Source organism: Colias eurytheme, chromosome 28, assembly GCF_061535395.1.
Source record: "Colias eurytheme isolate Ceu_HAF_F1 chromosome 28, ilColEury1 Martin Lab GWU primary, whole genome shotgun sequence".
Taxonomy (NCBI): domain Eukaryota; kingdom Metazoa; phylum Arthropoda; class Insecta; order Lepidoptera; family Pieridae; genus Colias; species Colias eurytheme.
The window spans coordinates 4,216,556-4,359,173 of NC_143007.1; the positions used below are offsets into that span (position 1 = coordinate 4,216,556).

The 142,618-nt window shown below is 32.4% G+C and overlaps 26 protein-coding genes across 26 annotated transcripts in view; 12 read left to right on the forward strand and 14 right to left on the reverse strand.

The window, feature by feature from the left end:
- The window catches only part of spab (space blanket), a 21,459-nt gene extending 9,482 nt beyond the window's left edge, over window positions 1–11,977 (reverse strand). The window contains exons 1-3 of the mRNA XM_090117529.1: window positions 11,927–11,977; window positions 10,039–10,186; window positions 6,938–7,070 (exon numbers count right to left, since the gene is read on the reverse strand). Of these exons, the coding sequence (XP_089973655.1) occupies window positions 6,938–7,070; window positions 10,039–10,186; window positions 11,927–11,934 (289 nt within the window). The 5' untranslated portion in view covers window positions 11,935–11,977. The remainder of the gene's footprint in view (window positions 1–6,937; window positions 7,071–10,038; window positions 10,187–11,926) is intronic.
- A 4,604-nt stretch (window positions 11,978–16,581) lies between these two features.
- On the reverse strand, window positions 16,582–17,702 carry LOC149896577 (uncharacterized). Its single transcript, XM_090117574.1, has 2 exons — window positions 17,649–17,702; window positions 16,582–17,014 (listed from the first exon to the last, which is right to left on the reverse strand). Exons 1-2 carry the CDS (start codon window positions 17,700–17,702, stop codon window positions 16,586–16,588), a joined length of 483 nt encoding a protein of 160 aa, XP_089973700.1. The 3' UTR covers window positions 16,582–16,585.
- Window positions 17,703–25,685: 7,983 nt separating this feature from the next.
- On the forward strand, window positions 25,686–28,328 carry LOC149896578 (uncharacterized). Its single transcript, XM_090117474.1, has 2 exons — window positions 25,686–25,730; window positions 26,310–28,328. Exons 1-2 carry the CDS (start codon window positions 25,686–25,688, stop codon window positions 28,326–28,328), a joined length of 2,064 nt encoding a protein of 687 aa, XP_089973600.1.
- Window positions 28,329–35,396: 7,068 nt separating this feature from the next.
- LOC149896579 (uncharacterized) lies at window positions 35,397–36,236 on the forward strand. Its single transcript, XM_090117609.1, has 2 exons — window positions 35,397–35,444; window positions 35,880–36,236. Exons 1-2 carry the CDS (start codon window positions 35,397–35,399, stop codon window positions 36,234–36,236), a joined length of 405 nt encoding a protein of 134 aa, XP_089973735.1.
- Window positions 36,237–42,789: 6,553 nt separating this feature from the next.
- On the forward strand, window positions 42,790–44,119 carry LOC149896580 (uncharacterized). Its single transcript, XM_090117576.1, has 2 exons — window positions 42,790–42,837; window positions 43,205–44,119. The coding sequence occupies exons 1-2, from the start codon at window positions 42,790–42,792 to the stop codon at window positions 44,117–44,119; spliced, it is 963 nt and encodes a 320-aa protein (XP_089973702.1).
- A 585-nt stretch (window positions 44,120–44,704) lies between these two features.
- On the reverse strand, window positions 44,705–46,463 carry LOC149896581 (uncharacterized). Its single transcript, XM_090117456.1, has 2 exons — window positions 46,399–46,463; window positions 44,705–45,232 (listed from the first exon to the last, which is right to left on the reverse strand). The coding sequence occupies exons 1-2, from the start codon at window positions 46,444–46,446 to the stop codon at window positions 44,705–44,707; spliced, it is 576 nt and encodes a 191-aa protein (XP_089973582.1). The 5' UTR covers window positions 46,447–46,463.
- Window positions 46,464–49,136: 2,673 nt separating this feature from the next.
- LOC149896582 (TIM double twin CX3C motif protein) lies at window positions 49,137–52,818 on the forward strand. The gene is made up of 4 exons (XM_090117597.1): window positions 49,137–49,324; window positions 50,452–50,571; window positions 51,141–51,239; window positions 51,962–52,818. Exons 1-4 carry the CDS (start codon window positions 49,238–49,240, stop codon window positions 52,097–52,099), a joined length of 444 nt encoding a protein of 147 aa, XP_089973723.1. The 5' UTR covers window positions 49,137–49,237; the 3' UTR covers window positions 52,100–52,818.
- Window positions 52,819–55,920: 3,102 nt separating this feature from the next.
- Window positions 55,921–56,673, reverse strand: LOC149896583 (uncharacterized). The gene has a single exon (XM_090117573.1). The coding sequence runs from the start codon at window positions 56,671–56,673 to the stop codon at window positions 55,921–55,923; it is 753 nt and encodes a 250-aa protein (XP_089973699.1).
- Window positions 56,674–60,635: 3,962 nt separating this feature from the next.
- On the forward strand, window positions 60,636–62,037 carry LOC149896584 (uncharacterized). The gene is made up of 2 exons (XM_090117610.1): window positions 60,636–60,674; window positions 61,741–62,037. Exons 1-2 carry the CDS (start codon window positions 60,636–60,638, stop codon window positions 62,035–62,037), a joined length of 336 nt encoding a protein of 111 aa, XP_089973736.1.
- Window positions 62,038–64,840: 2,803 nt separating this feature from the next.
- On the forward strand, window positions 64,841–65,594 carry LOC149896585 (uncharacterized). Its single transcript, XM_090117499.1, has 2 exons — window positions 64,841–64,927; window positions 65,189–65,594. Exons 1-2 carry the CDS (start codon window positions 64,880–64,882, stop codon window positions 65,558–65,560), a joined length of 420 nt encoding a protein of 139 aa, XP_089973625.1. The 5' UTR covers window positions 64,841–64,879; the 3' UTR covers window positions 65,561–65,594.
- Window positions 65,595–73,016: 7,422 nt separating this feature from the next.
- LOC149896586 (chorion class B protein PC10-like) lies at window positions 73,017–73,508 on the forward strand. The gene has a single exon (XM_090117376.1). The coding sequence runs from the start codon at window positions 73,017–73,019 to the stop codon at window positions 73,506–73,508; it is 492 nt and encodes a 163-aa protein (XP_089973502.1).
- Window positions 73,509–74,988: 1,480 nt separating this feature from the next.
- LOC149896587 (chorion class CB protein M5H4-like) lies at window positions 74,989–75,840 on the reverse strand. The gene is made up of 2 exons (XM_090117373.1): window positions 75,793–75,840; window positions 74,989–75,621 (listed from the first exon to the last, which is right to left on the reverse strand). The coding sequence occupies exons 1-2, from the start codon at window positions 75,838–75,840 to the stop codon at window positions 74,989–74,991; spliced, it is 681 nt and encodes a 226-aa protein (XP_089973499.1).
- Window positions 75,841–80,646: 4,806 nt separating this feature from the next.
- LOC149896588 (chorion class CB protein M5H4-like) lies at window positions 80,647–81,846 on the reverse strand. Its single transcript, XM_090117434.1, has 2 exons — window positions 81,799–81,846; window positions 80,647–81,258 (listed from the first exon to the last, which is right to left on the reverse strand). The coding sequence occupies exons 1-2, from the start codon at window positions 81,844–81,846 to the stop codon at window positions 80,647–80,649; spliced, it is 660 nt and encodes a 219-aa protein (XP_089973560.1).
- Window positions 81,847–82,077: 231 nt separating this feature from the next.
- Window positions 82,078–83,055, forward strand: LOC149896589 (uncharacterized). Its single transcript, XM_090117379.1, has 2 exons — window positions 82,078–82,128; window positions 82,663–83,055. Exons 1-2 carry the CDS (start codon window positions 82,078–82,080, stop codon window positions 83,053–83,055), a joined length of 444 nt encoding a protein of 147 aa, XP_089973505.1.
- A 1,373-nt stretch (window positions 83,056–84,428) lies between these two features.
- Window positions 84,429–85,969, reverse strand: LOC149896590 (uncharacterized). The gene is made up of 2 exons (XM_090117435.1): window positions 85,928–85,969; window positions 84,429–85,322 (listed from the first exon to the last, which is right to left on the reverse strand). Exons 1-2 carry the CDS (start codon window positions 85,967–85,969, stop codon window positions 84,429–84,431), a joined length of 936 nt encoding a protein of 311 aa, XP_089973561.1.
- A 6,092-nt stretch (window positions 85,970–92,061) lies between these two features.
- Window positions 92,062–93,037, reverse strand: LOC149896591 (chorion class B protein Ld34-like). The gene is made up of 2 exons (XM_090117436.1): window positions 92,987–93,037; window positions 92,062–92,651 (listed from the first exon to the last, which is right to left on the reverse strand). Exons 1-2 carry the CDS (start codon window positions 93,035–93,037, stop codon window positions 92,079–92,081), a joined length of 624 nt encoding a protein of 207 aa, XP_089973562.1. The 3' UTR covers window positions 92,062–92,078.
- Window positions 93,038–98,137: 5,100 nt separating this feature from the next.
- On the forward strand, window positions 98,138–106,662 carry lms (lateral muscles scarcer). Its single transcript, XM_090117372.1, has 3 exons — window positions 98,138–98,484; window positions 105,174–105,319; window positions 106,192–106,662. Exons 1-3 carry the CDS (start codon window positions 98,208–98,210, stop codon window positions 106,654–106,656), a joined length of 888 nt encoding a protein of 295 aa, XP_089973498.1. The 5' UTR covers window positions 98,138–98,207; the 3' UTR covers window positions 106,657–106,662.
- Window positions 106,663–107,426: 764 nt separating this feature from the next.
- LOC149896593 (chorion class A protein Ld5-like) lies at window positions 107,427–108,679 on the reverse strand. The gene is made up of 2 exons (XM_090117375.1): window positions 108,629–108,679; window positions 107,427–107,891 (listed from the first exon to the last, which is right to left on the reverse strand). Exons 1-2 carry the CDS (start codon window positions 108,677–108,679, stop codon window positions 107,427–107,429), a joined length of 516 nt encoding a protein of 171 aa, XP_089973501.1.
- Window positions 108,680–112,326: 3,647 nt separating this feature from the next.
- LOC149896594 (uncharacterized) lies at window positions 112,327–113,282 on the reverse strand. The gene is made up of 2 exons (XM_090117378.1): window positions 113,236–113,282; window positions 112,327–112,719 (listed from the first exon to the last, which is right to left on the reverse strand). Exons 1-2 carry the CDS (start codon window positions 113,278–113,280, stop codon window positions 112,327–112,329), a joined length of 438 nt encoding a protein of 145 aa, XP_089973504.1. The 5' UTR covers window positions 113,281–113,282.
- Window positions 113,283–113,814: 532 nt separating this feature from the next.
- Window positions 113,815–114,876, forward strand: LOC149896595 (chorion class B protein PC10-like). Its single transcript, XM_090117377.1, has 2 exons — window positions 113,815–113,896; window positions 114,469–114,876. Exons 1-2 carry the CDS (start codon window positions 113,846–113,848, stop codon window positions 114,874–114,876), a joined length of 459 nt encoding a protein of 152 aa, XP_089973503.1. The 5' UTR covers window positions 113,815–113,845.
- Window positions 114,877–116,035: 1,159 nt separating this feature from the next.
- Window positions 116,036–116,551, forward strand: LOC149896596 (chorion class CB protein PC404-like). Its single transcript, XM_090117371.1, has one exon. The coding sequence runs from the start codon at window positions 116,076–116,078 to the stop codon at window positions 116,523–116,525; it is 450 nt and encodes a 149-aa protein (XP_089973497.1). The 5' UTR covers window positions 116,036–116,075; the 3' UTR covers window positions 116,526–116,551.
- A 736-nt stretch (window positions 116,552–117,287) lies between these two features.
- On the reverse strand, window positions 117,288–118,476 carry LOC149896597 (chorion class A protein Ld5). The gene is made up of 2 exons (XM_090117506.1): window positions 118,426–118,476; window positions 117,288–117,677 (listed from the first exon to the last, which is right to left on the reverse strand). Exons 1-2 carry the CDS (start codon window positions 118,474–118,476, stop codon window positions 117,288–117,290), a joined length of 441 nt encoding a protein of 146 aa, XP_089973632.1.
- Window positions 118,477–122,393: 3,917 nt separating this feature from the next.
- LOC149896598 (chorion class CB protein PC404-like) lies at window positions 122,394–123,435 on the reverse strand. The gene is made up of 2 exons (XM_090117504.1): window positions 123,388–123,435; window positions 122,394–122,873 (listed from the first exon to the last, which is right to left on the reverse strand). Exons 1-2 carry the CDS (start codon window positions 123,433–123,435, stop codon window positions 122,394–122,396), a joined length of 528 nt encoding a protein of 175 aa, XP_089973630.1.
- Window positions 123,436–125,480: 2,045 nt separating this feature from the next.
- Window positions 125,481–126,295, reverse strand: LOC149896599 (chorion class A protein Ld12-like). The gene is made up of 2 exons (XM_090117505.1): window positions 126,245–126,295; window positions 125,481–125,873 (listed from the first exon to the last, which is right to left on the reverse strand). Exons 1-2 carry the CDS (start codon window positions 126,293–126,295, stop codon window positions 125,481–125,483), a joined length of 444 nt encoding a protein of 147 aa, XP_089973631.1.
- A 6,354-nt stretch (window positions 126,296–132,649) lies between these two features.
- LOC149896600 (uncharacterized) lies at window positions 132,650–133,586 on the forward strand. The gene is made up of 2 exons (XM_090117475.1): window positions 132,650–132,699; window positions 133,185–133,586. Exons 1-2 carry the CDS (start codon window positions 132,655–132,657, stop codon window positions 133,578–133,580), a joined length of 441 nt encoding a protein of 146 aa, XP_089973601.1. The 5' UTR covers window positions 132,650–132,654; the 3' UTR covers window positions 133,581–133,586.
- Window positions 133,587–135,870: 2,284 nt separating this feature from the next.
- Window positions 135,871–137,229, reverse strand: LOC149896601 (uncharacterized). The gene is made up of 2 exons (XM_090117603.1): window positions 137,188–137,229; window positions 135,871–136,998 (listed from the first exon to the last, which is right to left on the reverse strand). Exons 1-2 carry the CDS (start codon window positions 137,227–137,229, stop codon window positions 135,871–135,873), a joined length of 1,170 nt encoding a protein of 389 aa, XP_089973729.1.
- Between the last annotated feature and the right edge of the window lie 5,389 nt (window positions 137,230–142,618).

Below are 142,618 nucleotides of genomic sequence, written 5' to 3' on the forward strand. Positions count from 1 at the left end.
TTAAATAAATAAAGAAACAAAATTTCAATACTTCTCTTTATTTATCAGTCTTATAAAAGTACCTTGGCCCTTAGTCAAACGTCAGTATCGCCGAGGAATAGAAATTGCTAACGCTAATTATTGACATAAGCTCATGATATTTTGGTAATGGTTCGGTCACACTACCAACGACGATGACGACCACGACCAAAATTCAAATCTTGCCAAAATTTATTCAAAATAAAATATTTAAATCTACCGTCATTACGGTACTCGGAAAAAAATTAATTCGAGGTCAATTAATAAAAAAATAGTTTTTTTTTTGCGATTTTCGCCGAGACGGTAAGTTTATCATACAATCACCTGGAACCAAAATTGTACATCATAAAATTATGTACATATAAAAAAGGTTAAATACATTTTTTCCTAGGAGCTACCGTTTCTACGAAAAACCCATTTTTTTTTTATCCATTGATCTCGAAAAAATTTTTTTAATTGAGTTTTGCACAATTTATTTAATTTCGACTGGATGAAAATTTTGTTCGTGGTCGTCGTCGTCGTTGGTAGTGTGACCGAATCCTTAGGCAAAACATCATATGCTTATGTCAATTTGTATCGATAGCGTATTCTATTCCTTAGCGTTTTGACGGTTGTCTCGGCGCTCTTGTTATCATAATATCACATAAAAACATGAAAAGTACCCAGCTGTAGGTTTTGAGTCCCATGCGAATGTCGAAATTTGCGAAAATTTTCAGCATTTACAGCTGTATCTTTTGATGTATGTATGGCTTGTGAGTTGGCTGTATGGCTTGTGAGTTTGACTTTTTCACATAAAAGGGACCGAAGACTTGAGTATTCGATATAAATTTCAGCTTGATACCAAAAACAAAAACATGACTCGATCATTATATGAATCAGTAAAATTAACAGCTTTTCAAATTCACGAGAAATCTAATAAAAATATTTCTGTAGCCTAATTTTTGTCATTTTCGAAGCCTAATTTTTTTTGTTAGACAACCAATAGGAGCCACGCTTGAGGCGTGGCACGAAAATTCGCGATGCACGTGAGTCTGACGTTGCCAGATACAATAAATTTGTTAAAATAATGCAGCAAAATATAAATAATACTTTATATTTTAATATTTTGGTCGGAACCGGGAGAACCGGGTTTCATACTATTCAGACCCGGTTCTCAAGATCATCAAAAAACCCGGGTTTACCCGGGTTTTTCGGAACCGGGTAAACCCGGGTGCATGCCCTAGCTACGACCAACAGGGGTGGAGCCACGGGGGTGAAACCGCGCGGAGCAGCTAGTAATTAAATAGAATGAAAATCGCATCAAATTTTATGCAAGAGTTTGCTAATACGCGATTCTTTTGTCCATACTGAGTTTGAGTAGTATCTACATTCATGTAATGATGTAGAAAGATTGTGTGTGTATGTTTGTTTGGAAAGAACGCTCCAAAAATACTGGACCGATTAGAAACATTTCTGAGTGATATAAGCTATTTTTTTTTATCATGAGTGAATCCAGGCGGAGCCGGGACAAGCGGCTAGTATATTAAATAACAACATTCACCCAAGGGCAATCTGTGACATTGTAATAACAATAAATTCATTTTGTATGGGGATAAAAATAATATTATTAAAAGGTTCAGTTTCCTCTCTCAGACGCCCTAGGCTTCGACCGTTTGACCTTTGCTCTTATATGACGTAACATCTCTACATTTAAAAGACTTCACATCAAAATAAAATGTATTTTTTAAGTGAACAAAAAAAGGGAGACCTTATCGTTATGAGCGATTTCCACTAGGCAACTTGAATCTTCTATAATAAAGATTGGCTATATTATGAAGTATCAAATCGATATTTAGTAGGTATAGTATAGTTACTTTTGTTTCAATAAAATAAATTGATGACGTCCATTTTGTTGTACCTACCTACATTATGGTTACCATGGCAACATGACATTTTTTATTGCAAGCAGTTTTGCGACAACTATAACTGCGACTTTTTATTCATAATTAACCAGTTTTCTGCCCGCGGATTCTCCCGTTTTGTCTAATACCTCATAAATTATAATATACTTAAAGTTTCCTCTTGAATCACTCTACCTATTAAAAAAACGCATCAAAATCCGTTGCGTAGGTAGTTCTTAAAATTTTAAGCATGCATAGGCACATAGGGACAGAGAAAGCGACTTTGTTTTATACTATGTAGTGAATATTAACAAGAACAAAGTTATTATTAAGACAAGAAAACTTTAGTTAATTACAAAGTTTGAAATGGATCTGCAAATAAACTTTTTAAATTACAAGTTATATTTGAAAGGTGACGATTTTCTTATTCGAAATGTTTGAAGTAGAAATAAGATTATTTTTTTAATAAATAGACTGGTTTAAGAATTTGAACTATACAAAAGTTAGAAGGTCCCTTTGACAACATTTTTTTTGCTAAGGCACAATTCCTTTTTAAAAAAACTTTTGAAATGAAACTTCTTTAGGTACGTTGGGAGTAAAATTTTAAGTTCGCGCCATGGCAATACCGTCACGTCATGGAGTGAGGCGACGATTTTGGAATCTTTGAATCTTGCCAAAGAAGTATTACATCTGACTCGTGTGCTCGGAACAAATGCTCGTTTTAGATATAAAAGTGTTTCTTATATTATTACTAGCTTTCCACCCGCAGCTTCGCCCGCGCAGTCAAAGAAAAACCCGCATAGTTCCGGTTCCCGTGGGATTTCCAGGATAAAACCTATCCTATTTCCCGGGGTAAAAAGTAGCCTATGTCCTTTCTCGGGTATCAAAATATCTCTATACCAAATTTCATGCAAATTGGTTCAGTAGTTAAGGCGTGATTGAGTAACAGACAGACAGACAGAGTTACTTTCGCATTTATAATATTAGTAACTATGGATAATAAAAATGCAACGATATTTTCAGTTTCAATTTCATAAATATTCGAATATTCTGTTAAAAAATTAAAATACACTTAATAGCAAAAAAGAAACAAAAATTCTGTGATATATTTTCAATATTAACTTCATAAATTCAGATTTTCAGTTAAAATCCCGATTTTTTCTATTTTTTAAAATGTATATATATATATATATGTATATCTAAAAAGCATTTGAATGCTTTAAAATTGAAATATCAAATACACTTAAAAAAATAAAAATTGTAAATGCCATTTAGTGAAATTCCCTTTTATGTTAAAAGCTCTCTCTAATTCACACCTCCCAAGAGCTTTTCAACTTGTGTTGAGTGGAAAGCGTTTTTCTTTAGCTTTTTCTGCTTAACTAGCTGTGCACGTGACTTAGCGTGAATCACTAAATAGTATAAAACAAAGTGTGTATGTACCTATGCTTAGATCTTTAAAACTACATAACGGATTTTTATGCGGGTTTTTTAAGAGAGTTATTCTCGAGGAAGGTTTAAGAATATATTTTAAAGGTTTTGGATAAAGCGGGCAAAGCCGCGGGTAGTAAGCTTCTGTCATAAAAGTTATACAATTTAGATACTTCTGTGTAATTTATGCAAAAAGGAGTAGTAATATTGATGCATTTATTTTTATTTGCCTTTTAGTTCATTATATATTTAGAATAAAAAAAGCTCCTGAAATATGCTTTCCGTTCGTTGCAACCGTTCTTCATAGATTTTCCATTCACTCTTTCAATCTCTGCAAGTTGTTTTCAACGAAAAGAAGTTACGAACATCCTTTATATTACAAACTAGCTGTGCCCCGCGGTTTTACCCGCGTTGCTCCGCTCCTGTTGGTCGCGTGATGATATATAAAATATAGTCTACCTCGATAAATGGGCTATCTAACACAGAAATATTTTTTTAAATCGGACCAGTAGTTCCTGAGATAAGTGCGTTCAAACAAACAAAAAAAATCTTCAGCTTTATAATATTAGCACATAATATTATTAATATAGATGATACAAAATTATACAAAATAGCCTATAGATGCTTCAATTTATCGCGTCCAATAAAAGTAATGAGTTTGAGTTTCAATATAAATTGATGCCATAATTCATGGAAGTCGGTTAACATATCCGATCAAAATATAACTTTACTGAAAAATATTATGCTTGAACTTTTGCAATTAATTTTCGTTCCGGGATTAAACGATTTTTCCAATATAACATATATTTTTAACAAGCTCATGTTTATTGAAAACCAACGCGTGGTTTATTGATTATGATCTTCTTGATTATGATATTAAAAATGGCATGCATAGGTTACGTCAAAAATAACTATCGTTTACAGTTAACGTTTCAGCTTATATACCTAATACTAGCTGTGCCCCGCGGTTTTACCCGCATTTCTCCGCTCCTGTTGGTTTTGGCGTGATGATATATAGCCTATATCCTGCCTAGATAAATGGGCTATCTAACACCGAAAGAATTTTTCAATTCGGACCAGTAGTTACTGAAATTAGCGCGTTCAAACAAACAAACTCTTCAGCTTTATAATCTTCTCTTATATATAAAAATGAATCGCAAAATGTGTTGGTAAGCGCATAACTCGAGAACGGCTGAACCGATTTCGATAATTCTTTTTTTATTATATTCCTTGAAGTACGAGGATGGTTCTTATGTAGAGAAAACGTAAACATGTACCACGGGCGAAGCCGGGGCGGACCGCTAGTATGAGTATAGATTTAATAATGTGTTTTATACATATTAAATTAATTTCATATTAAATTTATAACTGGTTTAATAGTACATTATGTCTCAAATTGACCGCATGTTTGAAAATTTTCTTTTATTAAAGGTAAGTAACTGTTTGGTATGTACCTAACTATTTCACTAATGGCATGCATACTTTTTGTAAAATATGTACAATAGATTAGATAATATAATATGATTACTAGTGGTCCGCCCCGGCTTCGCCCGTGGTACCTACATGTTTAAACTATCCTATCTCTCAAGTTGGATCGAACTGCACATGGTGTGCGAATTTTATTATAATCGGTTAAGTGGTTTAGGAGTCCATTGAGGACAAACATTGTGACACGAGATTTATATATATTAAGATAAACAAAAAGTATTTACTTAGATCATGGTCGATTTGTATGATGACAATGAATACAATGTAGGTTGTTCACCTTTACTGTAAAAGAAAATCGATCAGTGAAACATATGTGATATTATTCTGCCACATACTTCACAAGGAATACGGTTCATTTTTTATTAATCCATACTATCTCTATTTACATTATTAATTCGAAAGTAAGTCTGTTTGTCTGTCTGTCTCTACTTCATGTCAACCACTGAACCGATTTGTTTGCAATTTGGAACAAAGATAGTTTTAAACTTATGAAAGAACAAGGGTTATCCCGTACATCCCAACCAAACGGGAACTATGATGGTTTTCTTTTGACAACGCGGGCGAAGCCGCGGTCGGAAAGCTAGTCTTATAGAATACAATGAATAATGTTATATTCTATACGTGTTTCTTATACAAATAAGAACTAGAAACCTTAACAAAACTGCTGACAAAGAAAATATTGCTGACGTAGATACCCAACTGCTTAGTTGTTCAAATTCGTTCGAGAACTGTGCAGTTCTGAAATGGTTAGATGTTTATTTCAGATTTTCGAACATTGCAGTGTATTATGAAACAAATAAAATGTTTTGTCTAGTATTTTTTTTAATAATAATTTTTCGTTGTAAATTGATATAAAAAGAAAAATTGCTTTAAAAAGTATTTAATTTCTAAATATAACAGTATTTGCATAATATGTATTTGAAACACTAATCACTACATTATAGCTAGTATAAAACAAAGTCGCTTTCTCTGTCCTTATATCACTTTGTATGCTTAAATCTTTAAAACTACGCAACAGATTGTTATGTGTTTTTTTTTAATAGATAAAGTGATTCAAGAGGAAGGTTTAGTATTAATTTATTAGGTTTTAGACAAAGCGGGCGAAGCCGCGAGCGGAAAGCTAAATCCATATTAATATTATAAATGCGAAAGTAACTCTGTCTGTCTGTCTGTTATTCAATCACGCCTAAACTACTGAACCAATTTGCATGAAATTTGGTATGGAGATATTTCCCGAGAAAGGACTACCTTTTATTGCGAAATATGTACCACGGGCGAAGCCGGGGCGGACCTCTAGTATTTAAATAAGTATAAAATGTTGTCTTGTTATAAATTGAGATATTAAAACCAGTTTATTATATTATTTATCTTTGATCAAATAAATTATTAACACTTTATCAAGCCTGTAGTTTGGAACAAAGCAAATTCATTTCAGAAGTTAGTCAACTGTAAAAGTTTTAATGGTATCCCGAAAATATTTAGTAATTTAGTGAGTAGAGTTAGCAGGGGTTGCTTTATTATTTTAGTAAATTTGTGCGCTAAATGTTCAATTACTTTTAGAAAACGAAAGGGACCAATATAGATTAAATTCAAAAATATTTGTAGGTATATTGTGTTATGTATATGTCGTGGCAATATCGTAGATTTGCTCACTTCATGAAATGATCGATCATTTCATGCAGTGAGCAAATCTACGATATGGCCACGACATATTAATATAATACATAGAATCATTCTTTACTAAACATTTTATTGTACTTAAAATAAATATAATATTTTTATAAGGACAAAACATTCAGCATGTGTAGCAGAAGCATCTGCAACCCTGGTGTAATGATGACGATGCACAATAGCTTATAGTCTATTTTCATAAATATATGCTTAAATTAGATTATGAAATAGAACCTACCTGTCTTCAAGCACACGAGGTCACGGCAGCAGTCCCCATTGCTGATACAGGGGGAGCTGTAGCAGTAGGTCTCGTCAGCATAAATAAAGAAATGCTTAGATACGATGAAATGAATCCTACCTGTGTCTAATTACAGCCCACAGCAGCAGTTTCCATAAGCAAATAGACTCTAGTCATAAAGAACACTTAAATTAGATTATAACCTAAATCCTACCTGTCTCCAAGCACATGAGACCACGGCAGCAGTCCCCATTTGTGATGCAGGGGGAGCTATAGCAGTGGGTCTCGTCAGCGTCCTCTATACGGTTGCCTTCAAGGGCCTCCGCGTAGATCTCTTCGGGTTCCACCTAGGAAGAGTAATTGTTTATAATACTAGCAGTAATTCGTAATGTATTAGCAGTAATAGCAGTAATAGTAATGGTTCCCTGAAAGGGTTTGCATAGTATCTATCTAAATTCTCAAATTTCCTTTTTCGACCGTGGATAATATTATTATGTTAACTTCAACTTTTTTTTTCAAGTTTTGAATCGTAACCTTGTACGACGGACGACGATACAAAATCAGCTGTTGTTAGTAGTTTTTAATAAATATTACAGTAGTCATAACTAATGTATCTACTATTCATGTGTTGGACAATACATTGGTAATTAGATTCTTCTATTTCTAAAAGGCTGTAACCAAAGCTCTCTTGCGCCTATATTGATCACTGATAGAAGCATATAAGCATCATTGAAATATAAATAAATATAAACAATTTTCATTTCTACAAGTAGTTCGTAAGATGATAAATTTCGGAATATCTGTTAATAGACATCAGAAGCTGTTTGATCTGTGACATATAGGCTATAAAGGTCTACATCAAAGAGGTTTCAACTGTTTAAAAATAAACTTCATTCAATCGTGTTCACTCAATGCTCGCTCATGCATGGCTAAGATCCTTGTTTCGTGATCCATATACGTGACCTTTACTAAATAGGTGGCATGTTCATGACGTTTAAAGTTGAATAATTTTAAGTTGATAGAGTAATTATAGGTTCAGGGGGTTTATGTAAAGCTAGAATATGTGCAGATTTATAGAATAGAATAGAAAACACTTTATTGTACAATGCACACAAAAACAGAATTAACAGAAACGATATGCAACTTAAAATAAATGTACAATTTGTCGGCCTTATCGCTTAAAAGTACCTAAAGCTTATTTATGTGTTTGTATTCAGACATAATAATTAGCCAGAAAATATGTAGAGGTAGTTATAATTGGTTAGGGTAAAAATCGTAGTCTTTATGAAGATGATGTTTATTTTGGTAAAGGTGATGATGATTATGGTCATTTTGGTGTTGGAGAAAATAAAAAAAAACGCAACCACACATAAAATTAAGTATTTATTACTTTATATAATTTATAATGCTATTGTTGTATGTTTGTGTGTAGGAATTAGAGATGCGCCGAATAGTGGTTTCACCGAATAACCGAACCGAATATTCGGCCGAATTATTCGGTTCAATGTTTCATTTTCTATTGGGACTAAAAGCATTGTCTTCAGACTTCAGGATTTAAAGTATAATAAATATTAAATACTGACTAAGTGCTAATAATAAACATGATTAAATTATGTTGATATAAATTTACAAAATAAACGTTGATTTGAAATGTAATGATTTTTTTATTTTATATACCTTAGGTTCAACACATTCTTCATAGGATTTCTTTGACTTGTGTATAGTATGACAAAAATCATACATAATATGAAGTTATTTATTTAGTTCTATAGCCAAGAAAGTAGAAATACTCATACCGAATATATTCGGCACCTAAACCGAATAATTCGGCCGAATACGAATAGTGAAAAAGATGCCGAATATGCCGAATACCGAATATGTATTCGGTATTCGGCGCATCCCAAGTAGGAATATATGATTTCTTTAATTCTAAAAGTGACTACGTTACTGAGGTAAGTACATGGTAAGTATCACGAAGAGATGTGTAAAATAGCAAATCCAAATGGAATATGAATTGAAATTTAATCTTTATAGATTTTGCTTGTTAAATACGATGGAATGCCATAACAATAATTAAATAATTAAATTTTTGAAGTGAAACTTCTTTAGGCGGGTTGAGAGTAAAATTTGGTCGCGACGTAGGAATGCCGTCACGTGGAGTAAGGCACGATTTTGGTTTCTTTGGATCTTGTCAAAGAAGTTTAACTTCTGACACGTGTGCTCGGCACACACGATCTTTTTTTATAAATTTCATTTAAAAATAAATTGGACATGGTTTTTGTACATAATTCTGTTTATACGGTTATTATTGCGTATTTCTATAATTTTACTCTACCAATCACATTATAAGTTTAGCCTAGTGACGTCATTTCATAGAATTAGATCGATAAATTCATTTTCATTATTCGTAGATGCCGATAATTACGAAAAAGGCTTTTGTAACGATTTGTCATTTTTATGTGGGTTAGTGTAATCGGCTTTCTTTACATCGATAATTTATTTCTAGAAAACTAATCACATGCTATATCCAGACTATGAAACAAAATTAAAAGCCATAATATTTTTTATTGTAAAAAAAATCTTTAATTAGCTAGCCTGTGTGTATTTTAAAATAATAAAGATATTTATTTACTAGGTACTCATAGTTTTTTGGACCTTCGTTTCTATAGCTACTTTTTACCGCTGTAAAACGACTCATTTCTCTCATAAGGAAATTACAATCATATTACCTAGTGCTATAACCATTTTTCCCTTCAATCAGTACTGCAGCTACCTATTCTCCTAAAACGAATTGCTAGAAATCTATATCTATACTAATTACTAATTACTAATAATATTATAAAGGTTTGTATGTATGTATGTATGGTTTTCACGCATAAACTACTGGACCGATTTTGATGAAATTTGGCACAGATAATCTTTAGACCCTGAGAAAGAACATAGGCTACCTTTTATTGCGAAATATGTACCACGGGCGAAGCCGGGGCGGACCGCTATTCAATAATAAAATTCGAGTGTCTGTTTTTAATATTGAAGTAATTGATTTTTACTATATGTATATAAATGTATACACTGTACATAAACCAAAATAGTATTTTTTACAATTTCTGTCTGTTTGTTAGCTAATATCAGGAACGGCTGGACCGATTTTGACGTGACGTTCACTGCCGTTGCTTTAAAGCTGTTGTTATAAGCTATTTTTAAGCTATTTTTTATAGCGATTTTCCGACAGGAAAATTAGGATTAAAAGTAAAAAACTGGGGTTAAACCGCGGGACGCAGCTAGTTTTAAAATAAGAAATAACAATCCACATACCTGTCCATATGGGTAGTGACGGTACGGGGACCTCGCGTACCCCAAATTGGCCAGCATGTCAGAGCTGAAGTGGTTGAACAGACCCCCCCAAGCGTAGCCTGAGCCGAGGCAGGTCAGCACCAGTAATGCTGTGATCCCCATGTTGATACTGCAAGAGATTGTCTTGTTAGTCTACTGGATGAGTCTACTAGTTTCAAAGGAAAAAGGAAATCAGAAAGAAGAAAGAAGAATGAGGAATGAGGAAAGAAAAAAGAGGGCAGAGAAAAGAGAAAAGAACGCTATAAACCGCACATAAATGAGTAACAAAAACCCTTAACAAATAATTCACAAACTTACATAAGAATTTTACGTTTTTTATTATTCAATTAAAATTATAAACCAATATTTCGGGTATCAGAGTCAGTCATTTTCATTGCAATACATATTTTCTTAGAATTGAGGAAGCTTTATCGTAAGTAATTGCTGCTGTTGTATATTTATTTTAACTTCGTCGAAGGTGTAAAAATTTGAAATTTGAATTGATTATTTTTCCGACCCAAATATCGACCAATAGAATTGCACCATTCGACGTCACGTGGTACAACCTACATGGTATTATACTGATAATTTTTTGAAAATTTTCTCTGGTCGTTGACGTCAAACTGACAGGCTGAATTTAATTGTGAAATTATTGGCCGACATTTGGGACGGAAAAATAATCTCCCGAATACCACACGAGCTTCAAAATTATCTGGCATTTCCCTCAAGGTTCCCTGCAAACAAATAAAGTCGTCAAGTTTTTCAGGAAAAATCACTCGCGCTTCGCGTTCGTGATTTTTTAACCTTGACTAAAAACTTGACTCCTTCATTTGTTTGCAACGAACCTATCGGAAAATACCCGATAATTTTGAAGCTCTTGTGGTATTATAAGCATTATAAGTGATTAATTATATTAAGTACATTTGGATTGGTAATTATATGACGACGACATTTTGTTTTTACAACATTAGCTACTTTACACGGCCGATAGATTCAGAAAATTTTCAGTTCTCTGTTTTACGACTTGTTTTTTAATTTTATGCAATTATCCTACATCCCCATAGGTTTAACAGAAATTGGATTTTTAACTTACATAAAAAAAAATTACTTATATCGACTGTCATGTATACGTAATATTATCTACGTAATAAATAAATAAAAAATAGATATGTTTGCGTTTTTATAGTTTATTTATTTGTTGATTATCTCAAAGGACAAGTTATATTGTAAAAACTGTAGGAAAATTCGAACCTAACAATGTTTACAATAATTTTACTGTGACACATTCATCAAATAAACCGATTTCTCTGATAACTACTTAACATATTAAAGTTTTATTTTAGCGTACTTAGTACATAAAAACGTACCGTATATATAGATTTTTTATCAATGGCCGTCTGAATATTAAAAAAGCAAGTATATTTAAATACTACAATCTTTTATATTATGTATATTGATTTATAGAGAAAAATACTATTGCACAATATTTAATCGATTTTCCAAGATTTTCTTCTCATTCATTAAAGTCATTTTCCAAACAGAAAGCATTTAAAACATTTCTTATGCAATAAAATTACTTCCAGTATGTCTTTATAACAACTTTAGCTCACAATAAGCAAATCGTAGAAATAAGAAAAGTTAAATTAATTTACCAAAAAGCTTTTAATTTAAAAACGGCAACTTTTTTAACAATTGAACGCCACAGGTGCTAAAAATCACAGCGCACAGATTAAAAAGCATTTCACGAAAAAAGAAAAACATTTACGCGCGCATTTATTATCTGTTCAATTGGCGCGCGAATTTCTTTTTATTCAGCCTGTCCTTGGAATCGTTTTTTTTATGTATACTTACCTATACAGTATGTACTTACCGGTACATGGTCTGTCCTGTCCGACGTCCTGGCTACGACTGTGGATCTATACAAGGGTGTTAACTGCGCATGGTAGGAATAGTTAGGGCGGTAACATCATGTAGGGGATGTGGTGCGATTTTTCGTCGCGTGACGTCAATGGATTGTCGCAATGTTTTATCTACACAGTATAGACTTCTTCTCGTAATATAAAGCTGAAGACTGAAGAGTTTGTGTGTTTATTTGAACATGCTAATATTCTTCAACCTAGTAAGGGATAATTTGATTAACATTTTTTTTTATTTACAGTGTTATGTTTCATATCATGTCTATAAGTCAAATGAGTGATGATATACAATTTTTCTTCCAGGCGCACATGAATTAAATAAATGTTTGAAAATATCGTTCATTGTTTGTTTATTATATTTACCACCGTTAGATGATGAAAGGATTTTAGTACAATAATGTTAATTATTATATTTGAGAGCTTTACATTACATGCAGTCTAATGTAGGTATTTATTGGGTTTGCCCTATTGATTTTAACAAAACCTATGCAAAATCCCTTATAAAAATATTTATAAATACACATATTATCACACTCGTTATTTGTTTTAGTGATTTATATAATATTTGTTTTTCCCTTAATATATTTTATTCTAGCAATAATGAAGGCATGCAAATTAACTAATATTATTATCTCCGATAGATGTTTATATTTTTCATTACTATTGATGTAAGTACTTAGTCAATCACTGAATTTTTTTATTCGAAGTCCATTCTTACCGTCCAGATAACAGTCATTTAATTAATACCAGAATTAAATTGTTTCAATGAAGCTTTTCCAATGTACCTACAAACTTGAAAAATGAAATCTATTGATCTGCTCTATTTATAACTCTCTAAATCAATAAATATATCAGAGTAGTAAATCTCAATTAAAATGACTAGCCCAAATGTTTATAACATACATAATATTCTGTAGTCTCTTTAGCTTTAGCTTCAAAGTATATAATATAATATTTGTATAGGACAAACGTCATAACCAAACATAACCTTGCAAAAATTTGCGATTTTTAGTCGCAGCCTTGTCACTTCAATATGAACCCTCCTTTACACAGCTGATATCCGGTACATTAAAACATTTTCGCGGAAGCAATCCTATTTTTATTCCCCTTATAATTTATTAAAGTAAAGATTAATAAAGTGAAATTCTATGTGTAAATATTCGTCTTTTATACGTTTTGGAGTTAAACTTCTTTAGGCGCGTTGAGTAAGATTTCAAGGTCGCGTCATGGCAATACGGTAACGTCATGGAGTAAGGTTAAGTAATTAATCTTGCCAAAGAAGTTTCACTTCTGACACGTGTGCTTGGATACACGCACTTTTTTATACCAATTTTCATTCTTTTGTAAAATCATGAAACAGAATTTAGTATAGAAAAAATTTCACTTCTGACACGTGTGCTTGAACACACGCCCTTTTTTATACCTATTTTAATTCTTTGGCAAAATCATGAAAGAGTATCTTTTAAATAAAAATGAATCGCAAAATGTGTTGGTAAGCGCATAACTCGAGAACGGCTGAACCGATTTCGATAATTCTTTTTTTATTATATTCCTTGAAGTACGAGGATGGTTCTTATGTAGAGAAAACGTAAATATTATGTACCACGGGCGAAGCCGGGGCGGACCGCTAGTTTAGTATAGAAAAAGTTTCACTTCTGACACGTGTGCTCGGCATACACGCTCTACTGTACAAACTGTATTGAACACTTTTGACCTTTAACTTGATTCGTGTTTGATTGAATATTTTCTTTATTCTGAAATGTTGTTTTAGTTTAATTAATACTTACTATCGAGATGTTGTGTAGTTAAAATAATATGAGCGTTTTTGTCGAAGGAATAATATAAGAAAATAATAATGGTGTAATTTATGTATATATGTAATTTTTTTAAGGAAATTAGTGCATTAGTTTCTGGGTATTCTGAACACAATAGCTGGCTAGTTTTATTAAATAAAACTAGCTGCTTGTGCCGGTTTCGATTGTAATTAGTAGACATCGGATTATATAATAAAACAATATTATATAAAAAAACATAAAACTCTCTATTTACGGCGTTGGTGCATATTTTAGCCTTTTCCCCCAATCGTGCATATTTGTATAAGTAGCGGGAGTTTTGATTGGTCGATTAGCCAATCAGAACGCTCAGCGAGTAAACAAACCCTATTTTGGCATGGTAAAATGGCAAAAAATTACAATGTAAATTTTGAGCCATTCAAAATAGGGCTAGATTACCCTTTTGGAGCTAAAAACTTAAAACACAGGTTGATTATATTTAAAAAGCATTTGAATACCATAAAACCAAAAATATCAATTCAACACGGGTTGATTTCCAAAAAAGCCCGGAAAGGTCTAAGGTGGCAACACTGGGCTCGCCGCGGGTGACAAACATCACTAGCGTCACTATTGCGCTCGAAAATTTGGTAAAAATGCTTAATAATTGTATATTGGCACAAAAACTATACTTAATTTCAAGAAAATTTCACTGTTTTTGTACAATCTTTGATTAAAATATATATAAAAATAATAAAGGTTTTTTGATTTTGTATTGTGCATAATATTTTAGGCATATCAGTCGTTTTTAGTGCATATTTCGGCCTTTTTTAGTGCATATTTGCATGCATATTTTGGCATTTTGTTAGTGCATATAATCCGATGTCTAATAATTAGTATTGGTAATACCTATATAGAGATACAATATTATGTAATAGAGATATATGATAGAGTTTTTCAATTATTCTTTTTAATCGGTCGAGTAGAGACAAAGAGAGAGTAGTCTTATTAGTTTAGATTTATACAACGTATAGCAAAAGATCCTCAAGTAAAATATAAAATAAATGTATTACAATATTATGTATAGATCTTTTTTATTATTTATAAGATTATGATCTAAGACTCTATACTAATATTATAAAGCTGAAGAGTTTGTTTGTTTGAAAGCCCTAATCTCAGGAACTACTTTATAAATTCTTTCGGTGTTAGGTGGCCCATTTATCGAGGGAGGCTATAGGCTATATGTCATCACGCTAAGACCAACAGGAGTGGAGCCATTCGGCTGAAACCGCGAAGCGCAACTAGTGATGTATAAAGCTATATCCACTGTATATCAGTTTTGTGTCATACGACATTGAATACTCAAATTACCTATTATTATAGTGACATGGATATATGGTCACATTTTGCGTGAGTGAATCAGAAAGGTCTTGGTGACCATACGTTTGGAAAATGCGGAATTCATAATATTAACTAATCAGCTAAAAAACAGCTATTTTGTTTTTAAATACTGAATTGTTTTAGTGTAGAGCACTTATTATTTTATTCATGTATACTTTGTTGTAATTTATTTCGTTTCTTATTAGTTTGGAAGGACTGTGTGTATGTGTGTGTGTGTGTGTGTTCTATTGCGTTTTAAGCAGTATGAAGCGGTCAGCATTTTCCAACTCCTTAATTATAATAAATTGATTATAATAAACTACTTTTGATAAACCAATACATACATTTATTTAAATGTCACCATGCGTTTAGATATAATGGGAAATACTCCTGAAATAAATCAATTTTATTTTATTTTTTTATTTTATATTACAAAAAACGCTAGCATATGTTATATGTATATTGCTTATTTGCCACATTTAAAAACCAATAACACAAAGCATGGACGCAGTGACAAAATTGAATGAACACCCACCCTCCACCCATACCTCGGCTGTGACGTTCATCAACTACCTATATTTTAGGGGACATTGTGCCGAATTATCATATGTTGGTGAAATTACGTATTTGTCATCGTAAAACTGTAAATTCCGTTAAATTATAATCTTTGACTCTGCATCTGATCTTTTGGAAATATATTATCAGCATCCTACTTATCCTACTAATATTATAAATGCGAAAGTTTGTGAGGATGTGTATGTGTGTATTTTTTACTCTTTCAAGCAAATACTACAGGAATTAACTTGGATTAACACATAGGATAGGTTTTATACCGGAAATCTCATCAAAACGGGACCTGTGCGGGTTTTTTTTTAAACGCGGGCGAAGCCGCGGGCGGAAAGCTAGTAATACATAATTGCGATGTACCTATTCTCAAGTCTAATGAGAAATATTGCGTTAAAATTACAAGCAAGTGTTTCGGATCGTTTGTCGACATGTACTTATGCTATCCACCTAGGAATAGGTGTCAGATGTTTCTATAATAATTATGCTAGCTAGCTAGCTCTCAAACTGCGACCTACACAAACTTATATTGTCACTATATCAAATTATTTTAGTGTAAATAGGCGTACTAGAGCATTCTTTTGTTGTTCTTAGTGCGTTCGAAAAGATTCTATGCTATGTTCTAATACTGAAGGACACTGAATACGAGTTTTCGTTTGCACTAAAAGATCACGAAAGAATGCTCTTGCTCTTGCTCTAGCTAGTTGTTCGTTTCATGTTAATACACCGATAAAGGAATATCACGATCTTATTATTTAGAAAACGAAAAAGATATTACTATTAATTATTACGATTAAATAACAGCAAGGTTTAAATAAAACATTCAATTAAATGATTCAACAATTTATTAAATATATAACAGCTTACTCTAGATAACAGGTAAGATTAGCGTCTAAATCTTTAAAGTAACAAGTTAAGCACGGCTTGAACGACCATAACAACCAATTGGAGTAACCCTGGTAACAGACTGCCGCCAATGCCAACCAGAACGTCGTCTGCCAAGTCTGTGATCGCTGATACCAAAGTCGAGAGTAGGTTTTGCATGTTGGCAACCCCTGAACTAGGAGTTGAAGGGTTCGCGCCAACTGCATATTCTGGCAATGATCTCAAGAAGTTCACAATGGCCAACGCTTGGGAATATAACTTCAATAAAGAAGTTTCTAGAGCGCTCAGATCTACAGGAATCAAACAGCTGATGGATGGCGGGAGAGTGTCGAAAATTGACAGTAGAGATAGAAGGAGGTTGTATACGTTGTTTAGTAATGGAAGTAGGATATTTACTAGGGGATATACTGCTGGCAGTTGGACGGATGTCGCGGTGACTGGTCGCTGAAAAAAAAACGCATTTAGAAAAAAAATACAATAGAATGTTAAAGATGGATCAGGGTGACAGCTGCTGTCTCTTTCTTTAGAGGGATGTAAATTGGAGGAAAAGAGACAGTCTTATTTCTGTATTTATTGAAAGTAATTTTTGTAAGTGTATCTAATTTCCCTTGTGATATTGGGTCAATGTCAATTATAATGGTTATAATTTTTGCTGATCGAAATAATTTTCCAGGCACATAGATAATGAACTATACTGAATTTTTTATACTATTTCTTTTCTGCAATACTTAAGTTTATTAAAGCCCTTACAATATTACTAATTCTTAAAATATTATATTATCTATACACATGTCCATGAAAATTATTTTTATTTTTTAGTAATTTAATATTATTGGAATCTTGCAGATTTGTTTAAGTACCTATATGTTTTCCTTTGTAAAATCACAGAATGTTCCAGAAAGGTACTTATTTTTATCAAATTTAATGTATTATCTGGAAGAACCAGCGTACCTTGATCTCTGATCCCAATGTACCGTCATACAACAAGAGCTCTACTCTTTCTGGTTTTTCTATTAAACAAAGATGTGATAGAACATCTTTCTAATTTAGAAATAAAAATGGTGACTACCAAACTCACCATAAGCAAACAAACGGCTACAAACAAAAACGCAGCACCGATTTTTCGACCCATTTTTGTAAACAAAAAAAAAATATTTACCGAAATGACCTATTCCCGACTACCAGACCGTTTTTTGTGGCGCTTTTGTAATAAACACATATTTTATATAATCATTTGTTTCAATATTTTGTGTCAATAGGTATTGATAAGATTGTAATTCAAATATTTCTTAAGCGATTCTTTATTGCGCATATCTAACTATCGCATTCTATCAAAACATAGTTCATTTTTATGTAATTATGCAAAATATTGATCGAAATATAACTGATATATTATTTATTAGATAAGTATGTTAATTTCTATTCGCATGCCACTAAATTAAATGCCAAATAAGATTCTTATTTGAAAACTTACACAATAAGGTTAGAACTTCCTATATTTTAAGGGTTGCCTGGCAGAGATCGCTGCCTAGCGATAAGGCCGCCTTTTGCTTGTTTTATATTATGTGTTGTGTGCTTTTGCATTTGTATTTATTTATAAGCAATAAAGAATTTTCATTTCATTTCATTTCATTTCATTTCATTTCAACTTTCTAGGTGGTTTTAAATGTTATAGGCACAAACAACATTCTTTATCTAACCATTCTAAACTTTACTGTTCTAAAGACAGGAAAAAATATAATTATATGAAAATAGTAGTCTTTATTAATTATATAAAATATGCTCACTTCTATTATGTATATTATAACATGACAGTTGTCCTCAATGTAAATTACATACAAACATTCAAATTTCTTCATTCTAAATATTACCTTTCGTGCTGTATTTGTGATCTCTATGAATAAATTTACCAATTGATTTAAAGAGCAATTCATTTGACAACGATTCTTCCCTGAAAGAAAAACTTGATAATTAGATTAGAAACAGGGATCGTGCTTATAAATGAAAACAATTCATAATATTTAATTAATAAAATATTGACTTTTTGGACATCCAAGTAATATTGCTATCTTACATAATATTATATAATATTATGCTGATTTAAATTACACATTTGAAAGTTCTATAAATCGTATTGCTATCCTACATCTTCTATAATATAAAAATGAATCCCAAAATGTGTTGGTAAGCGCATAACTTGAGAACGGCTGAACCGATTTCGTTAATTCTTTTTTTATTATATTCCTTGAAGTACGAGGATGGTTCTTACGTAGAGAAAACGTAAATATGTACCACGGGCGAAGCCGGGGCGAACTGCTAGTAATTATAATATACGCTGATTCAAATTACACATTTGAAAGTTCTATGTATGTAAGAAGAACCATATTATTGCTCATATATCTGGAAATTGTAGAGTCAGCTGTTTTCCTATTTTAAATTAAATCTTTTATCACATTGATTTTCTGATTAAGTAGTTAGTTTTTTTGATTAAAAAATATTGAAATAAATAGAATGGAGTTTCCATTTTCATTTACATATTTTTATAAAGGATACAAAGTATTTATAAAGAAGTAATCAAATTATACTTGTCATCTAATGAAGTTTTTTATTCTAAGAAATCTTGGTTCATTCATGGAATTTACAATTTATAATAGGCAGATACTAAAATATTTAAATTTCACATCTTTTTAACTTATACATTTTTTACGAAGTAAGCTAATGAGCTATTGAAAAATATAATCTATCTCTGATCGAATATAATCCAAATATATTCAGCCATTTTGGTACAAGTAGATAATTAATTAAAAACATACAACCTTCTAATATGTTTTTAAGTTTACAATAAAATAGTAAGCAAAATTATTCATACGTATAAATATTAAATTTTAACTTGAAAAATTATTTGAAATTTACAGACCAAACTCTATGGTCTCTTTTTATCACAAAGAACAATACATTATATTGGTCACGCTTAATATCATATCACATCTTCGATACTGTCAAGGCCAAAACCACTGTCAATATATTCCTACAAATATTTTCGGAAATCCGTAACAATAACTATTGTTTAATAAAAAAACTCTGATAAAATAGTTTTCTACATCTATTCTTCGCAATTATTGCCAAATCGGAAGTAATAATAACATAAAAAAACTAATCTATTGCATATATTTATGCAAGAATAATTTTAAAACAACGATAACATTCATTTATATAATAGTAACACTATTTTTATAGGCAAGTTGATATATTATTTAGATAAGTATAGTCTGTATTACGTTTGAATGTTTTAAGTTTCGTGGTGTTGATTTTTGGTTAGTATTTTTTACTACTTTTACTTTTACTGAACTAAAATTAAATCAATATTTTAAGGCAAGATAGTTTTTCGTTTTATCGTAGTGAAATAGACCAGAATTTACAACATTGTTTAAAATTATCATAGTCTTTTTTTAGTATCTTAACACTGCATTTATTATAATCTATATGTGACGTTAAATTCTCAAATTTCGATTAAAACTTAAGTTTTTTGGCTTCATCGTAGCGACATTTGCGACCGCTAGCCGAAACACGAATTCTTTAAAGCAATTTTGTTGTTATCTGTTTTGATTGTCCACTGTTTTACATTAGGATGCTAGTAATCTTTAAAAAACTGCATTATGTCTGTCTTAATTAGCAGATATTTGTCAGGATTCAGTGACTCTATATATTTTGTTTAAACAGCAAAATTTATCGAGCATTTTCCAGTACATTTGATTTTTTCTTTTAATTTAAAATATTTATCTAAAGTAACGGCAGTGTGTTATTAAGTCAGTAATTCTAGTATACAATAGTTATAGATAACTTTAATCATTGAAGATAAGGAATAGATCGTTGTCTCTAACGAGAGAAATTTACCAATTCTCTTTTAGTTCGATACATAAATATTTGATAGTAGGTATTTGACATTTCTAAAGTAAAGGCCTTCGGACTAAAAACAGATTATTAAAATTGGCTAAGGAACTGCAACTTATATCTAACGTTACGTAATCAAATCATTATCTCTTTATTTACGTATTTTATTTTACAAAAGCAACATTAAAATTATGAAAACAATTTCGTTAATAGTCCATAACGTAATTACTAAAATTTATATGTTTAACAAAAATTATTTCATACTGTTTAATACTAGATAATCTATTTGTAAGAACCATTTTACCTTGTAGAGAATATATCAAGCAATAATATTCTTTATTTCTTTCAGATTAAGAACGCAAGTGCGATGATACCAGCCTACTCAGTCTCGGCTTTACGCCTTGCCTTCGACGAAATATCAACTGTATTACCAATTGCAAATCAACTAGCTTGCCTGTTAATTCCCTTCCTAATCAACCTTATTAATAACCTGAATAACCTTTCAAATATTGTACAGAATCTTACTCCTGCGTTACTACCGTATTTTGGATGTACATTACCACTTTTATACGCGACTTTAACAGATTTGACGTCCGTTCTTTTTCTGTATATAAGTGTATTGATATCGTTGTTCAGATCTAATGTTTTGGCTGCTCCAGGATTATTGTTAGGTTTAGTATCTCAAGTACTAAATTTGGTACTTAGTTTGTTAACTGGCTTGTCTGATGGTAGCGGTTTACTTTCTGGGTTGTTGAAATTGATCACAAATGTTCTCGTTGAATTGGAGAAGTTGTTAATTTAAGTGGTTATTAAAGTGTTTTGTTTGTTATCTGTTTGTTTTATTGTATTTGTGTTGTAGTATTTTATTGTACCTATAGTCCAAATATAGTTTTACTATTACTTACTTACTACTGTGTTGGTTTATGCAAGGTTTAATAACCCTATCTATTGCATTTGTGATTTGAGACATTCTCGTCTGTAATGAAAAAAATATTGTGTTTCTGAAAGTTTTTATCGGTATGCTTTTTTATGTATTATACAGGGTGTCCCACTATTGGTATACTAAGCGCGAAGGGACTTGTAGTTTTGCATACACTGATCACGTAAAAAATAATTAAACAACAAAATTACGTCAAAAAATTTTTGCTAATTTTTTCCTGAAAATCCATGTTTTCTTCTCTAGCTTCGCGCAAACGTCATATACCGCTTCTCTAATGTGAGCATTTTGATATGAAAACATAATCCTAAACGATAGCTCACGTGCGGGTGGCTAAAATGGGCGGGTTGCTTGTTATGGGTATACACATAGAGTTTTAAGAATTCATCTATAGTTTAAAAAAAATGCGTCTGGAATTTTTAAGTATTTTTTACGTACTCAGCGTATGCAAAACTAAAACCCTCCTTTGAGCTTAGTATACCAACAGTGAGACACCCTATATACCTCATAGAAGCCTCATAGAAAGTTATTTATCTTCTTTGAAACAACAAAGCAACTTGAAACAAACCAAATATCTAAATTATTACAAAATAGAGCCTTAAAGACGTCGTTTTTTTTTTTAATTATTAAAATCAATTTTATAGTTATTCAGTAAAATTAATTTTTTTTATATAGATAATAATATACTCTATTGTTAGACGTAACTTTTGATTTAATATTTTTGTGGATAAATAGTTGTCAATATAGTTGTCACTGTTTCCTGTCCGAACATGCTTAGCTGTCGAATACTATAAATTGCCACTTTCCTTTGTCTCGTGGCGCATTCGTACGAATAGTGCCTAGGGGCTTGGACGTTGTTTATACGACGTTCGACCCAACTACCCTCACTTTACTAATAGTCGTTGACTAGCTGCGTTTTGTTATCAACTACCTACATCAATTAGGTAGCTGTGTAGAATCGCAGTACATTCTTATTACATTCAAACTAATATTTAACCTTGCCTCGCTCGTTATTTCTTATATCAGAAGTGGGATAGAATTCAAGCCCATACTTTTTAAATGTGTTTTAGTTTACGTAGTTTTGTAACGGCATACTGGCGTTTGTGTTTTTTCGTGCGTTGTGTAAAGTAAAAGTTTGTTACGTGGATTATTGTAACGGGAATGTAGTTCATCGAAGGAATTGTGTGTAGTGATCCAAATCGCTAGTTGAACTCTGGCGTTGAGGTATTATCTAGTCGCTGGCGTATCGTAGTGATGTATTTCACTAGTCGAACGAGCGTAGATATACCAAGATACGCGAACGGAGTGCCTATGTCATGTGGACGTGGTTATTGTTCTGTCAGGTCAGTCTGGCCGAGGCAGGATGGTTGTGTAATCCCGAGATGAACTACCGTAGTGTTGTAATACGAGAATAGGCGTACGAGGACGTACGATTGTCAGTATGGCCGTGTTAGACGTAACTTTTGATTTAATATTTTTGTGGATAAATAGTTGTCAATATAGTTGTCACTGTTTCCTGTCCGAACATGCTTAGCTGTCGAATACTATAAATTGCCACTTTCCTTTGTCTCGTGGCGCATTCGTACGAATAGTGCCTAGGGGCTTGGACGTTGTTTATACGACGTTCGACCCAACTACCCTCACTTTACTAATAGTCGTTGACTAGCTGCGTTTTGTTATCAACTACCTACATCAATTAGGTAGCTGTGTAGAATCGCAGTACATTCTTATTACATTCAAACTAATATTTAACCTTGCCTCGCTCGTTATTTCTTATACTATCGTAATAAGGAAAGAGTATATAAAATACCTCCGACGAACTTAATACAGAGTATGTTATATGTTTATCATTGATTGATTTTCATGCGTAGATAGGTTATGAAATAATAAAAAATAAGATATTTTTCATTATTAAATCAACAACTAGTACTACTAGATAATAATAATAGTTTCAGTCTCTATTTATAAGGTTGTATATAAATGAAGTTAATAATAATAATAAAAAAAAGAAACACTAAACATACATCACATAATTATTATCAGAAATATCTCCCATTTATTTTCATTTTACAATGAAGTTGCGCTCCTGTTGATCGAATCATAATTATAAAGCTTAAATGATAATATTATGTTCGATGAATGTATACAACAAAAATATTTTTCAGTTCGAGCCTACAGTATCTAACAGCCTATTCAGAATTGCACAATTATACAGTCATAAATAATCTATATATATAAAAGAAAGTCGTGTTAGTTACTCCACTTATAACTCAAGAACGGCTGAACCGATTTAGCTGAAAATTGGCAGGGAGGTAGTTTAGAGCCAGGAGAAGGACATAGAATATTAAATATGTACCACGGGCGAAGCCGGGGCGGACCACTAGTCTATATAATATATAAAAGAAAGTCGTGTTAGTTACTCCACTTATAACTCAAGAACGGCTGAACCGATTTAGCTGAAAATTGGTAGGGAGGTAGTTTAGAGCCAGGAGAAGGACATAGGATACTAAATATATACCACGGGCAAAGCCGGGGCGGACCACTAGTAGAAAATAAATAGTATTCTATTTGTAGAGTTGAGTTTAATCAAATCATTGAACTGAAAATCAATCTGAAAATGAACATAGATAGGTACCTACTTTTCACTAGATTAATATATCGAATCTGTATCACGGAATATGATTAAATCTGTATGATCACTACAATTAGTATAAAGCAAAGTAGCTTCCCGCGTCTGTATGTATGTATGTTCAGATCTTTAAAACTACACAACGGATTTTACAGTGTTTTTAATAGAGTCATTCTCGAGGTTGGTTTTAGTTTTTAAGTTATTCAGTTATAAGTAGATAAAGCTCTCCACCATCAAAGGAAAGCTAGTTTAAATATACGAAATAAAAATAAACATAAATTTCTATAATCACGTATATGTTTGAATCAAATAGTACAAGCCCGCAGCTTCGCTCGCGTAGTCAAAGGATTGAAAATTAGTAGGTAATTTAGGAATGAAATGTTTCTAATAAATCTATTAGCTGTGCTCCGCGGTTTTACTAGTGCTTAGCTCCTGTTGGTCTTAGCGAGATGATATAATATAGCGTATAACCTTCCTCGATAAATGGTCGATCTAACACCAAAATAATTTTTCAAATGGAACCAGTAGGTCCCGAGATTAGCGCGTTCAAACAAACAAACTCTTCAGCTTTATAATAATCCATACTAATATTATAAATGCGAAAGTAACTCTGTCTGTCTTTCTGTTACTCATTCACGCCTAATATACTGAACCAATTTTCACATAGGATAGGTTTTATCCCGGAAATCTCACGGGAACTGGAACTATGCGGGTTTTTCTTTGACTGCGCGGGCGATGCCGCGGGTGGAAAGCTAGTATAATATAAAGTATAGATTAACGAAGTTGAAATACGAATAAGTAATTATTATGCTGAATATTTTCGTTTAACCTTAACCCAGTGACCAATTTTGATTTTGCTAACTTGTATATTTATTTACTCGTAATCAAAACTTGATGTGTTTTGTAAAATATGAAAACGTTAATACGTATTACCTTTTCATGTTTTGTTTTTTTTTCTATTTCATCGTCATCAGCCATTTTTAGATCCCACTGAAGAGAGGGATTCCTATGACCAAAAGAACTATATGCCAAATATCACTATCACTACATAGTATAAAACAAAGTCGCTTTCACTGTCCCTATTTCCCTATGTCCCTTTGTATGCTTAAATCTTTAAAACTAAGCAACGGATTTTGATGCGGTTTTTTTAATAGATAGAGTGATTCAAGAGGAAGGTTTTAGTATATAATTTATTAGGTTTTAGACAAAGCGGGCGAAGCCGCGGGTGGCAAGCTAGTTGATAATATTACCTGTTTGTTTTTCGTCTAGGGATAGGTAGTGGTACTGATTAAACAATTGCGGTCCATTAAATGAACAGTAAATAGATATACATATTTATAAACGGTATAATATCTCGCCTTTTAATAATAGAAAAAATTAAAAAACAATTAAATAATTAATCTGTTTCTACGCATTTCGAACGATCGTACATTAGCTAAGAGTCTAGATTTAAATAACAATTATAACTGATTACGTAACACATCTTCCTCATTATGTAACAATACAATAATATTAATTCGTGGCTTATCACAACCACATAAGATTTATCTAAAATATATCTTGTTATATAGAACCAATATAACATACACCACGTACTTTTAATAGCGATTTTGTATGTAAATGTTTTTAAATAAAAAAGTTATAGACAATGTAGAATTATGTATAAAATATTGTGGTACTGTTTATGTACTTGTGCAGTATTGGTAAGTTTTATTTATATACTATATAGTTATGTCATGTATAAGTAACTAGCTGCGTCCCGCGGTTTTACCCGCATTGATCCGCTTCTATTGGTGTCAGCGTGATATAATAGCCTATAGCCTTCCTCTATAAATGGACTATATTCTAACCGTGTAAGATTTTTTTAAAATCGTACATCTAGTTCCTGAGATTAGCGCGTTCAAGCAAGCAAAAAAACTCTTCAGCTTTATTATAATATACCTATGTATATTATAGAGTAGCTTACCGCCCGCGGCTTCGCCCGCTTTATCTAAAACCTAATAAATTATATACTAAAACCTTCCTCTTGAATCACTCTATCTATTACAAAAAACCGCATCAAAATCCGTTGCGTAGTTTTAAAGATTTAAGCATAGCATAGGGACATAGGGACAGAAAAAGCGATTTTGTTTTATACTATGTAGTGATAAATGAAGAATACTTATACTAATATATTACTCTAGCAGCTGGAAGTAAAGACATACATCCATTTGAAAATAATATAACGGGGAAATAAAATCGTTGAAATTTCAGCTTTTAATATTAACTATTGCTATTTTCAGGTAAAATCACAAAATCAATATCAACTAGTTTCAACTTGTCCGTACAGTGCTCAAAGTTATGGAAACATTTATGGAAGCCAGCCATACGTCACGCAACCTTCACCCTACAACCAACAGTATACAGTTCAAAATCCTGTAGCAAACTATCAACCTACACCCATCGCAAATCAATTGCAAGAAATTTATTTCAATAGATTGCTCTCAAATCCTGCCATACAAGCATTTATAGATCCCAGTACTAAGATTTACAATCAAAATGGTATAGAAATATCCGACCAAATTCGTCCAAAAGGAACACCAAACGTAGTTAACAATTACTTCATCGTACCTACTGATTATGTTAAAAATAATGAATCATTTCAAAAAGATGTGCGACGCAATAAAAATAAAATTTCAAGTGTCGGTAGTGTTACCAAAGTGCCAGCAAATATTTATGAACCTATACAGAGAAATCCAAATAATAAAAACCAAGATACAATTTCACCGAATACTAAACAAAAAAGCACAAAGCCTAAAGAAGTGAAAGTACGCGTAAGTAATAACAGAAGTAACAAAAATAAAAAGGGAACTGAAAATCTAGAATACAAGGAATCAACACCACAACAATCCGAGAAAACACGAAAGAATTGGAATGATAAAGATATGATTCTTAATGATGATGATGTGGTACATTTACAAAGAAATAACATTAAAAGACAAGATGATCCCATAAGAACACAAGTTGAAGGGAATGAAAATATATCTAAAAAATATATTAGAAACCAAGATAGAGAAGAAAGCGTTTGTAAAGTAAATAAAAATGAACAAAACGTAAAACAAGAAATACAAGTTAATGCTGAGGTTCAGTTGCAAAGATCACCTTTAAAGAAGGATAAAGTAGAGGAAATAAAACGTAATAATAATTTACCTCAAAATGCATTTGATATTAGCAAAGATGGCGTTGAATTAGATAACCGAAATATTCGCAAATCCACCCACAACGTTCATAATAGTCAGCCAAAGAAAAAGTATTCAAAAACACAAGATAATTTCATGAAACAATGGATGTCTTACATAAACTCATTTGCACCAAATCAACATTTTGACTCCTTCGATTTTTCAACTGCAAATTTACCATACAATTTTGAGCAAATGTTCCAAATGCCACAGTTTTCACAATCTAGTGTTGATACTAATAGTCAAACGCACACTACCAAGAAGCGTAAGAAAAAGTCAAAAAGAAAGAATAAGAAATCTGAAGACACCAAAAATTGCAACGACAAAACTAAAATAACCACTGTTGAATTAGTTCCGAAATTTATTCAATTTGAATCAGATGGCCCTGCAACAGAACATATTAGAGGTGAAATAAAAGCAAAACCTAACATAGAAACATTTACACATTCTCTAGAAGCTACACATTATTTACCTGATGTAAGTACAGAAGAAACGTTACCAATAATGTATGACATTATAGACTACTATCCCGACTTCACTAAAGACAAAATCTACGCAAGCGACGAAGAAGACTTATATTTATTCCACAACAGGCATTTCTATAACATGGACGATGAGAAAGAACTTAATAGAGAAAGAAGAAGGTACGAAAAAACACACGATGATAATACCATAAAACATCCAGACAATAGAGTAAGAGTCAACGATATTCATTCATCAGATAAAGACAACAAAAAAGCTCATATAAAACCAGTATTTGAAGATATAAAATTCCAAACTCCACCTGCTTTGCTTGAACCTGGTTTTGAAACAAAAAGAGTAAATATACGTGAAGATAATAATAACATTCACACATATTACAATCATGAAAATAATAAACCTACACAAAAACCTATTGAAAATCAAAGAAAAGACGTAGAAACAGTATATGCTCGTTCGAAAGTGGTTAAATATGGTCAGCAGGGAGAAGTAGAGGCAAAAGTTAAAGTTGTTTCAGAAAATGACTTCAAACATGATGGAGGCCATAGACAACTTGCAAGAGACAGTGATGCTACAGTTGTTTTTGCACGATCGTGGACTTAAAAGTGGTTAGGAGAGGTAACTTGATATTTATAGAATTTTAATTTTTAACCGTGTTAGTTATTAAATACATATTATAATTTATGAAAAATGTATCTTTATTATTAATCCTGTCCTGTCTGTCAGCCTTTTCTTCAAGCCATTACAATTGAAACGATTGAACATACCATAGAACCGATTTGGATGAAATTTAATAAAAAGGTAGGTTATTATTATATGCAGGTTTTCGTTAACTACGCAGGCGAAGGGGCGGTGAATATACTATAAATTTAACATAATACACAACTTATTTCTAAAATCAACAAAGTGGAATATTTTTTACGTCTTATCGTAGTCGAAACGAAACGAAAATATCTCCTTTTGTACCGATAATTTTGGTCTAGTCGACATTTTATATGAAATATATATCTCTTTTTGTTCAAAACATTTATTTCTAAAAATATCGTTCGGAATTATCTCCCTTTGATTGAAACTTGAAATTTGAACGTCGTTTTTGTATTGGAAATATAGCTTTTTGAAGCAAAATGTGTGCACAAGTTGGTGTATTCGAACATAGAGAACAATAAAAAAAATAAAAAAAAATAAAAATGTAAAGTGGATTTATCTCCTTTTGAACAGAAGCTCCTCATTAATACATTCTTGTATTCAAGCCATTATAGATGTAAATTACATTTGACTGAAATGTTGTTTACATTCTTCAAGATTCAATTCGGGTCTTGTAAATAGAAGTAAATTGAATTTTACCCCATCTTCAGTTGCTTTACTCAGGAGTACAATGTATTTTGCTACGCAGTGAATTATAAGCAAACAATGTTTATTTTATATTTAAAATGTATTGGAGTTTACCTTGATAAAACCACGTTTAAAAATCCCAGGAAATCATACTTAAACTTTCTTTTGGTCCTTATGTAATCATAATATTATGTAAAACTATATTTTTACCACAAAAAACATTACACAGAGAATAACTTTAAGCGCGGGTTCTCCTTAATCTGGTTTTGTCGTATTTCACATAGTATAAAATTATTAAAGTGACATGTTAGACTGTGTTTAAATTGTTTTGTGGTAAGACCATTTGTGTTCATAGGCATTGTTAGATATCATTAGTTTAACGAAAATACTTTTCTTTCTATTATAAAAGATATAAATCAAACAAATAAGCAATTTTATTTTAGTAATGTTCAATGGCCTTGGTTCAAAATAATACAATGTTAATAAAAATAATAATTATGTATTTATTTACAACTTCTTCCACTCCACTTCCACTTATACGTCTTAAGTTTTAAATTATTAAATTAAATACATAATATTCTACATCTAAATATTCTCATCTATATAAGTATAACAATCTCATGGGATGTTTGTTGAACTGATGGTAAAACATTTATTGTTATAGTTGAAATAAAATTATCTACTGACTTTTTCTTAGATTTACTCCTTTTATTCGTTTTTGATACTGACTTCGGCATTGATGAAGTATTGTTTTCTAAAATAAAAGGATCTGGTAATAATCGTGGTGATTCTACACATGGTGGAATCACTGAAAATACAGGTACATCTAAAGTAGCTTTAGACAATTCTGGTAATAAAGGTAGGTTCGTATTAGATATTTGCGGTGATGTTGAAGAATTTATGGATGTTCCTATTGAATTATTGTTATCAATGATTTTCTTCTTTAATGAGGTTAGCATATTCGTAAATAAAACAGATGCGATGTTATTCAATGAAGTACTGACTAAAGATGAATATCTGTTACTAGGTGATTCATTGCACATTACTGGATTGTTTGTAAATGATTTTGGAGATAAATTTGGCGTTATAGCATCATTACTTAATGGAGTATTAGATACAATAGATTCAATTAAATTTGAAGGCTTCGGATATTTCAGTTCTTCAGTATTATGTGAGTTTATTGAAGAACATAGATTGCCTTGCGTAGTTCTTACTTCTGAGTCACATAAAAGATTCCGTTCTGGATTGTGGAATTGTGAATCATAAACACTACTCGTCACTCTGGTATATACTTGAGGTTGTTCAGGTATTACTGGTATAACTGAATCTGTACATAGCCCAGGCCTTTGAATTACAGTCGGTTGTATGGGTTTTGGATGTATGGTTATTGGAGAAGCCTTAGGTTGATCGATGATTTGATATTGTGGTACGCTGAAAACTGGACAATGATCGTTTTTGTTTTGAATAGTATTATCATTATTTGCATCGTAGGTAGGGTTTAAATTCCGTGGAGCATTTTGTGTAGTACTTCCTTGTGTGTTAACAGCTTTACTTGGATTGCAGTTGGTATGCAGTCCTTGTGCGATTTTGTTAGATATAAGATAATTGGCGTAATTATTTATTGGTTCCGATATTAAAGCAGGCACTAACGGCACGTCTCGTCTTATACAGTTGTTGTTTAAATTGAACTCTTTTGGTAAATTGGTGAAAATACCTCTTGCTTCTTGTTCAGGGTTTGTTTTGATTTCACAGATATTTTGATTCAAATTATAACTTTGTATATCTTCGTTGATTGTTCTTGTAGATGTAGGTAATATATAGTTTTTCTGACTTGATTCTTGAATACCGTTTAATGGCTCCTTCTTCTTATAGTAATTTGGTATATAATTATCATAATTTTGTAATTTGTTTAAAGGATTAATAACCGAAGGTTCCTTTTCAATTCTTTTAAAGTATTGATTCGGATTTGCATTATTATCTTCATTGTTAATTGCTTTCATATCTTGAAATGAAAATTGTTTGTTACCTCTTTCTGTATATTCTTGTACAGAAGGAGGAACATTATTGTAATTCATTAGCTTCATATAATTTGGCAACCAATCCAAACTGTTTTTTAATTCATTCAATGCAGAATTGGTAGTGAGCGTGTAATTTGTTTTATTATTCAGTTCTGGAAGATAATTAGAAGAACGCCATATATATGAAGTTAGATTGTTGTTCTCTTTGGCATAACATTGATTAACTTGCGCAGAATTTGCACTGGTTATGTCGATGAATTTATTGAATTCTGATAACTTATTTTCATCAATTACTGTTTCGGATTTTTGTTTATTTTCCGTGCATGATTGAATTGGTGATTGCGCTAAAATATAACGTTGTTTTATTTTCTCAATTTGTTTTTGTAAGTCTTCATTGCTCATACTTAATTCCATATTCGGTTGTTGGTTGTTCCTTGAAATATTTAGATGTTCTGAATCTTTTTTACCTGTGGATAGTTTTGGTGCATCGTATATGCTATTGTTTTCGTTATTTAATTTATTTTCATTTGCCATCAGGTTACAATGTTCGTTGTTTAGTATATTATAACGATTAGATACTACGCCTTTAAAAGGATCTTGAAATTGTTGTTCTGAGAGCCGAGGTTCACTATAACAAGGCTTTTTGTCGATAACATGCTTCTCAATATTATCAATTGTTTTATATTTTTGTGAATTAGATTCTGTATTAAATTTAGGAGTAGTTTCTTGACCACTATTATTATTTACATTGCATTGCACTTTATTTGGACCTTGTAGATTACTTGATTGCATAGTGAGGGTTGGTTCAAGATTTCTTTTGCAGCCAGATTCGGTAATCGATTCTTTGACTGTATTAAATAGATGACATGTTTCCGGTACTTGATTATTGAGTAAATTAAGCAGATCCCGATTATTCGTAAACTGTGTATTTGAGCTAGACATACTATATGCTGAATTGTATGCATTTCTTTGCAGGGCTTGATAATTATTATTTACTTCTTTTATATTTTCAGATCTTACAGTATCTTTATTTCTATTGTTCTCTGTAATTATAAATGGATTAGAGGGACAGGAAGCCTTAGATATAAACTGACCATTATAATTATTTGTAATAGGTGTTTTGGATGTTGATTTTAAAGTATCGCATTCTTTTGCATGCGAATTTGTTAAGAATGTTTCATCTTTATTATTTCTGTTCAATGAATGTACATTTTCAGGTGAAATATTTGACTTTGTTGTAGGTTTACGCTCTGATTCAGTATTCTGTGCTGATTGCTGTATTAACAGATTTACACTACATTTTTCATTTTGAAGATTTTGTAGACCATCTCTCATATCATTATACATTGTCTCTTTGTAAAATGCGTTCATGCTTTGATTAATATCTTTGTCTATTTGATTAATATCTATAGTTGAATATAATAATCCAGCAGCATTTGGTGAATTACAAATATGTAAAGATGGACGGGGTAAATACTTAGAATAAAGACAATCTCTTATGTTATTTAAATCATCCTTCATATAAATAGGATACATTGCATTGTCGATAGAAAAACATCCTGTTGGAGTGTAATTATTTACTGTATTTGTTTCTTTACAAACTTCAGGGTTATTTTTAAAACTTACTGATTGTTCTACTGGTCCCCGCATTGAAGAAGCTGCTAAGCAATTTGGGGTTGCAATTGTTATAGGATTTCTTTGACCATCAGTTGTTTTTGATAATGTTGGATAGCTTGGTTGTGCAGGTACGTTATTTGTAGATGCTTTAGGAGTTATTGTATATAATACATTTTGATGAGAAGGAATAATATATTCTGTGGCTGAATAACGAAGTGATAAAGCCGAAGCATCTTGTATTTGTTGATTTAGAACTGGTAATTGTGATGCGTTTTCATTGGTGTTTATTGCTATGTGCTGAAACAAAAAAGATTTATGTTATAGATAATAATTTCTTTTTTTTATTTACATTTACATTATAAACTATATAATAAATAAAAAAAAAAATAAAATAAAATAAACTAGCTTTCCGCCCGCGGCTTCGCCCGCGTTTTTAGAGAAAAATCCGTTCCCGTAGGATTTCCGGGATAAAACCTATCCTATGTCCTTTCTCGGGTATCAAAATATATCTATACCAAATTTCATGCAAATTGGTTCAGTAGTTCAGGCGTGATAGAGTAACAGACAGACAGACAGAGTTACTTTCGCATTTATAATATTAGTATGGATTATTGAAATTAATACGTATGACATCTTTATCACGTTGATACAAAAGGTAGGTCATATTCATAAATATTATTATTAGAAGAATTAGAATGCGATACGAAAATCCGTGGGCTTTTTCTTAAAAACATGTTAATGAATATAGCTATATACATAGTGAATCTTTTCTGTAACTTATACTTCATAATATGTAATTTAGAATTAGCACATAGAACAAGCAACTAATATCAATACAATTCATATTCAGACCGTCTAAATTTTTGTCTAGGTTTGAGAAAAACTTGTTTGCAGCTTCTGAATTATTGCCTAGATTTAACAAAACACTATTTTTTGCGGACAAGCATTTAATTAGCAAATATGCACACCCATTAAAAACCGATAACACGAAGAATAAAATTTGCTATAATTACTTAACTTTTTAACGTTGCAATATTAATATTTCGTCATTTATGCTGATATTATACATGCAAAAACTATATTATTTATTGCAGTTTTTATACGCTCTTCAAGGAGGAATATATTATGTAGGTATATTTTTTTGCTACTTAAAATTTAGGAAGAATAGTAAGGCTTTTTCTTGTTAAAAAGTACATGTCCAACAAAATCTATCACTTGTCTAAAAATTCATCAAAATCAGTTCAGCTGTTTCGACGTGACAACTAGACTATTCATTTGAATTTAAATAAAATAGATAAGAACATAAAATACTCACTTCTCTAACACAAATAAATAAAAATAATACAAATAACACCCCCATCTTCACTGTATTTCGCGACTAAATGAAATAAATTAAAACATTTATTTATTTTATCGAGTTTTTTGAAATCAAAATGAAGTCAGTGGGTAATCGATTACTTACGATTGCTTGTCTGTTGCAATTTTTTCGTAATATATTTTAATGCGAAACCGAGCATTAAAACGAAACGAAAATACGCCAAAAACATAACTAAATAATTCATTTGTATGTTTTTCCATATTTCATACGTAACTAATACTTAAAAAATCCTTTAAAATTGTACATGTACCTAATGGTACCCATGTTATATTTTGTAAGCATCTACAGCCTTATTTTATTTTCAAATTAAAATAAAAATGTGCCGAGCACGCGTGTCAGAAGTGAAACTTCTTTGGCAAGATTCAAAGATACCAAAATCGTCACCTTGCTACATGATGTGATAGCATTGCCATGACGCAACCTTGAAATTTTACTGTCATCGCGTCTAAATAAGTTTCAATTCAATAAACAAGACATAGGTACATCTACCCCATAGCAGTCACATAATTTAAGGGCCCTTAGTAGGTGAAAACGGCAAAATGGACTGTTTTCTATGAGCTATAATTGAAAATATTGAAGTTTTTTCGCACTGAAATTTCTAATATTTATTACAGAACGTATGTGTGATGGGGTGACTGTTTCCAAAACACGATTGGAAAAATTTTGCTCGATAAAAAAAATCCTGAAGTTACCTCTAAAATATTATATAGATGCTCATTACAACCGTATTTTACGATAATAATTCGTATAAAATCACAAAACATAGGTATTTACCTACTCGATTACGTGACTGTTTTAGATTTAGAAAATACTAAATATTTTCATTCACTTTTTGATAAAAATGTGAATGGCGCTTAGGATTTTTAGCTTCGAGCACGTTGATTCCATACTAAACGCGGGCCCCCTCACCCCTGACCTAAAGCGCGAATAGCTGAATTTCGCTGACCGCTTAATCCCTCTTAACTCTATCCAGTTTCAATACAAAATATTATTACAATCAAATACCAAAACAATTATTATTATATTTTTTTACTTCTTAAGTACCTATTGTTTTCTTGTAAATTAATTATGAAATAACCAGGAAATTCGTTATCAAAATAATGCTTTGTTTTGATAATATTCAATATTACAGGCCTTTGTTACATTGTATTATGTCAAAATGATAATAATTTCACAATTTCTATATAATTTTTTATCAAACAATCTTATTGATACATTATGCAAAATAGTTATATAAAACTAAAAAATAACACACTTCAATTCAGTCTACGCATATTTATGAAACTATTACGCATACGAAAAGTTTTTTTAAACTTCTAAATCAAAATGGCGTCCAGAATTTTATTTGTTGCTTTACAAGCAATTGTAATTCAGGTAATTTGAAAGTGTTTTAAACTATCTATAAAAATTTGATGATTGCCTATATAAGATTTAATAAACTAGTTATTAAATCTTTTATTATTTCTAAATATTTACAATTATTTCCATTTGTTTGAACGCGCTAATCACAGGAACTTCTAGTCCAATTTGAAAAATTCTTTCAGTGTTAGATAGCTCATTTATCGAGGAAGGCTATAGGCAATTAGGCATTATATATCATCACACTTAGAACAATAGAAGTACAGTAATGCGGGTAAAACCGCGGGGCACAGCTAGTCGATCATATATCATAAGATTTCTTCTTGCTTCTTATTAACAAATACTAATCATAAACAATTGTCAATTAAAAAAAAAGTTTCCTTCATACAAATCTAAATTACCAACCATCAACTCTTATTAAATCATTCTCATATTTTTATTTTTTTACAGACCGCCTACTCACAATGCGTAAACCGTGTTGTCAATAGCTGTGCGCCTAACGTGGTTGAAACTATCGTTCCAAACCAATACTTCAATCCCCAATTACCCTTACTGGCACCCCCTGCTCCAATCCTGCCAGCCTGCGCCCCTCTGGCAGCCGCTGCTCCACTCATGCCTGGCCTTATCCCCGAAATCGGCTACCCCACAGTTATCCAAGACAGCAGCGTTGCCAATAGCCTTGCTAATGCCTTGCAGTTGCTTGTCGTGAGCAACTTATTGAGCAGCACGTTGCCAGGACCTTGCGATCTGCCAGGCTACCCGGTTGAGAGCTTGATGCCATTGCCAGCGTATAATTATGTATACTAGTTGTGTTGTTGTTAATAAATTGTTGTAGAGATATATTTTGTTTTATTGAAAGTTTATCTTAAATGTATGTAATAACGTAAATTGAAGATATTATTATTTATTATCTAGTTATCAGTATATTAACTAGACAGGAGATAATATAAATTGATAGGTAGAGCTATCACATTAATTAATGAGCTATTTTAGGCAGAAGGAAATTAATAAACAATTTCTAATTCGTTTGATTAGTTCCATATGAATATCACAACAACATCTATAATTTAAAACGCTTCATTTTATTGCTAAGCGCAAATTTCGAGATCGAACAGATTTCTTTTTTATAATATTTTTTGAAGTACGAGGATGGTTCTTATGGAGAGAAAACGTAAACATGTACCTACCACAGGTGAAGCCGGGGTGGACCGCCAGTAATACATATAATACAAATAAAGTAAATATGTCGACTTATTAACCTTTAAATTAAACTATGACTGTCTTAACACAAAAACCTTTAGAAAGGGTTTTAAGCTCGGGTTCTCTATAATCTGGTTTTGTCGTATTTCACATAGACAATTACTATTAAAGTGACAGATCCCTGGTTTAAAGTTAAGACTGTGTTTAAATTTTTTTGTGGTAATACCATGAAAGAAAAAAACATAGGCTGTAAAGTATTGGCTGGTAATAATCAGGCAAATATAGGCTGATAATAATCAGAAAAGAAAATGTTATTTGACTATAAAAACATTTTGATTTAAAGCAGAAAATAATGAACATGTATGGTCAATAATAATGAAATTCCAAACACGCATCGAATCGTTCCAACGAAATTGCCTTTCGCGTAATCCAGGCTTTATTTGTATTGGCCCGTTTTAATGTTTTGTCCAATGTGGGTACAAAATTGTGATTTTGCTTTATGGCCCCTGTTTTGTTTAGAATATGTATTACATATGCAGATAAAAATAAAGTCTTATACAAGAGCCTTTTCTTCGTATACATATCATTTAGTAGATCTTATCTATACTTACTTAATATTATAAAGAGGAAAGTTTGTAATTATGTATGTATGTATGGTTTTCACGCATTAACTACTGGACCGATTTCAAAAATTCTTTCACCATTAGAAAGCTGCATCTTCACTGACCATCATAGGCTATATTGAATTTTAAAAAAAATTAAAAATCCTTACCAAAAATGCAATAATGTAACCCAAGGTGTAAAAAATTACATAATAAAAATTCTGTCGTCGCGTGCGCTGCGGAATCTATTCCTTGAAGTACGAGGATGGTTCTTATGAAAAAAAACGTAAACATGTAGGCACCACGGGCGAAGCCGGGGCGGACCGCTAGTCCATAATATAAAAAGAATCGCAAAATGTGTTGGTAAGCGCATAACTCGAAAACGGCTGACTACATATTTTATCAAGCATAAAACGAATTGAACTATAGGTAGTCGTTAGTAGTCTAGTTTTTCAAAGAAATTCCTTTAAAATAAAATTCCACTGTAACGGTCTTACAGTTGAAATTGTATTATAAATTTTAAAGCAGAACTGTTGAACAGTGTTCAAAGAATTTCGAGAAAGTTACCATTCCTTCGCAAAAGTTAGAGTTTATGAAAGCATTTTACAGTTTGTTGAAAAATAAGGCGGCCTTCGTAGAAATGTTAATATCTACATACACAATATTAAACTTGACAAGCTGAGCATTGCGGTTTTACCCGCATTGCTCCGCTCTTATTGGTATTAGCGGATATTTAGCCTACAGCCTTCCTCGATAAATGGGCTATCTAAAAGCGAAGGAAATTTCAAATCGGACCAGTAGTTCCTGAGATTAGCTCGTTCAACAGTAATTTTATCAACATTATCAATTTGTTTAATCGAATAACTATAGGACTAAGTAATTTTTGAAACACAAAAATAGGTAGGTAATATTATGTGAATGTTTGTGAATATGTGTCATTTTATTCGATAAGCCCATTTTTATAGACTAAATGCATTCTTCTGTGGGATCATCGTTTGTAAAAATGGAAATAAATCACGCACATTCTCTTATTACAATTTACTACCCGTCCTCCGGGTTGAACCCGGAAGAACCGGGATAAAAACGGGGAAAATATCGCCTATGTCTTTAAAATGAATTTCGAAATTTTTCATCATTATAAAGCTACATTATTTCAACACTAGCTGAGCCCCGCGGTCTTACCCGCATTGCTCCGCTCCTGTTGGTCTTAGCGTGATGATACTAATATAGGTAATAAACTTGGAAAGAATTTCTCAAATCGGACCAGTAGTTCCTGAGATTAGCGCATTCAAACAAACTGACAAACTCTTCAGCTGTATACCTAATATTAGTATAGTATAGATTAGGTTTTAGAATAATATGATAAATCAGTTTTATTTCCAGTATCCATACGTCGAATACTATGAAATACCTACGGAATTTGCGCGTCAGCTGTTAATTGTTTTTATATTTATAAAACAAAATAACATTATTGTTTGTACGTGCGTTTTCACAGACAATACAAGGTCTTTTATATTCTAATAATAATGAGTCATGCGTAAAAAATGAAATTATTTACTTATTGGGGTTTTACATTAAAATAACATTGTGTAGGCATGTTGATATACACGATATATTAATTAAATAACATTGTATACATAGATGGTATTATTTTTGATTATTTATTTAATAAATAACCAAATAGCCTTAGTGCAAATTTCAATAAATTGGAGTTAAATATTAATGGATGGACCCATTAATAAAATCAATCAAAAATAAAAAATCGCCCTAGGCCATTGAGATAATATTACTACGTATGGAGGAGACACTACGAACAAAATCTGTGCGCCATTTTTTTGCTCAACTAAGTTTTAAAAATTATTATCTAATTAACTAGGTACTTACCGATGAAAATTATTCCTTTGCACTTTTCCGTATTATTTGTTTGTATTATTTGTGCAATATCGTAACACACACGAAGGCATATTTGATGCGTTTCACTTTAAAACCATTAAAAAAAACCATATGGCGTATGTTGAGCGGAACATAAGTGATGTAGGCGGCTGGCGGTGTCGTCTCCATATTAATATTATCTCAATGCCCTAGGCTTATAATTTAAAGAATGAAAAAATATACATAAGTAAAATCGAAATTTAAAAGTGACATCTTTGCTTTTTTTATATCTGCATACGACATTAATTTTAATAATCTGTCGCAAACTACAATAAATAATTTGGTAGGCTTAAACAGCCTCACCTACCATATTGTGTGCGTGACTTAATTTATATTGTACTAGTGGTCCGCCCCGGCTTCGCCCGTGGTACATATTTCGCAATAAAAGGTAGCCTATGTCCTTTCTCGGGTATCAAAATATCTCCATACCAAATTTCATGCAAATTGGTTCAGTATGCGGATTGAGTAACAGACAGACAGAGTTACTTTCGCATTTATAATTTATATATATATTGTATTATTTTCCTACATTATAATCCTTAAAGTTATATAATCTCAGATTATAATGGAAGCGTCAAAGGAATATTTATTACATGACCAAGGAATTTTTACCAAATAATGTTTTTCGCGCTATTGAGTGCTTATTTTCCGTCTTAATTTTATATTTTCGAAATTAATTATGGAATTATTTTCTTTATTTCAAAAATGTTCCAAATTAATTACAATAGTTCATCAATATACTGTCTTAAAAATCCGTTTAGTTGTCCTTTATAAGTGTTTGTAAAAATGGGCAAATTTTTGGCGCGAAATTTTTACAGGTTACAAAAAAAGTACGGTATCAAAATAAAGTAAATTCCAATGGGATATTAAAATCATATTATTCTTATATACGTACAGCAGTCGTATTTTTATTTATAACTCTCTCCATAGTCCATAATACACGGGTACCACCAGAAGGAAGATACCCGGTCCTTTGGAAGGCTTTTGTGGGGACACAGGTCCAACATCTGTGTTTTTATTTTTTTGTCTTGTATGTATTTCTTGTTTTACCACGAGTAAATGAATTCTATTCTATTCTATTCTATTCTATTCAACACGCAGAGGCCCTTTTAGAGAATTTAATTTGTTATTAATTATAATAATTATTATGTATAGCAAAACTATTGAATGACATTAGACCAACGACATGTGATTTATCTTAAAGTTGCATATTATGCAACTGTTACAGCACAGATAACACACAACGAGATTATAGATAAAACAAGAATAATAATATTTTATATTCATTAATCGACTTACAAGAAGAGCAGAATGGCTCCCAATTTACTACAAATACTTATATTCAAAATACTATTGAGTACGGTAAGTGATTTGCAAAATATTTTATGATAACAGGACAGACTAGAAAATTCCTTTTTGTAAGAGCTTTTTTTAAAGTCGTCATTTTAAATTATAATCAATAATGTTGTTTTCTGAAAGAAGATGAACTAGCGAAAAAAATATAGCGTGTCTCATTCAACCTAAAACTTTGTAATAACGCGCGAAGCACAAATTTTACTCATATAAGCATTTATTATTGTATGACGTCAAGTAACTTCTATATGGTTACATCATAGCTCATTAAAATAAAAATTGTCTTAATTATTTCTTAATTGTATTTTTACATGTCATTACAATCATTTTAAATCACCAATAATAAAATTCATTTCTTTTACAGATCACCTGCAACTACGTGTACCAGTATCCAACGAGCCAATACCCACAACAATCATATACGCCGTACCCCACACCACAAACGTACCCCACACCACAAACGTACCCCACACCACAAACGTACCCCAAACAAACATTCCCAGACTACAAGACATATCCAAATTACCAACCATACCAAGCGCAAGCAAACTTCGTATATCCAAAACCAGAGACCACACCAAAATGTTCTACACCCAAACCATTGATTCCAGAACCAGTTTTACCAATAGTACCTACACCATCGCTAAAAGAAAAGCCAAAGACTCCAGGATTCGATAGCAACGTCCTAAACAATCTAGCTATAGCATTACAATTGCTAATAGTCAGTAATATTATAAACAATCCACCTTCAGAATCTAATACTGGATCTCTCTTGGACAATTTCCCTGTAATGCCTTGTAAAGAATTTGAGAATACACCGTTTAAATCAATAATTGATGCTATGCCAGATTTCCAACGCATGACACCTCCAAATTCGAAATTTCTAGGCGAAACAGATGTCATGTCGTCTTTTGGTAGTTTTGGCTCTTTTCCTAAACCGAGGCCTAATGGTCTAATGTCTCCGTATGAAGCTATTACATCCAATTCTTTCTCTGATAGACCTAAATATAATTCTATGAAAGATTTCCAAAGTCCCTACTCCGCTATGTTGGCGTTTGACAATAATAAAGATTTGTTCTCTATGTCTGATCTGTTTCAAAATTGAAATGGATGTGTGAAATTAATTCTAGTGTGTAATAGTGAAATATTTATTTTGTATTAATAAAGATTAAATAAGCAATTTTCGTTATGTTTTATTTTTTATTTTATTTCATAAAATACATATTTTTTAAATACTATATCATAGAAGGAAAGTCTGTTATGTGCTTGTTATTTATGTTGTTACTAGCTTTCCGCCCCCGGCTTCGCCCGCGCAGTCAAAGAAAAAACCCGCATAGTTCCCGTGGGATTTCCGGGATAAAACCTATCCTATGTCCCGGGGTAAAAAGTAGCCTATGTCCTTTCTCGGGTATCAAAATATCTCCATACCAAATTTCATGCAAATTGGTTCATTAGTTTAGGCGTGATTGAGTAACAGACAGACAGACAGAGTTACTTTCGCATTTATAATATTAGTATGGATAATATGACTAAGTTTCCACAATAATTTCAAGTCCATTTTATAGGTAATTAAAAATATGGCAGCATTTTAGTCTTTTACATACATAAAACCAAACATAGCTTCGCCAATTTGAATTTCATCTTCATTTAAACATTTCGGACAAATTAGTACAGTTCCAATAAATTTAATATTTAGTACTATAGCATTAAATCTATCCATTTTTCTATTCTGGAAATTTCTCAGTTGCAAAAAATTGTAAAATTTTGATAGTATTGGATTATTTCATCCATCAACTCGTATAATAGTGATGAATTATTTTTGTAGGTATTAAAATAGTATATCTATATATTACTAGCGGTCCGCCCCGGCTTCGCCCGTGGTACATATGAAAAATAGATGTTGGCCGATTCTCAGACTTACCCGATATGCACAGAAAATTTCATGAGAATCGGTCCACCCGTTTCGGAGGAGTATGCAGACTAACATTGTGACACGAGAATTTTATATATAAGAAGAGGATTATGTATATCGATAATTGCAATAGGCTTTTACTTATTAGTTTTTGTTTATTAGTTTTTTTAATTGATTAAGTTAATCAAAAGCCTTGTCATTACCGGAAATATTAAGGAATTCCTATATTTCTTTATGATTCTCAGTACCAATACTCACGTGCATGTAACACTTTTGAAATCAGTATCTAATATTAGCTAATAACCTATATAAATTAAATGTTTATATGTCAGTATATCACTTATTATTACTTTCACCTGCAATGGGTTTTAAATTTATTTTATTTGCACTGTCCGTGCTTATTTATCAGGTATGTGAAATGACTTTCCAAAAAGTCCATTTTTGTATGAAAGGGAATTAAGATTTTTGCTACTATAGCCTTTCTTTTAATTGTCTTATTACTTTATTCAGTTTAGACAAATATACTTCTTCTTTGATCCTTTCTTTTCAATTAATTCATGTTGAAATTTGAATATAATATTCTATCCTTTAATGTTATTAAAACGTAAGTAAATAATCAGGAGAGAGAGCTTTATCAATTACTCAGAAATATATCAAATATTACGCCATCATTTCATGTTATTTCGATTTATTATCTACATCATATTACGTAAGTCATATTTCATAGGAACATTCCAATAATGTTTGTAATCAATAAACTTTATTTTATATTACAGGTCAAATCTCAAAGATGTGGCTGCCCAGGACCAGCACCAACAGTTATTTCTGCACCACAAGTGATATCACCACCAGTAGTAGCTACTACAATAATCGATAATTCTGTATCAAACGCCTTAGCGAATGCTTTACAACTCCTAATTGTTAGCGATCTGATTGAATCCACGTTAGGCCCTGCATTATGTTCTAATCTAAACGCACCTATCATAGAATCTCCATACTGTGGACAAGTCGAATTCATACAGCAGGAATACATTACACCGTGTGGTCCAACTGTGGAAGTATTACAGCCTTGTGGCACACCAATGGTTGAAACATTAACGCCTAACATTTTCGGTGGTTATACTGAATCCTTTTCACCTCTCTACGGCGGTCCTATTCTAGAAAGATTATCACCAAGATTGCCTTTATGTCGATCTGGACCACTCATAGAAAAAATTCAACCTAACATTTGCGGAGGATACACTGAAACTTTCTCACCTGCTTTCGGTTCTGGACCGATCATTGAAACGATTCAACCTAACATCTTCGGAGGTATAACTGAGTCGATTTCATCTTTATACGGACCTCAGATTGTTGAGCAAATCTTCCCAAATGGTTTTGGATTCACTGAGACGATTTCACCAAACTATTGTGGAGGTGTTACTGAAGTAATCACACCAAATTATTGTGGTGGATTGACTGAAGTTGTTGGGCCAACTGCGCAGTTTATACCCAATTACTATGGTGGTGTAACTGAAATCGTTTCTGGACCTCCAATGGCTGCTGAAGTATGTTTCCCTTCATCGATCCCTGCGCAACTAACTTGTAACTTTGGGTACAATGTACCCGCTAACACGCCTTGCGTCAATTTTAATGTTGAGCCATTGCCATTTGACTCTTGCAATAATTTTGGCAAATCGTTTTACTACTGATTATTTTAAGTTTTGAGTAAGACATAATAAATTATAATGTGATTTTAAGTATAATTCTTTCTTTTTTATTTAATAAGATTTCCCATCCGCCATTTTATAATATGTATGGGCGTATTCAGAAAGAAAGCTTGAAACTTATAAGCGCTTATCGGCGCTTGTCATGTTCATATATTTTCCTGTCAGTGCTAGGAAAATATATGAACATGACAAGCGCCGATAAGCGCTTATAAGTTTCAAGCTTTCTTTCTGAATACGCCCTAAGTTATGGCATCGTTAAGATCAACGTCTAGATGGTTTCAGTAGACTTCTATTTATATTATGTGTAAAATGTCTTTTTTCGGGCCAGTCTCAGCGACAGCACTTCCAGTTCTAGACAAGTAGGAGCATAGATAATAAACTTCAGAAATTGAACCATTTTTATAATTTTGTTTAACCATATTGATTCATTAGGTATTTATTTTTATCGACGGAACCTTAGCAAAGTTACACATACATTTATAACATTAATGAGGAATATGAAAACAAAATCGCATCAGGTAAAACAATTTATTGCTACAAATAAATACTTAATAACAATGACATAAATTAATTACTGAACATACTTAATAAATTAAGCAATCCTGAATTAGGACATGAATTAGGCGATAATGTATTACTATAACCAGTTACTACACTCTGTTGACCAATAACATTCGGATATGCCGTAGATGTAATAACTGGTGATATAGATGGCATAGAATTAGAAAATAATGGATTAGAACATCCACAAGAGAACGTGGGTGATGAAATAGCTTCATTTAAGAACGGTGAAGCTAATTGCAACGCTAAATCAGGACCGCCTTTGTGGTTCTGTAGCAAATTACATACGATCATCAATTGTAATGTATTAGCTAGGTTTTTGCAAACAGATGGTGTACAATCCGTCACTATAGTTGTACTTGGGGTTGGTATTATCTTTGGTGGTACAGGGGCTATAGGATTGTAGTCTATTGTGTAGGGAATGTTTAAGGGTTGAGATATGAAGTTTCTAGGCGCTTCTAATATCTTCTCTGGTATCTGCCGGTTGAACAACATGTTGGGCTGGATTCGATTCATGTTCTGGGATTTGGCTAGCTGTAACAGAAAAGGTTAAGGATTAGTATATGCGTAATAGGTTATATTAATGAGGAAAGACGCAGACATTATTTATTATTGTTATACATTATGTATTATTGTTATTTGTGTAATAGTGTACACTAGAGTTAAAGACGTAGTTCGATAAATTTTAAGTATTTGTGAGAAAAATGTAACGATATATGCCCGTATTTCTCACGGGAAAATTGAATAGAATTCAGAAATTTCATATTGTACTAGTGGTCCGCCCCGGCTTCGCCCGTGGTACCTACATGTTTAAACTATCATATCTCTCAAGTTGGATCAAACTGCACATGGTGTGCGAATTTTATTATAATCGGTTAAGTGGTTTAGGAGTCCATTGAGGACAAACGAGATTTATATAATATACTAGCGGTCCGCCCCGGCTTCGCCCTTGGTACATATGAAAAATAGATGTTGGCCGATTCTCAGACTTACCCGATATGCACAGAAAATTTCATGAGAATCGGTCCACCCGTTTCGGAGGAGTATGCAGACTAACATTGTGACACGAGAATTTTATATATAAGATTAAGATTACATTAGAATACAGATCGCAGTGATTTATTTTCAAGGTTTATAATTTAAACCATTCGTTATACCAACTACATATTTTAAACATATTGCTAAAATAATGCCGCGGGAAGCAACTATCTTGCAACATTAAATATTCATAACCTCTGAATAAATCCTTAGTGAAATTTATAGGTAATCCACAGAAAATTACTTTTGTGAGATAAAAAGATTTATATCTACATTATACTTTGCCGGATATTGCTGGAAGATTGTGAAAATATTCGACAAAGGAAATAATGTTGGTACATGGTTGGTACCATGTTGGTACTTTATTTGTGCTAAAGAAATTTTCATCAATTTTTGACTGAATTATCTGGTATTGGCAGATAATTCTCTTTTTTACAATGTCTTATAGAAGAGAACATTTTTTTTTGTAATTGTGTAATGTTTGATCAACTATATAAATATTATTATCAAGTTGAAAGCATTCGTACCGCAACTGCAAAAAAAATGACGGAAGTTTTAATCCGTAGGTAGGTACTTTTTTAAAGACGCTTAGATATCAATAACTACGTACATAATTATTATTATGCAATTTTTACGTAGGTAATATAGATAAAAATAATTACCTCCAATTTAACAGCCACCAAACACAATGCAATTAAAATCCTCTTCATTTTTAATTAACTTTAAGATATTGTTCACCTGTTTGATAAAAAATAAAAAGAAACATTGTATTTATTAATGTTTAATCTGTGACGCGTGATCTATCTTAAATTGAAGGAATTGTAAGAATATATTTTATCTGTAATCTATTTAGTAACTTCGATGAAATGAGATTTTAGCGATGTTTTGTAATCAATTATGTTGTGAGAAGATGCCTTTTTTAGACATTGAGTATTTGCGATGTACTATAATACTAAAGAGATCATTTTGAAAAGCAAACATTTTGTCGAATTTTCGTTATGAAATAATGGTACCTCATACCACCACGAGTAACAGGTATCCCATTAATAATGTTTTATATATTAGTACCTAGATACAGCATTGTGATCTTCAACAAATAAATGTGTGAAACAATAACATATTATGTGCATTGGATGGTTATTGAATTAAGAAAGAGTGTGCTGTGCCTACTTAATTTAATACTGTAGTTGGTAGGTACCTAGTATTTAAAAGCGACGGTTTTATAAGCTACAGATAGCTCTGAATCTCAATTTGTAGCGAATTTAGTTTTTAACGTAAAAGGAATATTGATTATCATCATAATAATTAATTATCATGTAAGTACATAATATTTGTATAATGTGTTGTGTTGTATGGATATTTTTACTTACTAGAACCGAATTATATTTTAATCGCACAATTATAATGTAGAGGAAATAGGACCTTTTGTGTTAGACATGACTCTTGCTGTCTTAATTTTATATTCAGGTAATATCTATATTATTATATTTCACATATTGTATTACATAGATTTATTCAGTATAAAAGCTTTTTATATTTGCGTCAGTTATTTTCTGTTGCAGTATTCAAACACAATATTATTAACACACTACATTTATGTTTTTTGTTATATTTACCAATGCTTCCATGGACAATTTCATAATTTTAAATTGCTAAATGTATGATTTTGTTGCGATAAGCCGCGTATTTATTATATGACTAATTGTTTTGTTCAGTTATAAACAGTCATTTTAAAGTAAATTGCCAAAATGTTTCCTGCTAAGTCGATAATCGTTGCATTTTTAGTCACGTTTACTGATGTAAGATAATTTTACCCGTATACCAAATAGCAAATTTAAAAATTATATATTACCTACAATGCATTCATTAAATAATTTGTATTTTTCAGGTTGTTATTACATTGCCATACCCAAATTGCAATCCATGTCCTAAAATCACTCATATGGCAATACCATGCGAATCTGTCATTGCTGTCAAAGAAACTTGCGCGCCAATTTTGCCTGTCAAATGTTGCGAACAACTGATTTTGCCGCCGAAAGCGGTTGAAGTTCCTTGCGGTTTAGGATACAGTTCTGTCGCAGTGCCTGTAGTGGCTGAAGCATATAGCGAAAGATTTTTCACAAATGGTGTTGATGAATTAGTGTACGTTTCTGAAGCTTTAATTCCCGTGTCACCTCCATGCTCCTGTATAAAACTGGCAACACCAGTGTGTCAAGAATGGTCACCACTAATACAGCCTATAATATTGTAAAGTTTGTTTTATTGGGAGAATATGTTTTATATATTAATATATTTTTCAATGCTAATAATGTTGTTTCAATCTATATGAAAAACGTAAAATAATCATTGTTACAAATATACATCAACTTCAACATTCAGTAGATATTTTATAATTTAGATTAAAGTATGTAAGTTGATGTAACTCAAAGTGTATAGAATAAAAGACAAATGAAAAAAGATAATATTATTATCGTCAAAAATATACAGATGGTTAATAATAAGAAAACAATCGATATTTAAAAAAAAATACCTACCTCGATATACTGAATAAATCTAATAGAATACGTTGAAAATAAAATTGATGTTTTAATTTTATTTCATAGGATTATAATCCTATTTCATAGTTTAAGATTTACTTCTAATGTTGTTTTCACCTTTTTTTAAGTACATAACATTTTCAATGTAATAACGTAGACAGTACCAACCCATCCTTTTTATACAAATCACTCTGTGAACTCATATAAGCTTTAGTATAAAATTATTGATCATATCGATCAATAATCAATATCGAATTAGCTGTACCTTGTAAAGCTATTCCATAACATCGCATCGCTGTGCCTATTGGAGTGGCTGTGGGGGGTGTTAGGTTTTTTCGTTACGGAATTGTTACATTCGGTTGCCGTGCTAAAGGTTTGAGATAAAAGCTATGCAATACCTTAAAAAAATAATACATATGTAGGTACTTTAGGTTTATTGACATTGATAAAATAATTATAGCAGCTTGAAATTTTTAAAATTCGTTTCATGCACAGAAAATCCTTAATTCCAGAACACATTATTTTTATTTAGAATGAAGTTTGATTTATACAATTGTATTATGATTATGGATTTGGTACAAATGTATTTTTTTTAACTGGAGATAGGGAAGCGCTGGACCACAATCTCGCCTGATGGAAAGCTAAGAAAGCTCAGCTATATTTCCGAATACTATTTTTTTTGGTATTATAATTTAACCATCCAAATATTCACTACGAGTAAATATTTTAAATAAATGTTACCTATTATGATAATTAACCGTGCGTCTGTTTGCAAAATTTCCTTTGCGTATGGGTAAAAAAAACTAAGTCGTCATATCTGTGATCTGTCATTTTGACAGCGTTATACAAATGACTTATGACACTTGACAGTCGGCTCAAATTTCGAATTGGAATTGTGAGTTAGCGGAATTATCTTTATTATTTTGTATTATAATAAAAGTGCATTTAAGGTTTTGCCCTCAAAATGGTTGAGGCACAGAAGTATAGAATTGAGCAAGAAATGACCAATTTGGTCAATGAACTCGACAGGAGTTATTTACGAAAAATGCAGGTGGGGTTTTAGGTTATATCCTTATCAACATCTTATGTAATAATCCTTATTTATTATAATCCTTATATAAAAGAAGTTCCGTAGCTTAAAGCTTCTGCATATTAATTGAGTATGATGTCCTTTATAAGGTAATAAATATGAAATTAATAAAAATACTTGATGTTGCATCACAATTAAATCATGGTTATAAACAATCTAAATTTTCATGAAATACAAACTTAGAACTAAATTTAAATGATATTAACTATTCACTAGAGTTTTCATAATTAATATTAACATTTTGTGTAGTTTATACGTCATAACTTCAAAGTGGTCAATCAAACCTATTTTATATTTAACTAGCGGTCCGCCCCGGCTTCGCCCGTGGTACACATTTGCGTTTTCTCTGCATAAGAACCATCCTGGTACTTCAAGGAATATAAAAAAAAAAGAATTTTCAAAATCGGTTCACCCATTCACATGTGATGCCGTGACTACGCGAAACGGGTTTCATTTTTATATATATTATTGAACTAGATTTGCATGAAATTTGGTATGGAGATATTTTGATACCCGAGAAAGGACATAGGCTACCTTTTATTGCGAAATATGTACCACGGGCGAAGCCGGGGCGGACCTCTAGATGTATATTATTTAATTACATATTTACTTTGCTTACATTATAGCCCATTCGTTATAAATAAAAAATATTTATTCCGTAACAAATATGTTTACAATTTTACCAGTCAATGAGGCATCCTTTTAAGCATTTAAATGCATGTGTTAGAACATCTTGCTCTTCCGACTTTACATTATCTTTTATTGTTGCATGAATAACATTTTAACAGTTGTAGAGATATCATTCCAAGATAGTCTCGTGGGGAGTGGGGTTCAATATCACGTTCTAAATTCAACTTTGTCACTTAGGTCATAAAGATTAAATTTGTATTTCTTTACAAGATAGTCTCGTAAGGAATGCCGTTCATTAACGCGTTTTAAATTCAACTTTATCTCCTAGTTCATAAAGATTAAATTTGTATATTTTCTTTCCATGATAGTCTCGTGGGGCCGCATCAATGATCGAGTAAACATGACTCGATTATTTGTCTTGATCATATTTACTGTTAAAACTCAATATTTATTTCCAGGGTGATATGCACAGATGTGCGGCCAAATGCTGCGATGATCAGCAATCATCATTGGAGAGAGTGCATGGGTGTATAGAGAACTGCACATCATCTCTGAACCAGGCTAATAATTATGTTCAGGTAGGATTATCCTTCTGAAAAAGATTTTGTGGTGAATATTGAAATGTTTAATGGTATTTACTAGAAAAGAAATATTATAAAGCTTATATCTATACTAATACTAGCGGTCCGCCCCGGCTTCGCCCGTGGTACATATGAAAAATAGATGTTGGCCGATTCTCAGACTTACCCGATATGCACAGAAAATTTCATGAGAATCGGTCCACCAGTTTCGGAGGAGTATGCAGACTAACATTGTGACACGAGAATTTTATATATAAGATATCTATACTAATATTATAAAGCTGAAGAGTTTGTTTGTTTGTTTGAACGCGCTAATCTCAGGAACTACTGGTCTGATTTGAAAAATTTGATCGGTGTTGGACAGCCCATTTGTCTGGTATATTAAAGGTTGAAGGGTTGTTTGGCTAAATTTCATTTGAAAACCTTCACAATTTCAGCATGAGTTAAATATTTTTATTTACTTGCTATTACGAAATTTACTGGATAACTGCTTTTTTGTTAGAAAGTAACATATTTTGTTTCACTGTATTTTTCAAAACCTCACATATTATATGTATTATTTTCAGCATGAAATAAACCTCCTGCAGAACAGACTGCAGCGATGTGTCATGGATTGCAATGATTCAGCAAGGGATAGACTCGGCCCTGACCCTAGTCAAGAAACTGTAAGATTTTATTTCTAAATCTAAACTAATATTTAGGAAAAATATTTATTTTTGTTTTATATGATTTAACTGAAAAGCTTAAACTGAGTAGCATTAGCTTATTTTTAACATGCTTTTATTAGTTTCACCTGTATGTTTGTATATTACCGAGTCCTTTAGACTGGATTATGTCCCATAAAAAAACAATTTTAATTTTGTACACTTATCAAGGATCAGTAACAATACAGAAATGTCATGGTTTTATTGGATTAGAATGTTTTTATTTTTATATATAACTAGCGGTCCGCCCCGGCTTCGCCCGTGGTACATGTTTACGTTTTCCCTACATAAGAACCATCCTCGTACTTCAAGGAATATAATAAAAAAAGAATTATCGAAATCGGTTCAGCCGTTCTCGAGTTATGCGCTTACCAACACATTTTGCGATTCATTTTTATATATAAGACTAGCGGTCCGCCCCGGCTTCGCCCGTGGTACATATGAAAAATAGATGTTGGCCGATTCTCAGACTTACCCGATATGCACAGAAAATTTCATGAGAATCAGTCCACCCGTTTCGGAGGAGTATGCAGACTAACATTGTGACACGAGAATTTTATATATAAGATATCCATTATTGTGTTCAATCTATCCAGTGTGTTTTTTCCGCTAAACCTAAATAGCCAATTGAGCAGAAATTTTAATACATATACTAAAATATTTTTTTTTTTGTTTTTCCACAGATCGACAAATGTACAATAGAATTTGAGAAGTGCGCAGTTAAATGTGTGGACAAGCACATAGGTTTGATTCCCAGTCTAATGAAGACGATGAAATCGGTTCTCGCGAGCGGGAAACCGCCGCCAGTGAGGAACGAATGAAACAGATTATATATGTAGATTATATACAGATACAGATTATATATGTCAACCATAGAGAAACTAGATGTGACAAGTGTCATTTGTAAACTATCAATGTATGTACTCATTGAGGTATTATTACTAGAGAGGGCACCACGAACAAAATCTGTGCGACAAGCGGGGCGGCTAGTGAGTCATACACTTTGTAGATATTCTGCCTCTTATTACTTATAAATTAAAACCAATAAATGTAACAAATAAATATTGTATCTTATTAAAAAAAATATGAATAAACTTATCAATTCAAACCAATCAATGTAACAAAAAAAATTGAGTTTGAGACGATTGACTCTAACTCGTGTAAAAAAAAGTGTAGTAGCGATGTCCTCTCTAGTACGTAGTACATGTAACTCAATGTATGTACTACGATTTTTCCTCAGTACAGAGTACGCTTAACATGAGCATTAATTTAAACTGATCATCTGTTCAAAACTTGACATTGGCAGAATCTGTCTTCACTGGGATCGGGTGTTGCCACTTGAAAAAAGAAGAAGTACTATGTATGGAATATGGAAAAATATGTTTTTAGGAACAATGTTGTTCTACTATGTTACTAAATTCATTAAAATAAAATAAAGGCATTTTCAACACATTTCAATGCTTGATTAAGTCTAAATAGTTTTTTTTAGGTGTATTGCTTTTAAATTAATGAGAGCATTCACCTAATTTTGTCCTAAAATTTGACACACTATCTAGTTCCTCTATGGCCTCGAAAAATAAACTTTATTTAATAAAGTTCACTATCACATAAATATACTGCCTGTTTACAGTCTTTCTTTAAATTAAAAGAAATGGAACCAATAAATATTAATTATCAACTTTTGGAAATAATAAAAAAAATGCTTCAAATTATTAGTATTTTTGTAATAAGACTGCATGTATTCACAGACAAGATATATTCCTGTAATTTTTATACATATTATGCATTTATTGTACAATACCTTATGTAAATAAAAATACATGATCACATTTATTTAGTACTACAATGCAGTAAATATTATTTGCTAAGACTTAAAAAAATGTTTATTATACATAGTTTGAGGGGAGATACCTATCTAAACTATTATAAGAACAAATTGTTGTTTATTACCTGATCGAAAAAGCGTAAGACGGATTTTTTTTAAGCCCTTATATTCCATGCGTAAGACGGATACCATTCCAAAATATCAAGCATGCTAAACGTTAATAATCAAGTTTTCACTTCTGCCGGCACTCCCGGAGTGCAACCCGTCTTTTTTGTTTTTCAAAAACTTACGCATTTTATAATAGGTATCTAGAAGTAAAGAGAGTAACTGAAATCTTAAAATTGCACAATATATGATTACTTACCTACTATATTGTAATTTACTTCATTGTATCTTGTTTAACATATTTGTTAAGTGTTTTTAGTTTAGAGATTAAAATATACTAATTGATCAAATACTTTTTTCATATTACCTACACATTTTTTTATTATTTCTAGCCGCTTGTCCTGGCTTCGTCGAGGTAAAGTTAAAACGACAACAGTTAGAGTAAAATTGTAATTGAAAAACAAATCTATCGCTTGGCCAATTTATTAGTTTACATTACCAGCTACGTAATAAACAACAGTGAAATGAAATGTTTCTAGTTAGAATAATCAATATAACTTCAAAACTTACCGCGCTTTTCATAGATTCCATTTTAAAAATTTATTTTTGTTTTTACTTTTTTATAAAGAACGATGTGAAGTCACCAGCGGACGAATCCTCTTGTAAAAGCAAATATGTACATATTTCTATACCATGTGTATTATTCTGGTACATAAGCTACATCACTGCCAAGTATCTTATTTTACACTAGCTTCCGCCCGCGACTCCGTCCGCGCGGAAAAATTAAGAAAAATTAAGATTTTTTTTCTACGTATTTTTCCAGATAAAAAGTAAGTATCCCATTTTATGCCCAGGATAATAAGGTATAATTATACTAAGTTTCATCGAAATCGAACCGTTAGTTTTCACGTGATGCCTGAACATACAGACAGACAGACAGACAAAAATTTTTTTAATCACATATTTGGGTTTGGTTTCGATCCAGTAACACCCCCTGCTATTTATTTTTCAATATTTTCAATGTACAGAATTGACCCTTCTACAGATTCAATGTACAGAATTGACCCTTCTACAGATTTATTATATGTATAGATTCATACATTTAACTACAAACTTTTAGTAGAAATTATAAGGATATTAGCTGCCAGTATTAATTAATGTTCTAAATAAATTATGAATGCGCGCCAATAGGTTCAATAAAATTTAAAAAAGTAACAATAGGCACAGATAATAGAATTATAGGCATAGGTAATATAATTTTCTTTAAAATTTTATTGCCTAATTCATCGTAAGCAACCATATAAAAGGAAAATATTTTGTAATTAGGTTTCAAAATTAATATTGTGTTACTGTGTCAATTGTCGCATGATGTATTTTGTAACAATTTTATTTCTACTTTGTGGATATGTGAGTATTTTTTTTTTGTTGTAACTACCATTTTTATAATGGTACCTATTGAAAGGATTGCTTCTTCTGATGGTAGCTGTAACCAATAAAAATAATACGTAACCTACGTATTATTCTTTAATTTAAAAAATACGTAGTTACTTAGTTATGAAGATTTAAAAAATAATCGTTATTTGCGTATATAACTGTTTATTGCAGAGAGAAATTATTGTCTAATTTCTATTAAGTAATACATTTTTTTATTACTGTATCTAATCAATAAACAAAAATATAAAAAAATCCGTATTTGTCAAGTTTATATTATTCGAACGAACTTGGCGAAAACATTGGCTTTTTTGGCTTAAAATAGATACATAGGTATAGGTAGATTAGTTATTACATATTATATATTAACTAACTAGTTACTTATTTATATATTTTTATAGTTTACTGAAAGTTATATTAATATTATTCTTTACAGGGAAATGCATATATTTGCGATCCACTCTATATTGAAAAAACCGCCTGTGGTTGCCAGATACCACAATGCCAAACGCAAATAGCTTGCCAGAGAGAAATATGCAACATACCAGTATATTATGAAGAATATGTTATTCCAACTGCCAGTGCTTGTTACGAATATGCCAGACCAAATTATGCAGTATATGAAGAATATCTAATACCTAGCAGCCCTTGTTGCGAAGTTGCCAGACCTTCTTTATGTCAATGTGATTATTATCAGCTAGAAATTCCTTTAATAAATAACTGTGGTTGTCAAAAAGTTATAACCAAGCCAGTTAATGGAATATGTGATTGTTGCAACACTTGCGCTGGCTCGTACGTAGGATCTACTAGTTGTGCCTGCAAATATCCGTTTATTGATGAGTTTCCGGCAGTGCTAGGATATGAATGCATGCCGCCATTACCACCCGCGCTTGGTTGCGGGAAATATTTACGACAGTGCACTCTGCAGCCGCCATTTTTGTAATTGAAATGAAAATTTGCCAGAGTACAGCCGCATTTTAACAATGCTTAGTTGAGAGTCTTTGGTATGATAAACTGTTTGCTTGTTGTTGTTTTTTTTAATGCATCGATGTTACTGTTTTTTCATGGCAAATAAATTATTCTCATTTAATTGATGAGACAATACTTACAAATTAGTTTTATCTTATTCTAAACCCAACTAATAAAAACCCTTGTTGTGATAGTAAATAAATAAAACAAGATTCAATATTTCATTTTCTTATTTAATAAATTATATTGCGTTCATAAAATCACACTCACATCACTATTAGTCTTATATACACTACTACTTATGATACAGTTTCAAATACACGGTGGTGGTATGGGTATTTTTCGTAAGAAATGGTTTCTCGTTTGACTTGGGATTACTGGTGGTAGTAAATTGCTAGTTGGTGGAGACCATGCAGATACAGGCGAGGCAGCTGGTAGGAATGGACTGATTGAGGGTAATGAAGGTGGAAGACAGGTTTCCTTTACAGGACAAGGTTCTCTAACAGGAACTGGGTAAGGAACAGGAACGTGCACAACTTCAGGCCTTCTCATAGGTACATTGGTAAGGATTTCGGGTCTATTGCACGGTCTATTGGTAAGAATTTCAGGTCTATTACAAGGAATGTTGGTTATAACTTCAGGTCTGTTACAAGGTATGTTTACGACTTCCTGAACGTTTACGGGCACATTTGAAGTTATAACTTCAGCTCTGACAGGTAAATTTGCTGGCATACATTCCGCTCTATTTAAATTAACTGGAGGATTAGGTGGGTTGCCACACATGCATACATTTGGGGGTGATTCTAGCTTCTGGCACTGGCAGGGTGGTAACTGTGGATTGCCAAGTGGTCCGGGACATTTTTGCATACAAGGTGTTTCTTCCATTACCGTCCGCCTTTTGGCCATTTGCATTATTTGCATGGCCCTTTCAGTGTTGCCTTGTGAGAAAACATTTTGGAGTGCTGACATCACGGCTTTTTGGTTTTGTGGTCGTTTTGGTCCTCTAGCGTTCGAGTTTTGTAATAACATTGCCACTATTACTACTGTGATGAAGAGGGTTTTCATTTTTGTCTGAAAAAGAATATGATGTTACATAATTTAATGTTTTGATCTGGTTTTGTGAGATTTTAAATTACTTCAATAATTACGGCTATGAATAAGTTGAAAATAATGAGCTCGTATATGTTTTTCTTTTCAACCAGTCGTGTAAGAATTTGTTTTACGTGTCTTATTGTTAAAAAATTTAATGTTTCTGTTATAATATATTAAATTTTATTTTTATGTTATATGATTTGGTAGAGATTTAAATTTCAACTGATGCAAATGTGATTGCATTATTACATATTGATATTTCTCTCATAATGTTATGATTCCTCTGAATTCTTATTAAACCATTGATAATATCAATCGTATAAATCTGATAAGATTTTAAACAGATATAAAATTCACGGAAAGGCGATAAAAGTTAGAGCTGCTTATAAATTGTATACCTACATTAATAAATAAGATCAAGTTCAACATACAAACAGCTTATATTATAAAACGTTTGTATAAAAAGTAGGTAAATATAACTGTTAGATACGTAGTAGGGAACAAGTGAAACACTTAACGGCTCGATTCGCACTGCTTTAATTTATAACTTGAACACCGGCGCGGACGCAGCCACGCACACATATACAAACTAAGTATACAACATTCCTCCCCCTATTATAATAATAAATTAGTAAAAAGATACAAAATTAACAGAAAAACCCTCCACCCTTATGTTTCTGCTTCATGGAACTCATCTTCCATATCACCAACATCCCTCACTTCCATTTGCCCCTCCTGAGCCCTCTCATCACCACCGTCCAACGTATCTGGTGGAAGATCGCATGGCACGTAGAATTCTGCTCTGCGTCCTCTCACGTGATGCGGCGCCTGGCTGGTAGGCGACACACACGATCGCGACGATGACGACGGTGACGGAAGTGTGGGTGGAGGTTCAAGCAGGTCAGCGCTTAGACTGTCCCTGATATCCCATTGATCGTTACTTAGACCCTTATACCGTAACAACTGATTAACATGCCTCTTTATTGTTTCTAAACTGTCGATATCTCTTATAATATACGTAACCTTTCCTAACCGTCTTTGAACAATACCTTTCTTCCATGAATATTTGGATTTATTTTCAAATTTTTTGTATAACACAATATCGTTCTTTTTAAAATCAATTATATGTTTATCGTTTCGTTCCTTAGACTGCATACACTGACGATTATCATTATTAAGGTTAGACAGAGATGGTGACAAGGGTAACGATGACTTTGGATGAATTAAATCTAAACGAGATCTTAACTTACGTCCAAATACTTTCTGAGCTGGGGATAACCCTGTAGAAGTATGAACAGAGTTGCGGTAATCCATGAGATACTTAAGCAAATTTAACGACGTATCTCTAATGTTATTTCCCGACAATAAGCAAGATTTTAATCCCTTTTTAACTATTTTAACAAAACTTTCCGCCTGGCCATTACTCGGCGGATGATACACAGGTGACGTCACATGAGAAATTCCGTTTAACTTGCAAAACGATTGGAATTCTTTAGAACAAAAAGCTGTGCCGTTATCGCTAACTATCGAACATGGAACTCCGAACCTAGATGAAAACTCACAAATATTTTTTATAACGGCGGCTGAAGATGTAGCAGTTTTCATGTTATAAACTTCAAGCCACTTTGTGTGTGCGTCAACGACTACCAAATAAACACATCCTTTAATAGGACCTAAAAAATCTATGTGTATTCTTTCAAACGGATGCGACGGGTACTCCCAAGCGACGACCGGAGCGCGGGGGGGGTGAGGGACGTAATTGTATACACACTTCGCATGAACCTATCATTGACTCAATAGCTCGGTCAATACCGGGAAACCAAAATCTAGAACGGGCCTCAGCTTTGGTTTTAACTATTCCCAAATGAGAAATATGTAATTCATTTAAAATTGTCGAATGTAAGCTTACTGGTAAAACAACTTTATGACCCCTCATAACGCAACCGTTTTCGTATGACAGCTGATTCCTACATAAATAAAATGGTTTTAACTGTATATCGGCTACTTTCGGAGGCCATCCATTTAAAATATAAAAAATCACTCGAGCTAAAACCTCATCACGTTTAGTTTCCGATCGCAACTTGTTTAAGGTAACCGGCATACTTCCTTCGACGACAAAACAAACATATGTTGCCCGATCGTACGCCACCTCGCAATCACAACACCTACACTGTTCGGTACACGCGCACTCGTGCGCTTCGCGTTGCACGCTCGCCCGTGAGAGATAATCCGCGCTGTTATCAGCGCTCCGAATGTATTCTATTTTATAATTATAACTACTTAGGAATAATGCGTACCGTTGCAGTCTATTCGCCGATAATTCAGGTATACCTTTATGCGGGCCAAAAATTGTAATTAAGGGTTTATGGTCTGTACGTAAAATAAATGGTACTGTTCTACCGTATAGATATTGATGGAAACGACGAACTCCGTAAACAATAGCGGTTGCTTCCTTTTGTATCTGAGCGTAGTGCTTCTCCGCGGAATTTAAAGTACGTGACACGAAAGAAATAGGCCTTTCGATTCCCGACGATTCTAGCTGAGAAAGAATCGCGCCGAGCCCAGTGGGCGACGCGTCTACAGTCAAAATTAATTGTGCGGTCGGGTCCCATCCTCGTCGCCACTGTTAGATACGTAGTAGGGAACAAGTGAAACACTTAACGGCTCGATTCGCACTGCTTTAATTTATAACTTGAACACCGGCGCGGACGCAGCCACGCACACATATACAAACTAAGTATACAACAATAACGTACTAAATAACGCAAAAACGCTTACCTTTATGAATGATAATCAACATTAGCACTTTTTCCAAACAAACTAGAGCATTTTATTAATTGTTCTAACGTAACACATACATTATCGCAAAATAGTGAAACAATAGATATATCGATAATTATTAGGACACTGTTACTTCATGGATTGATATTGTTTGATAATATATGAGTTATAGGAAATTGTTTTATTTGTTGAACCATATATTGTCCATGTAATCGCACTACGAAAGTACCTACCTGCCTTTTTTTAAGCATCTATTCAATTATTTGAAAAGTCAATAATAAAAGAAGCAATGCGTGTATTTCTCATTAATACTTACCTAATTTAAAAAAAAAAAGGTATGCGTGTACTAGAGTACACACGTAAGAAGTGAAACTTCTTTATGACCTTAAAAATGTCACGAGTATGGCGTAACGCAAAAATGTCACGCGTACGGCGTAACGCAAAAATGTCACGCGTACGGCGTAACTCTATGGGCGTAACGCAAAAATGTTACACTAAATTTTTGTCCAACCCCGATAAAGAAGTTTCACTTCAACAATAAGGTATGTACTAACATAGCATCATAATAGCAGATTTTACAATTGAAATTCATATCACAATTATTGAGATACGAATACCCTTACGATTCCCGTAAACACGCTTGCATGTGTGCGTGAGCCATTTCGAACGTGTTGTATGAAGTTTCCCTACTGGTTGTATCTGTATATTGTGCCATAAGTCATAGCAAAATACTTAAATATTATGGAATTAAAAAGTAATTAACAAAATCATATGGCACGATTTCGAAAGTAGCACATACGACAACACTTGTTGCCACTAAACACTAGCAGCATCGAGCCTATTTTTATGTGTGTAAACCTAACCATCTTTTCTGGGGCGAATTTCCAAAACTCTTTTCTTAATCAAATTATGTTTCAAAATATTCCTATTGTTAAGGTTAATAATTGTTGGTATGAGACCTAGTTTTCCTTTTTAATTTAAATAAACAAACTCAACTCTATGTGAATATACTATACTACAGAATACGTAGCACATAGACTAGACAAGTTGCAAAACTATGCAATATAACAATTATGTCATACAGCAAGCTTCGTAGATAAGAAAACTATACAAATAGGTAAATGTATTTTAATTATGTCAATAGTTTATACACAATGTTCGTCTTGTTTTTTGTAGTGTCACTTTTGTCCGGTGTAAGTATTATATACTGTTTCCTAAATTTTTAAACGTAGTCAAAAATTAACACAACATTTGTATCTATACTTTTCTGATAATTTTCTTTATATTATTAAAAAGAAAAACACCTGTATTATCTAATGATTCGTTCGTTTCAAAATAACAGTCTTGGACGTACACTTTTTATGAATAGGTATTTTCTAATGAATTCTAAACTAGAAGAAAGTCCAGAAAATATGAATAAGCGTTGTTTTTATTTCTAATAAAACTATTACAAGTTACTTATTAGTCTATTAAAATATATAATATATTTCAGTTTAGTCATTTAATAAAACGAATAATAAACAAATATAAAAAGAATGCCTATTCCTAAACTTCAAAAGAAAAGCACAATTAATTAAGCAGCCATATCACGTGGTAGATCGATATTATAGAGTTATTATGGTCCGGGAGCCAGCAGCAGATTTTATGACCAAGTTCCTCTCAAGCGGTAATTAGTAAAATGCATCAAAGTATAGTATTATGAAGCCTCGTGAACGTCAGCTGGAGCTCGGTTGGGGGGAAGAGCGGTTGTAGCCTCCCGTATCAGCTGACGGTTTTTCCACCAAGATACAGCCAGCTGACATATATATTTATCCACAGTTACATATAAGCTATCATCAGGTAAATTTTTGTTTGAGAGGAAATAACGGAAAATAATTTTTTCTTTAAATTTAACTTTCATGTTCGAGACACCAGCTGACGTATAATACACCATGTTGTAACCAGCTGACTATTTTTTTTCGTTGAGATATTGGGTTAGCTACAATTTGACAAATTTTTAGCTGAGAGGAAATGAATGAATGAATGTATTTTTTTTCCTATGTGCGTGGGAGGCTACAACCGCTCACCCCCCCAACCGAGCGCCAGCTGACGTTCACGAGGCTTTATAATACTATACTCTCATGCGTCTGACGAATTATCTCTTGAGAGGAAATAGTTAACCAAATTTGCACCTGGCTCCCTAACCATTATCACACAAATACTATAATGTTTTACAAAATAACATAGCTTCCCTAATAAAATAAAATCATTAATTTCCAGGTGTACACGCAATGTGTACCTTGCCAGTGCCTTAGCGCTGACATAAATCCCTTCCAATCAGTACTAGAATACTTCGACTCATCAGTCAGCTGCCTACAGCCAACCATCACCCCGTATGGCACAATTACCGAAGTGCCAGTGACGGAATTGCCAAGGATTATAAGTCCAATGTTGCCAGCCGCGTCACCCGTATCCGCTCTGGCACCGCCGTTTCTAGAATCGTTGCCACCCGCGTCTCATTGCTATTGCGCTTGCCAGTATCTAAAGAAAATGCCTATACCACCTCCTTTTATATAAATATAGATGAATAAGTTGTTAATCATTTGCTTTGAAATTTGTTGAAACTATAAGCAACGAGTCAAATGTTAAGTTTGAGATATGAAATAAACACATTAATTTTACTTATATTGTTTATTATTTAACTTCACGGTTACGTATTCCTATATATTATTTTTACTCTGTGTCCAAAGTAACCTGTATGATAAAATAGTTAACATTCTTATAAACATGGGCTATCTAACACTGAAAGAATTTTTCAAATCAGGCCAGTAGTTCCCGAGATTAGCGCGTTCAAACAAACAAACAAACTCTTCAGCTTTATAATATTAGTGTAGATCATAGATGACAATCTATCTACGTTCCTATATAATATTATCTATATAGAAATGATTTAATAACTTTCGAATTTGTGTATCTACTAGAAATATTAGTAAGTATGTATCAATATTTTGTCTGATAAAATGTTCATCATCATCGGCTACAGAGACAGAATCTTCAATTCTAATTTCAAATGTAAGTTGGTATACACTCACACCGTTACAATATTATGCTGTTTTATTTTTGAAATGAAACCTCTCTAGGCGCGTAGACAGTAAAATTTTAAGGTCACCTCATGGCAATACCACAGGCAATACGTAGGAAGTAATATAAGGCGAAGATTTTGGTATCTTTGAATCTTGCCAAAGAAGTTTCACTTCTGAAACGTGTGCTCGGGACACACGCTCTTTTTTGACTCAACTACATGATGTTTTGATTGTAGTAATTAATGGTGTTATAAACAGAGAAATTGTCACAGTCTAGAAACTATATAAAACAGAGGAAAAATACGATTACTAAACACGAAAATACGCTCTCAAAAATACCACAGTAAAATCCTTTAGGCACGTATTTTGAAAATATTTGTGACTTGTTCAAATTTATCATAATTTCATAGACACAATGACACATATTGTGAAAACTGGAAGTATTTAAATAGAACAAACGAAGTATTTTTAATAATAGAGGAAACATTTGGAAATTGTGTATATTTGTCATGTCAATAATAACATGTTGTATGGTTTGCATTTTTATTATTCTGGTAAGTAGGTAGGTACTATGTAGGTAGTTAACCTAATTGTAGTTCGTATGTAGTACTGTAAAAATAAACATTTTACATTACTTACATTATCTTGTAAACTAAAAAAACTTGGATAATTCATATTGCGATTCAAATAAGAATAGGAACGACAGGTATGTCAAATGTTATTAATTATTAAATTATTAACTTAGAAAACCATTTGACGCTAAGTCAATCCTCATCATCAATCGTCAAAAATGTGAATCTCATTTGGATCTCATAGATTCATAGTATCTACTTTGGAAACACAAACAATTTGGTATTATATTGTTTGTATTGTACTTACTATTTAATTTGTAGATAAATATTTAGTACAATACTAATAATAAAATTTACCTACCTAATTTACGAATTATAGCTGCTAAATTCTGGAAAAATATAATAATACCACTCATTTTTTCGAGTAATGAGAATATAACACAATATTATACGGACTAAAATCCGTCTTCATCTTCTTAATCTAACTTTTTTATTTCAGTATATAGCTATAGTTTATACATATAGTATGTCGCCATACCCAGAAGGGAGATGTTGGAATGGAGTCAAATACTTAAAGAAAATGGCTCTACCACCGCCGTTTATATGATGTAAAATTAATGTAATAAACAATTGAAAAATATGCTGTGTTTTTATTAAAATACACAACCTATCCCTTATAATCACTACATAGTATAAAACAAAGTCGCTTTCTCTGTCCCTATATATCCCTTTGTATGCTTTAATATTTCAAACCACGCAACGGACTTTGATACGGTTTTTTTTTTTAATAAATAGAGTGATTCAGGAGGAAGGTTTTAGTATACAAGGTGAAAGGTAAGACGTTTGAAAAATTTAGACAGGAGCTTCTACTCATGAAACTGAACAACTTTTGTTCTACAACTTTGCTGAATTTGTAAAAAAAATTGGACTTTGTAAGGAAACTTCGCTAATCAGCTGACAGATTTCCATACAAAGTCCAAATTTTTTTCTATGAATTCAGCAAAGTTGTAGAACAAAAGTTGTTCAGTTTCATGAGTAGAAGCTCCTGTCTAAATTTTTCCAATATCATTCTTACCTTTCACCTTGTATAATTTATAGCGAATTATAGCGAAGCCGAGGGCGGAAAGCTAGTTTATTAATATTTTAGAAATAGAATAGAAGAGGCAAGAATTAAAGTTTATTGTGATTAAGATTAAGTATTTCAATTATTTAATTTTAATATTTCGTAGTAACCATAGTATAAAGAGAAGTTATGACCACTAGATTTCCGCCCGCGGCTTCGCCCGCATTTTCAAAGGAAAACCCGCATAGTTCCCGTTCCCGTGGGATTTCCGGGATAAAACCTATCCTATGTGTTAATCCAAGTTACCCTCTATATGTGTGCTAAATTTCATTGTAATCGGTTCAGTAGTTTTTACGTGAAAGAGTAACAAACATCCATATATCCATACATCCATACAAACTTTCGCCTTTATAATAGTATTAAGATAGTATAGAAGAAGAAGAAGAATTCTCTTTATACTATGTAGTAACCAAACTTCTCTATAGATGATATATTTTATTACAGCAGCCATCGTCAAGCAAAGCCAGGGCGGCAAGTTAGTTGTTACATAATAATTCTCTAACAATCGTTATTTCTCTCAAGCAATTACATAATGTAACGATTGTATGTTGATAAAGAATGTTTTATCTAAAAATGTTCATACTTAAGCAGTACAGTTGGTGCTTTGCAATTAATAATTCGTTTATCATTACAATATCAGCATGTCTGCTCGCTGTTTGTTCGTTTGTCTGCTTGTTTTGGTAATAGATGTGAGTATAATCATATTATACACAATTTTTTTTATATCTGTCAAATTTTGACAGCTAAAGATCAGTATAGAGCCGCCTTAAATCTGATAGTTATTGAAAATCCATTTTACGTGGTTGGCGTAAGATAACTAGCCAGGCCAAGAATAAAAAAGTCTTATATCTGTTTAAATCTTCCTGTACAACAATAACTGATGCATCTTATTAATTTTGTAATATCAGAGTATCCAAGTTACTCCATATAAACTACCTTTAAAATTTCAGAACGCAACAGCACAATACAGAACAACGGAGTTAAAGCCACAGAGTATAAAACAGCTACAGAATCAAAATGTCCGAGAACTTCGTTCAGTCGTCATGCCAGCTCCCAGAATGAAATTAGTGTCACAACGTCATCGTTACGTCATCAAAAAGGCGCCAAAAATGAAAAATAATCTACCAAATATATCAAAAAGACAATATTTGGCTGAGCTATTAAAACAATCAGCATATAAAAATGTACACGAAGCGGCCAGTATTTGCAACAGAGAAAAAAAATCGCCGAACATTAAAAACTTTTTTGAGAAATCTCCTTTGAATTTGTTCAGCGATGGTGCCAGTGCGAATAACGGTGTTCTAAACTTTAAATATTTATAGTCTATTAGAACTTAATATATATTAAATTATTTATTGTTAATCTAATTTATTAAACTTATTTTGAATATATTTTACTTTTATTACTACCAAACGAAAGGAAAAATAAACAGTAGGTACCTACCTGTTATGGAAAACTTGAAATCGCAAATAAAATACAGCCAGAAAGGATACCTAAGTGAAAATAAAATTAACTTTATAATGAAACCTATTTTTGAACGAATCAATAATTTTTATGTGATCTTTTTCACTTCCAAAAGCTAATAGTAGAGTCAGTAAAGAAAACAGTTCTTAATTGTACCTACTACCTAGTCCCAAGGCAAAATGTCAAGCAATAACTTTAAAGAACCTTAAGTTCATAAGATAGGTAAGTAAATGTAGTTAAGTTACTACTATTAAGTTATTACTCAATCTAATTTCGGATAAAAATGAAATTCGAAAATTGTAAAAATGTTTATTTCATGTCATTTCGTTGTCCATGTCGATTTTTTTAATTAAAATTAAAATGCGGTTAAAACCACAGTGTAATTAAAATTTACGTCAAGTATAGGTAGATGCACAATATCTATAATTCATGAAAAATTTCAAATTTATTGTAATTTTGAAAATATGTTACTTTCATTATTAGGTATGATAATACTATCTAATCTTATGTGTTATAACTTATAATATAATAACACAGGATTTGTTTATAAGTTATAAATGTACTCAGATGATTCAAATTATACCTAAGTATTCAATTGTTGTTTTGATGCGTAGATGTAGAGACAAGAATTACAGAATATAATTAGTACTTTTTTACAGCTAAAACATATAATATTCGTTACAATGGAAAAAATCCAAACATAAGATTTATTATAACTCTTTCCTTTCTAAAACAGAAAACAAAACATGAGCCAAATAGTTATCATAATTTTAAACCAAGCTTCAGAATCGACAGTTTTAACCTTTTGTGCTTGGCATAGAATATCTGAAAAGGTATTTATTTTTTTTTATAAAATCTCTTGATTACTAATAAGTACCACGCAATCAAGTATTAAAGCTGATTACTGGATAAACAAAATTAAGAATCAATTGATGCATAAAAAATAAGTCATCGATGACGATAGGAGTTGACTTGGCAAAAAGACTGTTATACCTATGTATTATGTTTAGAGAACAAATTTTTACACACCCATCTATTTAGCCATGGATATAATTCAGTTTTAGAGTAGGAGAACTTTCAGTGCTCGAATGCAGTCATTTTCTTCTTTAATTAAATGAAGAATTTTTGCTGCCCTACCTTGTGACGCCATTCGTACAACCTTTCTAAATAGAGTCATAAATACCCAGAATATATGCTTCATTTATCTAAAACCAAGATACGGCCTAACCAGCCTTTAGATAGATCACGATTATAGATAATAATTACGTAAAAATTATGTATTTATATGTAATTTACATCATTATTCAATAGTTTCCTATCATTTTACGCAACGCAATAATGTGTGTTCAAAAATTATTGTTTATTACGCAAATTTTATTTGTACAGGTAATTACAATAGATTATTATTATAATAGATTGAAAGTGTCAAACTAAAACATAGCTTATTATCACTATTTTTGAGTATAAGATTAGATAGTTATTTGATTGTTGCAAAGATCAGCAAATTATTAGATGAATCTTAGTGAGATATTGTTTAAATACCTAAATACGCCTAAGTAACTTATTAAGGTATATATTTTATTTATTTAAGCAATTTATGATCACAACTCTTCTATGTATCTATATTACAACAGCTGCTTTCGAGTCCCAACTCGTACTGAACTTTTTATTTTCTAACATTTTCATAATAAACTACCTAAAAACTGCTTGTCAAGTGGTTGATATATTTTTTTTTCTTTCAGCAAATATTCTGCCAATCAACACCGTTTGGGATCAATATGGGCTGTCAAAATGCACCACCAATGCCATACCAATTTAGAAATCCTATATTTAATGCACAGAATACACCAGTGATGCCAATGCCATATGGCATGCCATTAACTAAGATGCCATTTGATAGAATAAATATTCATGGCATGCCAAACGTCTTCAATACGAACGTACGAGATCCCTACGTTGCCAATACATTTGGGCCTGACGCATTTAATCATTTTCACATGTTAACACTTAATAAACTTTTAGGAAATATTCCATATAGTAATACAGGGTATATAGACGAGCGTACTAATTTACCAGGGTTTGCTTTTCCCTCAGTTATGAAGGTTTTAAGCAATCCAAATTTACAAAGTACAGCTAATGAATGTAACGCTTGTGGCATGCCATGGAATGTGCCAATCAATGGCATTCCTGGCATATTTAACATGTTTAATAGACAAAATATTGGACCGTGCTAGTAAGAATACTGAAAGACAAAGAAAGTTGAAAATGTTATAAATTATGAATTTGGTATTTAAATGTACTGGAATGATGAAAAAGGTGCAAGCTTCAGGATACACGGCTTATGACCATATTTTGTGAATGAAAGATGTGTTATTATATTTATTGTAAATGACATCGAATAGAAGATTCGTTTGCGAACTTAAGTAATGTTAATATTGTTTTATCTGTGTTTCAGATGCAAATCTATGAAAGTAACTTCAGTGAAAAGTGATATATGGATGAAGTGTTAAAAAGTGCAATGCATTATCGTTTCGCAGATGTGTTGATGTGTTAATTTTTATGAACTGTCGGCATATTATATTGTTAACTAGTCATAGTATGTTGTTAACTTATTTTTAAATAAATGAATAAATCTTGTGTTCTTTAATTTTTTACATCATAAAATAGACCAGCTAACTATTTAATGTAGATCGAATCGGTCCAATACGGAAAACGGAATAATGAGAAAAATAGACAAATGAATATTGAAAATTATAGGTACAAATTACGGCTGTATACTTTATAATTTTAAAATTATAAACATATGCTTTTTGTTTAATTCTTAACTAGTTTTATATTAAAAATGTTTGTGACAAGAAAAAAACTGCTGCGTCTTAACTTAACAGCTATCAATATAACACAAACCACGTCTCGATGATTCAGCAAGGTCGATCGTATATTAACTATATACGCATAGCATATTATATTTCTTGGTAATTGATGATTGATTTTTCTTAAAATAATTAATGAACATAGCCCGTTTAGCAAATTATAAACAAATTTATTCCATTGGGAGGTCACCGTTTCCTTTTCACTCTTTGGGTATTTATTTAAGGATTTTTAAATTTTGAAAATTACAGCACAGAAGACAGGTCTACAACTTATTTCATTCCAAATTTCATCCTTAATGGCTATCGGTGATATTATAGTTAGCCGTAAAAGTTATAGATAGACAGAGTTTTGGATTTATAATTTTTTAACATACGTATTTTCAAAATAATTTGGAAAATCCAAAAGTGCACGCCTCATAATTTTTTTTTAATAAATATTTATTAATTATTATTTTTGTTTATTTAATAACAATTAAACCACATCGAATCAGACCCTGAAAAATGAAAGGGTTCTATTCCTGAGCATACTCAAGCGTAAGAGAAAAAAAAAGACTCGATTAGTAAAGTATTTCGGTCGCTATCGTGTTAACAAGAAAAAGGATCCGCACATACAGACACACGGACGTCCAAGACAGAACTTTTTTAAACTGTTTTTTAACTAGTTTAAATAACAAAAATGACATCAAAAATATCATGAACGTTAAAAATAGTGTTTTTTCTTAATATGTGTGTGTATGTATTATCTTACAAGTGCAATGTATGATACATAAAGACATTTTAAGTTTGAAAAATCAGATGTTTTGCGCGAAGTGACAGTAGTACCCACCTCAACGCTTCGCTTATGAGGCGTGCAATTATTTGAATGATTGGGAATAAGTTTAATATAATCTTATGCTATTTAAAAGTCACATGGTCAGTTTCTACTTGATGGTAAAATCACTGATAGCATATCTAATACATTTTGACTGAAAGTTAATACATTTTTAGTAATTACAACTGATAGATAAGGTAAACTATTACCTGTTTGTATATTGTATGACCTATAAAAAAATTTAAATTGGTAATTTTAATTGGTAATATTAATTCTGAATGAAAGACGGTCCGATTGCAATTTTAAAGCTCATGTAGTTACATATTATGTCTGAGAAGTCAGGAATAGACATTGTGCATTATCCACCCAAAAATTGCACCCAGTTTTCGGAATTTGTGCTTTAATATTTCTGTCGCCTTCATCCATACTAATATTATAAATGCGAAAGTAACTCTGTCTGTCTGTCTGTTACTCAATCACGCCTAAACTACTAAACCAATTTGCATGAAATTTGGTATGGAGATATTTTGATACCCGAGAAAGGACTAAGGCTACATTTTATTGCGAAATATGTACCACGGGGGAAGCCGGGGTGGACCTCTAGTAAAAAATAAATTAAAACACGTTCTAACTTTCAATAATTTATTGTAATCTACAAAATTCACCAGTACTATGTACATTTTAACTAAAATACTGATTAGCGCATTTATTCACGACATCTATTACCTGATTGCCAATAGACTCAGACACGACAGCGGTGCCAGAGGATGGCACGTTGCCATCTACAGATATCATGCCATAAACTGGGAAACAGCCACTGACTTTGATCGTGCCACCGATTGGCAGATCACCAACCATGTTGATATCACCGTATTGTAAGCTTGGCACGAGTTCTGATATAACAGGACTCACTTGGATATTGCTTATAGCAGGATTTGGCACGCCAGACGCAGCGCTTGCCAGTACGTTGTTGTTTATGGCATTGGCGTTTAATCCGCTTGGCATTATGGAATTATTGATGGCATTGTTTGATAGTATGTTTGTTTCACTAAATGTACTTGTGAAAGGAGTTTGTGAGATCGATGCTGCATTGTTTAAATTCGATAAGTACGCATTTCCTGGTGTTGGCAAGCTGAATGCAGTCTGAAAAATAAAATAACAAATAAGTATTTGATGTTAATGGTTGAGAGAGTTTTATGTATATTAGTAATTAATACTGTCTGTAACAATACGAGTATTACAAATCAGATAGTGTATGTAATAAACTAAAATCTAACGTCTTTTTTTGTACGACGCTAATTTGATAATTTTTAGACTATGGAGACAGTATATAATTATATATAATAAGTATATATAATATAGTATTATTATCTTTTAAAAGAAAGGTAACTTTGTAGGGCATTTTTGAAAATCGCAATATCTAAAGATGTGAAATAAAATAATCTACTTACTCTCAACATTAAGGCTTGAATACACAAAAATACAAAACGATTCATCTTTAACGGTTTAATTAAAAGTGATATGATAATATATTTGCTATTTTATATTATAGTGAATACTATCTACATATTGAGTTTTGTAATCAAGTTATCGTATGTATGAAGTCATTTTAAATTGCATTTATTTTGCTGCAATCTCTTATCTACGATTTTTGACCTTTTTTTATAAAATGTAACTTGAAGATTACGAAAATAAGTGCTTTTGTATTGGTTATTGCTTTTACTTTTGATAAAATGCTCAAATTATACTTAAAGTACCATATACATAGTACCTACATATGATCTATTGTCTGTGGTACATATAATAAATACTACACTAGGTACTAATTTAGCTTAAAATCATATGAAGTCAAGTTCAAAAATAATTATTAATTTGACACATAACTTTGGTACCTATAGTATGTTACTTATATTAAAATGTGTAGTAATTTGAGGAATTCCAGTGAAAATTACAAATTGTTCGGGCGTTTGTATTGTTGATTTTAAACATACTTGGAATTGATCGAAACGTGTTCTCTATAATACATACTTAAAAATGGCAATAATTACAAAATATTCTCTGAAATCTGCCTTTATCCAGTAGGTGGAAAATAATAATTAATGTTCTACTGAAATACAAAATTTCAACTATCTATACAGGGTGTCCCACTGTTGGTATACTAAGCTCAAAGGAGGTTATAGTCTTGCATACGCTGAGTACGTAAAAAATACTTATAAAATTCCAGACGCAGTCTTTTTTCAAATATGTAGATGAATTCTTAAAACTCTATGTGTACACCCATAACAAGCAACCCACCCAACTTTGCTACCAGCACGTGACCTATCGTTTAAGATTATGTTTCATAGACAAAATTCTCACATTAGCGAAGCGGTTTATGCGGCTGCGAGAGGCTAGAGAAGACAACATGGATTTTCAGGAAAAAATTAGCAAAAATTGTTTGATGTTATTTTGTTGTTTAAGTATTTTTTACGTGATCAGTGTATGCAGAACTACAAGTCCCTTCGCGCTTAGTATTCCAATAGTGGGACACCCTGTATAGTAGACAATATTTCGATCTGATTATAGAAAAACATATAGAAATGTCACAGATATGAATAATATTTTCCAGAAAGCATTAAATTTTTGTATAACGGGAATATTTTTTTAGTGATATACCTAACTATATTATTTCATTTATGTACTTCTAAACCTAAGTAATTATAATTTTTATCTACTATTAATTTTTGGTCCGAATTTGCCTATCAAAATTATATTCAATCACACTTTTCAAAGATATATTATCTTAATATATATATATATATATATATATATATATATAAATCTCGTGTCACAATGTTTGTCCTCAATGGACTCCTAAACCACTTAACCGATAATAATAAAATTCACACACCATGTGCAGTTCGATGCAACTTGAGAGATAGGGTAGTTTAAACATGTAGGTACCACGGAAGAAGTCGGGGCGGACCACTAGTAGGTACTATACATATGTATATTATCATGTAGGTACACACGTACATAAAAATAATTTTTATTTGCACATTATTTTAGCGACTCATCGGAGGCATTTTATAAGATTACTAGGATATGAATTAAAATAACTTATCAGTATAAGTATAATAAATGTATGTTTTTACTGACAAATGATAAGATATAAAATAAATACATATTACCAAACAGTAACAAAACATTACAAACATACAATTGTTAATTATGTCACTGCTATAACAATGAATTTTGCAACCAATGTGTATTTAAGTATCAGCAAATTTAATTAATGTCATATTTTTATTTCAATCTAAACAAAAACACATAAAAATGTTCAAAATTGTAACATTTTGCGTTCTTGCAATTTCAATCCAGGTACATTTAGCATATTATTTTAAACATAAAACATACTAATTTAATAGATAATTTACAATATTTTTAAAACATTTAGGTCAATTTACCGTTTCTATAAATCATAATAGAATCATAGTTCTATTAAAAACAAAACATTTTTCACGAACCAATTTATTACTTCTTTAGCATAATTCATATCCATAGTTCTATTAATAAACATATTTTAAACTAATTATTCATTTTATTTTCCAGACCATTAGTTGCCAGTGTTTACGCAATGTAAATGCAGGCATTATGGGTGCTGCTGTTGAACCACTTATGTATGGCAACTCCATAGCATATGGTGCAGAATATGCCAATCCCTGGGTCGAATCAGGATACGGTTTGAATCTGGCAACCCTTGCAGCGTCTAACAAATGTGGCTTCACTGTTACTAGCAGTTCGCCAATCGCACCAAACGGTGTGTCAATCTTGTCAGAGAATATGGTGATTGAAGGACCTTTAGCCGTCAATGGTCAATTGCCATTCCTGGGCACTCTCGGTCTTGAGGGTACGCTTCCCGCTGCTGGTATGGGTGTCGTTTCGTACGGTTGTGGTAACGGCAACGTTGGCATTACTAACGAAGCAATGCCTGGCAGCGGATATGCTCTGGCAGGACCGTATGGCATGGGACCCGGTGTTGGTCTGGGATCTGCTGTTGGTTTGGGACCCGCTGCTGGCATCGGACCAATCGGTATTGGTCTCAATGGCATGTACGGAGGCTGTGGATGCCAAAACGTTTATTAATTTAAGTGTTTATTGTTGAATATTGAATAATTCTACTTGAAGTGTATAATAATTTATAAATAAAGTGAAACACTTCTTACTTTGGATATTTTATTACCTTTCATTGATTTACCTTCATTCAGAAAATGGATACAATAAGAAACCTCTTTTAATTGATTTAAAAAAAAATAACCAGATAGTTTCAATTCTTTTCAATTATTATTATATTCGCAATTAATATATATTCGTTCAAGCGTCAAAAATAACTTCATTTTAAAGTTTTTAAGCTTATGACTTTTCTTTATACGAAGAATAAATCCAATTTGCTAAGAAAATTAAAATACATAATAATATTTTAATTCTCTTAGTAAAATAAGGCTCTTGAGTTATAAATACGTAGTATGATATAAAAAGCCTACTAGATTAATAAATATAACTGTTCAATACTTTATCAAGAAGTCGACTCTACATTCTATGAGAACAGTGGCGAAATCGGGACAAGAAACTCACACATAAAATAATATTTTAAAATATTGATTTATAATACTTTAACTATATACATTTGCCTTTGTAATCCTATTTAGATTCAAATACTTATTAATATAAGTCACGAGTGGCTGAATTGGTCAGGCATCCGCCCCGGTTTGGCGCGAAAGGATGCGGGTTCGAGTCCCGCTTCGTGATCGAATTTTTTCTATTCTTTATAAATTTATAATTATAAAGCATTTGAATGCCATAAAACCAAAAATATCAAATTGAACAAATACTTATTGTTATTTCATTTCTCGCTGTAGAGTACCTATAGAATGAATAGTTTGTGTAATTTATATAGTGTGTGCTGTACCTATGTGTTAAGTATAATTGTTTGTTACATTTCGTACAATATAATAAGTCTGTAATTAATAATTAATGAATCAACGTAAACAAACGTTGGTATTTCTAATAAATAAATACTTTGACCTATCCAAAAAATAAAGTGGTAATTTTGTTACGTATCTGCATTCATATTACACTTAATTTATATAAAGATGATTATTTAGATAACATTCAATTAGTAACAACTTTTGTCTAGTAGTGTAAGTAAGTCCCATGCCTGAATGGGTGATAAACGATGACGAAATAAACATCAGGCAAAAGCTTATATCAGTTAGAAGTTAAAGGCTTGGTAGCTTACGTGATGAATTTTGTAAAAGTATTACTTAAAAAGAGCAACAAAATCTTAACCAACGGGTAAACACCATAAATAATAATATTTTCTCTAGTTAAAGACAAACGAAATGTGTGCTTATTTTTACAGATTAAACAACATTCATTTAACGATCCATGATAATTTTCCAATTATATTTACATGTAGGTACGTTTGTTACATTTAACTATTATAATATGCTCCATAAAATATGTATATTTTTTCAAATCATAATATTAACACGAAGAAAGAAAATGAAAAATATATTATATTGTAAAACAGTTTATTACTTAACAACCAACAATTGTATAATACCTAATATACGGGTAATCCATTACAGCCTAGACTAGGTGCTAATCCTAGAGCTGGATTTCCGTAGCCACTCGCATATGCAGCATTGGCAAGCGCTGCAGAGTTGGCAAGCGCTGCGTTGCCAACTAAAGGTTCGTTTACTCCTTCGCTGACCATGCCAACATTGCCATTGCCACAACCGTAAGCGACTGCTCCTGCTCCTAAAGCTGCCAACGGGCCTTCCACAGAAACCACACCGAGGAATGGCAGTTGTCCCGACACAGATAACGGTCCTTCAACTGCCATGTTATCTGATTGTACAGAAACGCCAGTAGGCGAAATAGGAGATGACGTCATAACTCGTAAGCCACCGCCTCTTGATGCAGCTAAATCGGCAAGCGACAAACCGTATGTGATTCCGGGAATGCCAGTGACGATTGGCAGTTCAGATTCACAAGGACTAGCAGGAGCATATGCCAAAGGGTTTGCATAGGAATTTTGGTACATTCCTGGATATCCGTAGCCAGCGTATGGCCCGTAGGCATTTATGGCAGCGGCTTCTGCAGCTGCGGCGTTGGCAACTGCGCTATTGCATGCAATGGGGTTGCCAAGGCCGGCAATATTGTACACGCTACCTATGCTTTGACTGGCGACCATCTGGAAATAAAAAAACACCAATATTATATTTGCTTAGTTTTAAATAGATATGTGGATTCGAACTTTCTTTATTAACAATTTGCAAATATTTTCATTACATTCATTTGCCTATTTTTGCGTATTTATCATAAGCTTGTTAATATTGTTTATCAAAATATAATAATATTATACCTGAATTAACATCGCCGAAGCAAAAACAAATAGTCCCCTTAGCAACATTTTAAATGAAAATTTCACGAAGAATGCCTCCTGTAATCAAATTCACCCTTATATATAGTTTACCAATTTTGTTTAATTACCAATTCAAATACCAATAAGAAATTTTGCAATTGTTATCATTTTTTACAAAAGACTATCGTCTAATATTACGTATATTTTTTACATCATATGTTTCGTAAATATATATTTTGTTTGAACGTATTTTATTATTATGTGTCTTTGAATTTAGTTTGCGATTTTTAAAACTGCTGCTATAACTTTTCTTTGTCTACTATGTATAAAACAGGTTACTTTTAACAAACGCTTGTTAATAAATCACATAGTTTAAAAAATAGATTTTAGTATAAAATTATAATATTACCTAACTTTTTCGTGCCTATCGTTTTTTCTATTGTTTCATTTGATGCAAGTATAATATAATTAAGAAAAACCTAGTTTTATTCTTTACACATACCAATGTTATGTATCCTACTTCCATCTTCTATTATAAACCCGAAAGTTTTTAAGAATTTAGTAAATTTATAATAATAAGAGAAAGAGTATAATAATTTAAGTATGCTATAGACTGGGGTAGAAGCCTTTGAAAATAATGAAAAGATAAAAAAAATCGCAGTCGGATGAAACCCATTAGAAAAGGAGGGGAATATGATGAAAATAAAAGGAAAAATAAATTACGGTCAATCCGAGTTCGGGAAGTGGGAGGGGGGATCTTTTAAGAGAAAAAAATGGTTTCTCCTGATTTCCGACAAAACTACAAGTCCTATAGAAAAAAGTTCAATGGTAAAGTTGTAGGTAATTAAAAGTTCTACAACTTTTGTATTCACAATTTTTTCACACAACCTAAAAATTTAGGTGAGAAACTCAAAAAACCAAGTTTTTGGTCTTTTATTTCTATCTACTTCAAAATTTATTTTTTTTCTACGAAATTTGGTGGAAACTTACTTAATTATGTCCCAAATACACTGTAATTTATTTGATTGAAAATATTTATTTTTTCGCCTTATTTTGAATTAATACCAAAAAAACAACCTAATTTTCAATCGAAAAGTCACCCGTCAAAATATCAGCTTTTTTCAAAAACTTGGGGTGCCTTTTATTCATTGAAATCTCTACTTTCATATGGTGTAAAAAAAAATAAACACCACTGTAGTAAATGTTCTCAGGAAATGCATACAAACAGTGTGATAATGAGCTTTTACTTAATCAGGCACACTTCTTGAACTCTATATCTTCTCTTGTATCGGCTTTTCGGTAATATCTCAAAAGAAAAATAATTATCTGTTCTAAGTTTAATATTTTACAGCATATTCAAAAGCAAAATGATGTCGATGAAAACATTTCAGGTAGTTCGAGAAGTGTGCCTGATTTAGTAAAAGCTAATTTTCAGACTGTTTGTATGCATTTCCTGAGAACATTTACTATGGTGGTGTTTATTTTTTTTACACCATATGAAAGTAGAGATTTCAGTGAATAAAAGGCACCCCAAGTTTTTGAAAAAAGCTGATATTTTGACGGGTGACTTTTCGATTGAAAATTAGGTTGTTTTTTTGGTATTAATTCAAAATAAGGCGAAAAAATAAATATTTTCAATCAAATAAATTACAGTGTATTTGGGACATAATAAAGTAAGTTTCCATCAAATTTCGTAGAAAAAAAATAAATTTTGAAGTAGATAAAAATAAAAGACCAAAAACTTGGTTTTTTGAATTTTTCACCTATATTTTGAGGTTATGTGAAAAAATTGTGAATACAAAAGTTGTAGAACTATTAATTACCTACAACTTTGCCATTGAACTTTTTTCTATAGGACTTGTAGTTTTGTCGGAAATCGAGAGAAACCATTTTTTTCTCTTAAAAGCTCCCCCCTCCCGCTTCCCGAACTCGGATTGACCGTAATTTATTTTTCCTTACATTTTTATCATATTCCCCTCCTTTTCTAATGGGTTTCATCTGACTGCGATTTTTTTTTGTTTCAAAAATTATCTACTCTAGTCTACTACTCTATCACGCGAATAACAACTGAAAATATTTTTATTTTACTTGGCAGTGCAGCTTATGTTACAGAATAACAGAATATAAGCTACAGAATTACGTTTTGTTTTTTGCTAAACCAGGCGGCAAAACTATATAGTATCCTGTATTTTTAATTCTTTATTCCAAGCATAGTCAATCAATCAAATCAATCTAAAATCTTTATTGTGTACCACAGGGACAAGTACAAATAATAATACACATACATACACTTAATCTTTAGTAGTCAATGTAAGAGTCGATGGACTCTATGACCTTTATATTTAGCTTATGTTATAGATAACAACGTCCTTATTTTTGAAGTGAAAACTTCTTTAGCGGCGTTGGGTATAAAATCTTAAACTCGCGTCAGGACACGTGGCCTGATCGAAAAAGCGTAAGACGGACTTTTTTTTTAGCCCTTATATTCCATGCGTAAGACGGATACCATTCCAAAATATCAAACATGCTGAACGTTAATAATCAAGTTTTCACTTCTGCCGGCACTCCCGGAGTGCAACCCGTCTTTTTAGCATGCTCTATCCCCTGGAAATTTACGGTACAACAGTAATTGGAGATACAAATAACGTTGCACCTGTAAACACTGAATCGAGTCCTGGAACAGATTCTAGTTCAGTTTTAGGTAATTCTGGAACTGCCAGATCGATTTTTAATGTTTCCAGAGCTTCGAGTCTTGCCAGGGGAAGCCTTAAATCTATGTCGCCTCTAGCGATGAAGTCTTATGTTAAACTAGCTGTTCCCCGCGGTTTCACCCGCATTGCTCCGCTCGTGTTGGTCTTAGCGTGATGATATATTATAACCTATAGCTTTCCTCGATAGACTATCTAACACCGAAAGAATTTTTCAAATCGGACCAGTAGTAGTTCCTGAGATAAGCGCGTTCAAACAAACAAACAAACTCTTCAGCTTAATAATATTAGTATAGATTACAATATAAAATACACAGATTCTAGATAATCTTGTACAATTTCTGAATATGTAACATTAGGTTTCTAACTGTTCGTTACTAAACCCTTCTTTGCAATAAATCTGTACAATTTTTTGTTGTTATGCAGTATAAGTGTACAAGTATCTTTGCGTGTTTTGCGTAAACGATGCTTTTTTTTGTGGAGTTTCTCAATGTTAGCCAGAAGAGCTTCTACATTTTAACGCAGACGCGTGGGTGAACTGAAGGTTCACCCTGGTAGCGACATGCGCAAGGGCGTCCCTCCGCCACGGGGATCTCGAACCTCGGCTTGGGCTGTCGCTTGAGTGGAGGAGGCCGGAAGGGCCCTAGTCGGACGGATAAACGATGATGGTTATATCGTTCTGAATAAAGTCTGTGTATACTGTGTATACCTATGTGCATTAAAATTTATCGTTATAACATTGGAAACAAATATAACATTTTTTTGTATTTCTATTTCTATTTCTATTTTAGATGTAAATGAATGAAATCTCGAAAGAAAGGCAAATTATGTTGTGTCATTCAAGTTTCAACTTATATAAAGACTAGCGGTCCGCCCCGGCTTCGCCCGTGGTACATATTTCGCAATAAAAGTTAGCCTTTGTTCTTTCTCAGGGTCTAAAGATTATCTGTGCCAAATTTAAAAAAAATCGGTCCAGTAGTTTATGCGTGAAAACCATACATACATGGTATGAATACAAACCTTTCCTCTTTATAATATTAGTATAGATACTGTAAATACAAATCCTAGACAATGTATAGAATTCCGAGGGCGTTCAGGAGATGTATGAAATATTATGATTAATATTTTCCGCACCTAATACGGAGGCGGCTAGGATGGTCTGCATATTCACACGACGGATATTAGTAGGCTAGTTAAGTTAAACTTTGTGCATATACTATGGGACTGACATAGTCATCGCTGACTCAAAGTCCCTAAATTAAATTAGAATTAAAAAAAAATTACATTCTTTACCTTTATTTTATACAATGCTAGTATAGAGAACCTCTTGTTTCACAGGCAATGTGTAAAATAAATAGTTTGTGTTCTATATTTGTCAAAGTTAACCGAACTACCTATAAAATAAAGTAATAGTAAATTTACATGTTCTTTGAATAAAATTTATAAATGTTAACGAATTGTTAATCTAAGTTCTAACCCACGACCTCTGGCTTGGAAGTTGGAAGGCAGGGTCACTAACAACTAAGCCAACCGGTCAGTCGAATAGAATATAGAGCATTTATAGTACGAGATCCTAATTTAGATCGACTTTCACCTAGATAACCAGATGAGACGTATTTTTTATGAAATATAATTTACTAGCTTTTCGCGTGCGGCTTCGCAATCGTTTTCAAAGATAAACCCGAATAGTTCCCGTTCCCGTCGGATAACACCTATCCTATGTGTTAATCCAACTTACCCTCTATATGTGTTCGAAATTTCATTGTGTGAAAGAGTAATAAACATATACATACACATACACATACATCCATCCTCACCAATCCTATTAACCATATTTACTAAGTGGGTATACAAATTTATAATTATTGTGAGTGAGTGAGCTGTTGCTATATGTAGGTTAGTAATATTGGTAATATACTCATTTGGGAAGAATTTACCGAAAATATAGAGTCATTTTATATTATGTATTGTTATCTAAATTTATGATATAAATTTCTTATACCTTTTTATTTGATATACGAAGACATCACTACTTAACAATAAGTTTAACTATTAAAATTTCAACGATTAAATTCATCAACGGGGGTTGCAATCAAACCACGATATAACCATTCAATACATTTATTTTGTGTGATTGTGGTACTTCTTAGATTCTGCATCCGCATCCACGGTTGATGCCATTAATGCCATTAATGCCATTGATGCCATAAGCAGAGGATAGAGCAGCACCAGCCAGAGGACCGGCGAAGGGAGCGCCATAAGCACCGGCGCCGTAAGCTCCATAGGCACCACCGTAAGCACCAGCTCCATAAGGACCGTTCAAGTCCTCGCTCAAGATGCCGACATTGCCGTTTCCACAGCTGTAAGCAACACCACCAGCACCAGCAGTTGGCAGAGCACCTTCCAAGCCAACGGTACCCAGGAATGGGATCTCACCGGCGACAGCGAGGGGACCTTCGAACGCGTTCTCAGAGAGGAGGGAGACACCGTTTGGTGCGATGGGGGAGGAGCTTGTTACGGCAAGACCACCACCGTTGGACGCAGCCATGCTTGCGGGGGCGAATCCTCCAAGTCCGTAACCGTATCTGGCTTCAGCAAGGGCAGCGTTCTCCCATTCAGCAGCGCGCATGCGGGCTCCAGCGGCTCCCCATTCACCACATGGTAGGCTCATCTCTGCCCAGTTCCAGCCTTCGCATCCTGGCCAGCCATAGCCCTCGGGGTAAGCGTTGAAGGATCCAACGCATTGGCTAGAAATAGCCTGAAATTCAAAGATATTTATTAATAGACGACAAACATGATCAAATCCTGTCCTATATTATTTCTTTATTTCAATTGTTTACTCTATAAAAAATTTCCTATGATGAAAAAAATTTTCCTATTTCTTTACGATGTTTTTATTTATTTATTTGGACATAGACTCATATTTTTGCATACTTTTGTGTTATTAATACTTGCTAATAGAAAAGTTTCAGGTAGAAAAGAAAATGTGGTAATTAAAAAGAAATATACTATACAATAGAATTATTTTATATTAATGACGACTGTAGGTCACTGTACGTTTATTATTATCAATTTCTTATCTAGTTACCATAGTGACCACATTCTTAATCGTTCTGTAGTTTGATTTGAGTTTTACTTTGAAAATTAACTATTGATATTATAATAGGCATAATTAAACAAGTTTTCAAATGTTCCAAGTTCAGGATTTGGTATTCGATTTCAGATGACTTTTCCGATGTTTTTCCTTTTAAGAACTTTTGTATATTTAGTGGAGAATTGAAATTTAAAGAAACCTCACCTGGATGAGCAACGCCTGAGCGCAGAATAGGGCAATTTTGAAAGACATATTGTTGTTTATTCGACTGAAAAGTGAATGATTTTCGAATGAAAAACATTACCTTTTATACCACAAATTACTTAATTCAATGGTGTAATGTTTAGATAGTTTGTTTTTAATTTTAAACGTAAATATTTAACCTTGTTATGTAACCTATTGATAAAGTTCATTAGGACATTTAGGTATATAATGTGTTATAGTTTTTAAAACATCCATTGAGTTCACAGATCGTATTCAAACATGTCTCCTCTTTCCTTCATTTTCCTCTGCATCCAAGCTTGCTTGGTCCAGGTAATTAAAAAAAAACAATAAGTTTAAGTTTGAAAAGTTTTGAAGTTAACTGTCACATTCTTAAAGTGCATAAATAAGCATTTTAAAAATATTATAAGTAGTCATATTTTGGTTTTCCAAAAATATTTTAACTCCTTTTTTTACCATCCGTGATATTTACGATAATTAATGTAATATAAAATCGATATTTAGATACAAAATTACATTGAAGTCATCTCAGCAATTTAATTGTAAGAACGTGACAATACGCTTCTTTTTGGATATTATTATTAATATAGAGTATTTCATGCATTTTTTAAATCTTAGATAAGAAACTCAGTCATTGTTCAATGGGTAACCTATATGATATTAATTCATTGTAATTTTTTTATAATTTTGTAATTTTTTTGTGAAAAAGACCCACAATGTTATGGAATGCATATTTTTACCCTTTTCTCTAGCGTCTTATATTAAGAAATTGAAAATGTTTAAAACGATAAGATTTACTTACAGCGATTATTGAACTTCTTATTAATCGTAATTTGGTTTTTCCAGAATGCATTGGCAAGCTGCGGCGGTCTTGGCTACGGCATTGGCCCTGGTCCCTACCTCCCCGCCAGCCCCTGCTCCGGCCCACTTGTAGAAGGCCCATACGGACCTTACGCCGGACCCCTTGCTGGTCCCTTCTCTGGCCCCTACGGTCCGCTAGCCGGTCCCCTCGCTGGTCCCTTCGCTGGTCCCTTCGGTGAGCTCGCTGGAGCGTACGGCGGTGAAGGCATTGGTGACGTCACCGTGTTGGGAGAGATGCCAGTAGCCGGTACCACTCTGGTCACCGGTCAAGTGCCAATCCTCGGTGCTGTGCGCTTCGCGGGAGACCTGCCAGCTGGTGGTGTGGTCTCCATCGCTGGTAGCTGCGGCTGTGGATGTGGTAGCCAATTCGTTTACTAGATGGTTTAATAAAAACTGTTGATTACATTCACATATTTGTTTTGATTACCAATCCTTTTAGTATTATGAAGTATGTTAAGATTCCAGAACCAAGACACATACCTACTGATGTATTTAACTTAATCACACATAAACTTAATAAATAAGTAATAAATTTATAAGACAATCGTCTGATTATAAATTAAAATCTCTTGCTCGCACGATAAAAAGAAACATGTTCCAGACAATATTCTACAGGATGAAAGGAAACTTCGCTTCGATTTCCATACACAGTCCAAATTTTTTTCTACGAATTCAGCAAAGTTGTAGAAAGTAGAACAAAAGTTGTTCAGTTTCATGAGTAGAAGTTGTTCAGTTTCATGATTTGATTTGATTTGATTTGATTTGATTTGATGTGAGTGAGAGTGAGAGTGAGAGTGAGAGTGATAGTGAGAGTGAGAGTGAGAGTGAGAGTGAGAGTGAGAGTGAGAGTGAGAGTGATAGTGAGAGTGAGAGTGAGAGTGGGAGTGAGAGTGAGAGTGAGAGTGAGAGTGATAGTGAGGGTGAGAGTGAGAGTGGGAGTGGGAGTGGGAGTGGGAGTGGGAGTGAGAGTGAGAGTGAGAGTGAGAGTGAGAGTGAGAGTGATAGTGATAGTGATAGTGAGAGTGGGAGTGGGAGTGAGAGTGAAAGTTAGAGTTAGAGTGAGAGTGAGAGTGGGAGTGAGAGTGAGAGTGAGAGTGAGAGTGAGAGTGGGAGTTAGAGTGAGAGTGAGAGTGAGAGTGAGAGTGAGGGTGGGAGTGAGAGTGGGAGTGAGAGTGAGAGTGAGAGTGAGAGTGAGAGTGGGAGTGAGAGTTAGAGTTAGAGCTAGAGTTAGAGTGAGAGTGAGAGTGAGAGTGAGGGTGGGAGTGAGAGTGGGAGTGAGAGTGAGAGTGAGAGTGAGAGTGGGAGTGAGAGTTAGAGTTAGAGTTAGAGTGAGAGTGAGAGTGAGAGTGAGAGTGAGAGTGAGAGTGAGAGTGAGAGTGAGAGTGAGACTGAGACTGAGACTGAGACTGAGGATGAGGGTGAGGGTGAGGGTGAGGGTGAGGGTGAGGATGAGGATGAGGATGAGGATGAGGTTGAGGATGAGGATGAGGATGAGGATGAGGATGAGGATGAGGATGAGGATGAGAATGAGAATGAGAATGAGAATGAGAATGAGAATGAGAATGAGAATGAGAATGAGAATGAGAATGAGAATGAAAATGAAAATGAAAATGAAAATGAAAATGAAAATGATTCTATTCTATTTTCAAAATCATTCTATTTTCATAAAAATAAAACATCAATTATTGCTGAATACATTTATTGTTAAAAACCCGTTTCATAAAAGTACAAAAATCAATAGCAATTGTAATTTACTTACATCCACAACCAGTATGAACATAACCGTAAGGATAAGTAAAACCTGAGTAAATTGGAAGACCTGAAGTTGAAATTTGAGTTATTCCATATTGGTGTCCAGAAGATTGGCTAGATTGTCCAGATTGTCCAGATTGACCAGATTGTCCAGAAGAATGTCCCGACGAATGTCCAGACGAATGTCCAGAGGAATGTCCCGACGAATGTCCAGACGAATGTCCAGAGGAATGTCCCGACGAATGTCCAGACGATTTTCCAGAAGAACCGCCAGATCCAGAGGAAGCGGAAGCTGCTGCTGCTGCTGTACTTACAGCTGCTCCAGAATTAGAAGATGCAGCTGCAGATGATGCAGCCGCAGCAGATGTTGTGGTAGATGACGCAGCTGTAGAAGACGCTGCTGTGGATGTAGCACCTGAAGATGATGCTCCTGTTGCGGTAGCAGCGGCAGTTGCTGTAGCAGACGACGATCCTTTAGACGATCCATGTGAAGATGATCCGTGGGCTGAGCCATGTGACGAAGATGCTCCATTAGATGATCCTGATCCGTAAGATCCAGAATATCCTGGAGCCAGACCGTAGTATTCACTAATAATACCAACATTGCCACCACAACTGTAATCTACAGCACCTTGACCAGTCGAAGGTAACGCAGCTTCGAAGCCCACAGCACCAAGGAAAGGCATTTCACCGATGATAGATAGTGGCCCTTCGATAGTATTCTCGGAAGTGATGGTCAAGGTTGTAGGAGCGATCGGTGATGAGCTGGTAACAGTGAAATAGTTCGGTGATGAAGCGGATAGAGAGTTGAGGGTGATGGGTTTAAAATCGTAGCAGTCACATGGTCGAGGGGGGCAGACGTTTTGATAACCAATGCATTGACTGGTTATTACCTGAAAGTAAATGTTATAGATTAGAATTATACATTGAGGAAGTGTAAGTAAAAATAAATGATAGAGACAAATTTGAATATGCATAGTTAGCCATGTTATTTGATTTAAATTAATAATAATTAATCGGTTTTAGTTCAATGTATTTACATGCTCATAGGCCGGCTTTCAGTAACCTTCCAGGAATAAACTTTATTAAATTTTCTCTACTTATACGAGCCAATTTGTCAAACATTTGTTTTTTTTAATACTTCAGGAATAAAAATATGACGATAAATTAAAATTTTAATAAGCCATAAAAAAAATATTTATTCTTATTCTTTGAAAATAAATACAAGTTTTCTTTAATCCATACTAATATTATAAATGCGAAAGTAACTCTGTCTGTCTGTCTGTTACTCAATCACGCCTAAACTACTGAACCAATTTGCATGAAATTTGGTATGGATATATTTTGATACCCGAGAAAGGACATAAGCTACCTTTTATTGCGAAATATGTACCACGGGCGAAGCCGGGGCGGACCTCTAGTTCTTTATAATTTTAAGAATGAATTGTTATAGCAAACATTTCCTAAGAGTCAAAAATAAAATAAAACTTAACATTACCTGTACTAAAACAGCTTGAACCAAAACGATTACTTTGAACATTTTGCTATTTGTTTAATTTCAAATACACAAAATGAATTCGCTATGCCAAAACAATGCAAAAATACACTATTTATAGGGACTTAAAAATAATGTTATCAAAGAAATTGGCACATGCGAATTTGTACGTGTTTTATCATTATAAAGAATGGTTCTTTGGTTATATGCGAAAGAGGTTACAGGTTCGAACCAAAATAAATAATTACTTTGAAAAAATATTATCGTTTGGTCTATTTTATCGTATGGCTGTATTCTACGGTGCTCATATACATTTATCTAATTTTATACGTACCTACACATAACTATATTTTTTTAAGAATTGTAATTTTACATCTCTTTCTTGACCTTATTTAAGTTTAAGTCAAATTGTTTCAGTATTAATACATAATAATTAAACTTCTAATAAAAATTTACAGGGGCCTACCTTCGCCTTTTTAGGGATGGCAAAAAATGTTATAAATACGTTGTGCTAAATAAGTCAGCAATTTATAACAAGATCTTTATTATTTGTATTAACTCCGCCCAATTATTATAAGATGTCAAACCATAATTAATAAATACATGGCAACAAAACAAAACGTCGTCTAATGATGTCACATGACGCATTGTAACACCCACAGCAATATTTAATTAATATTATGTTCTTATTAAAGCATTCTTGAGATAAAAATAAAGAAAACTTAAGTTTTATCATGTTTTTATTCAGCTAGGAGTTAAGTATATAAATTTGAGAAATTAAATAAAAATCTGACTCTATCTAAGTTATAGCATATAGTTACTACTATATTGTTGCAAATAATCAATTTCTTTTAGGACTCATCAAGTTATAAGTACACGGGTAACATTTTGTTACGAATATAAAATTTAAAGGCAATGAAGTAGAGTTTTCAATTTATATTAGGAAAAACAATCACACCAGAATATACCAAATAAAATATGCAAGCGAAGCCACAAAGAGAGAAGTCGCATTATGTACATTATAATTAATTATTTTATAACGCTGAACTAGACATCTGTAAATCATTCAAAAACTCAAACATTTATTTATTCAATTAGACTTCTTCGAGAAGCACTTTTGAATCGTCATTATATATTTTTAACATTTACCACCGATTCAGAAAGCAGTATCTATGGAGAAGAACCGGCAAGAAACTCCATATTTGCTCTTTTAACATCATGTCAATATACAACTAATCATCATCATCTCCCTTGCCTTATCCCATTTATTTGGGGTCGGCACATCCAACACTCCTTCTCCACAATGATCTGTCCTTTGCGGCTTCAGGCGTCAGGCCCTTCGTCATTAAATCTTTTTTGATGGTCGAAGTCCAGTTAGTCGGTGGACGGCCTCTTCCTATTTTTTGTTGGTTTACCGTGACATAAGCATTGCTTTCTGTGTCATGTGTTCAGGGTCACGGCGTTGCACATGTCAATATACAACTAAATTTTACCTAATATGTTCTACATAATGTATTATATCATTCATTCATTTAGATAGAGATGCGATAGGTGCTAAAATTGAAATTCATGAATTATAAGCCTAAGAATATTATTTTTCTATATCAATACTAATCATAGTGCAATCTTTAAGTAATAAATTGGCCAAGTTATAGAAACTCACGTTTACTAGTTTACTCAATATTGCAATGTGTATGTGCAAAAATGATTATAAATATGTATAAAATTTTACTATTGTCATTCTACTTCAGTTATTATAAAAGTAATTTACAAAATGCATCATTCAATTGTTTTCGTATTTGTTTTTTGCTTGTTAAAGGTTGGTATAATTATTTGTATTTTATGCTGATATCTAAATAATATGTAGTTTAAAAAAACTAAAAAACACGCTTTTCATAGAAAACCGAACTAAAAATAGAAAATTTTATCAAATTATTGTATTGTCATCGGTCCTCAATAAATCTACAAAGTTTGAACGAAATCTGGCCGTTTAAAGTGGGTCAAAATCGCGCCCAAAGAAGTCGGTTACAAACATACAGTCGGTTACAAACATACAGGTGAAGCTAATATAAAGCGTGTAAAAAAGACGCGCATTATTTTTCTTACTGTTCTAGTTTTAATAAATATCGCTTTGAAAGTTAAAGTAAATATCTTGGTATAAAATCGTGTCAGTGTATAGTCTATTAATATTACAAATTTCATCTCAAGCAATTCATTACTTCAGCATTTAAGCGCATCACACACGGTGAAGATACTATAATATTTTATGTTAAGATTCTCTAATATAAAATATTACAGTATCTTAAGGTATCCGGTATCCGCGTTCTGACCATCATTTTTCTTTTTGTCATTGCGTACTAAGACCGCTGTAGAACCGCCATCCTGTTACAAATGACCCGAAACACTGACACAAAATTTCGGGTCATTTGTAACAGGATGGCGGTGAGAGATGATGCATCGAATTACTATCGACTCTACATTAAAATTTATAATAAGTATATTAGTAGTATATGCCATATTAAACATTTACTAGTATATTACAATAAAAATTCTCTTTAAGCCAGAAATGGTCACCTATTCGTGACTATATTGTTTTTGATTTACTGATATAAAATATGTTACAAATGATAATTAAGTATTTGTGAATATTTATAAAGTGCATGTGTAGAGGCAAGACCGCATAATCACTATTATTAACCAAAACCCTGACGTGACCAATATCACGTAAACCATTATCAATATTAACAACAAATTTTTAAACTAAACTATATTACAAATTTGACTTTATTAATTAATAATACTATATTATATTTTATTTATCTCCACAGCACGCTACATCTCAATGCATTGGAACATCTTTACGAAACATTGCACCAGCTTGGCAGAACACAAATCTATACCCTTACAATCAACCTCTTTGTTCACGACCAGTTTACAATCCAACTACTTACGTCACATCTGACATTCTAAATGTACCAGTACCGTGTGACTATGAAGTACCGTACGGTGGGTACGGGGAGGGTTACGTAGATATTCTCGGAGAATTACCGGTACAAGGTTCAACACATATCAATGGGCATGTACCCGTTCTCGGTATGGCCACATTTAGCGGTAATGTACCGGCCAGTGGTATTATCACTATTACTGGTAAATGTGGCTGTGGATGTGAATGATTGTAACGTATTTATGGTAATGTTTCTGATTGTTTTTATATTAGAAATGATTGTATTTTGTAGATTAGCTGACTGCAATGTACATATAAAGTTTATTGAGGTTCTAGTGCTGTTTTTGATGTTATTACCTTATGATTAATTGATTGTTTCACTAATAACATAATAAGAGCAGATAGAAGACTCATGTTTTTATGTTGTGTAAGTTAAAAGGAACTAAAATACTACCTTATTATTTTTGAAATCATCTTACACCTTTTCAAAAACAAATATCGATGACTTTCTCTATACGATATTTGCAAGCATTGTTCAACGTTCTCTTGTAATCAAACAAACTTACAAAGAAATTAAAATGAAAGAAATAATACCAGTCAAGCTAATATAGAAATATTGTTAACATTACCATCTCTTCTATCATCTTTACAAAACTACATCCCATGGTTTACCTGTTTGCAAAAACAGTACCTATGTTTTACACTTCTGGTGTTGTTAAAATAATTGTCATTTTAAAATAAATGTTATTGTATTTGTAATTTTTAAGGAGTATTTTAATAAAATGTATCAATGAAACATATTTATTTCACTTTTATAACCTTTTATACACCTTAAAGTAAAGAAAAAAATGTTGTGTGTTTTTATGAAACCACGGTAAAAGTGAAACTGTTCGAACGGTTCCGAACACTGCTTTGTGTAGCGCATGTCGCGTGTCGGTCGGCTGCCGAGTAGGTATACCTACTCGGCAGCCGCGATACACGCGACATGCGCTACACAGACCAAAAAGTTTGAGACGATGTAATAAAAGTTTCACTTTAAAAAATGTGTGCGTGCACTAGTGTACGTACACGTAAGAAGTGAAGCTTCTATAAGACCTTATTTTTCAAAAAATAATTTACTATTATATGCAACTTTACAGAAATACGTCGAATCACGCGTGGTAGGGATAAGAAAAAGATGGCGGGTAACGGAAAAATGTCACGCGTAACGAAAAAATGTTACACTAAATTTTTTTCCAACCCCGATAAAGAAGTTTCACTTAAAAAAAACCTTTTGCTAAGTGTCAGTTGTCACTCATAGTTCAACGTAGCTAACGAAGATAAACAAAACAAGGTCTTTCACTTGTGTGTTTTAAATGCCTAAGTATGGTACAAAAGTACAGGCTGTATTAAGAGATAGTTTAAATATCGAAATAGTGTTTGGTCAAAGTCAATATAAAAGCTATTTATTACTAAAACAAAGAGAATCTCTCTCAAAAAGAAATATATTCTAAAGTAGAATCCCGCGAATTATAAATCAGACACAGAATTTATCAGTAAATATTATAAGAAGTACAAAATAACGATTTACTATTGATGTAGCAATAAACCCGCTTAATATTTTAAGTCATTTATTAAAATCGTTTAATATTTTTTTTACTCAAAATTAGGATTGTGTCTGATATAAACCTGGCGGAAAGCTCTAATATCGATCGTATAAGATTTTATACTATCTTCGTTTGACATTAGCGAAATGACTGCACGCCATGGCAGAAGGTAATATTATCACCAAAGTATCACAGATAATACATATAATAGGTCCTGGTGTAATAATTAATCTTAATCTACATCTTCTTATATATAAAATTCTCGTGTCACAATGTTAGTCTGCATACTCCTCCGAAACGGGTGGACCGATTCTCATGAAATTTTCTGTGCATATCGGGTAAGTCTGAGGATCGGCCAACATCTATTTTTCATATGTACCACGGGCGAAGCCGGGGCGGACCGCTAGTATAATATATAAATCTCGTGTCACAATGTTTGTCCTCAATGGACTCCTAAACCACTTAACCGATTATAATAAAATTCGCACACCATGTGCAGTTCGATCCAACTTGAGAGATAGGATAGTTTAAATATGTAGGTACCACGGGTGAAGCCGGGGCGGACCACTAGTATAGGTATATAACTCAAAGGTGACTACTAACTGACATGACTGACTGACTGTGATCTATGCACAGCCCTTCGCACAGCCCAAACCACTGAATGGATCGGGCTGAAATTTGGCATGCAGGTAGATATTAGGACGTAGGCATCCGCTAAGTAAGGATTTTGATCAACTCTACCCCCAAGGGGATAAAATAGTGGATGAAAGTTTGTACCATGAAAATTCCTCTTTTTACACGCAGGTGAAGCTGCGGGCAACACTCAACAGCTAGTTATTGAATAATCTGTGCTTTGTCTAAAAATAGCGGTGAAAGCACTGGCCTTTAGCCATTGTTTTCACTAAATGCTGAGACCTTAAACTTTGTAGTAAGCAAATGTTTATAAATTCATTTGTAAGCGTATCAGGTTATATTTTATAACCGAAATAAATCGAAATATTAGCTATGTTAAAGGTTTTTTATTTATTTATTTACATGACTAGTGCTAAATGATAAATGCCTGGAAGAGATTTTTTGTTAGTAATAAGGCCGCCTTCTGTGCTGTATGTCCTAGTTTAAGTTTTTATTGTACCTACTAGTTTAATGTTGTCAGCACAATAAAGTGTTTAAAATAAAATAAATTAAAAATAGTTCTCATAAACTGAAATAATTGCTGTTCAATAATTGAATTAGATACCTACAAAATGTCTACAAGTTTTCAACAACGTTATTTATGAGGTGTCAGCGATGGATATTTTTAAATTCACTGTATTTTCTATATTAAATATTATTCTTATCTATCACAATTTCTATATGGTATTAACTATAGGTATTTATATCTGCCCTTAAACTTTATTTTAAGCGTTACCACATTATGTACGAATGTACATGTTTGTATGTACCTGTAATCACCAAAATTATATACAGAGTTATGTTCGAATATGGTCTTAATACCAATTAATGATTTTTAACTCTGTGCAAATTCTGTATCTTTGAAATTAAACATTGCAAGATAATAAAACTATCAAATAATGCTTCAAATAATTTATTTCCATCGCCTCAGCGTTGTTAATTGTGTTGCACCTTACAGGCATCTGCCACAACCCAAGCCATTGCCGTACGCGCTGCCGTACGCTCCGTACGCACCGTACCCTGGACCGTACGCGGATCCGTACGCAGATCCGTACGCGCCGATCGCGGGTCCGTATCCAGAAAGACCCTCGTTCAAGATACCAACATTGCCGTTGCCACAACCGTAGTTGACAGCACCAGCTCCAATAGTAGGCAGAGCACCGTCCACAACAGCGGTACCCAAGAACGGTAACTGACCAGCGACAGCCAAAGGACCTTCAAAGGCGTTCTCAGAGAGGATGGAAACACCGCTAGCTGGGAGGGGAGATGAGCTGGCTACAGCCAAACCACCACCGTAAGATGCGGCACCGTATCCTACTGGGTATTCGTAGCCTAAACCGAAGGGAGCGCCCAAGCGTTCGCCGTAGCGTTCGGCGGCGTAAATGTCAGCGAAGCGGTCGGCGGCGTAGATGTCAGCGCAGCGGTCGGCGGCGTAAATGTCAGCGGCGAGACGGTCAGCTGCGTATTCCGCGGCTAGGACATTGCCGTAACCGTTGTAGCGGCCAGCGCATGACGCGGCGATGCTCTGGAAGAATAAACAGAAATGAGTTTTTAAGACTTAGGTTTAACTAATATGATATTGCAATACAAACTTACGATGTTTTTGAGAAAATAGGTCTGTAGTTCCATTTTATATGAGTTGATATGTTTTCTATTATCATGTATCAATCTTCTTAAAATAAAAATCAACAATTTCTTACGACAGTTACTACTGATCGTGGATTCAAGTTTTTTTTTTTTCAAATTCATTCTAAATAGAACTTTGCATTAACTAGCGCCGCTTGTATCTAAATTTGTATTGATGCAGATTTACCATCAATTACTATCTATTTTTTACCTTTCTTAAAATAAAAATCTTACCTGAACAAGCAACACCTGGGCGCAAACAAATAGTACAAATTTAGCTGCCATTTTAATGCAATCCTCTACCACAATGTATTTTGTAAATACGACATTCATTTTTATACTAACGCACTGATAGGCTCACAAAGGGTTTCCTAATTAATTACGAAATTAAATAAATATGATATTGGGTTAGTAATACTTTAAGTAATGGCACGCATTTGTATTCGGAGAATTCGATAGGTTATCGTCCTTTTTGTTTTGTACGTTTTTTTTTAATTGAGATCCACCCCTTTCACTGTTACATATACGGGGTGTCCCACTATACTAAGCGCGAAAAGACTTGTAGTTTTGCATACACTGATCACGTAAAAAATACTTCCAATTACAGTTAAAAGTCCAGAAAAATTACTACTAAGACTAAACGAACAAGTCAATCTTCGTTTTCAAACCTATATCTATGAACAAACAGTTATTTACAAAACTTTTTCCGCATATTATGCATTCAACAATATTACGGAGCTTAACACGTTCGCGGACAGTAACGACCACTGGCGTCTAGACAGCTAAAAGTGATACGACAGTACGTCTGTCGACGTATCAGTTTTTACTTGCATAAAATCAGTACGCCAAACGACGAGCGATTTTTCATACTATCATAAAGAAGGGCATGTTGTACTGTCATCACAGGTATAATTACGACTTTTGTACTGTCACTGCATTATTTACAAAAATTCGTCAAAGGAAGGTACTTCCACGCATACATTCATATTTTTTTACCCCTCTCCCCGCGCACACTACGCCCGTGGGCGTCATGTTTGCATACGGTTAGTCGAGTACTGCGCCGCTGCGGTGATCCCGCGTACCGCGTGTGAATTGTTGTTTAGAAAGTGAGTATTTTGTTTCCAACGTAATTTAATTGTTTTACTCATACTGGATGTACTAATTCAAGTCTAGTTGCTTATGTAAACAACATATTTATGTTGCTATTGTTTGTTGTGAACATGATTTTGTTGAACTAAATTTTTAACGAATATTTTTGCAAATGGCGTCTCGAGACTCGTTCGAAAAAGAACAAAAACGTCTTCAAGACCTGTTTGATGCAGCGTCTACCCCTGAATCGAGTCCATACCCATTTGCTGATGATGGTGCCTATGAATCTGACGCTGAGTACTTACGACGTTTACGCCTATATCCGTTCTGTCATATCATATGGTTTTTTAACCATGTGTTGTAACACTACGCCCCTGGGCAATGTATGAAAAAAAGTAGTGTCTCAGTAGCTGCAACCTGTAAACCAGTACTGTCCGCGAACGTGTTAAGATTACTTTAAGCTAACTGGAAGCTCGACTATATTATGTATAGATGATCACTAATGTTTACTATAATCTGACATTCAGACATTTATTAATTCGTGTAAATTGAAAAAAGAACTACTCACACAATTAACGAAAGTAAACCATGTGTTAAAAATGTATTCACTGCAAAAAAGTACAGCTAATAATATTTCTAAGTTTCAGAATGTATGTTAGTTACTCTTTCATTCAAAAATAACTGCTCGGATCTGAATGCAATTTGGTAGAGATAGATTCACAGACATATATGTGGATAGATTGTAGTCTGAATGAGCACATCGGCTACTTTTTACCCTGGTACCAAACAAATCCATTGCTCTGTCTTGTTTACCGTAAACAGAAAATGTAATTCGCACTTGAACAATTTTACTAAATGCTTACAAAACTCAAAAACTAAAGAAATCCGTAAATTACCACGGATGGAGTCACAGAAGAAATGTCATTTATAACAAGTTATGTGAAACAGAATGTGTCAATACAATTAAGAGATCCCTAATTAACAGAAAAACTAAATAGTTCGTCCCCTACATGTGTAAATTATAGATACCATGCCGACACTATTTTAGGCTGATTATAGACGGGCGTTTGTGACGATTTCATGGTAAAATTAAAGATTTTTGTAGGTACTTATTTTGGAGTGGAATAGTAGGTACATAATATAAATTATTTTGTCATGTTGGAATATATGAAGAAGTGCTGCGATATTTTCGTCATAAAATCTATGAAAATAATGGAATATTTGAGAAAGTATGAATAAGGTCGTAGCTCTTCATCTATGTTAAATAATAATATAATTATATGGTCATATTAAGTAGGTATAATAATATATTCTATCCTGTGTATAACACCTTTGTAGAGCACTGATTAATTGATCTTATTTGACTATATAAGAAATTAAAACAATCACGAAAAACGATGACTTTTACTTTTTATAACTACACAATAAATAGCTCGATTTTACCACAATATACCTTTATTTAGTCTCTTCTCTGAACCTCGAACTTATAACAAAACAAAAATGTCGTCAGCAAAAACGTTTTAGCATTTTTGGCCTTAATTGTTAAATGCCGTTAGAAAATATGCGGAAACGCGACAGCAAGACTTGTCAAATATTTTTATTATACTCTTTAAATATTTACTGTGTGTTATAGAAAAAATAAATATTCCGTAGCAATATTATAATGATTATTTTCAAAATAATTTCAGTAGTTACAGAGATTCCAACCTTACCAACCTGTAAATTTTAACATTCTTTGTAATATAAGACAGATAAAAGGGATTTAGAAATTAACGATATTAACGGATTTTAAACGCGATTTATTCATTATATTATTATCCCGACGTTTCGACGAAATCTATATAGGTACTAACATTATAAAGCTATGTTTTTTAGTATTATACATATAGCTGAAGAGTTTGTTTGTTTGTTTCAACGCGTTAATCTCAGGAACTATTGGTCCGATTTGAAAAATTATTTCGGTGTTAGATACCTCCAATTTATCGAGGTAGGCTATATGCTATATAGTATATATCACGGTAAGACTAGGACTAATCAAGAGCGAAGCAATGCGGGTAAAGCCGCGGGACGCAGCTAGTGTATAATACCTATCGCGTAAAATCAAACACAAGAAAATACCAGATAAAGAAAATTTCTAAGTTTTCTATATGTTGCTTTTTATCAGATTATTATGATTCATATCAAAATGCTGCGTAGGTACGTGCCTTTGAGATAAATTATAACTGTTCAACTAAGGAATATATTATTATGGTTTAAATTTAAATAAATGATTTTTTCAAGATGTAATTTATTTATAGGTACTTAGCGACAGTATCTAAAATATTAAAACAAAATGTTAAATGTTTTTAATAATAAGCCCCGCGGTTTTGCTCCGCTCCTGTTGGTCTAAGCATGATGATAGGTACTTCATAAATTCCTATAGCATTCCTCGATAAATGGGCTATCTAACACCGAAAGAATTTTTCAAATCGAACCAGTAGTTGCTGAGATTAGCGCGTTCAAACAAACAAACAAACTCTTCAGCTATATGTATAATACTAAAAAACATAGTGTGGATCAAGTATGCGTAAAAGTTTATCCTCTATGATCACCCTAGATTTTTTGCGAGGGTATGTTGTACGTCTCCTTTTCCAAGATTCATTGCTCTCATAATATCTAGTCTTCAAACTATGGAATTAAATTAGAACAATAATTATCTTAAAATTTAATTACACAAAAATATAAACTAAGTATACCAAATTCATAAACAGAAAGATATTATCAAGGATGACATAATTAAAATGCATCTAAATCACGTTTCCCGCCAACTTCATAAATTAACAGATAAAAAAACGGTGTTGCCCTTTCAAATAACCGACATATTTTGTCATAATTAAGAACGCGCCGGCGCTAACGTTTTTTCTAGAATGTTTTTGTAACATTTCTATGATTTCACCCATATTTTGTTGAAGCGTGCATTTTGTATTTGTTTTGCTGATGTGGTACGAACTTTGGAGCATTCTAATTGTGATTCTAATACATACTTAGTTTATACAAGCTTACAATTTTATTTTTTAACTTTATGCTTGAATACGTTTTCATAAATGTACAAAATTTATATTTATCATAATCTTACCTAAAGGATAATTAAGAGGACATTTACAATCCAAAAACAATTTTAATGCCAAGCATTATAAGATTACATATTATTTTGAGTCAACACATAGTACTATTATCTTCTGTAAGCGACATCTGGCTGAATACAAATCCCATTTAAGAGCACTTAATATACCTAGCCAAGAAATTATTATAGAAACTGTCTTATCTAAATATGTACTATAGGTACAAAATGAACAGAAACAATTATTTATAGGTAAAGTTTTGTCCCTTCATAGCAAAGAAAAATAATTTGTAGGTAATTTTAGTGTAAAGGGGAATTTGAAAACCTTATATTTAATAGAAGTTATAATTTGTCGTCTCCATCCGTCTATAAGGTTCTCGATAATATCTCTATGAAATTCGTTATGCTCTATTTCAGACTATTGTCATAAAATATATTCATGGCAACATTTCCTTAAAAGCTTAGCTTACCTATAGCAAAGTAGCGTGATGAAGACAAAAACCAATTTAAACTTTCGGTCCTGATAATACATTAGACTTAATTTCTTCAAAAATCAAACTGAAACATACCCACAGGAACACACTAGTTCGCCTTAATTATTCCATCACTCAATCAAACTTAACCGATTCTAAACCACGACGCGTCCAATTAAACTAACTAACTAAATAATTATCGCAATTAATGAACTACCTCATAACTCAATCTTTAAATAAATCCAACTCGGGCGCATTGCCACGCCCACCCATCCCATTGGCTTCCACCTAATTATATCTTTGGTACTGCGATTTAGAAGCTATTTGCATCTTTTAAATCTCCGCAAGAAACAATCAACTCTACACCAAGGAAATACCGTTCAAAATGACTTGAGGGTATGCTAAATGTAGCATACGATATTGTCACCCAGAAAGACGCCCATTAGCTGAAGCTTTCCATCTTAATTTTGCACGGAATTGTTGCCAGATGGCCAGCGTTCAATTCAATTTGAACCCTATAGCACAGATGATAGAATTCAATTTGAATGCTAATGAAATTAAAAAGTAGCGAGTTAACATTTCAAACTGAGTCGTTTCAGTATAGCGATGTGACAAAAACGCGTCGTTAGGTTTCAAATTAGTTAAAATTATTGCCTCTTCGGATTTTGTTGTAAATCACAGAGGAACTCATGGACTTGGAATCAGTTGTGTTTGTGAAGTGAATCGGGAAGAAGAATTAAAAACGAACGTTGATAAACAAGATTTTGAAGAAGTTCAAGTGACAGACAGTGCAATGGATAAAATAGAATCAATGGAAGAAGATAAAATTGAAGTTAAAAACGCAGAAACGAAACTACCGTTTTCAATAGATAACTTATTGGCTGATAAGTTTAATAGGCCAGAAAGTTCGACATCTTTAGATTGTTTTAGTGCGTTTAAAGACCAGGTAAATGTGGACTCTGATGACGAAGATGATAAAGGTAGCAGTGGGTCAGAGCAACTGGATGTAGAAACGTCAGTTGGTGATGAAAGGGAACTTGGTGATGTGAAGGCAGATTATCAACAATCAGGTACTAATATGTTTCATATAATTTTAAAGTACAGTAAGAAGAATCAATGCTTAAAATTAAAAAACAATTGTGTCTTAATTCCCCAAATACATTTTAAAAATACAATTCATGATAATAATTAAAACCTACGCTTGAATATTAAGACATAAACTAGTTTTTAAAAGATGTAGGATTTTGCTTCAAGAAATGTCTATACTTGGATAATATTATCCGTTTACTTATGTAACACTGGATACTAAAAGTAAATCAACTTACTTTTTTATCTCAACAAAGATATCAAGTGGTTTGTAAGTTTGTGAAATAATTTGTATAGCAAGATCCGTCAATACTGAACCTATTTTGACAAAATATTATAGTTTTTCGTTTATTCTTTCGCCAGTCTTGTGTTATTTTTAAGAGGTCAAATTAAGTAGAGGTGAATTTAGAAGTTCAATTATTCTATAATCAATTTTAAATAAATACATACTTATATAGATAATTAACACAAATATTTGCCCCGGGTGGGAATCGAACCCACGACCTCGGGCTGTGAAGGCAGGGCCACTATCAACCAAGCCAACCGGTCAGTCAAAATATGTTGGATAGTCCATTAATCGACAAAAATCATCACCGTCATTCGACCGCTAGGAATGGAAAATAAAAATCTTCAAAATAAAGCGGGAAAAACAGCTCTAATCAACCCAAATCTGCATATGAACCAAAAAGTTTTCTTACCTAATCCTTTTGTTGTTGTATCTTTCTTTGTACATAGGTTTATTCCAGAGCTATTCTAATAAGGGCTGATTTTTCAATCCTTGGTTAAAACTTATTCGGCGAATAATGTATAAAACTATCATTTTAAAAACGTATTCTAATTGCCCGAATTTGACAGTTTACGTGACATTTTAATATTATCGTGTAATACTTTATTAGACGGATAAGTTTTATCCAAGCATTGAAAAAGCTGCCCTAATGTTAGGTTTAGCCATTCTGCTAAAGATAAACTACGGATAAGCTACGGAGTTACTTCCCGGTTCTTCTCCGCAGAGACTGCTTTCCGAATCGGTGGTAAATGTTAAAACTATTATTTTTTTATGATGATGATTATGGTGTTATGACGATTCAAAAGTGCTTCTAGAAGAGGACTAATTGAAAATGTTAGAATTTGGTACAAATAAAAAAAATACACAACAAAACAGAAATTGCAACCATATAAAAAAATACACTGTCTTATCACAAAAAACTTTAGACAGGGTGGTTTAACTTTAAGCGCGGGTTCTCTTTAATCTGGTTTTGTCGTATTTCACATAGACAACTATTAAAGTGACAGATCCCTGGTTTAAAGTTAGACTGTGTTTAAATAGTTTTGTGGTAAGCTTGGGTAAGACCAAAAGCAAAAACAAAGCAAATAAAGGTCTTTGGCAAAGCACCTGTAACACTTCCAGTGTTACAAGTGTTTATGGGCGGTGGTGACCACTTAACATCAGGTGGCCCACCTACCCCTTTGCTTGCTCTGTCATAAAAAAAAAGACCAACAGTTTCCAAGTGCAACATGAGTTGCGCTGTGCTACCGGATTTCAGATAAAAAAATTGTTCTCGAAAATATCGCGTGACGCGTCAAGTATACGTTTGCGAAATTCATATGAATTCTAAGCAGAATGTTTGATATAGTTTAAAATGTATCCCAGCAGATAATATAAAACACTGAACATTCTCTTCTATCTTCTTGCTTATATCCCGAAAAGACTACGTACGTACTTAAAGCGATGTGCGTGGTTAGGTATATATTGTTAAAACCTCCATGATCAGCATTTTTTCTTTCTATTACGTCAATAAATACATTATACAGGGTGTCCCACTATTGGTATACTAAGCGCGAAGGGACTTGTAGTATACACTATATACACTGAGCACTTAAAAAATTACGCCAAAAATTTTTTGCTTGATTTTTCCTTAAAATCCATGTTATCGTCTCTAGCTTCGCGCAGCCGGCATATTATACCGCTTCGCTAATATGAGCATATTGTCTTTGAAAACAATATATTCTTAAGTCTTAACGATAGCTCACGTGCGGGTGGCAAAGTTGAGCGGGTTGCTTGTTAGGGGTGTACACATAGAGTTTTAAGAATTCATCTATTTGTCAAAAAATTCGTCTGGAATTTTATAAGTATTTTTTACGTACTCAGCGTATGCAAAACTATAACCTCCTTGGGGCTTAGTATACACGCTGGGACACCCTGGATACCCTAGATGCCTACATTTTTACTTCATCATTAAATTTTTTTTCGCACGGATGTGCAACACTGTCTTGTTTTTAAACATCAAGCACGTTTCGTTTCGTCAATTTCATGCATTTGTATGTAAAAAAAAATAACAATTATTATTTTTGGCATAAGTTGCATTGCATTCTTGTTATTTTTAACCGACCGTGACGATCCCAAAAACCAAAGAGGTTCTAAATTAGACGTGATTTTTATTTTGTGTTGGAATAAAAATTGCTATCATATTATAGTGCCAGTATAGAATCTGTAGTGGTATCTCCCTCAAAATAAATCTCGGTTACCTTTTTGTTTAGAGAAATCCAAACATTAATAAGAAGGTAACAATAAGGATTGGTATTTACAAAAAAATATATAAGAGTATGTGATAAAAAGCAAAAGATGAAAAACATATCCTAAAGTCATATCCGTTTCAAAATAATCATGCTCAAATTTTACAGAATTTTTTACATTGTAATAAAATAATAACAACACTAAACATTCGCCATGTCTTTTACAGAAAAAAAATTACAAAAAATGAAGATCCTATGTCTTTTTAAAAGCCATTCGAGATTACTAATCATCTTACAGTATTTTTTATTCGAGTTTTACAAACTTCGAAACATGAGTCTGAAATCCTAAGCCCAATATATCATTGTCACTAAAAAAGTTAAAATGTCACCACTTCGCGCCTTTCTGGCTCATTGACGTTTACGCTATGCTTTTTATTCCGCCATGATTATTTTCGTATTTGGCGCCAATTAGACAAATTGTTTCCGAGAATTTTTCCGAGATGTAAGTTTATAATTATTTATTCGTTTTATTATTCCTGATTATTATTTATAAATTTGATGTAATTTTATGTGGCCTTTGTCACTTAGAAATCACTACATAGTTTAAAACAAAGTCGCTTTTTCTGTCCCTATATCCCTATGTATGCTTAAATCAATAAAATTATTCAAGAGGAAGTTTTTATTAATAATTTGATAAGTTTTAGACAAAGCGGGCGAAGCCGCGGGCTGAAAGCTAGTGTTTAATAAAATAACATATAAATTTTTTATTAATCCAGTCCATGTTGTTGGATTTTAGGTATTGTATCCTGTTAAATTATAGTTTTTAAATGTATAAAATGGAGAAAAAAATATTAAAAACTGTTAGGTTTATCCATGACGATTCAAAAATAAAATAATAATTCTCTACATTATAGAGACGTTAGAACATTTGCAACCCGATAAATTACTTAAAATTACTATTATAACGGTTATAAAACCAATAAATTTAAGTAACGGCCTGCAAATGAACGTTTACTGAAAAATAACAGCTTGCTAATTTATTTATCGTCTATGCAGCAGTCAAATGTCCGATACAAGTTTGCTTCAAATTAGCCGACTCAATTGGTTTCATTACACACACATACACACACTGATGTCTCATTTTCTAAATTTGTTTCGAAAAGATAAATATCTTCGCCTCCCGACTCTTGTTAGTTATATCTCTCTCCCCGGTAATTATTCACCGTTAAAAAATAAAGATGAAACGAAACTGTCTCGGATTCGAAATTTAGTAAGTGGTCGGAGCTCATTAAAAGGCTGTAAATATATTTAAAAAGCGGATGAGGAGTTTCTGAACGCGATCTCGTCTGTCAAAATATTGTTGACGTCTTTATTTTTTTTCTAAATGCACAAGCGAAAGTCGCTCTTAGTTGATTGTGTCACAGACTGTTAAAAATTTTGTTTATCTGTGGTGATTTTTTGGCGCGAAATAGAGTCCGGTGACATGTGACGATGTATTGACATTAATTGTTTTACGCGTGTATCGCTTAAACATGCACCTACCAGCCATGTTTTATTTCTCAAGCGGATGGGTTAATTTTAAACCACTATAATTAATTAACTGGTTACAATATTGTAACAGATGTGATGTATTGTGTGCAGTTCTAGTATCTTGTAAGTCACGTAGGAATGCGTTTAAATGCTTGTTCTTATTTTTGGTACTACATCTTAATTAATGATGCTGGTGGCTGATTAAGTATGTGAAAATTTTAATTCATTGTTGATGCTTTAAATATTGATGTTACGTTGTAATATATACTATACTTTGAATAGAAAGGCAATGACACGCAATGATTTGAAATTTTGATGTAGAACATATTTTAGAATTTAGCCGTTACAATCTTTTATGTACATATTGTGAGATCACATACCTAATAATTCAAAATAAAATTTATAGCGACAGAAAGTACAGACACATGTTTGATAAATGTTAGGCATAAGGTAGTTAGTAACAATTATAATTCATAAATATGTATGTAGGTCAAGTTATGTTTAACTATATTAATATAAATAGGAAATTAACGAAAAATAAAACCATCACCAAAATACTTAGTCAAAATACAATAATAGGCATGACGAAAGATTTTCAAAACCTCTTCCATAATGTGTGTATACGTTTATTAAACAAGAAAAACCCTATATTTCGCTAATATACTTAAATTTAACGAAGATAAAAGCTATTTTTCAAAAATATTTATTAACTGTACCAAAACAGCTCACAGGTGTCATGGCGTAGGCGTGACGTCACTATTACGTAAATACGTAATTATCTGTATGCATAGCGAAGCAAATTAAACAAATATTTAATTATTAAGTATTATAGAATCTAATTTCAAAGTTTATAAGTGGTGCAATGTGAATCTACATAAAAATAATACCCAAAAAAAGTATTAAAGAGAAAATAATATGAAATGATTGTATAAATTGGACGGAGAGAAACCCGAACCACATATTCGTGAATTCGCAATTATATTTCTGTTCTGAGTCGATAAAGCATACGTTAAAAAATAGAAAATAAATAAAAATGCGTATTCTCAACATATTCATAACAACTAAATATACCTGACGCGAAGCTGTTTACATAGACGTGACGTCACGCGTGTTTCAGTCAAGATGGCCGACTGCAGAATTTCAATGTTTTATTTTATTGATAATCTCATTAATCTTAATGTTTTTACTATTTCTAAGTGACTATTTTTAATTTATTTATAATAAATTTTCCCTTAAAAACACTAATTAGATCATTTATGGATACTGTCGTCATGCCTATTATCATAGAATGCACGCTTAACCTAAAACAATTTGACGTTTATTTTGCCGCGCTCATTAGCGCGGGAAACAATTCAAGATGGCGTCGACTGACACGTTGATAAATTGCCACTAATTATTTAGAGATGAGCGTGTTTATTGAGGATGGCTGTCAGGCGACGATGTTTGTGTCCGCTTTGGTTACAATTGCTGAGCATTTCCGCGAACCGTTTTAAAAACGTTATCGATAATGTATGATTTGTTAATTGCTTTGTGTGCCTATTACCAAATTAAAAGGAATAGATGCGCAATTACAGATTTCAATCCGTTAATAGTAGCAATCTCTAACACTTTTCAATATTTATTCAGTGATAACTTAACAAATACTTTGCATAGATATTTTATACTAATATTATAAAGAGGAAAGGCTTGTAATTATGTATGTATGTATGGTTTTCACCACAGTTTTCACGCATAAACTACAGAACCGATTAGAATGAAATTTAGCAATTAGCACACATATAGAGGGTAACTTGGATTAACACATAGGATAGGTTTTATCCCGGAAATCCCACGGGAATGGGAACTATGCGGGTTTTCCTTTGAAAACGCGGGCGAAGCCGCAGGAAATCTAGTATTATATAAGAACAAAATAACTTCGTAAAATAATTTATGTATTTTCCTACTTTTGAAAGTGATTGTTGTTGAAAGAGATTTTATAGAACAAAAATTTACAGGATACCCAGGATACTCAACCAATTAAACCATCCAACAAACATAAAAATATGAAATGTACCATAATACATTCTTGATCATAAAAATTGCCTTACATATCTTTCCTTTTTGAATCGTCATAACACAAATTTACCATTTACGAAAAGTCGCTCTACCATGAGTTTACGCACATGATACTCGCTAGCGATTGTAGTAAGCGGTTTGTATAAAATTTCGTACAGCGCCCCTAGTGTGCCGTAGCGGAACTAAAAAGCCTACCATGAGGTGCAATAGTATAACTTCAGTTGCTAACGTATAGTAAACTATACTACACTCGCTGTAGTAACCATACAATTTTTGCACCATGAGTTCTAATTTTGACGTATGTCATAGCTGTTTATAACAGCTATTCGACGATAGATACGTCATTCACGGTAAATAATCTCGTGAAAGTTAATCGCAACGCAAAGCAATTTCTACAGCCAAGGGACAGCAGGAAACTTTGCAATTTCTTTTAAATTACGTCAATATCTTGAATATTTTTCTAACAATAGAAAACACTTGATCACGTTTTTTATCAATTATTCAAAATTTCTCATTAATAAAGTGTTATAAAACTAAATATTATTAATCACATATTAACCAATATCTTTCCTAGGATCCTGCTCTCGAGGCAAGCGCGCCAGAACGGCGTTCAGCGCTCAACAGATCAAGAGTTTGGAGGCTGAATTTGAGAAGAATAGATACCTCTCGGTGGCTGCGAGAGGACGATTGGCCAGGCAGTTGAGACTTACTGAAACTCAGGTTTGTTAAAGTAATAATTGATATAAGTAGGTAGAATGTGTATTGGGTAGTAGGAACTTAGAAATACATAATGTCATGTCTTTATTTAAATACTAGCAGTCCGCCCCGGCTTCGCCCGTGGTACATATTTACGTTTTCTCTACGTAAGAACCATCCTCTTACTTCAAGGAATATAATAAAAAAAGAATTAACGAAATCGGTTCAGCCGTTCTCAAGTTATGCGCTTACCAACACTTTTTGGGATTCATTTTTATATTATAGATGATAGATAGGTACTTTATCCATAGAGCCAGATAATATATTTAACATTGTTTCACTTTCTTTCTGATAAAATAAGGCCATGATACACTATTTTGCTTGATTAGCTTGTCATTTTTTGGAGTAGGTTAAAAATATCAAGAAAATGAAAAAGTTGTTTAAAAGCATGTAATACTGCCTAATGAATTCCATACAGACCATACAGTCTATCTACACTGTACCTACGTGCGCAATCTCGCTTAATCGAGACAATTATTTGCGGTGTATAATCATTTAACTACATACCTATGTCATCAAAATTAGTATGATAATTATTAATTGTTATATGTAATTTACGAAAATACAACATAGGCATTTTTCGTACCTAAATCCTTACTTAAGTAGGTACACATACAAAACCTATATATTCATATTTACATGAGATTTTCTTTATTAAATCTGATTAATTACTATAAACTTATAATAAAAATGTATTCTCTGTATTCTGTAATGACCGATAATCTTCTATTGCTCAATAATTGAAACATAATACCTACATAACAATATTACAACTAGATACATATTTGCGTATTCGTGCAAAAATGTCACACTCTAACTTGATTTTGAAATTGCAGATAAAAATATGGTTTCAAAACCGTCGAACGAAATGGAAACGAAAATACACAAACGACGTTGAATTATTCGCTCAACAGTATTACAATAGCTTGGGTATTGTCACACCTAGGCCAATGTTCGTTGGCGACAGACTGTGGATATTCAACTATCCCAACCGTCTTCCACAATGGAAATCGTTAAATGCCAATATCAACCATCAAGGACAACTAATAGACAGGAATCTGTTTAGGAACGCGCCTAAACCCGATTCTTTTTTAATTCCCCCGAACGAACGGTTTTTAAACGTGGAGCGGCTGTCACCTGTCAAAATTCCCGCGCAAAATCGACTCGTGCCAATACCGAATGTTTACAACAATTTGGCACAGAGGAGTTTGGATATGTACAAAAATGGTATATTGACTACCACCCCACAAGAGTCTAATGTTGATCATTTGAGAAGACTGGAAGAGAACTTTAGTATTTAAGTAGATATAGGTTATATAAATACCAAAGATGTTATTTTGTAATATAATTTATAATATTTGACGCAATATAATTTATAAGAGTAATTTTTTTTTTTATTTCCTACCTATTCACAGTTTAAGTACACAGTAACACCGAATTACTAGCCAGAAAATGTGATAGGTTTGCTGTCACAACAAAAAAAAATTACCTAAATGTATGCTATTTTCCGGCTCTTGTAAACAAGTTCATTTCTCAAAGTCTATAAGCTTTTACAATAAACTTATAAGCATTTAAGCTGTAGTAGACTCAAAACTTATAATATTTAATTTAATTCAGGTAACCCATAGATATAGTTAGACGTAAATGAAATAGAATATTGTCGCTTAGGAACGCAAGAATCTGACATCATTTAATTGAAAAAAAAAATGTTGTAAAAGTTAGAGTTTAGAGTTCCTTGACGGTTCTTCTCTATAGAAACTATTTTCAGAACCGGTGATGATTATATTACGTATAGTATAGTACTATAGTGATTATATTAAATTATGTATTTTGACGATTCAAATGCGTCTTGTTACTTGTAGTCTGTAGAACAAATAAATTCTTGAGTTTAATTTTAATCAGTTGTAATGATAGTAATACAAAGAAAAGTATAGGTACTCATAGCGTAATCGATTTTAGAATTTGTATCATAAAATGTTTGATACCCTTAAAATGGAGGTTTATTCCTCAACAAAATGGATTGTTAATGAAACAAAAAACAAACATTTAAACTATATACATATTTAATAAATCAATAAGCACATCCACATCCGCAGCTACCAGCGATGGTGACGACACCACCAGCTGGCAGATCTCCCGCGAAGCGCACAGCACCGAGGATTGGCACTTGACCGTTGACCAGGGTGGTACCAGCTACTGGCATCTCTCCGAACACGGTGACGTCACCGATGCCTTCACCACCGTAAGCTCCTATCGCTTCATACGGACCATAACCGTACGGTCCAAAACCAGCGAAAGGACCAATAGGAGCTTCGATAATAGGCCCATATGGTCCGAATTCTCTTGCTCTAGGGTAGTAATCCAATGGATAAGCGTATTCAACTATTTCACGTTCCAAAGGATATTGAGCGGGGGAGTTATATCCATACCAACCGGCCATTTCTGCTGCTGCAGCTGTAAGCCCAGCACCTGCACAGTTGCCAAGGCCGAAACCGTTGCCGTAGACTGCTGGTCCGATGATCGTGCTTAGAGCATTCTGAAATACATTAGGTGTAAGTAAAATGAACATGAAAACAGTGTATTGAAGAAATCAGCAGATAGATCTTGATCGTTGTGTTGTTAATAAAATTTGCTTTTTAATTATTCAGATAAGCTCAATACTCAAAGTCAGTAATTTAATATACCTACACTTAATTTAGAAGCTTCTGAATTAAGAAATCAAATTAAATTCTATGGGTCAAAATATGCCAGAACAAAATGCCAAATGACCTTTGCATTTTTCAAGTTTATTTTCTCCTGCAATTTGCGGCATTATAAAATTTCACGAAATTATTATGCAATATGCGTCTTGCAGATTAATTTATTCATAGACCATCTATTATAATCACCGTCAAGACAAAAATGAATTAGTTGGTACCAATAAATTATGCCATGCTCCTACATGATGCGTAACGAAAATTGGCTAAAACTATGATCGTGTATCATGTACCAATGTTAAACTCATAAACAGTCTAAAGTCCATCTACAAAAGATTATTAATAACATAAATACTATTTATAACAACTATCCTGGCCGGCAATGTTGTTTCAAAATAAAAAAAAAGTTGGGATCTTTTTTTAATTCAAATTTGGCGCGTTCATCTTTTTTTTTTGTAAATGTCCATCGATGACCGCCATCTTAATTATTATTGCGGCTATCGTTAATTAAAAAAGTATTCTCGAAAATAGAATATTTTTGGTATTTTTTTAAAATCTAGATTATCTAAAAGCTTACCTGGACCAAGAAAGCTTGGATGCATAGAACTATGAACGATTTTGAAGACATGTTTGCAAATAATAGTTTGTTAATTGTTCTATGATGCTTTTATATATCATTTAAACACGCATTGGGGTTATGTAGTGAAATAAATAGAACAAAATAAATTGGCCTAATGAGACCTATACATGGACATACTTAGTACTTTTATTGTTTTTAAATAAATTGGACATTATTTTCATTTTATTAACCTAAATTATAGAGGTTTTAAAAAATTAAATAAGTCAATAAACTTAGAATAACCACGAAAAACAGCAAGAATCGCAAATTCCTTGTATATACATTACCAGATAAAAAAAAAATTTCTTTCTAATTATTAAAAAAAAACAGATCATCTCAATAAGTTTGAATTTCAGTTTTAGAACAGTATACAAAACTTGAAAAAATGTTTCAAAATGTTTGTAAAAATGAAGTGTGGTGCTGACTTCCTGCATGGAAATTGAAATTATTGGATTAAATCGCTATCACATTACAAAAGGTAATTTATATATAACAAAATATATACAGAACCATATTAAAAAAAGAAAAAGCATGGCGCTAACGCATTTCAAAACTTTCAATTAGTGTCAATTCTAACAATAGTATTGAATATTTTACGAAATCAATGATAGTCTGTTGTTTTTGAATAGAATATGTACTTTTGTATTAGCTAATTTTCTATGATAATAATATAGTTTTATTTAGTAGATCATACAAACATACAGAGACGTTAGACACGGATGTTACTAATTTTGCTCTATGTGGATATTTTAACGATAATTTTAAGAAATATTCACGTATACAATATATAGTATATGAAACTTAAAAATTATATCATAAAACTATTTTTCGCCCGCAGCTTAGCCTGCGTAGTCAAAAGAGAAACCGTATAGTTCCCGTTCACATAAGAATTTCGAGATAAGAATTATCCTATGTGTCATGGACGTAAAAAAATTTTGTCATTAAAACATACAAGAAATAACTTGCTTCCCTGTGGAATGTAATCCCTTGTGTTTTGTTATTTAAAATTGTACTGTTGCGACACCATTTAACCACGCAAAACGGCATTTTAAATATTTTTTGTGAAACAGTGACGCAGTTAATCAGTCGGTAGTTCACGACGTAATGGCGGCTGACTAGCTTACTATGATGAAAGTGTGTGCGTGTTTATTGTCTTTACACGATCGCTAGCTTACTATGGTGGCTTCACGTTGTTTGTTCGTAATACGGTGTCCGTCTTTTTTTATACGTCCATGCTATGTGTTAATCCAATTTACCCTCTATGTGTGTGCCAAATTTCATAGAAATCAGTTCTGCAGTTTTTCCGTGAAGGAGTAACAAACATAGAAAAGCATTACAAGCTTTTATAATTATTATACATTAAATAATATGAATCAAACGCAAACAAAGTTTCAAAATCTTAAAAATGAAATGCCAAAAAATTTAATGCATAGAAAATTGAAAATATGGTTAGCGGAATAATGTTTCTATTCTTTAAGATAATCAGTTAATGTATTTATTATTAATAAAAACGTGTTAATTTTAAATTTTAATTTTATATATTCTGCAATGTTTACGTGAAAAATTTGTATGCCAATTGTTTGGCGAATTGTGTGGACTATTTTATTAATTAAGGGCCGATTTTTCAATGCTTGGATAAAACTTATTCGTCGAATAATGTATAAAACTACCATTTTAAAAACGTATTCTAATTGCCCGCATTTGACAGTTTACGTGACATTTTAATATCATCGTGTAATATTATTATTTATTCTTTATTGGACGGATAAGTTTTATCCAAGCATTGAAAAATCGGCCCTAAATCATGTGACCTTTTGTATTACCACAATTCTGACAAATAATTAATTTGAATTTGAATTTAATCTTAATCAAAATCTTAACTCTATTATGTCTTATTGTGTGTGTTCACTTGAAGAAATGTATGTACCTATGTCCTATAGAAAAATTACAATTTGCGAAAGAACATACACTCTGAATTCGTAATCTCACGGTGCATTTACATCCAACGAGCGAATGCTCATTAGAATGAGAACAATATAACATAATTTCTATGTCAAATTATTTTAGTGTGAACAGGCGTAGAGCATTCTTTCGTTGTTCAGTGTATTCGAAAAGATGAAGTCCCATGTATTATAATTGTTCATATCATGTAATTTTATTTTATATATTATTCTTGTATCTATGTATAAAACCCATATAATATGATGTTATTTTACCTAAACCTGAGATAGTTGTCCAAAGAAAATTTATGACCGAATTACATGAATTTTGTATTTATAAACACCTTAACATCATACATGTATTTATTTATGGGCTTGTATATTACGAAACTTTCCTTATTCGGTGTTATTCCTGTAATTGTATTTATGTAGGAAGTATGCGAAAAGAAAATATTAACTTACTTATTAACTCAGTAAAAATTTTAGTTATAAACGTTAATGCTGTGCCTTTATCTTGCTTATTTTGAACAATATCTTTTTATTGCAACTCTACATTTTGCTCCAAAGAGAATCATAAGCACGGAAAATTTCATAATCTATAATATAAAAATGAATCGCAAAATGTGTTGGTAAGCGCATAACTCGAGAACGGGTGGACCGATTTCGATAATTCTTTTTTTATTATATTCCTTGAAGTATCAGGATGGTTCTTATGTAGAGAAAACATAAATATGTACCACGGGCGAAGCCGGGGCGGACCGCTAGTATATTATAGTAATTGTATTTAGTATCTTCAGTATTTATTATCCTGTAGCTTATAATTAGTGATAAAATGCTTTTTTACGTGTTATTATGATACCGTTGATCATACCGAGGACATCTAATTTTGTTTTTTGGTAAAATCGTCTCAGTGCCCACGATACAAGCTTGCCTAGTATGGGTACTATAGGTAATCCTTTTTAATATACCTTGATTAAGCCAATATGTGTAAAGCGTGCAACGTCAATCCAAGTGTATCTGTGTAAAAACATATGGTTTTTAAATAAATATATATCGGCGGATGGCCATATTCATCAGAATCACCCATATCTTCAGTAAATTATAATGTTGGTGGAAACAAATGAATCATCAATGTTACAACAAATGTTATGTAATCGCACAAATCTATGCGCTAGTAATTAGGGAATCACTTGATCAATCGCTTTTAATTAGTTTCGTTACAACAATGCACAAGATTACTCGGAACAATAGCGATTCGTCGCAAACGTGGTGCTCTAGCCGTTCTTCGTTTGTAACCAAGCAACGTCTGCAGCCGACCATCGACGCGACGCTCCGCTAGATCGACAGTTGTCAAATCTCGTTCCGATGCAATTCTCATCAGCCAGTAATACTTCTACCAGCCAGTAATACTCCTACATATATTTTTCATTTTTTCAATTAAGAATAAGATAAATGACCTAGTAATTACATGTAATTGAATAGGTAGTACGGAACCCAAAGCTAAGTTTAACTGCTTTCCGAATCGTTGGTAAATGTTAAAAATATGTAATGACGATTCAAAAGTGCTTCTAGAAGAAGTCTAATTGAAAAAATAAATGTTTGAGTTTGAGTTTAAGATACTCAAAAACGTAACTTCTACTCTTTCATATAATGTGATTTGCATTTAAAGACAGGAACTCGATTCAAAATATATATTCGTCAAACATCGATCACAGTTCAGAAGTAAGGTCCTTTGCATCCACAGCCGCAGCTACCAGCGATGGTGACAACACCACCAGCTGGCAGATCTCCCGCGAAGCGCACAGCACCGAGGATTGGCACTTGACCATTAACCAGAGTTGTACCAGCTACTGGCATCTCTCCGAATACGGTGACGTCACCGATGCCTTCACCGCCGTACGCTCCCGCGAGCTCTCCGAAGGGACCGGCGAAGGGACCAGCGAGGGGACCGGCTAGGGGACCGTAGGGGCCAGCGTAGGGGCCGAGGGGACCTTCCAAGAGACCTCCGTAGGGACCAGCGAAGGGACCGCCGTATGGTGATCTGCAGGGACCAGATGGGACGATGATTTCAGCGCCGTAACCAGATGCGCATGGCTGGCAGAGTGCGCTCTGAAAACAATATAATTTCTATTAGTTACAATTTAATGTATTGAAATTAAATAAATGAAAGCAAATAAAAATCGATCGTAGTCTCTAATGCTTCGCATTGATTCTTGCAAAATATTTAACACAGATGTTTATGACTCGTGGATTTATCTACATCTCAAATAAAAAATAATTACAAAGAAAACGTTGCAAGAAGAAGATTAATCAAGTAACGTGAAGAAAATTAATTTAATATTAATTCTAATGATAAATAGAAATAAGCCTTCTTATCTATTAGCTAAAGATATAGGGCATTTATGATTAAGATATAGGGCATTATGATAGTTAAGTTTCTAAATTTCGTTGTTAAAGTTGATATAAGTACATATGTTTGTATACGTTGCCGAATTTATCAAAAGGATATCTTTATGAGCCTATTATAGAGAGCCTAGCATATTTTCTTCTCACGGTACACTTTCCACCTATGCTATATCACACTTTTTCTTAAAAAAGTTTAAAATGTTGAGAATAAATATTTACCTGGACCAGGCAGAAGCTGGCTAACACAAAGGCGAGTGAAGACATGTTTGGTGTTTGTAAATAAATTATATGGAATTCTTGTAAATACTTGACTTTTATAGTACATTGGGTTTCGTCTTACGAAACTATATTTGTAGCGCGTCGTCATAGATAACGCATGTAATTAGGTTATACTTTGTGGAATTCCTGAGTGATTAAGGTTCAAAAGAAACCATATACAACAAGGTTAAACATACACACTTTCAAACAAATAGTATTATAATACTCCAGAGTTGAACGAAGCTATAATAAAAGACATTTAAAGAAGGGGATAGAAATTTTTACGAGAACGGGATTTCGCGCGCTACCATGATGACATACACGTGAGAAAATCCGCGATTTCTAGCTAGTTTTGTACAATATATTTGCAATAAATCCACGTGTTTTTTAAAGAAATTGTTATTACAAAATAGAGACATATTAACACAGTAAAAACCACGATTGTTGCATAGTTACATCATATTTACGAAAGGCTTTCGAATTAACCGTGCTAATTATATAAATACTATATAATGTATTACTCATCCACTTGCCAACATACTTTAAAAGAAATATCAAGAAAATATAAAAAATGGTGTCCAAAACAGTTTTCATTTTCTGCGCGCAAGCCTTATTCATCCAGGTAATTACAACTATAACCACTAGTACATAGTATAAAACAAAGTCGCTTTCTCTGTCCCTATGTCCCTTTGTATGCTTAAATCTTTAAAACTACGCAACGGATTTGGATGCGGTTTTTTTTAATAGATAGAGTGATTCAAGAGGAAGGTTTTAGTTTATAATTTATTGGGTTTTAGACAAAGCGGGCGAAGCCGCGGGCGGTAAGCTAGTTATTTATTATTTATTATTATATTCGCAATATGATACAAATAAATCTAAAAACAACGAATTAGGAACATCTTGACTAGCTACAGTTCTGATAACAATTATTTTTTGTCGATAATAAATTTAAAAATATCTCGTAATTTCTCAAAAATCCTTTGTCACCTGTTATACTAATTCTATACTATGCTATACTATACTATTCTATAAAATAAAGCAGGTTACATATTGTTATAAGCATCTAATTCTAGTAATTTGGATTCTACTTTCAAATTGAAATCAGTCATTTAGTTTTTTATACATTACCATTCACAAATATACTTACCTTCAACTGCAAACTACTTTCCTATAATAATCATCATATTTTCACAGTGCATTACAGCTTACGTCTGCGAACCAAAAGTCTACGAAGAGCCATGTACAAGATCTCTACCATTCAACGCGGCTTCACTCGCTGCATCAAACGGTGGAAGCTTCACGATCACTAGCTCATCGCCTATCTCGCCAACCGGCGTTACCATGAAATCAGACAACGCTTACGAAGGTCCCGTGAATGTTGGCGGGGAAATTCCTTTCCTCGGTGCTGTAGAGGTCGATGGCGCGTTACCTACAGCAGGTGCAGGAGGCATTTCATACGGCTGCGGCAATGGAAACGCAGCTATACTTAGTGAGAATTTGAACGGGAACAGAGTGGGTTATGGCGCGGGGTACGGTGCGGGATACGGTGCGGAGTACGGTGCGGGGTACGGGTATGGACCAGTGTATAAGGGGTGCGCTTAAATATAGATAATTTTTAGTTATTTTTTTGTTTTATTTATCTTTTTTTACTGATAGACTTAGCTGTTTTTATTGTTACGTGTTTGAAAATAATTACGTAGTAAATAATTATAATACAAATAAAAATATGGCAAATGGCTTATAATAAAAAACAAAGATTTTGAATATCGCTACGCTTAAAATTTTTATCATTCAAGATATTTGATGACAAATAAAAGCATAAAAATTTAAATTCTATTTTCAAAGATTCTTGTGTACTTTGAATTAAATCTGTCCATTTTAAGTGGGTCAAAATCGAGTCTAAAGGTGTTGGTTACGTATAAAAATAATGTGATTAGAAAATCTTGTTAAATATAACCTACCTAGTACCTTTATCTAAATTTCTAGTTTCCCGTTAACTCAACAAATAAATATTATACTAAATGTTAAGGAAAATATGCTTTTCCGAGATACAACACATAAATTATTCAGTTCTTAATATAAATTTTATTGTTAGTTTTTAACCTCTATGCTTAAAGTAAAATCTACTAATAATAAAATTGAAACAAATTATTTAACAATGCATAATTATACATAAGATTATCAATCTTCCATACATTCTCATTTTTCTTAGTATACCTACTTGATAGTAAGTAAGCCGAAATCAAAATCTCATACGCATGTAACATTAAGATAACAAATGATGAAATTTCATTCGATTAAACTTACAAAACACGTAATATTTCTGTATATAATGATAAATCTGATGAATTGATACCAGTAGTGTTTGTTTTATATAAGATGTTTTCCAAAATAATTATTTTGTCGCTTAGCTGCGCTCTCATTCAGGTATATTTTTTTATTCGAGGAAATTGTACCTAATTATATTTTTATAATATGTCAATGTGTCATTTCTTAATTGAAGTAAAGTTAGTGGCATTACTCTTTCATTGAAATGTTATGAAAAAGATAATTTTAAAATTGCGTTAATGTAATTGAAGAAGAATCTTAATTAAACTATTTTAATTTAAATAAATCAAATCAATCAAACAAACATCTAATTTAAATTTGCATTCTTATCATTTAAGCGTTTGTTTTTTTTATGTAAAACTTTACAGATAATACAGGCCCAATACATTAACAACCCAGGGCTTGGCAACCCCAATTATCCTGGCAACGCATACGCAAACACAGGCTATGGCAATGCTAACTTTGCCAACGGAATGGCACTGGCAAACGCAGAAGCAGCGGCATACAACAATCTAGCGTATGGCAATACTCTAGCCAATGGCATGTCTATGAACCCTGCTTTTGCTAACATGGCATCTTATGGTCCAGAAGGTTTCAATGGTGGTGGTTTAATGGTGACTAGCTCTTCACCCATTGCACCAAGTGGTGTATCTGTGCTGTCAGAGAATTTATTAGTAGAAGGACCACTGGCTGTGACTGGACAAATGCCATTTTTAGGAGTCGTATCTGTGGAAGGACCTCTATCTGCGACTGGACAAGGTGCTGTGTCGTATTCGTGTGGCAATGGCAACGTTGGCATGGTTGGCGAAAACTTAAATGGCATTCCCGCTGCTGGCATTCCGAATAATGGCATTAATAATGGCTTCAATGGCATGAATGTGCCAGGTAGAGGTTATTCGGGTAATGGTTTAGGAGGTTATTAATTGTATTGTATGTTTTAATAAATTATTATTTTATATTAAACTATTGTTTTATTTAAATGAAATTTTCTGTAAAATAAACAATCTACAGACAGTTTCTATACCTAAGAAACATATTCTGACCTATATCCATATACCAGTATTAAAAGCTCTTCATTTTCAAAAAAAAATACAACTAGGTACATGACAAGTTAGACTACGAATAATTATTCTACGAGTCATTTCTAGTGAAAGTAAAAATAAAACGCCTGTTCGCTTATGTTAGCAAAATAAAGCATTCAGAATACTTGTCAAGAAAATGTTATCTTGATATTCGTTAAAAGTAAGATTCACATTTATTATTCAAATGCAAATGTAGTGAAAAGACTATTATCGAAAAATGCATTCTGCAGTTGCAGTCCCTAAATAATTATTTTATTGATATGTATTTATAAATGTAAGAATCAGCATGACTGGTAAACCAGGTCAACCTAAAAGATATTATAATACCATTTTAAAAAGGCTGAGCAAATTATAATATGACTATCTCACTCGCATCAAGAGGTTGCTTTTTTAGATTTTTCATAAAATATTTATAAAACCTAGGTACTAAATTACTTGCGTATGATGCATGTTTTAATTTAAGGTAGAGCCTTTCAGTCGAGTTAAAAAACATTAGTATGTTACGTATCAGAAGAAGTCTTGGTAATTTTAGGTGGTAATAAAATACATAAATCAAGTCAAAGCTTGTATTTTTCATTGCTCAATGCTATAGACGTGTCCAATTTAGTAGTAGGGTCCTCTGCATCCACAGCCGCAGCTACCAGCGATGGTGACGACACCACCAGCTGGCAGATCTCCCGCGAAGCGCACAGCACCGAGGATTGGCACTTGACCGTTGACCAAAGTGGTACCAGCTACTGGCATCTCTCCGAACACGGTGACGTCACCGATGCCTTCACCGCCGTACGCTCCCGCGAGCTCTCCGAAGGGACCAGCGAAGGGGCCAGCGAGGGGACCGGCTAGGGGACCGTAGGGGCCAGCGTAGGGACCGGCGTAGGGTCCGTATGGGCCTTCCAGGAGAGCGCCGGAGCAGGGGCTGGCGGGGAGGTAGGGGCCAGGGCCGATGCCGTAGCCAAGACCGGCTCCAGAGCAGCCGCAGCTTGCTAAAGCATTCTGGAAAGACATTAATACTTTAATAAAGAAGATTTAAACGTATTTTTATCTCTAAAGATGTCGTCAAAGTTGAAAAGAAAAGAGTATCTATAGTGAATCAATTCGCAAACGCATAATTAAAAATTCAATTCTAGATGTAAACACATTCAAAACATATCCCTTTAATTAGTTAAATTACTACTTAAACGAAAGGAATACAGTAGATATCTGTATTACCTTAAAATATCATGTTTCAAAACAAACATAAGGTAAAACGGTCCAATAGGTGATAATAATAATGCCAATAGGTTACTAATTCAAACTTTCGCAATGTTTGCCCTATCAACTTACATGCCCTATTAAAATTACCTATAAAAATAATGCAAGACAATGCTTGAAATAGTCTTTTGCGAAGATATCTAAATTACACAATTCCAATGAACAATTATTTTCCTCACAATATTTTATGAATCACTTTCGATGCAATGTTGTTATCTTCATCGATATTTTTTTAAATAATAAAAGTTAAAATTATTATTAATAATTACAACTTTCTCAAACGAATGCAATGAAATTAAATTTTCGATGTCTGTCTGTTTGTCCAAATCAACTAAAACATAACTTTACCGATTTTGAAAATTCTTTCACAAACAGAGAGCCTTATTCCTAACTGACATAAACTGCTTATCCTTTAAATATTATCCGAGTTTTGTAAAGAGCAAAGTTGTTTCATAAAATTAAAGTCTATTTTATAATTAAATGTTTTTACCTGGAGCAAGCAAGCTTGCAAGCAGAGCACGAAAATAGCAAAGGAAGACATATTTGATTTGACCTGAAGCTCGTTTCAGAATAATACATCCAAAACTATATTCACCTTATATACTTATTGACCTATATTTGTACATAGTATTGCGTTATTTTACGTGCCATATTTATTGTAATTAAATAGTGTTCTATATAAAAATGCGTAATTTTTATCCACGAAAACTTATTAACGGTATTTCGTATTTTGGTATTTTGTTTTTAAAAACTAGTTATAAGATAATCTCTAAAGTTTAAAGTTTATTCATGGCTAAAGTATGACGTCACATTAATTTCATTACCCAAAAACTTCTCTGTCTATCTTGCATTCTTTAATTTCAAATTTTAATATAATACACAATCATAAATATTACTATTATCTATTCCTCCTACTTATACATTCATGCAACCAATCAATCATATTGTGCCAGAAAGCTTGGCTACTAAACAATATTACATATCTATTCCTCCTACTTTTACATTCATGCAAACAATCAATCATATTGTGCCAGAAAGCTTGGCTACTAAACAATATTATATGTATTACTCACAGAGTACCGAGGATTGGCACTTATTAGTATATAATTTATCAAGTTTTATACGCTTTGTATAAAACTTGATAAATTATATACTAAAACCTTCCTCTAAAATTACTCTATCTATTAAAAAAAACTGCTTTAAAATCAGCTACGTAGTTTTAAAGATTTAAGCATACATAGAGCTGAACAGACAGCCATAATGACTTTATTTCATAGTATGTAGTGACTGCTACAGTATTCAATTATCTGTGATTACTCACTAAATACGCTTAGTCCCATTTCTTCCCAATCTATGAGAAGAAATCGTGGAAATGTCTAACTTCATAGACAAAGCATTTAAAAACTACACGTCTTAGTTCATGCTCTACATTTTTCTCTATTATAATCAAACTAGTTTACCGCCCGCGGCTTCGCTCGCTTTGTCTAAAACCTTATAAATTATATACACTAAAACCTTCCTCTTGAATCACTCTATCTATTAATAAAAAACCGCATCAAAATCCGTTGCGTAGTTTTAAAGATTGAATAGTCCGGGATACATCGCCCATTTTTGAAAGTGATTACCTACTATCAAGCTAATTTTTCGTGAGTAGCTTTATTTTGATGAGATGCCCAATAATTTCATGTACAAAACTCTCGATTGTGGTAGCTACCAGAGGAAACAAGGATAAAATATTTTGATTTGATGGTTCTCAAATATTAATTACTAACTGAATGTTTTTTTTTGTTCAATCTCTAGATAATTATCTAAATTATTGGAAAAAATATTTGTCCTACAAAATCTATGGTTTGATCAAAGAGTCCCCCTTTCGTTTTTTCCAATGTGTATCGATAACGTAGTCATCATAAATGATTACTAACCAGCTGATTTTTTTATTTTCACTTATTTAATACTTATATAATTCAACAGACATATTGTCCTACAAATTGCGTAATAAATATTTGAGGACCGTCAAATCAAAAATTTTTATCCTTGTTTCCTCTGTTAGCTACCACAATCGAGAGTTTCGTACATGAAATTATTGGGCATCTCATCAAAATAAAGCTACTCACGAAAAATTAGCTTGATAGTAATCACTTGCAAAAATGGGCGATGTATCCCGGACTATAAGCATACAAAGGGACATAGGGACAGAGAAAGCGACTTTGTAGGTAGTGATGATGCTTCCAGAATATAACAAATGAATAGAATAATTGTTTGAACGTTGTCTGCATAATCTTTATGCTACTAATGCAGAAATCAACATGACTTAGAATTATTAACTTATAAAAATTTAACATTTTTCCTATTATATGATCACCAAAAAGTTGTTAATGAAAAAAATACGTCTACATTATTTCTCTCTCTTGAAAACATTCATTCAAAATTTTTATATGAATCGCAAATTAATAAGGTAGTTCTTTCCATGTTGACGTTTTTTGTAAGTACCAATAAAATAATGTAGATACTAAATTGAAATCGACAATAAAATTTCAACTCGATAAAGTTTCTTTAGTTAATAAAATTCTTTAAAATAACAATTATTGACTTCTGATAGTTTTTATCATACATAAATGATACGTGCATATTTTCAACAGTTAATTGTAATATTTTTATTTAGTAACAGCACATAGAAATTATTGCTTACGATTGAAGCATTTTTGAACAACGACAATTAATTTCTAGATCGTATCAAATTTATTATATTTTAAAAACATTTTTGTATGTTTGATACTCAAATATGCCGTAATTAACGGATCTGGATGAAAGTTGTTACTCGTACTCGTACCTATCTAAAACGTAAGAAATATTGTTACAATGATTGCCCTACAAAGATTCATTTGAATATAAATAAAATAATAATCAGGTCAGCAGTTCCAAATAAAGAGAATCATAAACATATAGACAGATATTAGTAGGACGAATTATCACATACCTACTTATAGCTTTCCGTCCGCGGCTTCACCCGCGTTTTCAAAGAAAAACCCGCATATCTCCCGTTCCCGTGGTATTTCCGGGATAAAACCTAGTCTATGTGTTTATCCAAGTTAAACTCTATATTATATGTGCTAAATTTCATTGTAATCGTTTCAGTAGTATTTGCATGAAAGAGTAACAAACACACACACACCCATCCTCACAAACTTTCGCATTTATAATATTAGTAGGATTAGTAGGATGAAATGAGTGATTTTAAAAATTATACATAGAATTAATAAATAAATCTGTAACACTTGTCTTTAATTCTATTATTTTAATAGATAGACAGTGAAATTTTAATTGAAAGAAAGAAAGAAAGAAAGAAAGATCATTTAATTTTTTTTCATTTTCATTCTAATTGTTTTTTCTGTTTATTTATTTTAGCAATAACCATGTTTTTATGGGAATGATGAATCTGAATCTCCAAAGATTAGTTTTATCTTATACATAATATTAATATAAAATTAATATAGAGCTAAAGGCAAGATAGTAGTAGAAGTAATTAATATAGAGCTAGATCGCTCTGTATTTGTACTTATTAAAAACAATAGGGCTTATAAAACTTAAAACAAAATATGTAAAAATGTTTCAATAATTCTTATTTCGATGCATTTGCATCAAATGAGCGAATGCTCATTATCTAACCCCATACTATGTCAAATAATTTTAGTGTAAACAGGCGTAGAGCATTCTTTTGTTGTTCTTAGTGCGTTCGAAAAGATTCTATGCAATGTTATAATACTGAACAACACTCAATACGATTTTTCGTTTACACTAAAAGATAATGAAAAAATCCTCTTGCTCTAGCTCTATGTTCGTTTGATGAAAATGCACCGATAGATATCGTTCGATTTGCACCATGAATCCATTCATATAATGTCGTGTATAATATGTTGAATTTTTATATGAAAAAAATGTATGAAATTTTTTGTAGAACATAATTATCTTTTCGCCACATAATCGACGTAGAGCAATAGGTGAAAACGTTATTGCTGTACGTCGATTATTTTGTTTCGATGATATCTAAAATGTTTTATTTTATTTTGATTGAAATTAATATCTTTCCACACCCCTTTTCATCCCCTAGTTAATTTAATTTTCGCACCAATATTAGTGCATTTTTTTTTTCATTGTCATTCGTCATAAATTGACTTGTGCAAAGTGTAACTAACACACAATCATTAATTTTTATAACACTCAGGGCCGATTTTTCATTGCTCGGATAAAACTTATTCGTCGAATAACGTATAAAACTACCATTTCAAAAACGTATTCTAATTGCCCGTATTTGACAGTTTAGGTGATATTTGAATATTATCGTGTAATACTTTATTGGACGGATAAGTTTTATCCAAGCATTGAAAAATCGGCCCTCATAGGAATTAAAACAACAGCAAATATATTCTATCGTTTATTTATTCTAAATTAGAACTAAATCTAATTATAGCATGCACCATACGGCGCATTGTATTGAGCATATGCCATTTGCCCATAAGACCCAGGCGCATATCCCTGGGCAACCGCTCCGTATCCATAACCCAAGTCTTCAGCCAACATAGCTACATTGCCATTACCACAACTATATTGTATAGCACCAGCTCCCGCTGTAGGCAGAGGTCCCTCGACGCCAACTGCCCCTAAGAACGGAATCTGCCCAGACACTGCTAATGGTCCTTCATATGCGTTTTCAGATGTCATAGATACACCCACGGGAGCGATTGGAGACGAACTGGCGACGGCTAGACCGCCTCCGTTTGATGCGGATAGCATGGCGGGGTTGTAGGCACCGTTGGGGGCATATGCACTCGCTGGGGCAGCGTATTGCCCGTATGGGCCAGGGCCATATTGTGAACATGGTGCGTAGGACGCATATGCGAGGTTCTCAGGGTAGTTGTTCATGCACTGAGCGGCGATGCTCTGTAAATAAGGAAAAAATATTTAATCTGTGTTATTTGTATGATGAATCAATTATAATCTGTGTTATTTTAATTGAATATGTAATGTGATGATGCATCATTATATCGTTGATATGATAATATTACAATGGGGTCGTTTCCAATGTATGTATGTTTCATGGCGCTACGTATTTGTAGGTAAATATCGTGAAATAAATAATGAACATAAGTACTCTAGGTTGTTTTTGTGATGAATGCAATTAGGTAGAGTGCGAAATTTTCTTAAGTAAAAATCATTACTTTGACTCTCGAATTATAGTTATGTTTTATAAAGTTTATCTCCACTTCAATTTTTAGAAAAAAGACTATCGAATCGACTTGACTATCGAATTTTAGTTCTATTTTATGAAGTTTATCTCCACTCCCACTTTCTCATTGGTATTAATTCTTAGATTAAATATAATACATTTAGTTATGAATGAAATAAATATTTAATATCTACACTTGATTATGACAGAAGATTATAAAACAATTACCTGTAACAAGAACGCTTGAGCGCACAAAAAAACAATTTTGAAAGACATGTTGGTTCTAAAATACACTTGACAATGTAATTTAGAAATGTATGACCTATTTTATATTCCTACACTGCATACAATGTGTTAATTGTCATGCAATATATGTCATAATGTTACATGCATTCTTAGAAAATGTGATATTAAATAATTATTATTACTTAACTGCATTGTGAAAATAATTGCCGTCTTTGTACAATTCAATGTTCATATTGTTATTGAATAAAATTTAGTTACTAAATTTCTATCAAGTCTAAAACGTTAAAATATGCTAGGATAGGCAAATGTTAATCATCTATTTATTCGCAAATCGTATTTTTACAGTCGTCGTTACAGATATCCTCTACAAAAGATGTCGATCGAACATTCAATATGCAACTAAAATGGATGTATTTGTAGGGTGGAAATTCTTTATGAACCCTGGAAGTAAAGTATTTAAAATATGGGGAAATTAATAAACGATAGCAAATTTTATGTAACATTGCTATGTTTTAAAAATGAAATAGAAGTACTTACATTTTAAAATTCAGGAAAATTCTGAAAAAAAAAATTATCACTTGTTATTTCATTCTTCAAATCGATACATCGTACGAACGTTCGTACAAACATTAAATTAAATTCTACAAATATTCCTATTCTAACGATCCCGATCCGATCTGACCGAGCAAAGGTATTCGAAAAATATATGTATAGGAAATAAAACTCATTTTTAGATAGTTTAGTTATTTTAAGTTACAGGTAATTAAAAAGGAGCGCGGATTTCAAAAGAACAAATTGACGTCATTGGCTACATTTTCTTATGTAAAAACAATGTTAGAGCATATGGATAAGCGCGAAAAGTTTACAGCAATCTTCTTAGATATATGAGTATAGCTTTTGATTGAGTTGATCATAATAAATTTCCATAAATTTTACCTCTATTACTTAAAATATTTGAGAATGTTATTCAACGAATCGTCAACGAAACAAAGAAATAGCACACATATAGGATATATTATATGAGAATTCACAGATCCACTCCTAAATATTATAGAAGAGGATAGTGCCACAAGGAACCGTCCTTGATCCTTTAATATATTTACTGTATAAACAATTTGCCCAATATAACAACGCATAAATGTGTACTTACTTGTTGATGACGTATCAATTATGTATTATAAACGAAAATTTAACAAATACTGGTCCGTTATTGATAATATAATTTAAAATGAAATGGAATGCGACTTTATAGATTCGTGTATGTATGGTGAATTTACATCAAACGAGCGAAGCTCATTCTTAGCCCCCTATGTCAATTTTTTTTTTGTGTAAACAGGCGTAGAGCAACATTCTTTCGTTGTTCTTAGTGCGTTCAAAAGATTTTTTATAATGTTAGAAAATTATTACACATACGTAAACACTTTGTTTTAATTAAGTGTCTGAAAGCTAAATTTTGGTGTGTGTCATTTTTTTATAATATGACGTTTATAGTATAGTGCGAACTAAGCATACAAGTCGATATTGTTTTAACAAAGTATAGAGCCAATTTCAAAGATAGCTGATAATGTCTCTTATAGCCCATTTATATTTTAACCTAATTTAATGTTAATTTCATAAATTATTTGTCTTTTTAATTGGCAGTTTAGAAGGCAGGCTACTAGGCAGAACTTTTAATATTATATAGAACTAGAGATCCGCCCCGGCTTCGCCCGTGGTACATATTTCGCAATAAAAGGTAGCCTATGTCCTTTCTCGGGTATCAAAATATCTCCATACCAAATTTCATGCAAATTGGTTAGGTAGTTTAGGCGTGATTGAGTAACAGACAGACAGAGTTACTTTCGCATTTATAATATTAGTATGGATTTAAAACGATTAAACTGATATTTTTTCAAACTAACTGAATGATCAATAATTTATTATCATCAAAAATGAGGCCTGCATTGTTTAGCAAATATGCTATAAGCAAAATTTCTAGCAACCTTGGCAGATCATTGTTTCCATAACCCACTAACTAAGAAATAAAGTAAACAACAAATGTATGTATGTAAATAATTTAATAAACTTATTCTAATCTAATATACAATAGGACTATTAGATCCACAGCCACAGCTGCCAGATATGGTCACAATGCCACCAGCTGGCAGGTCTCCAGAGAAGCGCACAGCACCGAGGATTGGCACTTGACCAGTGACCAGCGTGGTACCTGCCACTGGCATCTCTCCCAACACTGTGACGTCACCGATGCCAGAACCGCCGTACGCTCCCGCGATGCCTTCAAAAGGACTAGCTATTTGGTTAACCACTGGGCCAGGTGTTGGACCAGCTAGTGGCCCAGCTATTGGACCATTATATTGGCCACCAGGTGCCAGATTCATGCCATTAAGAGCAGGATTGGAAAGGCTTAAGCCTGGATTCGTGAAGCTTTGACCATATGTTCCAGCACCTATGCATTGACTGTATACATTCTGGAATGATTAATAATATCATTATAGATTATATATGCAAGATATAACTAATTTGATAAGAAGTTAGAGATGAAAAACAGAGTTTTTTTAGTTTATTTAAAATAAATTATGTTTAGTGTTCTTAAAATATTTTAAAGAGCTTTTGATATTTATTGCGATAACGCATAACAAGACATTTTTTGCTAAATTCATTTTAAATCAAGCAAAAACAACCAAATATTTCACATTTAAACATAAAATTGATTATCAAAGAATTCTGCTCTCAATTGTGCTAAACGCACGTTCAGCAAATAAAACATCTCAATCTACTTATTGTCTTGCCTATTGCCTTATTGTCATGATATTAAGTCTTACTTCTATCTGTTCCTTACCTGAATCAAGCAAACTTGAACGAAAAATATCAAGAAAGCAAATGCAGACATGATTACTATACTGTTTTACTACAATAAAATCAACTAAAAGTAAATCTTATTTTATATAAGAAGACATTTTATAATGACAAAATCTTATTTTGAAATTTCTCTTCATACGTGATTATTTTATTTCCTTGCAATATTGATAATGAATCGGTTTTATATCTCTTAAAACTGTTTCTTAATTTTAATCATTCACTATCAATCAAATCCAAGAAAAAAGTTGGAAAATTGTCATTGCCTTGTCACAAAAGAATTAAAAAAAAAAAGCAAAGCAGCCTGCTAAAAAATTTGGCGCCAAAAGTTCATTCTGTAGTTTCATTTTAGTTACTTCTTCTACATCATTATTATGAGTTAGTATCGTAATATAATTTTAATGATTTCTGATTAAAAAAACCGAGATCGGTTATTTTAGACAGTAATACAACATTATCACAGATGTTAATATTTAAAATTAATATTTTTTAAGTCGAACATTCATCATAATCACCATTGCTGAAAATAGGCCTCTTCTATAAACAAACTTCAAGTAAATTTTCATAACCAATTAAATTATTTTTGATAGAGATAAAATAAAATGTTGTATATTAATTCTGTGCCTCCAGTGAATAAGGGAGTAAGACGAGTTATTCCCTTTGGTTTTTATTGCACCATTGGATTCAGCTCGTCAAAATACACAACATATCAAAAGGTCATATCTCTAGCTGCGTCCTAACCCATTTTTTCGAATGACCCAAACGGTATAAGTAGGGTGTGAATAACGGTATAAGTTACCTTATCCATCATTTTAGGCAATCGCAAAGGAACTATTCGTCTCGAGTCAAAAGTACCCACGAACACAAAGACGTATGTGTAGTTACACTTTTTGAATAAAGACTTAATTCATTTTGTTCCATCAGTCCTAACACTATTTTAGTATAAACGCATTTGTGTCATTTTTGTAACATGAGCATAAAGGAACAACTCTTTTAGTGTCATTGGTTCAAGTGACGACATGAGACAGTTTGGCATTAATGCCGTGTTGCTATTGGTCTATTATTTTGAATACTGCACGGAAACAACACACACTATTCCTTATTATTTTTAAATCGTTTTTTCAATAAATCTGCAACAACAAATCTTTACATTTTTTAAAAAAGGTATATATCAGTTAACTTGGGATACTTATATATTTCTATGGAAATTAACTATTTTTTGCAATAGATATTAAAAATAATTTGGAAAATCCAAAAGTGCACGCCTCATAATTTTTTTTTAATAAATATTTTTAATTATTATTTTTGTTTATTTAATAACAATTAAACCACATCGAATCAGACCCTGAAAAATGAAAGGGTTCTATTCCTGAGCATACTCAAGCGTAAGAGAAAAAAAAAGACTCGATTAGTAAAGTATTTCGGTCGCTATCGTGTTAACAAGAAAAAGGATCCGCACATACAGACACACGGACGTCCAAGACAGAAGTTTTTTAAACTGTTTTTTAACTAGTTTAAATAACAAAAATGACATCAAAAATATCATGAACGTTAAAAATAGTGTTTTTTCTTAATATGTGTGTGTATGTATTATCTTACAAGTGCAATGTATGATACATAAAGACATTTTAAGTTTGAAAAATCAGATGTTTTGCGCGAAGCGACAGTAGTACCCACCTCAACGCTTCGCTTATGAGGCGTGCAATACAGTTAACACATTAAGTGCATTTAATGATATTATACTCTTTGTTTATATAAATACAGAACGATAATTGAATCATCTAAAAAAGCCAACAAAAATGTTAAACTTATATTTTCTTCTTATAATTGGGTAAGTTTTTAAAAAATAACTCGTTTTTAATCTTTTTTTTTAAAAATTATCTTACTACAATAATCAAGACAATAATACTATAGTCTATAATAGTCGCTTAAAAAAAAGTATTTATAACCAGTCTTGACAATTATTATGAATATTGTTTTCTCCGCATATAGCGTTTTAGCCACTGTGCTTTGGTAATTTGCCTTTTTTATAGGAAAAAAATCCGCAATATCGATACTTCTTTGGTCCTGCATTTTCGTAAACATTTTATGGTACCACATATTTTGAAAAAACTGGGCTATTGTCACGTAGAGTCTCTTCAAAGTGCGTGCCACAAGTCGTATTTGCATCCAAGGTACCTTCAAATCTGTGCTTAATTTTTCATAAAATCTTTGCGGCTCATTGTTTTTTCTTTATTTATCTACATTATTTTGATATTATATGATATAGAAATTATTAAAATTCTATATCATGCCGTAAAATATCGCCAGTCGCCACTGACCACCTATAACTTTTCCTGTATTAACTGAACATACAGGAATATGGTTTTCGGGCTTCTCTTATCTCTTTATAGTGCTTGTATCCTCAATGTATACCACCATGACATTGTGGCGTTGCCACTTTTATTATCTATATTTTATTATCTGTGGCGTTTCGAAACGGAACGCACTTGATCGAATTTTAAATTGATTCGCCGATTAATTTTCACTAGGACAATAGTTAATACGCAAAACGCAATACGCAGTTGATACCAATACTCAATGATTGTCTCCTGCTAACATGTACAGACTAGACTCATTGTGGTGACTGGTGAAACATTGTATGGCATTAACAACATAGTACTGTATTATTGAAAGATAGATCAAAGGTTTATTTTACAATCTACGACTTTCATTATACATGGGTAACAAAACCCCATAACATATTCGGTTTTACTCCGGACAGCATCTTCTGCAGCCACCCAATCCCCTTGCTTGAAGTCCAAATCCAGCGGAGGACAATAATCGTCATTTACTAAAATTGAAGGTTCTTCGTCCTTAGTATAAAAGTTGTCTGGATCCCATTGAGTATAACTCAATCTATAGTATAATACTATAGATATCATGTGAAACGTGACTTGGAAAAAAATTATTCAAATAAATCACAAAATAAAAATTTGAAACAATCTTAAAAGTTACGAAAAGCTGAATTATACGTCAAAATGACGCACAACATCCTCTTTACAACAAAATGGCGGAATTTACCGGGATGAGCCGACTATGTACTGCTAGGTCTCGACGGCTAATAAGTTGGTTCTGGATTTTGCAGCGATTCGATGGTAAATATAGAAGAGTTCATACGTCAAATTTACGTAGATTGGACTTCTAGGGTTAAATGCATAAATACCTAAATGTTGTTTTGTTTTTATTATCTAATAACGATAAAAAAACCCGTTGATTTCATTCGTTTTTCAAGCTACGTGCATAGTTTTTCCACTAAAATGCCTCAATTGAGTCATAAAGTACACAAATTTCAAGCATAATAAGTCACATCATTTCTATAAAACCAAAACTGGCAATAATATAAGTCGTGTTGTGCGACTATGAACATAGTGCATAAGGGCATAAGTCGTTATATTGCAAAGAGTAAAAAAAAAATTATGTGAATACATTGAGTTATTCCATGAAGTACTCGTTCATAAGGCTACAACTACAAAAAAACACAAAAAAAGTATATTTATGGGGTTGTTACAATATGTGTTCATATGTAAAAATATAGTCTAACATCATATCTTACACATACAAGCTTAAAATTTTGAATTAATAAAGATTTAGTATTGATATATAGTTTTTTGTCTCTCCTGAAAAGTGCTGTTTTTGAGTTATTCCCTTATTCACTGGAGGCACAGAATTATAGCCTACTATACCTAATAAAACTAGCTGCGCTCTGCTGTTTCACCAGCGTGGCTCCGGTACTGTTGGTCTTAGTGTGATGATTTATTTATTTATTTATAACACTTCATTGTACAAAACAATGTAGGAAATGTGGTAAAAATTAATGAAATACAAAAATTTTGCACAATAGGCGGCCTTATTGCTACACAGCAATCTCTGCCAGGGAACCTGGTAGGAAAGGAAATGTGAGAAGAATAAGAATAGCGATAGGATAGATAGATGATATAGCCTTCCTCTATGATTGGGCTATCTAACACCGAAAGAATTTTTCAAAACGGACCAGTAGTTCCTGAGATTAGCGCGTTCAAACAAACTCTTCAACTTTATAATATTAGTACTTACAGATTAACATTTTATATCGAAGGACAGACAGATAGAACTATAGACGTCACACAATTTCTTAAAGGCACGTATAAACTAATTGATTAGTATTCAAAAATATGCTATCCTCAGATTTATTGTATAAATTCTGTTAATGATTAATTTAGGTCATCATTTTGTTCACGAGAAATAAACAAAATGGCTGCCAAAATCGTATTTGGTTTCACTATTATTATTTCAATTCAGGTAGTTTTAAATCCTTCTAATATACAAATCATTATAATTATCTGATACTAGCGGTCCGCCCCGGCTTTGCCCGTGGTACATATTTACGTTTTCTCTACATAAGAACCATCCTCGTACTTCAAGGAATATAATAAAAAAAATAATTATCGAAATCGGTCTTCCCGTTCACGCGTGAAACCGTGACCAAGGACGTAACCAAGGAAGGTGACGGGTTTCATTTTTAATTTTTGATACTTTATTGTTTGTTTAAAGAAATATAGGAACCACTCTAGACTTACCTACATGTTTTAAATTCTACATTTTTAAAGTGAAACTTTTATTACATCGCGATCGTCTCAAACTTTTTGGTCTGTGTAGCGCATGTCGCGTGACGGTCGAACCGTACGATAATTATCGTACAAATACGATAATTTTGTGCCTAAGTTTCACTTTTACTGTGGTCTCATAAAACCACACAACATTTTTTTTTTAATTACAAATAGTTTCGTAAACATATTTACAAGCGTCCTAAAACTTTATAAAAGTATCTATTATTAATCCTTTCTAACGGTGCATTTCCATCAAACGAGCGGATGCTTATTCTAACCCCACTATGTAAAATTATTTTAGTGTAAACAGTCGAAGAGCATTCTTTCGTTTGTACGGTCGAAAAGATTCTATGCAATGTTCTAATACTGAACAACACTGAATACGAGTTTTCGTTTACACTAAACGATCACGAAAAAATGCTCTTACTTTATCTCTATGTTCGTTTGATGCAAATGCACCGCTAAAGTAACTACATACATCAAATTTAAGCGCGTCACACACGGTGAAGATACTATAATATTTTATCTTAAGATACTGTAATATTTTATATACCCACAAAATTTCGGGTCATTTGTAACAGGATGGCGGTTCTACAGAGGTCTAAGTACGCAATGACAAAAAGAAAAATGATGGTCAGAACGCTGATACCGGATACCGTAATATAAAATATTATAGTATCTTCACCGTGTGTGACGCGCTTAACTCATTTCGCTTAACTCATTTTACTTTCAGATGATTTCTGGCCGATGTTGCACTCCTGCATGTCTTTCTGAAATATCATCTCCACTTACTACCGAAGTTATAACCGAACCACGATATATTTACAACTTAGATGAAATTAAACCATTTAATGGCGGAGTTTTTGAAGTATTTTCATATTCACCGATTGCGCCTACAGGAATATCTGTATATTCGGAGAATACTATACAAGGAAGATTGTCTGTAGCTGGTATATTGCCGTTTTTAGGAACTGTGGAAGTAGATGGCGCGCTGCCTACTTGTGGTCGTGGAAACATTCAATACTCAGCAGGCAATGGAAACGTTGTAATGACGAGAGAAGATGCGATACGCATGTGTTAGTATAAGTATTATGTACATATAATATGTGTAGATATGCGTGTTCTAAGTGTGTTGTAAATAAAACATCTGTCAAAATAAAATGGTATTCATTTCTTAAAATCCGTTAGGTACACAGTCTTGAATTTCTAAATGTAAGTACATAATTTAAACTCGTGAAAAATCAAACAAAGCGTATGTTAATTCAAATATTAACCCTTCCATCCCAAGTGTAGTCATCATAGAGACTAGGATTAGATCTAAATGCTTTTGGCAACGCGAATGCGCGAAGGCTTAATCGACGTTAGGTTTACTTTTTGTCTTAATTTCTTTATTTTTCTTTCATATGATCTCTCTCCTCACAACAAAGATAACATAAATTATTTATTTATTTATTTATAAAATTAGCTTAATCCTGTTCATTCATGAAGCCATGACCAAGAAGGGATGCATTTTATACATAACTTTATCTAGGTATACACTTAAGACAAATAATAGACAATAGACAAATAATGCGAAATGTGACTGAAAAATCATTAATACAATTAATATCCATTCTTAAAACATATTCCCGTGAGCATTTCATAACATACAGAATATGATTATCTTTTATTAGCTTATCATATATTATGTAAGACGAGATTTTGTGATAAAAGTGATTTAAATTGTTTGAAAACTAGATTTAATTGTAGTAGTTGATAACACAAGATGTACCGAGGTCTGTTTGTCTGTATCTTCGTTTGTTTAATTCAGGTAGTATATTATTTAATAATTTATCCCAATATTTTTAGATACATAGTTGATAGACTGATGTTGTAAAATATAAATCAATATAAAGTAACATAGAGATAGGGAAATAATACTTACATTTAAAAAGTCTATATTTAATAACAACATGTTTGCCATTAATACGCAACATCAGAACAATTTATTCATGGTTGGATTTACTAGTTCAGTATCTGAATATCGAAAACACCTTTTATAAGAAAAAAGCGTTTTTTTGTTTGCTGCTCTATTTTATTAACGAAATATTACATAATGGATTTGTCTCCCAATAGGTTTTTTGTTAAAATTTCAACTGCAATAAATCACAGCTTCATAAACATTGATAATTTAGCCGATTGGCTGAAAAATAACATGTCATTTCTCTTAGTAATTGCTAGCTCTAATTACTTCTTAATTGTATTTCTTTAAATAGATACTATTCAAACATCCATATAATTCAATTATATTTTCAGAATGGCATCACTCAACCAATCGGCGCTAGTATCACCAACCTAGGCGTAAACAATCTATCCAACAATGCATTACTTGCCAACAACATGGCATTAGGCAACAACATAGCTGCGAGTGGCATCGCAGCGCTTGGCAACGGCATCGCTGGCAACGCTATCGCTGCCAACACGAACGCGTTAAACACCAACGCGAACAGCCTGTCTTTCGCCGGTCTTCCAATATCAGGAGTGTCACCTATAGGTTATGGTGATATTGCTGTGGCTGGGGAAATACCAGTAGGAGGTTCTACAGCTGTTGCTGGCAATGTGCCAGTGATTGGCTTTGTTACGTTTGAAGGCAACGTGCCGGCAGGAGGCACGGTGACTTTGGCAAGCAATTGTAACAACCCTGTTTATTGATTGTTTTAAAACGGATAATTTAATTTATATGATATTAAATTATTTTTCATATTTATGTGTGTTGTTATGATTGTTCGCTTGGTATAAAAATGTATTTGAAAAAAATATAAAATGGTGCAAATAATGGATTTTATTTCGTTTACGAAAAAAAAATTAATGTACCTACTGATACGTTTGACCTATATTTCCCATCTTCTTTTTCCATTCAGCAGAAGTATTTTTTCTTTGTATATGAAACCTATGAAAACCGAACAGGTAAATTGTTATTTTCGTTCCTATAACAAAATGAGTAAGTAACAAAGTGAGTGTAAGTTTTGAGTTTTAAACATCTACGACCTACGTACGTAACTGCACATGTTATCATGTACAACATAATATAAAAAAATAGTTTTTTGAATTTTTGTCCGTATGTATGTCCAGGCTAATCTAAAAAATTACTACAGTGAAACCTGGTTAAGTGAGACATCAAGGGACCAGCAATTTCGTTTCACTTATAGAGGTATTCCACTTACCCAGTGTCTCAGATATACAGGTATAAATAAATATCTGTCTCATTTACAGAGGGTTCCAATAATAATTTGACATTTTTCAAATAAACATCTGTATGATAGTAAAGTGAAACTAAAACTGAAGGTAATTGAAGCTCAAAATTTGTACTTACGTACTTGGAATTACGTGTGGAATTTGTGGGTAGAATAAGAATGAGTAAACAAACAATGTTATCTCAGTTACAGAGGTTTATGCATATAAAATTTACTCGCTGTCTCAGTTATAGAGGTAACTATGATGATAAATCGAAAGAACAAATCCCAGATATAGAGGTTTACCTCGTCCCACTAACAGAGGTAATTCAGTGCCAAAGTGTTGGGACCTCAGCATGAGTTCCAGTTATGGAGGTTTCTCACTTATCCAGGTCCCACTTAACCAAGTTTCACTGTATATGGATTTACTTAATTAAAACTTAAATTTCGTACAGAGATAGCTTGAGACCTGAGGATATAGAATAATTTTTATCTCGGAACCCTCACAGGAACGAGAAATATGCGGGTTTTTCCTTGACTACGCTGCGCGGGCAAAGCCGCTGACAGAAAGCTAGTATAATAATAAATGACGTTCAAAACATAGAATTAATTTTCCCATTTTGAACTGTGTCTCATATCTTAAAATGATAAATATCGGATTTACATTGGATGGTGCTGCAATAAATGCGAAAGTTCATATTTTTAATATTTGAATTCTTATGAAACTAAACTAGCTCTTATAAAAATAATTATGATGATATGTTAAGAACAATAATTAAATACAAAAAAATTTACCAAAAAAGTATAAAATTGATAGTAGGTAATTTTCCATTGAGCTATTATTATCTACTATTTTTGCAAACTTCATTCATGAGGCATAAATAAAACATCAACAAAATTGATAGCTGCTGCTGTAGGTACAAAACATTGCTTGGATTTCCGTATATGACAAATTACTTGCTTGAATCACGTATCGCGTGTGTATCATAGTCACTGAGTATATGTTTTTATCAAGTACAATAAAAATATTCAAGTATTATTGCAACTATGAAGAAGTATTTCTATTTTCTATGCTTAAAGCATTGTTTTTAATTTTATTATTATTGATACCTAATACAAAGAACTATTACATAGATTCTTAGAATGTAATATCTTACACAAAAGAGTTAAGGGCTTAGTAGGTGAAAACGGCAAAATTGACTGTTAATGAGCTATTTAATTGAAAATATTGAAGTTTTTTTGCACTGTTCTAATATGTATAACAGAACGTAATTTTTCTCGATAAAAAAAATCCTGAAGTTACCTCTTCATTTAAAGCTCATTACAATCATTACAAATAGCTCATTTCTTTTCATAACTGTTATAATACATTGTCTTTTCATTTGTTATAGTAATATTTACTTCAAACTATTTTTTTTATGTTGAATTTTTTGTCGTTAGCTTAAATAATTACAATTTTATATCTAACGGTACATTTACATCAAGCGAACATAGAGCTAGCATTCTTTCGTGATCTTTAGTGTAAACGACAACTCTTATTTTCGAACGCACTAAGAATAACGAAAGAATGCTCTACGCCTGTTTACACTAAAATAATTTGACATAGGAGGGTTAGAATGAGCATTCGCTCGTTTGATGTAAATGTAGGTATACTCCGTAACATGATTTAACAATTAGATGATATCAAGACGGGGCAATGAAAAATCTCTTTAATAATTTATCTCTTTATTCCTACTTACATCTACAATAAATATCACACATTACATTACTTAGGCTTTAACTGATCGACCAGAATTATAATTAACAGAGGCCGAACCATCTGTGGGAAGATTTCCATTAACTGCAACTGTACCAAAAATTGGCATTTGGCCATTGACCGCGACTGTACCTCCAATCTCAAGCGCTTCTGCTAATAACTGTATCCCAAAAGCTGGACTATTTGGTGACCCACTCGTTATAGTAAATATCTGTCCACCGTTACCATTACCCATGTTAAATGTTGCTGTATTCCCGTTTATACTGGCCAGATTGTTTAATGCCCAGAAACTTATGGGGTTATTAGCAAAGTTTGTTGCAGCATTCTCAACTCTTGCATTGTCATTTGCAGTTACTATGTTCTTATTTAACCAATTGGCATTTGATTGTATTAACCGGGCATTTGTTTGCTCATTTTGAGCGTTTAGTCGAGCGTTAGCCAATTCCTCAGCATGTTGAGCATTTAGCTTGGCTATTTCTACATTGTAGTTCCATTTCTGCACTTCTGCATTTTCCAATTGAGCATTACGGTAATTTTGTTGCATTAATTCAGCATTTGCATTTTGTGTATTTACTAGTCTTGCGTTAGCCATTTCTGAATTTGCTATTTGAGAATTAGCATAGTTGTTAGCAAATTCGTTAGCTATTTGTCCATTGTTAAATTTGGCGTTTGCTAATTCTGAATTAGCCATTTGATTGTTAACGTATCTAGCATTGGCTTCTGCGTTAGCCATTTGATTAACATACTTAGCATTGGCTTCTGCGTTAGTCATTTGAGTAACATATTTAGCATTAGTCAAATCTGCGTTAGCTATTTGAGTGGCATATTTAGCATTAGCTTCTGTGTTAGCCATTTGAGTAACATATTTTGCATTAGCTTCTGCATTTGCCATTGGTGCATAATTATATTTGTTCACAATGTTAGCATTGAGAAGAGGATTATAATTAGCATTAGGAACGTTTATATTCGACACTTGGGCATTATTTGGTTGATTGCCAGTCGTTCGTGTTAAATTAAGTCCATTCACATTCGTTACTAAAGGGTTGAAATGGTTATGGCCATTTTGTATTTGATTCCCTTGGACTGGAGTTGATTGTATCCCAGTCCTAGGATTATATGTTATTACTTGTGCTGTTGATATCTGAAAAATAAATGTGTATAGAGAAAAATTGTGTATATTTCTTTTTCTATGACAGTATAGAATAATTTTTAGAGCCATTTCGTAATTATGAAACGTAATTTAATTATTTTATCAAATATTTTCAAAACCATTATGTTCATTTGAATATAAATAAAACGTATCAAGATATATTTTAGTATTCAAACTCACCTGTATGAATGCGATACCAAAACAATATAGTAAATTAATCATTTTGTTAAAGAATTTGTCGATAATGCATAGTTTCTTAAAATTATATTGTTTTTATACCGTATAGAGATAATCAGATTTCTTATCAAGATGTTTATGAACGTGACATAATATTTTGTAATTAAATATATTGATAAATGATAAAATTAAGTAACATCTGCTGTGAATCTAGAGTCTCTTCTTTGTAATCATAGTTACTGATTTTAATAGAAAATAGATTATATTGGTTCGTAAAACGTGCAGTTAATTGTAAAATATGTAGACTATTGCGAAACAATAAAGCTATTGTCTATTATTAGATACATGTTAGGCTATAGGTACGTTGCACTATGAAAAATCACGTTGTTCTTTAAAAAATACATAAACTACTATGAGTCTTTTAGTTAAATATTTTTTGTGAATTTTATTTAATGTGTGTTACCTATAATAGAGCATATTTAATATAAATTATATAGCTTGTAATAGGTAATCCAAACATTCACTATTACTGTCTATATGTTAGGCAAATACTTATATCAAATTTCGTAATAAAAGTAAACAAAAAATAAAACTAGGTATTCTCCAAATTTTTATCCTTTTTATTCGTTATTTTCATCATGATTTACAGCATATTTTTACATACAGACATACTATAATAGACTTTTTAACATAGATAAATAATTAATATGAACTATGTATTGACATAAGAAATCGTATCTAACTAAAACTTAGCAGAAATAATAACTTTACCAGACGCAGGCACAAATCCTTTAAATTTAATATCTTTATGTGAATTATTATCTTCATTGCTATCAATTACAGATTTTATTGTATTTTCTGTGTTAATGCCATCTGAAATAACCATATTATTATCAAGATTATTAATTTTTGATGTTTCTGTGATGTAAAATGGTACTGGTATTAATCGACGGTGAAATATTGGAAATCGTCTTATTGGATTATCTGAAAATAAGATAGATGTGAAAGAAAGACGAAGTAACACATTTTCAAATTACTTTTTGCATATGCTACGTTCTAATTTCTATCTACTTCTCCATTATTACTCATATAAATATGATATTTTATTACAATTCTAACATAAGGAAGCAAAAAATAAATAAATTGGATATCTAACTAAATAATATGAACTGAAAAAAGTGATGCTCTATACATGCATGTCGCTTTGTGTCCTTCCAAACCAAGTTAATTTTTAGTCTAGCATCTCTCGATAACTTATTTATCAGCACTCCCTAAGACTAACCCGATATATAAAAATACATGTGTATAAATACTTAATACGTACGTCCAAAATTTCTACAAATAACAATTTTCCCAGAAGCATGTACCTGGCCGCTAAAACGTATAGAATCTGTGTTTCCCTTTTCACATTTTTTTCTTCACTATTTAAAGTATATTTTACATTATCTTTACTTGGATTATTATCTGCATTTTCATCAATCCATTTTATGTTATCTGTAGTTTGTTCATTATCTGTATTTTCGTTCTTTAAAATACATTTTACATTATCCATACTTTCTTCTCCATGCGGATTTTCTTCCTTTAATTCTACTTTTTTCTCTTCATTATCTATGATTATTTTTTCTTCTTTAACGTCTTTGTTAACATCTTCAATACTTGCTGCTTCTTTTGAAAATTCTTCAGATTCTACTGACAATGTTGGTAATACCTGTGTGTGAATATAATTGATATAATATAATAAAAACAGAAGATTTAAAGCAGTTTTCTAAACAAAGAGTTAACGTAGAGTATTTGTTTATGTTACTTACTATTTGTACGCATTCATCGCTTTCTATAATGGGATTGCTTCCTGTAAGCTATAAATAATTAGTAAAATAGTTAAAACTGATTTCTTAACATCGTAACCATATAAAAATATATAAAAGCCAATTCCAGATCGTTTCATTGAGATCTACAGTCGATCTAGAGTGAAAATGTAACAAATATAATTTCAAAGTAGGTATAAGTACTATCGATAAATTCTCATCATCTTTTTGGTTCATATTTTAGTGAGAGAGCGAAGCAGTAGTTGATCTAAACACTCGAATATTACATAATACCACAGACTAATAATAATATACTACGTATACAAATAATACTAAAAAAGTCCATAATATGTAGAAATTATAAAACCTTTAACTACGAATAAAAAGTTTAAAAAGCTCGCTGTATGTTTTCATTTATATAAGACTTAAATTTTACCACAGATTGCAAAAAGTTACCTACTACGTTTTACCAAATAAATCGCCCCTAAAATTTAGGAAGTTGGGTACCTAATATTTTTCGGACTATTCAGTCTATCAGTAAATAAATTCATCAATAACTGGCATGATTTTAAAAGAGCAACTATCGAGTTTCTTGCCAATTCTTCTCCATAGATAGTGCTTAACGAATCGGTAGTACCTAAACGTTAAAATATGTAATGACGATTCAAAAGTGCTTCTAGAAGAAGTCTGATTAATACTTAACTACTTCGGTACTTACATGTAAAAAACCAATAACTAATATAAAAAATGATAACATTGTTCAAACTTGAATGGTGAGGTTCAACTGACCTACTTCGCTTATAAACAAATGATAAAACATAATGAAATATGAGGTTTTAGATATCTTGTTTTTTATTTAAATTTATATCATATATTAACCGTTTCTATAGCCTTTGAAGCCATATGTGGATTGAATAAATGCAATATGGTTTAGTCACAAATCATTAGTTGATTTGTTTAGTGTTTTACAATTCAAAAATCAATACTTTAAGATTTTGCGCTAGGTAGGTATATCTAGGTACATATAGATACATAGGTAATATTAGGATGCTAGAATAATATCTACCTGTTTATTTCAATTAATAAACGTCATAATTTACAAAACATATAACTAACATAGTTTTCTAAGTAATAGACAAAAAATCGATCACTCTTTCTTATAAAAATTTTTTTTTGGGATATCTGAACATTTATGTGTTATCTAGCACCTAAAATTCAAATCAATTAAATTGTAGGAAATATATTATGTTTAATTTGCAATTATTAGTCATAATAGGTATAACGTTATACGAAAGCAAGCACTGTGCGATCAAAACGTGACATTATTTATTTAAATCGAGTGTTGTTTAATTTTGCAACCTCGCATTTATCTTTTAATAATATCATCCATGAGTCAGTAGATATAAAATTTACACTTTGGGAAGTCACGGCTGTATTAATTTTTATTGAAATGGTGTTATTAATTTATGAGCCCTGAGCCCCGCGGTATTGCGTGATGATAATATATTATAGCCTAGATACTAGCTTTTCGCCCGCAGCTTCGCCTGCGTAGTCATAATTGCATCGCGCATAGTTCCCGCTCCTGTGGGATTTTCTCTCTATGTAGTATGTGTGAGCCAAGTTTCATGAATCGGTTGAGCAGTTTTTGCGTGAAGGAGTAACAAACAAACATACATACAAACTAAGGCACTTATAATATTACCTGGATAGCCTTCATCGATAAATGAGATATAAGAGGATTTCACGATTTAGGTCGAATATTAGCGATAGCAATTTTATTTCTGTTGAAACTATTTTTTGTCTTTCATGATTTTATATTTTTAATCTATCTTTTACCGATACACGACGACCAATACATTTCGTTTATCTGTATTGACAATGACATTGACGTTGACGTTAAGAAACTGTTGGAGCTAATTTGAACTTTTTGGACGTGAACAAACCCATTCACTACAGGTGCACTACAGGACATTGGCAAAATTGTGGCAACGCAGTACTGCCACAAGAATACATAATAGTAGCTTAACCACAGAGCTTAACGCTAGTACTGCCATAAATTATTAAAATATTGAATTGAACTTTGAACGGTCACGTGATAGCCCTGACCAATTAGCAACGCGGATTATTCTATCGCGAAAAGTTGCGAAATTAAAGTTGTAGCAACGCGAACGAACTTAAATTTTAAAAACTATAATTGAGTATGAATTAATTTGTTTATACATTATTTTGAAGGAATTGAAGTTATAAATTAAAGTTGGTAACTACTTAATATGTGTGTTCGAGCCTTTTTGGCAGTTAACTGGCGAACATTTACTGACCTAGTATTAATAATTCTGTGTATATAACAATTTGAATTTTAATTCTTAGTTATTATTAAAGTGAAACTTTTATTACATCGTCTCAAACTTTTTGGTCTGTGTAGCGCATGTCGCGTGTATCGCGACCGACACGCGACATGCGCTACACAAAGCAGTGTTCGGAACCGTTCGAACAGTTTCACTTTTACCGTGGTTTCATAAAACCACACAATTTTTTTTATATTTTACCATAACCTATCTAAGATACATGCAATGTCAGTTTCAATACAATCACGTAATTTTAGGTAATAATTCAGTTTTTTGTTGTGTTAAATAACTAGCTTTTTCATTGTTCTATACGTAGGACATAGGTTAATTGGCACCTTTTGATTTGTGGGGATATTTAAATAAAACAAAAAAATGAAAGAAATAACAATATTTATTCAGATATTAAAATAAGTTAAACTAAAAATAAATGTCATGTATGATAAATAATTGAAGTCTGAATTAGTCTAATATGAATAAAACACAATCATTTCAAAGAAAACCTTTAATTAAAAATGCGTAGAACAAAAATAAATAAAACAGGCATAAGCGGTTCGTTTATTGTTAAAATAAAATTACTCGTTGTTTTATAGATTGCACACAATATCAATTAGTCATAATAACACAAAATATGTTTAATGTACCTTTGCTGTACAAAACAATTCGTTTTTCTTATGAACCATTGTATTTTTCAACTATGTTTAAAATAAAAGTGTAGGTATATTAATATTCCTTAAGTCAAAATTTATGATACCTTTTAGGGATGATGAGGAGGGTTTAAGTTTTCTGCCACTAAAATCTGGAATGATCTCCCTCCCCCACTAAGATTAGATATGGCATATGTAACTTTAAAAAAAAAACTGAAGATCTTTTTAATAAAAAAACAGATTAGTGGTGATAATTAAAAACTCAACCTCTTTAGCGTTGAATATGTATTATGTATTATTATTATATATGTGAACGTAACATAGTAGTAGTCAAGAATGTAGTAGTGAACTGATTACTGACGATTCCTTTTTGTTGTATTGTTTTTCCGTTGTTTCAATTGTGGTTGTTATTTTTTTAAGTTTCTTAGTCTAGTATAGATATGCAATATGTATAATATATAATATAAGTATATAGTAGATAATTACGTAGGCAGATTGTTGGCGGCGAACCTCAACTCAAGGCCAGACTGAAAATCAGCGCTGTAGTACTCTCGAGTCAAACAGCATAGCTGAGTCTGGGCCTTTTGCCACAAAAATACTTTTTTTTTTGTTTTCTTATTTTTGTTTATTTTTATTTTCA

Excerpts from the sequence above, each read along its gene's own strand:
- LOC149896584 (XM_090117610.1), top strand. The coding sequence starts at position 60,636 with ATGTTCGTCTTGTTTTTTGTAGTGTCACTTTTGTCCGGT. Across the intron at positions 60,675-61,740 it reads TAGTGTCACTTTTGTCCGGT|GTGTACACGCAATGTGTACC; the intron begins GTAAGTATTATA and ends ATTAATTTCCAG.
- LOC149896600 (XM_090117475.1), top strand. The coding sequence starts at position 132,655 with ATGTACCGAGGTCTGTTTGTCTGTATCTTCGTTTGTTTAATTCAG. Across the intron at positions 132,700-133,184 it reads TCTTCGTTTGTTTAATTCAG|AATGGCATCACTCAACCAAT; the intron begins GTAGTATATTAT and ends TTATATTTTCAG.
- LOC149896598 (XM_090117504.1), bottom strand. The coding sequence starts at position 123,435 with ATGTCTTTCAAAATTGTTTTTTTGTGCGCTCAAGCGTTCTTGTTACAG. Across the intron at positions 122,874-123,387 it reads CTCAAGCGTTCTTGTTACAG|AGCATCGCCGCTCAGTGCAT; the intron begins GTAATTGTTTTA and ends CCTTATTTACAG.
- LOC149896582 (XM_090117597.1), top strand. The coding sequence starts at position 49,238 with ATGGTTGAGGCACAGAAGTATAGAATTGAGCAAGAAATGACCAATTTG. Across the intron at positions 49,325-50,451 it reads GTTATTTACGAAAAATGCAG|GGTGATATGCACAGATGTGC; the intron begins GTGGGGTTTTAG and ends ATTTATTTCCAG. Across the intron at positions 50,572-51,140 it reads AGGCTAATAATTATGTTCAG|CATGAAATAAACCTCCTGCA; the intron begins GTAGGATTATCC and ends TATTATTTTCAG.
- LOC149896583 (XM_090117573.1), bottom strand. The coding sequence starts at position 56,673 with ATGAAAACCCTCTTCATCACAGTAGTAATAGTGGCAATGTTATTACAA.
- lms (XM_090117372.1), top strand. The coding sequence starts at position 98,208 with ATGGATAAAATAGAATCAATGGAAGAAGATAAAATTGAAGTTAAAAAC. Across the intron at positions 98,485-105,173 it reads GGCAGATTATCAACAATCAG|GATCCTGCTCTCGAGGCAAG; the intron begins GTACTAATATGT and ends TATCTTTCCTAG. Across the intron at positions 105,320-106,191 it reads TGAGACTTACTGAAACTCAG|ATAAAAATATGGTTTCAAAA; the intron begins GTTTGTTAAAGT and ends TTGAAATTGCAG.
- LOC149896579 (XM_090117609.1), top strand. The coding sequence starts at position 35,397 with ATGGCGTCCAGAATTTTATTTGTTGCTTTACAAGCAATTGTAATTCAG. Across the intron at positions 35,445-35,879 it reads TACAAGCAATTGTAATTCAG|ACCGCCTACTCACAATGCGT; the intron begins GTAATTTGAAAG and ends ATTTTTTTACAG.
- LOC149896581 (XM_090117456.1), bottom strand. The coding sequence starts at position 46,446 with ATGAAGAGGATTTTAATTGCATTGTGTTTGGTGGCTGTTAAATTGGAG. Across the intron at positions 45,233-46,398 it reads TGGTGGCTGTTAAATTGGAG|CTAGCCAAATCCCAGAACAT; the intron begins GTAATTATTTTT and ends TTTCTGTTACAG.
- LOC149896597 (XM_090117506.1), bottom strand. The coding sequence starts at position 118,476 with ATGTCTTCCTTTGCTATTTTCGTGCTCTGCTTGCAAGCTTGCTTGCTC. Across the intron at positions 117,678-118,425 it reads TGCAAGCTTGCTTGCTCCAG|AATGCTTTAGCAAGCTGCGG; the intron begins GTAAAAACATTT and ends ATGTCTTTCCAG.
- LOC149896589 (XM_090117379.1), top strand. The coding sequence starts at position 82,078 with ATGTCTCCTCTTTCCTTCATTTTCCTCTGCATCCAAGCTTGCTTGGTC. Across the intron at positions 82,129-82,662 it reads TCCAAGCTTGCTTGGTCCAG|AATGCATTGGCAAGCTGCGG; the intron begins GTAATTAAAAAA and ends TGGTTTTTCCAG.
- LOC149896586 (XM_090117376.1), top strand. The coding sequence starts at position 73,017 with ATGGGTGCTGCTGTTGAACCACTTATGTATGGCAACTCCATAGCATAT.
- LOC149896591 (XM_090117436.1), bottom strand. The coding sequence starts at position 93,037 with ATGGCAGCTAAATTTGTACTATTTGTTTGCGCCCAGGTGTTGCTTGTT. Across the intron at positions 92,652-92,986 it reads CCCAGGTGTTGCTTGTTCAG|AGCATCGCCGCGTCATGCGC; the intron begins GTAAGATTTTTA and ends TTATTCTTCCAG.
- LOC149896593 (XM_090117375.1), bottom strand. The coding sequence starts at position 108,679 with ATGTCTTCAAAATCGTTCATAGTTCTATGCATCCAAGCTTTCTTGGTC. Across the intron at positions 107,892-108,628 it reads TCCAAGCTTTCTTGGTCCAG|AATGCTCTAAGCACGATCAT; the intron begins GTAAGCTTTTAG and ends AATGTATTTCAG.
- LOC149896599 (XM_090117505.1), bottom strand. The coding sequence starts at position 126,295 with ATGTCTGCATTTGCTTTCTTGATATTTTTCGTTCAAGTTTGCTTGATT. Across the intron at positions 125,874-126,244 it reads TTCAAGTTTGCTTGATTCAG|AATGTATACAGTCAATGCAT; the intron begins GTAAGGAACAGA and ends TAATCATTCCAG.
- LOC149896580 (XM_090117576.1), top strand. The coding sequence starts at position 42,790 with ATGGGTTTTAAATTTATTTTATTTGCACTGTCCGTGCTTATTTATCAG. Across the intron at positions 42,838-43,204 it reads TGTCCGTGCTTATTTATCAG|GTCAAATCTCAAAGATGTGG; the intron begins GTATGTGAAATG and ends TTTATATTACAG.
- LOC149896595 (XM_090117377.1), top strand. The coding sequence starts at position 113,846 with ATGGTGTCCAAAACAGTTTTCATTTTCTGCGCGCAAGCCTTATTCATC. Across the intron at positions 113,897-114,468 it reads CGCAAGCCTTATTCATCCAG|TGCATTACAGCTTACGTCTG; the intron begins GTAATTACAACT and ends ATATTTTCACAG.
- LOC149896585 (XM_090117499.1), top strand. The coding sequence starts at position 64,880 with ATGTCTGCTCGCTGTTTGTTCGTTTGTCTGCTTGTTTTGGTAATAGAT. Across the intron at positions 64,928-65,188 it reads TGCTTGTTTTGGTAATAGAT|AACGCAACAGCACAATACAG; the intron begins GTGAGTATAATC and ends TTAAAATTTCAG.
- LOC149896596 (XM_090117371.1), top strand. The coding sequence starts at position 116,076 with ATGGCACTGGCAAACGCAGAAGCAGCGGCATACAACAATCTAGCGTAT.
- LOC149896588 (XM_090117434.1), bottom strand. The coding sequence starts at position 81,846 with ATGTCTTTCAAAATTGCCCTATTCTGCGCTCAGGCGTTGCTCATCCAG. Across the intron at positions 81,259-81,798 it reads CTCAGGCGTTGCTCATCCAG|GCTATTTCTAGCCAATGCGT; the intron begins GTGAGGTTTCTT and ends TTTGAATTTCAG.
- LOC149896577 (XM_090117574.1), bottom strand. The coding sequence starts at position 17,702 with ATGGGTCGAAAAATCGGTGCTGCGTTTTTGTTTGTAGCCGTTTGTTTG. Across the intron at positions 17,015-17,648 it reads TAGCCGTTTGTTTGCTTATG|CGACCAGTCACCGCGACATC; the intron begins GTGAGTTTGGTA and ends TTTTTTTTTCAG.
- LOC149896578 (XM_090117474.1), top strand. The coding sequence starts at position 25,686 with ATGTATAAAATATTGTGGTACTGTTTATGTACTTGTGCAGTATTG. Across the intron at positions 25,731-26,309 it reads TATGTACTTGTGCAGTATTG|GTAAAATCACAAAATCAATA; the intron begins GTAAGTTTTATT and ends TGCTATTTTCAG.
- LOC149896590 (XM_090117435.1), bottom strand. The coding sequence starts at position 85,969 with ATGTTCAAAGTAATCGTTTTGGTTCAAGCTGTTTTAGTACAG. Across the intron at positions 85,323-85,927 it reads TTCAAGCTGTTTTAGTACAG|GTAATAACCAGTCAATGCAT; the intron begins GTAATGTTAAGT and ends ATTTACTTTCAG.
- LOC149896601 (XM_090117603.1), bottom strand. The coding sequence starts at position 137,229 with ATGATTAATTTACTATATTGTTTTGGTATCGCATTCATACAG. Across the intron at positions 136,999-137,187 it reads TTGGTATCGCATTCATACAG|ATATCAACAGCACAAGTAAT; the intron begins GTGAGTTTGAAT and ends TTTATTTTTCAG.
- LOC149896587 (XM_090117373.1), bottom strand. The coding sequence starts at position 75,840 with ATGTTGCTAAGGGGACTATTTGTTTTTGCTTCGGCGATGTTAATTCAG. Across the intron at positions 75,622-75,792 it reads CTTCGGCGATGTTAATTCAG|ATGGTCGCCAGTCAAAGCAT; the intron begins GTATAATATTAT and ends TTTTATTTCCAG.
- LOC149896594 (XM_090117378.1), bottom strand. The coding sequence starts at position 113,280 with ATGTCTTCACTCGCCTTTGTGTTAGCCAGCTTCTGCCTGGTCCAG. Across the intron at positions 112,720-113,235 it reads CCAGCTTCTGCCTGGTCCAG|AGCGCACTCTGCCAGCCATG; the intron begins GTAAATATTTAT and ends TATTGTTTTCAG.